At 48.6% G+C, this 124,035-nt stretch overlaps 2 protein-coding genes and 1 pseudogene across 5 annotated transcripts; all 3 read right to left on the bottom strand.

Annotated features, from left to right (window-relative positions):
* Positions 1-2,659: 2,659 nt before the first annotated feature.
* On the bottom strand, positions 2,660-87,281 carry TUB (TUB bipartite transcription factor). 4 transcript variants are annotated; one of them, XM_058688132.1, is made up of 13 exons: positions 65,059-65,274; positions 64,484-64,531; positions 13,505-13,556; positions 12,867-13,029; positions 10,767-10,910; positions 9,251-9,418; positions 8,127-8,248; positions 7,463-7,660; positions 7,067-7,179; positions 6,077-6,194; positions 4,445-4,543; positions 4,041-4,212; positions 2,660-3,599 (listed from the first exon to the last, which is right to left on the bottom strand). In XM_058688132.1, exons 1-13 carry the CDS (start codon positions 65,124-65,126, stop codon positions 3,466-3,468), a joined length of 1,599 nt encoding a protein of 532 aa, XP_058544115.1. In that variant the 5' UTR covers positions 65,127-65,274; the 3' UTR covers positions 2,660-3,465. The 4 variants fall into 4 exon arrangements, with proteins under 4 accessions (XP_058544115.1, XP_058544116.1, XP_058544118.1 ...); XM_058688133.1 differs by lacking the exons at positions 64,484-64,531; positions 65,059-65,274 and adding an exon at positions 87,030-87,281; XM_058688135.1 differs by lacking the exon at positions 9,251-9,418 and having other exon boundaries at positions 65,059-65,273.
* A 16,672-nt stretch (positions 87,282-103,953) lies between these two features.
* On the bottom strand, positions 103,954-111,431 carry EIF3F (eukaryotic translation initiation factor 3 subunit F). Its single transcript, XM_058688131.1, has 8 exons — positions 111,004-111,431; positions 107,681-107,751; positions 107,361-107,440; positions 106,819-106,956; positions 105,560-105,651; positions 105,004-105,140; positions 104,755-104,868; positions 103,954-104,180 (listed from the first exon to the last, which is right to left on the bottom strand). The coding sequence occupies exons 1-8, from the start codon at positions 111,401-111,403 to the stop codon at positions 104,103-104,105; spliced, it is 1,110 nt and encodes a 369-aa protein (XP_058544114.1). The 5' UTR covers positions 111,404-111,431; the 3' UTR covers positions 103,954-104,102.
* A 9,007-nt stretch (positions 111,432-120,438) lies between these two features.
* On the bottom strand, positions 120,439-120,862 carry LOC131488720 (large ribosomal subunit protein eL34-like; annotated as a pseudogene).
* Positions 120,863-124,035: the final 3,173 nt, after the last annotated feature.

Here is a 124,035-nt window from a genome sequence, read left to right as displayed (position 1 = left end):
CCCAGTACTTCTGGGGTATTGCCTCTCCCTCCCCCTAATCCTGAGATGACAGAATTGCAAACTGGAGGTACAGAGGACAGGTAACCAGTAAACTCAAAACAAGAGCCCACCATCCCTTGGCCTGTTCCTGGGGGCTGCTATAGTTCATTGCTGGGCACAAGATCGCAGACTCCTTAAGCTATCTGGAAAAGTGTGCTCTGAGGGCCACCTGGTATCCTGAGGTCACAGGTATAGCTTAGCAAAGAATTCTAGAAAGGGAAGGCCAGTAAGGGAAAAGCAGGGACTCCAGATAGGAAATGTCATTTGTGCTTGCATAACAGAGCCATGGTCATGGCTCACTGCAGACCCCACTGTGAGGAAAGCATGTACTTACTAGGTTTGAAGTCCTCACTGCTGCTTATTAAATTTAGAACTGCCTCTAAATGTAAACTGGCAGAGCATTTATCTCTATTTCCAGACCCAAGACAAGCTTCTGCTTCTAAATTTTGCTGCCCTTTTTTGTCACTGAAGGATGCAGGCTCCGAAGGTCCTCTTCTAGCTCGTGATTATTACACTTGCTGGCTTCCAGTGCCTGTCCTCAGCATGAGTCTGGACCTTACCTGCTCCTCCTAAACTAGTGTCGTGATTTTTAAGGCACATTCACTAGAGTATGTTCAGATTCATCCAAAAGCATGCATGTAACACACCAATGTCTTCAGGTAATGCAAAATGAAACTGAAACTAAAATTTCTTGGATGGTATCCTCCCAGTCAGAACACCTGGGAGAAGGAGCTGCTACTTTCCCAGGTCTACTTTCTGCTACTTTCCGATCAAAGAGCATGAAATGAAAAAAAAAAAAAAAAAATCCACAGGTGATAACATCCTTATTCCTTTCCTACTCATCCTTAGAAATATGATCGAAGTAAGAAACCTCAGTTGGTGATTTGCAGATTGCCCTTTTCCCCAGTTACACACAGAGACACAGACACACACAGACAGACACAGAGCACCTTGGAGCCAGAAGGAAAGAAAAGCTAGATTTGGAGAAGAGGGGGGAAGTGAACATCACTGCTCTGTAGAAGAGCTGTTTGGGGGAAGAGGGAGTAGAGTTTTGGGGTGTGGCCCCAGGAGCAGTACAGAGGAGCTGCCGAAGGTCCCAGCTGCCCACCACCCTCAGGGCTTGCTCATTTCATCATCCAGTCCCCTGCCCATCAAGGACCAGGTACGTAGAGGGTATGAAGGGCAAGAGCTGTTCCCGTGGGAGATGCTGAGCCCAGATGGTTTCCAGGGGCCCTGGCAGCTTTCTGAGTCTTTGGGCCCATGGAGAGGTGAGTGGACAGGGAAACCCAGCATCACCAGGAATGGGGCCTTAAGAAAAGACCTTGTGAGGCTGGAGCTCAAGGACCCATCACCCACTGCTCACCACAGCTTTTTTCCCCAGGCCACACCAAGTTCCCAACCCCACCCGACTATCCAACCACCCTGCTCTCCTGCACATTTGCCACTGGGCTTCTACCTTTTCCACATGGCCACCTGGATTCCCCCCTCCCTAGGATCTAAAACAACTCATTCTATTTTAAAATCAGAGACACCGCTTGACCCAGACTTGGGAGATCTAATTTTCAAGGTCTCTTCCCAAAGTGAGGAGAAGAGCCAAACTAGAACTATGGAAAGGAGGAGGGCCCCACAGTACCTCATCAAGAAGTGGATCAGCCCTGGTAAACAAAAGTCTCGTGCCCTCAAGAGTGGTCCAGAAACTAGACCAGTGGAAGGGCCTCGCACATATTCACACTAGAACAGGTGTCCCTTGCTATGAGCACTCAATGTAGGAAATCCTAGATTAGAAGGAAATAGGAACTCAGTACCTTACACTTAGGTCAGAACAACTCCCCCTCACTACAGAACCTCACTAGTTAGGACTTATTAAAAAAAAAAAAAAATTTCTACACCACCTTTCCAAGCAGACCTACTCTGAAGGGAGAAGCTATTCCTGCTTGCTTCCCATTGACTTCTGACCTCCATCTGGGCAAGTAGCCTGGGGGGGGGGGGGGGGGTGTAAATGACAAAACAGGTAATGGCTTGGCTTAGCATTTCCAAGTCTTCAGAGTAGATGGTGCCATCCCATCTACTAGATGGAGGGGGGAGATCAGGCCCAGCCCTGGAAGACTCACGCCCCACCCATCACACCCGAATAGAGAAAGGGGCAGCAGCCTTGCTAAGGCTGAGCCACACAAGCCAGTCTCAATCAGAGTGATACCCAAAAAGCCAGCTTTCAGTCTCTGTAACCAGACAAAAGGGTGAGGGTATGCAGACTGGGTCCCAGGAAGGCCAGAGAACCAGTTTCTTGGGGGATGGTAGGAACAAATCAAGGGAGCTGAACTTTGCCACTAACCAGCCAGGTGACCCAGTGCAAGTCCCATTCCTGTTATGATTCACCTAAAGTACTACTAGTTCATCTCTAAAGGCCCTGCCATCTCTGAGCTCTTGTATACTCCCTGCTTTCTTCACCCTGCCCCACTCCCACCCAGGAAGAACCACACCTAGACTGACCATAGGAGGAGCTGAAGCACGGCTAAGAGCACGGAGCTGGAATTTCTTCCCGGAGCATGCCAGGGTTCAGGAGTAGTGCTCTGCCCACTAGAGTCCCAGGCCCGCCTACCTGTGTGCACTCAGGCTGACAGTCACTGGGGATTGTGCAGGAACTGCTCAGTAGAAAGCTCCTCCGGCAGTTGACAGGACTCTCGAGATAGCCCTGGTCCAGGGAGCCTTTCCGTGTACCTCTTGCACGTGGACCTGTGTCCTACAGGCCCCATCCTCTAAGACCTCTGGCCTGGAGGCCCAGCCTCCTAATGCCTGTCTCTGTGCACATGGAGAAAACCTCCCACAGCCAGGCCCCTACAGTCCTGACAAGGTCCTGCCACTCACCTTTCCCAAACCCCTATAACTCCTCCCAGCCTGGCTGAGGCCTTCTGAAGCCAGAAGCCTTTCTGTAGTTAGCGGAGGACTTGGTAGCCGATCCTTGCCCTTCTGTGTAAAGTTGATGTACCCAACACACACATACAAACACTGTGCCCTTCACTATGGGGGACCCGTTGTCCCCTGACTCCTAGGCTGAGGGGATGGCTGGGCCACAGGAGCCCTGCATTGTGCTTCCTCTCCCTCTACACGTCTTCCTACCTTCCAGCTGAAGAGGCCACCCAGCTTGGCAAACATGATTGCAGCAGGATACTAACCCAAGAGTTGGGGGTGTGTGTGTGTGGGGCCCTTGGGGCGCAGGAAGAATTCATTCTGGTCCATTCACACACATCTCCCCCATCTAGTCCTCTGTCTCAGCAGTGGAGGCGGGTCTGAGCTGGCTGGGCCAGGGAGCCACCGAGAACAGAAGGTTCATCTGGCAGGAGGCCTATGTACAGAGGGTAGGCAGGGCTGTCTCTGCAGGCAGCTCCACTCCAGGCTGGGCAACCCCAACGGGCACAAGCAGGCCCTCTACTCGCAGGCCAGCTTGCTGTCGAAGCTGGACAGGGCGATGGCGAAGGCCTGCAGCGCACACAGTGGGTAGTTGTAATCCATGGTGAACACATCCTCTGCTACACGGCCAAACTGCATCACAATGTAGTCCGCTGGAGGCAGGCACAAGTGTGCACGGAGAGCGAGGACAGAGCAGGGATAGTAGAGATGAGGAAGCGGGAAGAGAAGGAAGCCGAGATGCCAAGGGAAATCCCAAAGGAGGTAAAACACAGACCAATGGGGGAGAAGTGGTGGGAAAGAGGGAGCAGATGACACAAAAAGACAGACATGTAAAAACCAGAAGACAGAAGAGAAAAAGTCCATTCAGAGGGTGTTTCCACACCTGAGACTGCTGACTAGGGTTAGGGCTCCAAAGAAGGTTCTTCCAAGGGCCTCCCCGTCATTCTGGTTAGAGAGCTCTTGACATCTGACCTAAGCCGTATGACCCACGTCCTTAAGCTCTGGCCTGTAAAGGCTGGGCTGGGTGAGTGAATCCTGAGCTACAGGCCATGGCTACCACGTGGACGATAATGAGTAAGGGCAGAAACACTCACGGTCATTGCCATGGATGATCTGGAAGTTCTTCACAGAGGCCTGTGTGACGCGCCCGTGGAAGTTGAGTACGTAGGACTGTGTGTCGTCATTCCAGACAGGCGTCTTGTTTTGCAGCTCAATGATACTCTCCGTGTTCTTATTCTGCCAGCGTGCTAGCAGCGTCTCGTGCTCCTGGGAAGGCAGCCTCTCCTGAGCCAGGCCCAGCCCTGTGCCACCGCACCACAACCACCCTGAAGAGGGATGTGCCCTGGGGGTGGGGTTCTTAGATTTCCCTAGACCTCCACCTTGACCTCCAGGGCTTCTTACACTGTGTCTCCTCCACAGACACAAGCCAGCTACAGTTCTGTCCACAGAAGTGCATGCAGAGGCTGGGATGATGGGGAAGGGGTGGGCAGAGACTCACGTTTCGGGGCCGGATGGAGACTCTCTCATGAACCATGTTCATGCCTGGGACAATCACACTCATCTTCCGTGGCCCCTTGAAACCTAAGACGTTTGTCTCCTGGGAAACAAACACAGAGCGAGAACTCAACACTGGAGAGGACTCTACTTACCTCACGGAGAGATGGCAGGGGCGTGGGGAGAGGGAATAAAGATGATGAGCTCGTTTCCAGCCTCTCCACTTGAATGTCTAACAGGCATCTCTAAACTTGACACATGCAGAACCAAGCTCCCCAATCTCCACTCTGCCTAAACCAGCAACACCTACAGTCTCTCACTTAATTCTTCCATTTGTTCATTCTTGACTCTTCTCTCACAACCCACTTCTAATCCATCAGCAAATGCTGTCAACTCGACCTTCAAATTATATCCAGAACTCAACCACTTTCTACCAGCATCACGTCTCACCAAGATGACAGTAATAACCTTTATCTGGATTCCTTGTTTCCAACCTTCCCTGCCCCCCATCTTTTCACACAGCAGCAAGCAGTCAAGTCCCATGCTTTGCCTCCACTGTTCATTCACATTAAAAGCTGAAGGCCTTACCCTGACCACAAGGCCTCACGTGGTATGGCCCCATCACTTTCCTCTCCACACCATTTGCTCTCCTCTGCACTCACTCTGCCCTCCTTGCTACTCCCCATACATGCCAGTCACTCAGGACATTAGCACTGGCTGTGTTCTTCCCTACACCTACATGGCTGGCTCCAACTTCCTTCCGGGCTTTACCCAAGTGCTACCTCAGGGAGACCCTCCCTACCATCCTTCCTAAAAGCTTACACACACCTAATATTTCATATCCCTCTTCCCTGCTTTGCTGTTTCCTCTTCACATTCATCAGGAACATTATTTATTTTGTTTATATATTTTATAGCTTGTCTCCCCTACCAGAGGTTTAAGGTATAAATTTACATCTCTCTTCTTCACTATTGTATTTTCAGTGCCTCAAACAGTACCTGCAACAACAGCTGGGGGTCAGAAAGCATTTGGAGTTTTGGACTGCCTCCCCAAAGGTGGCCAGCAGGTGGCAGCACAGGACCATACAAAACAGCTACAGAGCTCCCAGACTGGCCGCCTTAGAAGTATCCATGCCCAGGTGAATGGGGGTACCAATCCCCCATTTTAAAATGGAGACAAATCCCCTGTATTTGTATTCCAGTTTGGTCATTTAGAATCTATAGGACACTGACAAGTGACCCAACCTCTGAGCTTCAGTTTCATCTATATGATAAAAGATAGAAGACTGAGCTCTTAGGTTGTACATTCAGTGAGATGATTATGCCAAGGGCCTTGTAGTCCATGAGGGCCTACATACCAAAGGGAGGACATGAGGGATGACCCAGACCTCCTGTCTCCTTTCCCGGAGGCTCCCAGGCTGGGCTATATAGAGCTCACCTGGTTCCCAAGGCTCCCCAGCCAGATGGCCATCTGTGGTCTGAGCTCTGAAGACAGGCAGGGGCCACTCCAACAGAGAGCAGCCCAACTCTGTACAGTTTTGTCTACTCACAAAGCGAGATGGGAAAGCCCACAGGTTGGGCAAGTCCTCAGTGTCATGTCTAACTTGGAGACTAGAGGCCAGGAATGCAGGACTCACATAGCACACGGCTGCCAACTCCTGACGCAAGGCTCCACTTTCCAAAGTAGAGGATGATGCCTTCTGAGGGTTGACTCCATTGTCATAAACGGTGAACTTAGTGCCCATGAGGTTAGACCTGAAGGACAGGCAATCGATAAAGGATCATGCGCCTTCTGCCCTATGGCAGGGAAAAGCTCAGTCTGTCCCATGAGGAGCCTGCAGGACATACTGGATTGAGCCAGGAACAGACCTGGGTGGGGGGGACTCTGCTCACTGAATCCCCAAGTTTGATCATGGGCACAAGGCCTGGATTTGCTCTGAAGAGAATCAAAGGGCATCTTAGTTCAGTGAAGGAAATTCCAGGAGGTAAATCTGGGATCCACAAGTTTCCCTCAAGGAACAGGAGTGCTCCTCTCATGGGAGGTGAGCAAGCACAACGGCATGTGGCAAGACTGTAAAGGGGACTCAACATCCTGTAGAGAGTGGATATCACAGATGAACTCCTCTGTCCCATCCAGCCCATGGTGTTGGTCCAGCCCCATCTCCAGCATTACCTCCTCATCTCTAAGCTTGACTTCTGTTTCCCCGATCTGGCACTCTGCTCCTCAGCAAACATTCCCCAAGACCTAGCTCAGAGCCCTTCTCCGATCCCAAGGTTGCATTCTCTTCCCTCAAGGGCTCTAGCACAGACCATGGGGCCACAGCAGCTCTTCCATGGTGGCCTACATCTTCAATGACTTCCTGAGGTTTTGATCCACCACTCTTGGCAGGCCTGTGCCCCACTCGCCTGGGAGCAGCTTAGGGTAGGGTGCGCAAGGTCCATCCCCAAGTCTGGCTCTAGACTGGCACAGACCTGGGCCTGTGGTTGAATATGATGGACAGACGGAATTCCATGAGCAGATCTAACCCCTAACCTAGAGCTTCTTCAGGGACAAGACATGGCCTGTCCAGGGTCTGGCCCTGCCCCTCCCTCCCACCCCTGCCTGCTTCCCAGGGGAGCACTAGTACCGCAGTTTCCCGATGTAGCTGTCCCCTCCTCGAGACAAGTCTGTTGGGTCCACAGAGATGAGGTAATTGGAAGTTTTACTCTTCTTTCTCTTCCTTCCCGCCAAGAGGAACACCTTGGGGAATGGAGCAAAGTCACGTTCCAGGCCCAGCCTCTGGTCACAATTACGGGTGCCCATCACACACACGACTCTCCCTTGCGTCAGCTCCTGAACATATGTGTGTGCACACACACATGTGCACCAGCAGACACAAAGGTACACACCGACCAGGTATGGAGGCTTCTGTCCCTTTGGGGGAACTGAAAGGTCAGTGTTGGATCTGAGGCTTCCGGTCACATCCCAGCCCCGGGACCTCAGGCCATCCCCCAGCAGAACTGCAGGTGCAGGCCAACCTCACCTTCTTCCCATCCTCTCGGTCCAGGTGCAGGAAGTAGGTGGGGTACATCCCCCGGTCCATCCCCTTCTTGTCCCGCGTGATGCGGCACTTGATGGTGATACCTTGGGGGGCCGGCCTCAGTGCAAACTCCTCAAGATCCTGGACCTCAACATCCGCCGAGGGTTCTGGGGCTGTTGGGCTGGGGGCCGAGGCTGCCTCCTACCGGGGAGAGAGTAGGAGCCTGATGCCCCAGAGATCCAGAGCAGCTGCAGTTGGCAGTCTGGGATCCAAAGCTGCCCTCTGAGGTGGTGGTGGTGGTGGGAATTGGGGCAAGGTCCTTGGGACATGGGCCTGGCCATGCTGGCCCTGGGGTCAGCAGCTAGCACCTCAGCCCTTCTCCCACCTCAGCTGTCCCTGAGGGTGGAGACGGAGAATGTGGGAAGGTTCTCAGGGCCATCCTGTCCAACTCGAGCCCTCCCCCTCCGCCCCCCGCTCCTGGCCTGACTGGGGAGGAGGCAGGATAGGAGGACAGAAGAGCCCCGGCCCAGAGAAGCTCCTGGTGGGCACCTAGGCCTAGTCCCAGGAAGGCCAACTATCATTTCTTCACACCCATTCCCCTGCAGCTCGGATGATCACCCTCCGAAGACTGCCGTCCACACCCCTGCTGGGCAGGAGAGTGCCTCACCCTGACAGACTTCCTGCTGGTAGCAGAGCTGGGGCGGGTGTTGCTGTTTAGCTGGGAAGAACTGGAGCTATTCTCGTCCTCATCCTCCTCTTCCTCTTCAAAGCTCATGCTGCTAGAGACACCTGGGCCAGGCAGGGGGGCAGGCAGGGCCGAGGGGTCACATATACACCCCTGGACAAACACCTGTTCAGAAGCACTGAGCCACCCGTACACGTACAGCCATACGTACACACGTGGGTACACACACACACCCAAATATACGCAAGGACACATTCTCTCAAGTGCACGTGTGAGCTGGGGATGCTCACAGTGTGTGACCCCGCCCCAGCTTTAGCTCAGTCCCCCATGAGTTTCCCCCAAACCCCCAGTCACAGTGCCCAACTCCTGGGTAGTGAGACCTGAGCAGAGCTGACCCTGTGCAGGAGGTCTTCATGACCACCAGAGGCCTCAGCTGGCACATGCAATGGCATCTGCTTGGGGAAGGTCCAGTTCCTCACCCAGCCTGATGTGCAGGGGCTGCCGACTCCCCTCCCAGCCTGTCTGCGGCCTTCTGTCTACGCATTGCTCCCCACCTGGAATGCTGTCCCCAACCTCACGCTGCCTCAGTGGCCCTTTCTCCAGGAAGCCGGCCCTGATCTGACTTGTTGGAGCATGTGGCACTGCCAGGCTTCCCTCTACCACCGTGTGCCAGGGACTCCCTCAGGCAGGGCTCACGGAGGTGCAACTCTGGGCAGCAGGTTTCCCGGGAGGATGTGCCCTGCCTCTTGGCATTCTGGCTCTGCTCCCCGAGCTGAGCAGGTACAGGGGAAACAATGTGCAAAAGGAGCTTTTTCAAAGGAACCAAAGGGAAAGGAAATCTGTCTCCAAACCCGGACCTCCCTGGGGACAGGAGATGGAAGTAGGGAGAGAGGGCTGGGCTGTGGACAGTTCACATCTATTTCCCTTAACTTGGCCTTATCAGGGGCCCCTACACCCAAGTTTCTCATTGGTGTCCAACTGTGCCCCCCTACCAGGGCCTAGGAGGGACCGCAACAGATACAGGAGGACCATGCTCCTCCAGAAAGGTACATCTATGAACCTGGGACTGAGCTTCGGGGGTGTCACTGAAACCCCACAGGGCTCACCCTTCCTCTGCATCGTGGCACGGAGGTCCTGCCCGCTGGGCTGTGCGCCCCCACCAGCTGCCGTCTCCCCTGCGTCCTGGGCGTGGTCTGACTGGCCCACAGTCAGGATCTGCACCGGGCCTCGGGCCTCACACTTGTCTTCTGCCAGTGCTGCTGGCCCGCTGGTGCCTGCAGGCCACGGACACTCCTGAGTTCCGTGGGGATTCGGGGGGAGGGAGAGTCTGGATTCTCAGACATCCTTAAAGTGGGTGAGGGATGAGTGGGGAGACTCTCTGCAAAACTTTATTTGCAAAACTGATCTTTAAAAAAAACTAATGATTGCTGCCAGCCTCTTAATGATCGGTAAGCTACGAAGGGACATGGACTTCGTTTCTTCTGCTGTTCCCCCAAGTTAGCTGCCGAGGGTTGGTTTGAAATGCTTCACATACCTATGGAAAAGCAGCCATCTACAAAACCAACTGCACAGTGAAAAGGACAAGATGGAGAACAAAGATCGATCGCGACCAGACCCAAGGCCACCACTCGTTCACAGACGTGACCAGCTCCTGGTTACCAGTGCTGATCTCTCTCTCTCTCTCTCTCCAACACACACACACCCGTGCTGCTCGCTCTCTCTCTCTCTCTCTCTCTCTCTCTCTCTCACACACACACACACACACACACACACACACACACACGGTAACTCATAGACATCATTTGAAACATATGGGGCCTCCTGAAAAAGGTGGGGTTTGGCATACACTCGCTTTCCCACATGGAAGATCTCCTGTCCCACATCACCCAGCCCCAGGTGCCCAAGTAACAGAAGGCCTGACCCACACAGGTGGCAGCTGCCCTGCCTGGTTGGGCTGTGCGCCAAATGCTGCTGTCAGCTCCAGAAGCCTAGGAACCCGGACACACCACTGTCCAACCATGGCCCACAGGCCTGGCAATCACTGGCCCCTGCCCAAGGGTTGAGGACACAGAGTGTCTAGCCAGCAGAGACAGGACTCGTGGCAGAAGCCAGTATAAAACTGTCCTCGATCTCTGGGGATCTTTTCTGGAGAGAGAGGAGCACAGAGAACAGACTGGTTTGTGGGCCCGGAGGGTGGAGTCAGGACTTGAGCAGAGAGTGGAGGAAGCCCACAGGGCAACCATGAGCGCTGCATAAGGATGGGCAGGTGGCCCGGGAGGCTGTGACACCTGCTGCAGGGAGCGTCCTGGGGCAGGACACAGGCAGCTGGCCAGGCAGGCACTGGGGCCGGGTGGGGGAGGGACTTCCCAGGCCTGACCCAGCCGAGATGCACGTCACTTCTGGCAGCAGGCAGAGCTTGCCCATACCCACAGGCCAGCACAGGAACCCCATGAGCTAGACGAAGCCTGTGAGCCAGCTGGGTGGGGGCCTGAGTGCCATTCTGGGCCTTTGTGGAGGCCTCCCGCCCTGTCCCTTACCTCCAAGTCTGGAGGAGAAGCCTCCCCCCAACCCTTCAGTGGGAGCCAGGCCTCCTGAGGAGGGCTGTAGTGGAGGCAAGCCAACCTTTGTGCTTCCCCTTCTTCTCCTTCCTAGAGGCCCCGCCCTGGCCTCCTGCTGCTGCGGCTGCCTTGGTTCTCTTGGCTGAGGCTGGTGCTGTTGGGCGGGCAGCTCCCAGCTGTGCACTGGTAACTGGGTCGGCCTCTTGAACTGCTCAGGAGAGAGCCAGAGAGAGAGCAATGGGTGAGATCTAGGTGAGAGCAGAGGTCCAAGTGGAACTCACTTCTCAGCACAACATTTCCCAGGGCTGCACCACCACCTGAGCCCCACCGGGGCCTCTGAACCACCCATCTTGACAAGGCACAGGGGCCCAGGGCAGGCTGGGCCGGAAGGAGATGGCACCCCCCCTCCAGTGTGATAAAGTCACAGCAAGCTGGCCCACACCATGATCCATCAAGAAGCACTGCAGTCAGTCTCTGGGCCAGCAAACATTCTGAGCCTGGGCAGGGGGAGGGAGAAGATCCGGGAGAATGTGGGTCACTGAAAATGGTGAAGACAGAAAAGGCTGCATCTCCTAGAAGAGCCCAGAACTAGCAGGACAAGCACGGCGGGGAGCCTGCGCTGGCCCTCACAGGACAAGTCCACAGGAGCCTGGATGCTGGAGCACCCCCAAGGCAGGAGAATAAGTCTGGGACATGAAGAGTTGCACACACTGACAGAGAGGCCTCACAAGGATCACAGCTGGATGGCCTCCACAGTCTCCACACATCAGGACCCCAACCTGCTCAAAGTCCCTGAATGACTTCTCAATGCTCATAACATGAAAATGACCAACATTCTCTTGTGAGTCTGGCCCCTCCAGCTCCCCTCCACTTGGCCTTGGCCTTAATCTCACACTCCTCACTTCTCAGGAGACCCAAGTCCCAGCCACACCAGGCCTTTCAGTGCCTTGTGCACCCGGTCCTCCCTCTTGCCACAGAAGCCTTGCTCCAGCTGCCTGAACTGCCCTCACTATTGAGTGTCCCCTAACCCCAAATGAACTCCCACTCAACCTGTGCCCTCCTCAGGGAGGCTTTCCCTGACCCCAGTCTGGGAGTAGGCTCTCTGCCATTCACTCCCAGAGCCTGGTTTCTTTCTGCAAAATACACCTGTGACTATCTGTTTAACTTTCTCTGCCCTCCGAGACCTTAAGGTTCATGTGTGAACAGAGACCACGCCTGTTTTGTGCTTACCCAGGACCCTCAGCCTCTAATCCAGAGCTTAACATAAACCAAGCCCTCAAAATATATTTAAGAAACAAATATTTAACATGAACGAGCATGGCCAATAAATCAAAAACCACTTGCTGGGATAAACACTTCTGATTTACGTCAAACTCCCCAATCATCCTCTGGAAACGATCCCATTGTACTTAACACCAAGAGCCAGCAGAGGGCAGGGCGGGAGACAGCTAGGGCCGCAGGTGGCGGTGGCAGGTACTCTAGGACATCCCCAGCCCAGGCCAGCCAGTCACCTGTACGGCCGCCTCCTGGGGCCCTGCCCGCTGCTCAGAGCTGGGCAAACACTGGCCCTCCCGGGCAGCAGGAGGCACGCAGCCTGGTCTCGAGTCTCAGCAGGGAACAGCACTCAGCAGACTGGACTACTGTGGAACACACCATGGCCGCTTTAATGTTTCAAAGCCCCGAGAAACAGAATTACCCTCACTTTGCAATGGGAGAAAACAGACCCAGAGAGGGGAAATGACTTGCTCACAGTCACAAGTGAGCAGGTGACCTATGGTAGTGCAACCAGAAGCTGTGTCTTGTCACATGGGAGGCACACTCCCTCTGGAAGGGCTGCCGTCCTTCTGCGGGCCTGGCCCTGCCCCGGGCACACAATATGTACTCAAGAAAACAGCTGCTGAAACAGCTGCATGGCAGTGACTTACGAGACTCCCAAAGCCTCAAGATGCCTGAGCACATGCAGGGGCCCCAGGCTCCAGGCCCCAGCCTCCCTCGGCCCGCCTCCCTCCACCTGAGCTGGGAGCTGCAACCAGCCTGAGCACACCCTGATGGGGTGAGCCCCTCGCCTGCGCAGGCAGGAAGTCCCTGAGGGGCTCCCCAAAGCAAAGCCAGGGTATGAAGCCACAGCACGGGGGCCTGCACAGGCTGACCCAAGGGCAGATACCTTGGTAGCTGGTGCTGCCACTGCTGCTGAGGTAGGACTCCACCAGGGGGGCCTGCTCCTCCGACTGCCGGGCCCGCCGGCTCCGGGGCCGCCCATCCGCGTTGGCCTGCACCATCAGGGGTTCCTGACGCTTCTTCTTCTGCTTCTGCTCCAGCAGGGCCCGCTACAGAGGCACCGGACAGGCAGGGATGTTGGCGGGCCCTGAGAGGGCAGCCTATCACTTCCGCCCAGAGGGCAGGCTCCCAACTGGGATCAAAGAGAAGGCCCTGCTCGCTCAGCTCAGTTCTAGAGGTTGCGATGGGATCCACAGCCTACTCCGGACCAAGGTACCTTGAGACTCAGGGTCCAGGAAAAGGAGGCAAAAGTGAGCCCGGGGAGTTGCCCTGGCAGGACCCCAGCACAGATGTCCAGGGTTCCACCTGCAGTGGTCCAGCTGCCTATCCCACAGAAGCCCTGGGTTCTGGGGCAATGCTAATGCTGAGCTGGCAGAGAGGGCTTGCCTGTCTTCTGTGAGAGCCTCCTCCTCCCCAGACAGAGCCACCCCAGGAAGGGAGACAGTCCTCCCTCCCCACCCTTGGAGACTCAGGCCAAGACGGCAAATGCTGACCATGCCTCCACCTGGCCCCAGCCCCACTCACCTGCCGGTCAAGCTTCTGCTGCCTCAGGTTGCTGCCCTCATCATCTAAGACACTGCAGAGGGAGAGAGGGGCACTCAGGGCCTGCCTACCACATGCCAGGATGGAGCCCAGAGCCCACCCCCAGCACATCTGCGTTCTTTAAACCCCTCCTGTCATGACTCCTGGGTACATAGGAGAGGGAGGAAGGGTGGAGCCACCCTCTGGAAATTGGCTCCAGACAAAAAGGTGTGAGCCATATTTTAGCCACTTTAGAGCTTTCTCCTGCTGGGATCCCTGCTGATTTAAGGAATTCCTAGTCAGCCTGGCCCCAGTAAGTACAGGAGGAGACTTTCCCTTTGCGGCCATGAGCAGGAACATGCCTGAGATCCAGGAAACCTGTCCCAAGGCACCAGGCAGAAGCCGGGCCCAAGGCTGGGCTTCAGAGTCAGGCGCCCGTCCGTTCCAGGTGCCTCTCGGATCTCACCAGCTCTTCCCCTCTCTTTCCATCCTTTCTGGAGGAGGCTGGATCCTCTGGGGCAGACACCTTCCCCTTCTGTTCAAACTCCTGGCTCTCCGGGTGGCAGAATGGAGGTGCTAACACTGCCCACTCCCCTTCCCCACTTAAAGAGGGTTGAGGGTCCCCTCATTTGGGAGAGTGAAGCTAAAACACCAACCAGTCCCTCAGGGCAGGGCTGGGTGGGCATGTCTGCAAACAGACACAGCATGTCAGCGCATAGCCCAGCAACCAGCCAATATGGCGCCAATATGGCACAGGGGGCACCAGGGCATCAAATCCTTGAGTCCCTAAGGTCTTAGAACAGGTAGCATCACCTCACATACACCAGACCTGCCTCCCAGGAAGGTAAGCATAATCAGCGAGCTCCAACCACTTAGCCTTCCTTCTCGTCCAAGACACATACATGAGACCCAAGCCCAAATTCTATAAAAGCTAAGGTTAAGGGGTAAGATTGGAGCCTGAGGATCTGAGCCCTGGGAATCCCCAGGCTGCCCTGGCCCAGTTATGCTGGAGCCTGCCCCTGAACCAGACCTGTGTGGGCACCTGCACAGGCTTGCCTGAGTGCATCAGGTCTGTGTGTGAAGCTCTAAGTGATAGTATCTCACGCATGTGAACACACTGGGATGTGTGCAAATATAGGAGTACATCTACGTGGATAAGCACATACCTGGATATCAATGCATGTAAACACCTGCGTAAGAAGTGGGTGTGCTTGTGTGCAGGTGAGTACAGTGTGCATGTAAGGGGGAAAGATGAGGTCAAGTCGCCCACAGACAAGGTAAAGCCATTTCCACCTCCTCCTGACAACAGCAACTCTTTCTAGCTGGACCAATCATTGACTTGAAAGGACCCTTCAGCTCAAACTACCTGTGCATCCATGTGCTGGGGCAGCCGGCCCGGGGCGGGGCAGGAAGTCCATGGATTACACAGCTCACTGCCCACCTCTGGCTTTACCCACACACCTCCCTGGCCACAACTTATAACGACTGCATGTTTTTAACTGGCAGCTATCCTACCTACTTGAAGGCCTTTCCTGATACCCATGGACTGCTATACACTCAAGAGGAGCCCCAACTGTGATCTGGGGCCATGCACAGCCTTATTCACCAAAATCCTTGGCTGCCAGAGCACAAGAGAAAACACTACTAAACAGACATGCCCGAAGTCAAGGGCTCGGTCCACCTAAAATACTCTAGAGCTGCATGTGGGACTCCCTGAAGGCATTGCCAGGGCCGAGGACAGGGAAGCAGCTCCTAAAAACGCAAGCTGTCTGGGCCAGTGAGTGCCCCATCAGAGAAATCAGGCATGACGGGAGAGTGGCAGCAAGAGTCTTGAAGAAAGGATGACAGTACTAGAGTGAGCAAGATGCCTGGGGGCCCTGCCAGGTCTGAGAGGCTAAATCTCTGCCACTGGTCTCTCCACCTAAGTCAGTGGTCTGACTGAATAACACCAAGGCAAAGCGTCTGCTCCCACAGACTTCAACAGGTCAGTCCACAAACACCACTGTCTACCCTGGGCTGCTGCACGAGCAATGCATATTCATTTATAACTTCTCGGATACAGATGGAGACTGCAGTCTGGACTCCATGTGGCACCTGGCTGACAGAAGCGACGGGGCTTGAAATCCACCCATGCTCTGCTTGCCAAGCTCTGTGCCTGGGTGCACACGGGGCGGCCTGTAATCTCAGTCACGTGCCAGTGGCCTGGCTACAGGCACCCGTGTCACCTCTGACAGATTGCCGGCTCCACCAGGCAGCAGGAGAGGCGGTCTCATGGCTTGCTGGGATGATGCGAGTTGCTCGTACTTTCACAGGGCAGGGCAGGGGGCACTCATCTGGGTCATCCTGGCACTGGGCTTGCTGAGCAGGGCAATGAAGATGCCTCCCATGGTGCTGACACTAAAATCTAGGGTCATTTAGAAAAGGGGACATTTAGGGGCACCTGGGTGGCTCAGTCAGTTGAGAGTCCGACTTTGGCTCAGGTCATGATCTCACAGTTTGTGGGTTCGAGCCCTGCGTCGGGCTCTGTGCTGACAGCTCAGAGCCTGGAGCCTGTTTCAGATTCTGTGTCTCCCTCTCTCTCTGCCCCTCTCCTGTTCACGCTCTGTCTCTGTCTCAAGAATAAACATTAAAAAAAAATTTTTTTTTTTTTTTTAAAGAAAAGGGGACATCCATCTGAGAGTTAAGCTGACATTAGCAAAGCCACCTCCAGAACTGCTGGGTCACATTGGCAGCCGGATGGACAAAAGGTGGCTCCAGCCATGGTGGCCTTGCTGCCCAGTGCCTCTAATGTCCTTATCCGTGCAGGAGGGTACATTCCTACCCCAGGCTACTGTCCACTGCCACGGTCATTCTATAGTCACACCCAGGTAAGGAAGCTGCCTTCCTCTTTCTCTGGCCCCATCTCCTTTCCCTGATGGAGGAGAAAGATGAAGAGCTGCAGGCTTTAGCAACAGTGATAAGATTATAAGCAGAATGGACTTCACCACCGGAGACGGACGGATGAACAGAAAGATGGATGAACTAGGGGTAGGCTTCTGAAGAGATTCCAGAAACTTGGCCTGGAGGTGCCTAGAGAGCCATCCATCATGCCTGTTGGAGCAGCCGTGGGGGCGGGGGGCGGGTACATGCAGGCTGGGGGCGGCAGTTGGGAGAAGCAACTTGTGCCCCGTGAGTCACAACGTGCCTGGCTGAGCAAGACCCACCCAGGAGGGCCGGCAATTAATGCACCTACATGGAGTGGCTCCGACAGCAGGCAGCAGCAGGTACAGTGAACAGGCTCCTGGCACAGCACTGTTTCTAGGAAAGGCACGAGGCGAACCACGGTCCCCCAGCAGGGATAGGCTTGCACTGCCTAGCCGCAATGTATCCGGGGCACACGACACCTGTCCCTGGTGGATAACGGAATCCCCGCAAACCCCAGCTGCTGAGGAGCACAATGACAACAAGGATGGCTGTCTCCAGGGAGTCAAGGAAACCCCTCTCACCTCCTCAGCAGGTCCGGGCCCCACCCCTTCAGACAGCCCTGCCTCTCAGCTCCTGCTTCAGCACCTTCCTTTCTCACCGACACTGCCTCTGATGGGCACTATTCTAGGCAGCATTAAATGATAACCACAGAGGAGACAGTAATGGCTTTTTAACAATTCGGGCTCCAATTATGGAACCACTGCCAAGCCCAGGCTGCCAGCTGCAGCCCCGCCAGGAACCTCGGACAGGAGACAGGACACTGATGGATGGGGCCTCCAGCTGACCCTGGTGGCTCCTTCAATACAGGCGTCTCCTGCTGGGGACGAGACCAGGGAGACCCAGGAAAGCACCATAAAATTGCTATGGGCACTGGGGCCTGACTTGGCAATCCAGGACTGCTGGGGAAATTACCCCAGAGTCAATCCCTCACCTCACCCTCACTTTTAAAACAAGAGACGTAAGTGACGCTAATGCTCAGCCATGCAAATGAGGACCACAAGCCACACTGGCTCATGAGGGTCAGAGAAACCCAGGCTGCGGTGTCCATCAATCCATCCACTCTGCCCAGGACCAACAAGGTGGCCCCTTCACCTTCCAAGGAGAGCCCCTCCATACCCTCTTGCTTCCCTCCAAGATGCCCAACAGATATCTGGAGAGAAAACCGTGCTTGACAACAAATGAGAGTGGGGGCACTTCTTCTCCCATGGGATGGAAGGGCCAGACAGGAACAACACATTTAGGAAGCCGGTTCCCTGCCTCTCATCTCAGACGCCACCCTACATGCTCAGCTAACCCACCAGAGCTGACCAGAGGCCTGGGGGCCAGGCTACCCAGGGACAGGCCCATACTCCATGGCCAATTCACTCTCCCCTTTTACTCCCTCATTCCTTCCACTCAATCACAGTGGAAACTGCCCGTCGGACTCAGGGAATCAGGGAAATGGCCTACCAGAGGAGGAAAGACCACCCAGGGGGCCAGGCCACAACCCCTGTACCCAATGCCAGACTCCCCTACCCCCACCCTGGCACATTCAGATCTGTGCTTTCGTTGCTTAGTGGCTGCTTGGAACATCATGGAAACAGTACAGCTGGGAACAGAGGGAGCCCCAGAAGGAAGAAGAGTCCCAGCCTCCCCGGATGGACCCTCTCCGTTCCAACCGCTGATTCCCAAACTTAGCAGGTGCGTTAAAACTGCTATGGGCACGAGGGCCTGACTTGGTAATTCAGAACTGCTGGGGAAATTACCCCAGAGTCAATCCCTCACCGCACTCTCTCTTTTAAAACAAGAAACGTAGGTGATTCTAATGCTCAGCCATGCAAATGAGGACCATGAGCCACAGCTGGTGCTCTCTAAAGAACAAAAAAGAAATTGGAGAGTTGCTGGAAGTATGCAAATGCAGCCTTATGTTCAGATGGGGGAAGAAATTATAGCCTGCAGATCAACGAGTCTTATGTAGGCCCCAGGTTAAGATCACGGGACAGGCCAAGTGAGCAGCTAGAAGACCCAGTGACCACCAGGAGCAAGCCCAGGCCACTGGCAAGTCAGGGCACATGCCCCCAGACCTATCAGGGAAAACGGGAGGACAGCACAGCCAGGTTTCCACACGGACTCGAAGGGACCAGTGATGGTCACCCACGGGCACGATGAAGCCACGTGAGTGGCATGCTTCTCCAGTAAGACAGACACTCAAAGATCTTTGCAACAATAGGGCATGCCATAGTCAGAGAAGGTTTCTAGCATCCTGCTTGCCCTGGTTGGCATGTTTACTGATGACCTAAAGACAAGGCAGGCCTCTCAGCAGACTTCAAATGACGCAAAGTAGAAGCGATACTAAACTGTTCATTAAGACAGTAGGGCTTCAGGGGCACGTGGGTGGCCCAGGTCATGATCTCACGGATCCTGGGGCTCTGTGCTGACAGCTCAGGCCCTAGAACCTGCTTCGGATTATGTCTCTCTCTCTCTCTCTCTCTCTCAAAAATAAACATTAAAAAAATTTTTTTCTTTTTAAAAAGACAGTAGGACTTCAGAAGACACTGGAGAGCTAACAGAGTCTAACTAACAGAAACCTAACAGGAGAAGGTCATGTCTCACATGTGGGTCCCCGAACCTAGGTCTTCCCGACACAGGCAGAATGGGGGAGACAGGGCTTGACATCAGCCTGATGAGACTTCAGGGTTCTGTTTACAGAGGCCTCAAGGTGACTAGTCAGTGAGCCAAAGCCATTCCCCGAGAGGGGAGGCTTTGTGAGGACTCAAGGTCAGCCACGGGCCCCGGGCCAGGAAGTAACAGCCTCCCTCCACTGCTGTGGGACAGGCCACACCCCGCAGGCTGCAGGTGCCTCTAGGCCTGTGCTGGAGGAGGGAAGAGACCAATCTGAGTGTACCAACAGGATGCCTGCTCCCCAAGTCCACTCTTACACCCCTGTGTTTCCTTCTCCTTCTGCCCTAAGCAACATCAGGAAGACTTCCCAGGGGGGTTTGGGCGGGGAGTGGAGAGAGATTCTGCTCCTCGCTCCTGCTGCCACAGGCGAAGCAGCAGGCCACAGCATCCAGGGCGCCCCGAGGCTCCCCACACAGGCAGAACTGAAAGAGTCAGGTCTTGCTTGGTCAGCGGCCATTCCACTCTCCAGAAAGCGTAGTGAGGAAGTGGTGAGAGGACCCCAAAAAGAGCCAAGAGGAGGGAACACCCAGAGGCATGCTGAGGCTCACCCCAAGGAAGAACTTTCTACTGGTCATAGCCATCTGATGGCAGGCTACTGCACAGAGCATTCGCACTGAGGACTGGACAGCAAGGGCCCTTCCAGCCGAGCTTCTCATTCTCTAACCTAGGCCCACACTCTTCCAGAAGTATTCCTTTTTCTGAGAGGGGAGTACTACATCCCTCGGGTGTGCTGACAACCTGGGTGTGGAGCCAGGAAAGCCGGGAAGTCCTAAAAGCTATCTGGGGATGCCTCTTTGATTCAAAGTAGCAGGCATCTTGTCTATGCTGGCTCATGCCAGGCACACAGCCAAGAACCAGATGAGGTCCCTGCTCCCCAGGAGTTCAGGGCCTGGCTGGGGACACACCAGACAACGGCCGCACGACCATGCGGACAGAGCACTGAGGACAGGGGCTGGCCAGCACGCCCCACTCTGAATACTCCACCTGCAGCTCATCGAAGGCTGTGAAGTCAGGAATGAAGGGCATTTAATACTCAAGAACAACACAGATGGACAGAAAATGGCAGAAGTGGAAATTATTAGTAGTAATAACAGAAACATATCAAAAGGCAAAACGCTCTTCTAATTGTTCAACTTTATAAACTAAATGGCTCCCTTCTGAGTCAGAATGTGAGATTAATCCATAATCATTGTAAACTGAGCCACAATTACCCTTAAGAAGATTATCACCAACTGGCGTCGCTTAGAAGAAAATGAGCCAGGCCTAGGGAACGCAGGTGCAACCATCACAGAGGGAATAAAACCCCCACCAGGAGAGCTAATAAGAAATCGACTGGCTTCTCTCCCCCAAACCAAATAACACATTCCAGTTCTGACATGCTGTGACATCAGGGGGAAGCCTCATACCAAAGCGCGTGCACAAGTGCCCATCCCCCTCATCTGCAAGTAAACTGCCTTGCCAGTCTTCTGCCCCAGTTTTCTGTGATCACACAGGCATGTGGCTTTAACTGCAATCAGCAGCCCAGTTAACCCAAGGAGGCAATTTGCATCTCCTCCTCTCAGCCCAGGCCTCCCCATTCTGGAAGTCTACACCCAAAGTCCAGTGCCGTCCCAGGCTCGGTGCACGCTCAGAAAGACCCCAACAAGGCACGAGAGATTCGGGCAACTTCTGACTATAGCCTGCTCCCAGCTTGAGACCCACCCTCTTGGCCACAGAGCAAAAAGGCAGGGGTGACAGAGCAATGGGACAGCAAGCAGGCAGGGCCACAAGGGTGCCAAGCTGCGCCTCAGGGGTAGTCTGCCAGGGTGGTAAGATTCTGTGCTCCAGGTGCAGTGTGCGGGCCCAAGAAGGAGATGGGCGATGGAGTGGTTGGACCTGGGCTGGAATAAGTGCCAACTCACTCCTCGAAGGATGCCAGTGCCCTGGGGATTGCTGGAGGACAATGCCACTTCCCAGAGACAACCCCACTTCTCCAGGGCCCCCTTTCCTAGGGGCAGGATTAAGTCTCCCCTATTTGAGACAGACTTTCTCTAAGACCTATGCACTTACTCTATGCATTGCTTTGGTCTTTGGCTCTTGGGAGAGGCTTCCTTGAACCACGATCTGGCCCGGCCCCCAGTCGGCCAGACCCTAACCACACCGTCGTGTCTGTTAAGTGCTGTCCCTTCCCTCCCTCCGAAGTTAGTCTGTGGCCACCACCTGCCACCTGCTCCTCCATACTCGTACTCCCACAGCACTGGAGGCCACTCAGCCCACAGGCACTACCCCAGGCACCTCTGCTGGGTGGCTAGAAAAGGTTAAGGATACTCCTTGTGGCTGCACCCCCTCAGTACAGGTGTGTCAAGAAAGCCAGGATGTTCCAGAAACTACCTGTGCCCCTAGCCTGGATGCCCAGTGTAGGGTAGCAGCTCTTCTGAGTCAGCAAAGCCCCAGTTTCCTGATAGAAATATCTCCCTGATATATGGGAGACTCTGAGGTGTGACTGCATTAGGTCTTCAGGAAATCCTAGGAGTGACTTGTGTATGTGTGCACGTGGGTATGTCGGTGGGAGGAGCACCCACAAATTCTAACTTGGGAAACCCTAAAGCCCCCAAAGGAGCTGAGATTAGAGACAACAGTTCTTAAGAGAAACTCTGAATCCCCAGGCCAGTTGACAGGTGCTCGTTTGCAGAAGGATCTGCTTTTAACAAGCCTCAGGCGGCTTCAGCTGGTTTCCATTTTGGATGCTGTCTGGACAGACTATAGAAGAGCTCGGTCAGAAGTATTTCCTATCAGTGACTGGACTCAGGTCCGTCCCTCCCCAAGAGCTGGCTGCTACAAGGCGGGTCCTGAGGGTCTGTTCCTACAACCCACGGGCCTGTGCACCTAAGCAGACACTAACATAGTGGACCCTAGCAGTCCAGCACCTATTTTACACACATGCCTCTCTGGGAGGCCTAGAGACAGCCCCGTAGCCCATGGCAACCAGGAGCCAATAGGTGGCCAAGGATCTGGCGCTGCCATGACGATGAGATCTATTCCAGTGGTAAGGGAGAGAATGGAGTGCATGGGGGAAAGGCCTGCACCTGTGTGAAACCCCCCACACTCCTCCCCCACCCGGACCTCCACACAAGTAGCAAAGCCCAGCTGTCCTTGGGACAGACCAGAGTCTGGGAACACAGGGTGGCTGTGCTTTCTGTGTTTTCATGAGTGTTCTTATGCATGTAAAGGCAGTTTTATGTATTGTGAGTTGGTGTGCGTCCAGGTATGGACCTGTTAGCAAGTGGATTTCTGAGTCTCTGAAAGATAGGAGTAGTATCTGTGAGTGGGTAGCAGGTGTCAGGTATCGTCCCATACAGGATGTGTATGTGCACAGATAGTAGTACACCCGTGTGAGCCCAAGAATCAGTGTGTGGGGAGACGTACAGGGTGCATGTGTATATGAGCAGCCGGTGATCTTGGTTCAGAATAACTGTCTCCAGGAATTCAAGCTTTGAGTGTGTGAACCGACCAGCAGGAGCATCTTTGGCTGGATGCACTCATGGAAGGTGCATGCCTGCAGCTTGTACGGGGGGGGGTCTGTCCACGGCTACACTGGCATGTGACCCGGTGCGCTGGGCCTAGGAGGGGGCTTAGAGCAGTGCGCTCCTTCCCCAGGCGGCCACATGGCGCTGCCGGACCCAACAAGGGCCCACACAGGCCCAGAGCTCTGGACCCTTTCAGCAACCCCGGCGGACGGGAGATGAAGCAGGGCAGCCAGGTTCAGTCCGCCCGGGGCCCAAAGTTGGGATAGGAAGGCCCAGCGCCTCCAGCCCGCGCCCGCAGTGTTGGATGGGATGGATATGGGAGCCCTGCGCCCCGGGTCGGGGGGAGGGCGCCCTCGCCCTCAGCGCTGGAGGGTAGTGGGCCGGGCCCGCGTCCCGGAGCCGAAGGGGAGGTGGGACGGGCTTCCGCGTACCTGTAGGGAATCCAGTCGGAATGCGGCTTGGAAGTCATGTCTCCCGGGGGCGGGGCGGCGGCTGCGGCTCTGGAAGCCGGGGCCCGCGGGGGCCGGCGCGGGGACCCTGCTCAGCTGCCGGGCCGCCCCGGGCCGCATCCTCCCGGGCCGGGGCGCTGGGCCCCTCCGAGGCCCGCGCTGCACGCCAGGGCCCCGGCCGCGGGCTCGGCGAGCGGCTGCCTGCGCGGCGCGACGGGCGAAGCGACGGAGTGCGCGGGGCCGCGGCGGGCAGGCGGGCGGACGGGCGTGCGCGCGCGTAGAGGCGGGAGAGGCCGGCCCCCACGGCCCGGCGCTGCTAAAGGGGCTCGGTCCCGCGCCGACCGCAGGAGTGCTGCGTGGCGGCCCGCCCCCTCCCCCCTCGCCCCGCCCCGCCCCCCGGCGGAGACCCCACCCTCGGGCCGGCGCGGGCGTTGCGAACGCCCCCGCCCCCGCGCCTTCCCGGGAGCCGCGGGGCTCCAGCTCCACACACGTGACCGCGCCCACCCGAGGCTAAGACCAAAGCCGCTGGGCGGGTCCCTAGACCTCCGAGCGTCAGTTTCTTCCTCCGTGAAGCCGAGATAATTCTAACTCCTACCTGCCTGCCTAGCATACCTATCTCCGCTAAGAGATGGGAACCGCTGCTCAGATCGGGGGGTGGGAAGAGGGATGGGGGAGGGGAGGGGAGGGGATCCTTCGGTGCCGGAAAGGATTGCGGTCTGGAACAGAAGAGGTCCCAGGGAACCCGCTGGTCCAAACTCTAGAGGCTGGCCTTCCCTTCTTGGCCCCTTCCACTTCCCCACCCTCCCCACCCCCTCACAGGTCCCCGGGGAACCTCTGGTTTTCTGTGAAGGAGCTGCTTCCTAGCAGCAGTAGTCTTTCCCCTCTAAGCTACAGCAGTCAAGGAGAACATAAACCGTCTATTGCATTCCCAACCCTTATGAATTTATATTATTTAAGCTACACAACAGCCTTGAGAGGCAAGTGTTTTATTTCTATTTCTGGAGAATAAAGCCTCAATAGTGCTAAGATGCCCAAGGACAGAAAGCTACAAAGCGATGGAGCTGAAATAGAACCAGGGTCTCTGTCCTCCAAAGCTCTTTCTAGGGGCTACACTTAAAAGGAGGCAAAAACTTCTTAACAAAGGTCATCTTAAAGTCTCTGAGTGCTGAGGAAGTCTTGGCTGTGACTCACACCAACTTTAAAGCAAGCCGTGGCATGGTGAGGTGAAGGCTAGTGAATCCACAGCCGGCTGACAGAAGCAGGGAAGCGAGGACAGGTGATCTGGCAGCGGTCTGCTGAGGGGCACTTTCTTCCCACTACATGTGGGTGTCCTCATGTGCGCCCTGGATTCAGCAGCGCACACATCTCCTCGGTAACCATGCCAGAAGAGGGTCTGTGTGGTGACTCCACGACACGGGGGGGGGGGGGGGGGTCGGAGGTGGAGAGTGTGAGAAGAACCAGCTCAGCTGAAGGAGGGCCCCATCCTGCTGCCCTGGGTCAAAGGTCAGGATTTCCCATCCCAGGACTCTCCCAGGCTTTCCTCCTGGCGGCCTTGCCCATTAACTATAAAAACAATAACCAAATGTGTGGAGCATTTGCTGAGCTCCAGGTGCTATCTCTACACTGTAACTGATTTCATCCTCACAACCACCCCAGGAGGGAGATGCTATTATCATACCCATTTTATAGCAGAAGAAACTGGGGCACACAGAAGGCAAAGATCTTGCCCAAAGCCATAGAGCTATTCAGCGGTGAAGCTAGGATTCACACACAGCAGTCTGGGTCCACAGCCCTTGCCTTTCGTCTCCTTCCTCCCTATCACCGTTCGTGCAGTGCACATGGATGCATACCCAGCCTCTTTCTTCTGGTTTCTGGAGCGCACGACAGGTTAGATCCATCTCTGTCTGGTACAGCATTGACACTCTCTGAAGGCTGTGACCTCTGATTATTTATCAACCTCCAAGAGCTATCCCTGTCACAGGGGACAGAGGGCAGACAAAAGAAATCACCTCAGAGTGAGTGCAAGGGGGCAGAAAGCAGGGCTGTTTCCTTGCCTGCTGGGACATTTGGCATAGGCCTCGGTTCCGCTGATCAGGCTCCCAGGAAGGTCAGCAGAAAGGGACTGGTCCTTGCCCTGGAGGCCAAACAAAGCACTACCCTGAGGGCCTCTGTCCTGTAGGACTGGAGGACGGAGCCCTGCCCAGCAACAAGAGGCTGGTCCCACCACCCAGACCATGTTCCCCAAACTTCCATCAGCAGCTGCCACTTTGGTGATGACTAGAGCCTAGAAGATTTTCCCTTCAAGAATTTGAGGCTGCTTTCCCCCATTCCCAAATTATCTGACACCTTAAAGCAATCAAAATCAAGTTGGAAGGTCTCAGGAGCCTGAAGTAATTGAATCTATTAAATAGATACTGTAGATTCTGTCCTAAGGGAGTAAAATCTGGAGGCAGAGTGAGGTGCAGAAATAAGACAGCTCCCCATGTCCTATAGAGGCTGTGTGTGCCCATGGGATGTGTGGGAGCCAGTGGGACTGTGCCATGTACATATGAGTGTGCGGGAGAGAGAGAGAGTGTGTGTGTGTGTGGTAAGGTGTCCCTGCATCTGAATGGGTCTGCACAAGAATGTTTGTTGGATGGTGTGTTGATGTGTGTGCATGGGGAGGATCTAAGTGTGTGCTTCTGTGAGTTAAAAGGGGTATGTGAGAGTTCACACTCAACTCAGAACTGCCAATGGGTTTTCCTGCTCAAATAGCTCCCCTGGTTGACATTTTATGTGTATGCCCTTGGCTTCCATTGAAAAGCCACTTCAGAAAGCCACATGAGGAATACTGTACTAGGCCATGGTTAAAATACAACTGTGCTATACAATGACCCTTGAGAAAGGGCCTAAGCTTTTCAAATTTAGCCCGCGGAACAAGGTGATCTCTACCGAAATGCTGCCATGTAGCAACCCCCAACGGCCTCCTCACCACTGTCCAAATCCTGCAAGGGTGAGATATTTTCTGTGAATTTAAATTCTCCTTGTTGCCTTTCAGGCATTCTCAGACAGGGCCATGGTTTGTGAGGGGAGGGAAAGAGTTTAGCCCCAAGGAGACCCTTATATCTGCCACCCCAGCCGAAGGACCCCAGTGCAAGCTGCTCTCAGCGACACTCATTCAGCCAGGGAAGAAAGTTAGCACCTTCTTCTGGCACTTTGCTACTTCCATGTGAGTCTTAAATTTTCTGTTTCTAATTTAACAGTTTTATTGAGTGTGGCTCACCTCTAATCAATTTTAGAAACAAACGGATATGAATAATAAGTGAATACCTATTTAGATTGGGCACTAAGTCCCAAGGTGCCCTGCGTAGTAGCTTGGTGTTGCATCCTTGCAGGGTGAGGAAGGCAATTCGAATCAATCATATATCGACTGGACCCGACCGGGCTCGCAGGTCCACGCAGGGCTTGGGCAGGTGTCAGGCCAGCCCAGTGCTGCTCTTGGGGAGCATTCCATCTGGCAGGAGGGACTGAAAGCACCAAGGTGCTGGGGTTACAGTACAGGTGTACAAAGTACTGGGGGCACAGAGGAGGGGCAGCCAGTGGTACCAGAGGGAGGGGAAGTCAGGTTAGGACAAATCTGTCCTGAGAGTGAAAAAGATGACATTGGAATCGGGCCTTGAAGGATTCTGAGAGACTAATAAGAAAGGAAGGGGGAAGCTTACCAGCTACTGAGATTTTACAACTGGCCCAGTGCTGTGCTGGTCTCTGACCAAAGGGCATTCCAGACAGAGAAGATGACGTGAGCGAAGGCATCAGGATATGAGAATATGTGACCGATGCACTTGAAAACCAAAATGCAAACCCGTGTGGTGGCATGGAGGGTAGCTGTTCCATGTGGCAGGAGAAGGGCCTAGAAAGTTAAGGTAGGGCCAGATCCCCTGGCACCCTGGACACCAGGCTGAGGAGTGTGGATTTTATTCTAGAGCTAATGAGGCATCACTGAGGGTTTGAAACCAAGAGTAACCTTCCCAGATGTACTTTTAGAAAGACATAATTGGGAGCAAAATGGCGGACAGAGGGAGACAAGGCCAGAGGTATTGGCAACTGCTAGCGGCTATTTGGAAAGTCCAGGACAGAAATGAGCGGACGCTAGACCAGAGCCCAGTGTCTTTTCAAAGCCATTGGGTAGACATCGTGGCAAAACGGTAGCATATGTGGACAGCCGGACAGTGCCCACTGCCCCATTTCTCCACGATTAAAGTGAGGCAGATAGGCTTACTGACATATTTGAAAAAATGCAGGGTAAGCACTAGAAGAATTAAAAGCAAAATGTGTAGGGGCGCCTGGGTGGCTCAGTCAGTTAAGCGTCTGCAGTCATGATCTCACAGTCTGTGAGTTCAAGCCCCCCATTGAGCTCATGCTGACAGTGTGGAGCTTGCTTGGGATTCTCTCTCTCTTTCCCTCTCTCTCTGCCCCTACTCCACCCACCTGTACTCCCTCTCTCTCTCTCTCTCTCTCTCAAAATAAATAAACTTTGAAACAATAAAAACAATACATATATTTTTCCAAATAACTGCAGAAGATAATAGCAAATTAAAATCACTACCAACATCACCACAACCAGCACAGTCCACAGGAAAAATAAAATGGTAAAGCATAAAACAAGGTAATAGGGATAAAGTCAAAAGGAATAGTGATGAAATGAACGTAAGTGGGGAGCCTGTGAGCTGCGGTCACACAAGACCATCACTTGTTGAGTACATGCTATGTGCCTGGCCCTTCTCCACATGTTCCATAAAAAGCAAATAAGGGCAGTAGGTAATGATGAAATGCAACTCTCCAGTCGAGGCTCCGCGTTAACAGATACCACATACGAAAGTGAGGTGGGATAGCCCCAAATGGGACTTGGAAGAGAGGCAGTGAAAACCTGGGTCTGTGACCAGGTGCCCATCACCCGCCTCTAATACATAAAAAAATATGCCAGTCTGCAAAAAATGTTGCTGGAGGTCTAGGAGGAATTTTAGAAGGAGCCTCGAGGTCCAGCGGACTCTCAGTGGGAGCACAGCAGGGTACATGGCCTTTGCCTCAAGTCCAGGGAGTGGGGCTTGGAGACCCCCCCCCCCAGGATGGCTTCATATGTGGCCATAATTGTCCTGAGGCCATGGGGCACAGGCAACTGATTCACGCCTACAAATCCAGAGAGCGGGTGGGGGGTGGCTGCCCTGATGGCCAAGAGGGCTCTGCTGACTCAGGGTCAGGTTTGTGGGCAAAGGATACATGAGTATTTCGGGGGGCCCACGCGGGTCCCAGCAAGAGGACCAGATGTGGTTGTCTTAGATCCCAGTCAAGAGGACCCCCTTGTGGGAGGAGGTGACAGTGGGCAGAGGGGACAGGCCCGGGCTTCCCAGGGCCTGAGAAAGGAACCAGAGTGTCCTATGGAGGATAGAGAGCAAGCATCACTCACATCGAGGGAGCTGTGCTTACGGAGACACCCCAAACGATGGAATGGTCTCCAAGAACCTCAAAAGGCATTCACGTGAGAGAGAGGAGGAAGAATTTTCCTGCCCCTCTCCTCTCTTCTTCCCCTCCTTCCCTTCACTTTATACCCTAGAAAGAGTCAGAACTGCAAACTGGACCCTCTCCTGCAGGCAGCTGGCTTTCAGCAGATCATGATGGGTAACTCTGCAATTTAAGATTTGCTTATTGCAATAGACAGGACATATTAATTACTCACAGGACAACTTTTGGTTCCCTGCAAGTGGCCAGAGAAGTCATGGGACTTACCCTCAATTTCATCTAGGTTTGCGGGGGGGGGGGGGGGGGGGGGGAGGGGAGCAGCCCCATAGAATAAAATTAAAGAGACCGTGGGAGACAAAAATAAAGTTTGCTTTATGATGACGTCTCATGAGTCATGCCTATTCACACACATGGTTCCTCTCATTGAATCCTAACAACACTATGAGGTAGGTACTATTATTATCCCCATTTTACAGGTGAAGAAACAGGAGGTTACATAACCTGCTCAAAGTCACACAGACAATAAGTGGGAGAGTTCAAATTCAAGCTCAGGCACCAGAGAGTTCTAGAGCCACAGGCTTAACTGCAATCCTCTAGAGAAAACCAAATGATGAGAGCCTTAGCTCTTTGACTCATTAATTCCTGTTCTAGAAATCTAGCCAGGGGAAATATGCAATGGAATCAGAAGTTTGTGTGGTAGGGTCCCCTCCCTAAGGAAAGAAAAAAAAACAAAAAACCTCAAGGCAACCTGACTATTCGTGTATGTGACAACATTCCTCACAACCTTGTAACATGAGACCACTTAATCAGACTGCATATTTGTGTGTTACCATATATGGGAGACAAAAAAATAGAAAATGTATAAAAAACTATGCCACGTGGCATTCAGGGCTCAGTTCTTCGGGGACGAACCCAACTGAGTGGTGTCAGCACGAATAAAGTTGCTCCCTGGAAAGAAAAGCCTTGGTGTCACGACTCTGTGCAAGAATCCTGCTACATTTATGTACAGATAGTCATGACAGCTTTATTTCTAATAGGAGAAATTGGCAGGAGTTGGGGGTACAAAATGTCTATCAGTTGGGACTCGGTTAAGTAAAGAATTCTGTGTTCACAGGAGGGATCATTAAGCACCCTTTATGGGGAGTTTTTAACGACAGAGGAACAGGTTTATGGGATGGGATCCGCTATTGCAGGAAATAATGTCCTATAAAGAAGTTCCACGTGCTGGCACACACATGAATGGTCTCATAAAAAGTTGCCTGGGGTGAGAGAGACACAGTCTAGTGCCATCAGCTAGGCCACCCTAGGACCACAACCTTTTGACACGTGGCTCCTCTTTCCAGGTGCTGGGTTTCCTATAAGGTCTGGGTTTCAGCTCCCATGAGCGCCTAGTAACCCCTAAAGAGCACAGAAAATACCCCTGCCCCCGTTGGGGGAAATGAACAGTAAATAAATACTGTCAGTGCACCGTGGATGTCATAAACAAATAAATAATATTTTAAAAGCTGTGCAGTTGAAATATCCTTAGTCACCTAGTGGAGTATGATATAGCAGCAAGATGACACCCAGGTGACCACACTCTAAGCATGCAGGCACAAGAAACGCCTGCAATTTTGGGCCAGGTTGTTTATCTTGCAGGGGCACAGGGGATGTGCGGGAAGGATGCTGGATCTTAATACCTGCTCGGTCCCCAGTTCCCTGGCTCCGCTCTGAGAATCGAGAGAGTTTCCTGCTCAGAGGGCCCCGGACTGGGGCTGGGGGCGGGGAGACCCATCTTGGGAAAACTGTCACTCCCAGACAAGTTCTCCTGCCCACTTTCTGACTGGGCTTCTGAGCCCTGCTCTCCAGGGAGCAGGAACTGAAGTTATAAACACAAAAAGGCTTCTGAGGAGGAGCGTCCAGGCCCCTGAGCTCAGCCTGCCCAAGGGGTTTGTTTTATTGGCATTATTGGATTTGCAGATAAGCAACAAGGAATTAAGCTGATCAGGAAGAGAGGGACACAGTTCTCATTTGTTCATAATGCAGGATTTATCTAGCAGAGCCCTCTCCTTTGTCAAACAGAGAGCCAGTGCCTTCATATCCTCCAGCAAAGAACATTTTATATTGTAACCTTTCAGAAAAGCCTATGAGTGTGCGTTTTTGACCTGTTATTCTTTCTCACCTAAGAAAACCATGGTTATTTAAAATGTGAAATGCATTTTAAACAATCCTACTCTGAATTCATAAACCAATCTCTCTAGCAAGAGGAATCAGACCCTGAAATGCAATTTAAACAATTTGCAAAGCATGTTACTTCCAATACAGCAACATTTCACTCCATGGCCTTCCCTTTTGCTGCAGATGGTTCACAAATATCAGACTAGAGCCACCAGGTTACTGAAGAAGCAGTGTCCTGAAAGGCAGTGCTATGGGACTGGAGTCAATAGTTTTACCTCTATGGCTCAGTTTTCCCATCTCTGAAATGGGGATAAAAGTTCCAAGACCTATAATAGTAGCGAGTATAGAGGAAAGAACATCTTAAGTTCCAGTGCTGGCTCTGTGCTGTGTGACCTTGAGTGAGTATGTAGCCTCTCTGTGCCTCATGAAAATCAGTGGGTAGAACCATTTTGAAGGCTACCTTCCGGTACTAAATTTCTCTGATAGTTTGACTTTATAGGAGGACTGGTAGCAGACAAAGGGTTATGCTCTACTCTGAAATAAGGATTAAAGTCTTATATTTTATAGAAGAAAGTGAACATATGCTAGACTTAGGAGAGCTAAACTCTTGTCCTCTCTGTACTGCTAACTCACTGGGTAGCTAGGGACCATGGGCCCAGACTTGCCTCAGTTTCTTCATCTGTTAAGTGCATGTCTTATACTGCACAGGGTGTGTGAGGCTGAACTGAGAGAAGGAGTGTGAACCTGTGACCGCTGGGTCGAAAGTCCAAAGCACCATGAAGAGGTGCCAACAGTTAGTAATTAGAGCTCCCGCTTGCTGAGCCCTCACCTGGGACTGGCACTGTGCTAAGTGTTACTGTATTCTCTCACTGATGCTCACAGCAACCCCGAGGGGCCACCGGGCCCTCAGAACAGCAAAGATTTACTCAGTCCAGGCCAAAGAACTATGCCTCAGGGCCCGTGCCAGGCTTTGCTGAGGATGAGAACAGGAAGTCCCAGAGGCAGCTGCTTTGCCCGGGCCGCCTATCCCCCCCCCCCCCCCCCCCCCCCCGGCACTGCCCAGCTCTGGCGCAGGGAGGAGGCCATGTGTAGCCCCTTCCAGGCGATGAGGGGAAGTCTGGAGAGCTGGTGGCATTGGGCGGGGCAGGATCCATTGCTGCCTTTCTCCAACTCCAGGCTGCTTCGGATCTCTCTCTTCATCTCTCCCTGATTCCTAGTCCCCACCACAGCCTACCTTCCTGCACGTCTCCTCTGCAGGCACCACCCTCCCTGCTGCCAGAGAGCCTGCACCTTCCTGATCCTGCCACACTGAGGCTGGCAGCGAGCGGGGCCCTGGAGACAGGGGTTCCACTCAGCAGCACGAGGCCCTGGATTCTGACCTGGTCATTGTACGTCATCGTTTTTGGAGTTTTTTTGTTTTGTTTTTTTTTTTACAGTTGACTTTTTAAAATTGTATTTGAGAGAAAGAGAGAGAGTGAGGGAGGGAAGGGCAAAGAGAGAGAATCCCAAGCAGACTCCTGTCAACACAGAGCCCGACACAAGGTTGAACCCACAAACTATGAGATCATGACCTAAGCCGAAGTTGAATGCTTAACCGACTGAGCCACCAAGGCACCCTTACAGTTGACTCTTGAACAATGGGGGGTTAGGGGCATTGACCTTCCACACAGGCAAAGGTTCACATATAACTTTTGATTCCCCCCAAAACTTAACTGCTAATAGCTTACTGTTGAGCAAAGGTTCACATATAACTTTTGATTCCCCCCAAAACTTAACTGCTAATAGCTTACTGTTGAGCCTTACTGATAAGGAGTCAATGCATGTTTTGTATGTTATATGTATTATATACTGTATTCTTACAATAAACTAGAGAAAAAAGATGTCAAGAAAATCATATACGTTTGCATTATTACACATGACATTTACAGTACTACACTATATCCGAAAAAAATCTGTGTATGACTAGACCCACACAGGTCAAACTCATGCTGTTTCAAGGGTCAATTGTATACCCTGGATTCTGACCTGGTCATCGTAGGTTAGTCGGCCCTGTCCTGGCTCTCACATTTGTAGGGCTTCAGGTGTCTCTCTGGAGACAGGCAAGCTGGGCCTGCCCTCCAAATGAACTTCAGAGGTCTCCATTCCCCAGTGGGCAGGACCCTGGGAGGTGCCCAATCACACACCCAGTCACCCTCTGCTCTGCCCCAGCCTCCTGACCACCTGCTCCAAAATCCCCCAGGTCTCTATAATGTGTCCCAGCTCCCCATACCCACACCTCAGCCCGTCTGGTTTTCATGAGCTATTGGTACCCATTTCTCTGGCTCCACCAACCTGTCCTCAGATTTGCCCCACCCCCACCTCTTGGCTGTGACACACTGCGGGATCCTCCTCTGGCCCCCCACCAGGACAGACACTTGCTGCTCCCTCAGTAGCACTGAAGATGCCGCTAATGTCTTGGATGTTGGGAAGCCTGAGTTCCAGGGCTCAGTCCCTGGCCTCCTATGACACCAGACAAGTCCCGTCCCAGTTTTCTTGGCCTCAATGTATCAATTTGTGAGATTAATGTCCGGGGCCTTCAATATCACTAGAGTTCCATTATCTAGGGCCCCAACAGTCAATTTATATGAAAAGGACACACATTTCCAATTGCCCTTGGAGAGTAGAGAACACTCAGATCAGGCTCACCTTGATCTCGTACCCCCCGAGCCAAAGGTATGATGAGCAGACACCTATCCCTTATCCAGTCACATGCCCAGAAGACACACGGACGGTGCAGAATGCACCCTGGCAAGTGAGTCCGATTTCCCTCCCTCCCCATGAAAATAAGTAGGGGTGAAGTGTGCATGTGAACAACCCAGTGGAAAAGTGAACGTCCATGTCCCAGAGAAACTCCAAATGGCCACGAACATGTGGTAGAATGGGTACTTGATATCTCCCCCATCCTGATATCCAATCCATCACCAGGTCCCGCTGATATTAAGTACTAAGTATCTCTTTAGCTGGTCCCCTTCTCACCACCACCAATGCCACCACCATCATCCAAACTACTTTGTCTGTGGATGGGACAAGCTGTGGTGCTTCGGAGTGGACCCTGGAGCCGGGTCTGCTGGTTCCAGACCAGGCTGAACCACCAACTACCTGCGTGCCTGGGAACTTGATAGTTAATATATATGAGCCACCGCAAACAGCGCCTGGCACATAGTGAGGAGACGTGTGACTTAGCTGCTGTTACATAATGCTGTGCACCCCCTTTCCCTCTGGCCGCCCTGCAGTCTGTTCTCACACGGCAGCAAGAGTGATCTTTTCACCGAGCAAATCTGCCATTGCACCTGCTGCTTAAAATCCTTACTGACTTCCTTGCTCACAGACCAAAAATTTTAAAGTGTTACCAGGCTGATCATGCTTCTGTTCCCCATACTGGCTTGCTTCCAGACAAGCCAAGCTCATGCTCTTTCCAGGCCTGCAGGTGCCATCTCCTTGGTCTGGAATCTACCTCTCACCCCACTGCTCCCGGGCCCTGGGCCCTGTTGCTGAGCCCAAGGTTGTGGTTATGTATTTTTTAAAAGTTCCTGAGGGCAACACTGATGAATAGTCATTAGTCTACTATATTAGAAAGGAGGAGTCATAATTTATGTTCTTACAAGTGATATGCTGTATGGGGATCCCGAAAAAACATAAGGGGATCATCGAGAAAATCTCTAGAATCAGAAAGTTCAATAGAGTTGCCAGATAAGAAGATAAAAAGGGGCACCTGGGTGGCTCAGTCAGTTAGGCATCTGACTTTGTCTCCAGTAATGATCTCATGGTTTGTGAGTTCAGGCCCCTCAACGGACTCTCTGCCGTCAGCACACAGGCCGCTTCAGATCTCTCTGTGCCCCTCCCCCTCCTGCACTGTCTCTCTGTCTCTCTCAAAATAAATAAACTTTAAAAAAATACATAAAAAAGAAAAGCCAATAACATTTCTGTTATTATTACAAAATAATAAAGTTTAACAGAATGATAATGAAGATGAGATAATGAAGACAAGACTGTGTGTAAAGGGTTTTAAAACAACATTGATGAGACTTATTTGTGATTCATATGAAGAAAATGACAAAATAATGGAGATTCTCAGTATATTCCTATGTGATTAGAAGACCATTTTAAAGACAGTACTTCTTCCTAAATTACATTTCATTTAGTTCCAAGCAAAATACCAAGGGGATTCTGGAACTTGATAAGGTGCAGGGATTTCTTAAGGTTCCCTTGGATGGTGATCTAAAGAAAGGTGGGTGAACAAGCTGGTTTGTGAACGTGGGCTCTATGATAAGAAAGCCAAGGGACCCCCCCCACCCCGCCTTGACTTGCTAATGTCACTCAACGGTGTTTCTAAATTTTGTCTAACAAAGCAGTTGGGTCGGTGATATAATTAGGTGTCCACTCTGTACCTCAACTGAGTGTTTTTAGCAGTAACAGGCTCTTAAGAGGAAAGGTAACAGCCCTTTGGGAGAGTGGGCAGTGAGAGGCAGAGCCTCGTACCAAAGCAAAAGGATCGAGGGGTGCAGACAGACTCATCAGGAAGTCAGGCCCGGGCCCGGGGAGGTGGGGATGTTGTGGCCAGAGACAGCGGTGCATGTGCAGAGCTCCCGTGAGCCAGGCCCGCTCCCTAGACTTCCCCACTACACAAGAGGCTGCCCAAGGGGTCCTAGTCTCAGGAAAAGCCACAGTCCCAGGACAGCAGAACAGGGGATGATGGTGAGGGCGGGGGTAGTCAGGGAGCTGGTGCCACTACTTCCTTGCTTGCCTGTTTCACCCAGTCGAGGGGCCTCTTCCGTTTTCAGAGACATGAGCTAAGAGTGCTCAATACAGGGGCACCGGGGTGGCTCAGTCAGTTAAGTGTCCGACTTCAGCTCACGGTTTGTAAATTTGAGCCTCTCATTGGGCTCTGTGTTGACAGCTTGGAGCCTGCTTGGGATTCTGTCTCTCCCTCTCTCTCTGCCCTTCCCCTACTCTCTCTCTCTCTCTCTTTCTCTCCTCTCTCTCTCCCTCTCTCTCAAATTAAATCATTAAACTTAAAAAAAAAAAAAAAGAGTGCTCAATTCAGGGGCATCTGGGTGGCACAGTCAGTTAAGCATCTGACTTCAGGTCAGATCTCATGGTTTGTAGTTCCAGCCCCGCATCTGGCTCCCTGCTTCGGCGTGGAGCCCACTTTGGATCCTCCCTCTCCCTCTCTCTCTGCGCCCTCCCACAAAAATAAATAAACACTTAAAAAATTATTAAAGAGTGCTCAATTCAACTGACCTATGTCAATACTCCAGATTAGGGCAGCCTGGGATAAAGTAGTCACTGCCCTTAATTCCTCTAGAAAACCCAGGTGAAGATATTCTGGAAGCCAAAACAAAAGTAGGTAAGAAAACAAAGAAATTCTGATAATGACAGTTAACGAGAGGAGGACCAGTTCCACTAGATAGTAAAATACATGCTAAAGCTACCACGACTCAAACTGTGTGGTGATGGACACAGATCACACAGCAAACTTCAAGGGAAGAAAATAAGTAACCCAGAAACACACCCCATTCTCCCCAAGAACTTAATTTAAACGTCAGTTACCCGAAAAAGGACACTCAATAAGATAATGAGAACGCCCAGTGGTGACAACAAAGGGGTGAAGTGTGCACGCAGTTATCTGGAAAGCTGGGAGGACGCTGCCGCTCTAAGGAGACGGGTAACTGCTGTTACCACGGCAGGTGGCTGATGTAGAGAAAGAGCAAAGAGAAAATACAGCAGCTCAGCAACACAGCCAGGACTCTGGCTCAGAGGCCGGGCTCTGAATGCTGCCAGCTTCCAGGGCTTGCCCCCTTTCTGGGCCCCAGTCCAACGTTGCAAAGATAAAGGATTAACGCAGATGACCTCTACTGGCCCTTCCAGCTCAGCCATTCTGGGACCTGACAAGGTGGGAATCATTCCCATTTCTGGTTTCTGCAGCAGGACTCGATGGGAGAACAGAAAGATGTCTGGCCCTTTCCTGCCCCAAATCACCAAGTGACGCCATAGGCCGGCTCTGTTCATTCAGCGTTGGGGCTCGCTCGGCACCCAGCCTGTCGGTCACCGGGACCCAGAGATGAATGAGACACGGCACCAGTGTGTGAAGCCCACAGGGCAGTGGAGGACATGGCCCGGGTGGACGCAGACACAACAGAGGATAATCCCAGGTGGACAGAAGTCGGAGGTCTGGGCCAGTGAAGGTCCAGAGCTGTGGGGGCGCAGGGGAGAGGGCAATGGGGTCTGGCCGGGGTGGGGGGTATCAGGCATGGCTTTGCAGCAGAGGTGGCATTTGAGGCTGCACTGAAGTTATGTTTGGTTTGTTTTTTTGTTTTTAAGAATGTATTCTTTTTATTTTAAGTTATTTTTTTATGGTAGGGAGAAAGAGAACAAGCAGGGAAGGGGGCAGAGGGAGGGAGAGGGAGAGGGAAAGGGAGAGGGTGAGGGAGAGGGTGAGGGAGAGGCAGAGGGAGAGGGAGAGGGGTGAGGGAGAGGGGTGAGGGTGAGGGAGAGGGTGAGGGAGAGGCAGAGGGAGAGGGAGAGGGAGAGGGAGAGGGAGAGGGAGAGGGGTGAGGGTGAGGGTGAGGGTGAGGGAGAGGGAGAGGGAGAGGGGTGAGGGTGAGGGAGAGGGAGAGGGAGAGGGAGAGGGAGAGGGAGAGGGAGAGGGAGAGGGAGAGAGAGAGAGAAACTCCCAAGCAAGGTCCACACACACTCAGTGAGAAGCCTGACACGGGGCTCAAACTCATGAACCGTGAGATCATGACCTGAGCTGAAACTAGGAGTCGGACCCTCAACCAACTGAGCCACACCCACATGCCCCCAGACTGAAGTTTAATATAAAGGTAAAGGGGGAGACACAGGAGGCAGGAGGGTGTTGAGGTGGGTGGTGTGGCTGGAACCCGTGAGCAGGAACTGAGGGGGAGGATAAAGGGGAGGTTATTTGGGGCCAGGCTGAGTGCTTGGCCTTGAATCTCTTACCAATGGGAAACCCCAGGGGTTGCTAGCACTGGGGACATGACATTGCCTAGCTCTGTGAGGGAGAAGTTCACAGCAGCCCTTGGAGCAGGGATCCGGGAGCGGGCTCACCACTCCAGAGTGGCCTGGCCCGTGGCAGAGAAGGGGGTGGGGGGGGGGGGGGGAGGGTCCAGGTGAGCCCGCGGGACCAAGGCAGGATTACACAGGGGTAGGAAAATCACAGCCTTTGGAGACAATTTCTGAGGCCAGATTGCATGGGCTTTTTTCCTGGCCCTATACTAATGGGGTCTTGGTCTATTTATTTAACCATCCTGGCCTCAGTTTTCTCATCTGCAAATAATGGGAACTATTTCTTAGGCATGTCAGGAGATTAAATGATTTTATAGAGAAAGACAAATATCATATGAGTGAACTCATATGTGGAATTTAAAATACAAAACAGATGAACATAAGGGAAGGGAAGCAAAAATAAGATAAAAACAAGGAGGGGGACAAACCATGAGAGACTCTTAAATACCGAGAACGAACTGAGGGCTGCTGGAGGGGTTGTGGGTAGGGGGATGGGCTAAATGGGCAAGGGGCATTAGGGAGGACCCTTGTTGGGATGAGCACTGGGGGTTATATGTAGGTGATGCATCACTAACCTCTATTCCTGAAATCATTATTACACTATATGGTAACTAACTTGGATGTAAATTTTTAAAAATTAATGTAAAAAAAAGAAAGCCTTCAGAATTATGCTGACGTAGTAAGCGCTCTGTAAGAGGTGATGCCCTGATAATGGTGATGATTAGGGGACAGCTGCATATCTGAGGTGGGGCTGGAGTGCATGGGGACCCTCTCCAGGAATGTGGTGGGAGGAGCAGGTTTGAGTCCCTGTTTGGATGTACTAGGTTCCAGCACCTATAGGACACGGAGCTTAGTGTGGGGGGGGGGGGGGGAGGTCAGAAGATGGAAATTCAGGGAGTCGTGGGGGAAGGTGCAGACTGAGAGCTGGGGAGGGCTGACGGCAGAGGTTTGAGTTTGTAACTGTGGAAACAAGAAGAATCGGAGCTCCCTGAGGGCAGGCATCTTCCCTGTTTCGCTCCCCACTGTATCCCCTGTACCTGGGATAGCGCCTGGAACAAGGTAGAAGATTGATAAAAAGTTGCTGAGTGAATAAGTGAGCGTAACTGTTCCAGTCACCCACTCCAAATTTTAGGCACAGAGTGATAACAGGAGCTAGCATGTATTAGACACCTACTATGTGCTAGGCACTGTGCTAAAAAGCTGCATGTGCAAGGTCTCATTTAATCTTTATGGCAGCCCTACAGAGAAGGTTCCCATTTTACACATCAGGAAACAGGTTCCAGAAGGTGATACAACTTGCCCAAGTTCTGGCACAGTTAGTAAGGAGCAGAGCAGGGTCCAAACCCAGGGCCATGTGATCCCTGTAGGTGCTCTCCTTGACACGGGTGAGCAAGAAGGAATCTGGGGAGAAAAGAGTTCACTGATGATCCCACTGTGCTAGAGCCCCAGTGCTCAGTAAAGAATGAGTGTTACTGATCTTGTTGGTGGAGGAAGGAGCCAGAAGCAGGAGCTGAAGAAGAAGGACCTAGTTAGTGTCAGACTTACACACCAGTGTCTTCCTGGAACCAGATGCTGGGCGAATGGGGAGCAGATGAGGAAGTGGGAGAAGAGATTGCTGGGGTTCCAGGTTCAGAATGGACGTCAGCAACACAGTGAGAGCAAGGAGGCCCACCTTTCCATGGGGATAGCTGTGCACTGTACAGGTGTGCACATGCTGTCAGGGGATCCAGGGAGCCCACAAGATCCTGGGTCTTCCCAGGAGGTGGAGACAGGAGGCCATTTGCAAGGTGCATGTCTGTCTACCCAGCAGGGACCGAGCTTGTGCAGGCAGATTTACACGCCTTCAGAGTAGTTTTGTGACCACAGCCAAAGTCCCGAATGCTGCTGGTATTATTGGTGTAACAAGAAGTCTAGTTCCTAGACCATAAACTCCATGGGACCAGGTCCAGCTCTGCCCCCTGCTGCACGCCCAGCACAAGCACAACATCTGACACATGAGGGCATTTTCCAGAAAGGGACTCAAAGAGTCAGACAGGCTAGATCGCCTCAGGTCTCCAACTTGCAGGTGACGGAATGGGATTCAGAAACCTGGAATCCTCTTGCCCCACAGCCCTGGTGCCTAGAGCAAGGTGGCCCTGGGGGAAGGCTGAAGCCGCTTCAGGGCCTGACTCTCCAAACATCTGCATCCTTTGCATGGTCCTCCTGCCCCCAGAGAGGAGTAAGGTCCAACCCCTGTGCACAGTGAGGCACCAGGTCTGGGGTCAGGCCCAGGGCACTGGCAGATGATGCATCCAGAGACAGAGCCCAGGGCCAGCTCCCTCTGGACTGCACGGACTTGGACCTGCACCTAGTAGGTGGCCCTACCCTCACCTACTCCTGACCTGTGCTGGGCACTCCCCAAATCCATCACCTCTCTGCTGCCTGCCTCTGGTAACGGCTCCTGCAGGGAAAAGGCTGTCCCACCAGGTGCCAAACCAGATCTCGGCCCAGCGCCTGAGCAGACTAGCTGGCACTTGCCACCGTCAGAATCCCCTATGTGAGAGAGAACTGCTGACTGTCCCCTGGGCCCCCACAGGTTCCAAGGACTCCAGGGCAGCTTCCTCCTGGGTCCTCCCTCCTCAGCCACCTCTAGGATGACACGATCAGGCAGAACACTAACCACCATGCATGTGCCCTGTTCCATGTCTGTCAGACCCCAAGCTGGGCTCGGGGTCACAGAGAGAAACTCCCCAAGTCGATATGATTCTGGAGTCAACAGAGGTGTCAGCAGCCACAGAAACCACACTGCCACGAAAGTACGGGCCCCTGCTATGTGCGTGAGTGGTGCTAGTGAGTGGTTACATGTATTCTGGCTACTCTTCACCCAACCTCTGGGAAGTGAGATGTGAATATACCCGGTTTTCAAATAAGGAAACAGAGGCTCAGAAACCTGCCAGCATTTAACCCACCAACTTGCTGCTTCCCATGTTGTACACCCAACCTGAGCCCCAGGTCAAATTAACCCGGAAGCTGAGGTTCTATTCCAGCTTAGCAAGGAGCATGCTGCCCCTTCCACCATGCCCCCCTGCTTCCTCACTCCCCCCACCCGAGGACCTCCTGGCCCAGGGAGGAGGTGTACCTGGGCCTAGCAGACATTCAACCTGCTCTAGGTACGTGAAGAGGCAAAAGGAAGGAAACTGGCATTTGCTGAGCAATAACTATGTGTGCTGAGCACTTTAGTGTATTTTTTTTTTTTTTAGAGGGAGAGAGACAGAAAGAGAGAAAGAGAGAATCCCAAGCAGGTCTATGCTCAGTGTGGAGCCTGATGGAGGGCTCGAATCCACGACCCTAGGATCATGACCTGAGCTGAAATCAAAAGTCAGACACACAACCAACTGAGCCACCCAGACACCCTCATGTATTCTTTGCTAATCTAATCTTTTCAACCATGCTGTAATGAGTATCTCCATTTCACAGAAGAGGAAACAGAGGCTCGGAGATGTTAAACTGAGGTCATGTGTAGTACCAGGATTAGACCAACTTATTTGAATCTGAAGTCCATACTTCTGCTGCACCAAAGCATTTCTCAACTCTGTCTAGTTGCCACTTGGGGATTCTGGGGTACCTGCACGTCTCCTCTGCCATTAGCACCTGCCTCAGCCCCACCAAGCTGGCCCCATGAGCAGCAGGCCAGGAATGAGAGGGAAAGGGGATTTGCTGACTGCCCAAAGCCTGGAGGACCTAGGTGGACCCAGGAGATCTCCCTGTTACCCAATGAGATGCTTGCCTTACCTTCAGCCTGATGCTCACAATCTGGGCTTGCCCTCTGCAGACAGGAGCCCTGGCCAAACACAGCTGTTGGGCTGGAAAGTGGATCCCCTGACCAGCTTCTGCCGATTCCCCTCTAAGAAGCTTGGCCCTCTTGTCTGTACCATACACTGACCCTGTGTCCTACCCTCCCCCAGCATCCTGCTTCCCCATGGAGAGGCCCTTAGTACAGAAACTGAACCCCCGTGGTTGTACAAAATGCCTACTGCTACTGCTCCAGCCTGCCCAGACTACCCTGGAATGTCCATATCTGTCTCTCTGTTCTCAGGTTTTCTGAGTCCTTTGACACTGTGACTTTAGCCTCACCTGCTATGCAAGTTGCCACTGCCCACCACCCACGTCTGCTCAGACTTATCTTCCTCCCTCATCTGGCCTGTTCCGAGATCAAAGGGTGCACCGTGGCCCTGCCTGTGACAGCTGTGGCATCCCGATTTCTTTACTGGGTATTGTGCCCTGAACCTCACTGTCCCTGGCTTGAGTCCCTGATTGCATGATGATTGCATTGACCCTGTCTGCATTACCTTCAGGCCACAGTCTGGGATGCTGAGACGAGGCAATGTTCCCTAATGCCTATCTTGTCCCAAACTCCCCATGCTTGGACCTCAGCCAAGACCGAAGGGCCCAGACCTCAATAAACACCCCTGGTCTTACCCAGCTGACCTCTGGTCAACATCCTGGTCTGACAGGCAGTGGAAAAACTCTGGGTGCAGCTTCCCCAATGATCTTCAGGATCAAGACAACAGGCAAGTGTGCTATAAAGCCCCACACCTGGTTTATCTCCATGCCCACAGCCGCAAGCATAGCATGGCGATCTGTGCACCCACGAGGCCACGGCCAGGCAGGTGGCTGTGTAGTTCCTCCAGCAGAGCATGCCAGGCAAGTGACAAGCATAGGGCCATGGGATTTCCCTCTTCCCTTCATTTCAGTCTTCTCCCCAGGACAAGTGCTTCTGCTTCCAAAGCACACCCAGAATCAGAGCATTTGGAACAGTGGTCCCGGGGTGCATGCTGGCCTCCTGCTGGGGGCTGTGAACCGAGTTAAGTCTGGAGAACCAAAACTTTGTTTCCAGGCCCCGGGCCAGCTCTTTGAAATGACCGCACTGTAATTCCTGTAGAGCAAATGATGCCCATCAGGTTCTCGGGGTCCTCCAGGGAACACCACACTGAAAACAAGGTTACAGCGCCACTCCTGACCAATATGGCAATGGGGACAAATCAAAACAAAGTAATACAGCTCCCAACAAGTAAAAACAATGAACCTTAATATTGGAGGGCTGTAGGGACAGCCATACATAATCGGTGTCATGGTAAACAGGCTCAATATTTCTGGAGAACCATCTAGTAATATGTGACAAGAGCTATAAAATTGCTTGTGCCCTTTGACTTAGTAATTCCACTTGGGGAATGCTTCCCAGTAAAATACTAAGAAAGTAATTTGCCCAGAGATATTCATAGCAGTGATATTTATAATAGCAAGGAACTGGAAGGAGCCCAGAGGTTCAGCACTTGGGGACTGATGCAGCAAACTGGGTCGAGTGAGCACCTCAGATGCTCCACAGCCAGGAGGCCGGGAAGTGTGCAGCATGGGGTGATGCGAATGCATGCCCCTGGACAGGCCGGGCAGGAAGGAAATGGGCTCAGACCAACTCCGACTCCAGCTTCACCATGCAAATGTCCTGGAAGATACCTCATGTCCATTCAGTGAAGTCAGTAAACTTCGTGTTAATGATGAGGGCTTTAAGGGTCATTTTAAATTAAGTGGATTCCTTTTTTTTTTTTTTAAATGTACTAAACATGTTAAAAAGCAACTCCACCAACTAAAATCCACAACTATCCTTGGGCATGCCTACCTTCTAGAAGTCCACTCTCTGAGCCCTATTCTTAGTCGTGTCTGTCCTGAAAGAGCCAGGCTCATCCACAGGACTGGATGGGGGGCCATGCAGGGGTTGCCCCATGGGTGCCCTGGGCTCTGAGCCACCGGTCCGTGAATGTAGCCCCAGACACTGGGATGCAAGGGTCCTTCCTCCTGAGACCAGCCCTTCCTGAATTTCTTCTCCTTCAAGGGCCCGCCCCATTCACCATGCTTTCTCTTCTTGTGCTCCAGGAAGAGGGTACTGAAAAGCACGTGGGGTCTTCCCCTCATGTGAGATTCTGGATTGTCAGAGCATCTGTAAGGGTCAAAGCATGAGTGTCTAACGGTTCTGTAGGCAGAGGCCCGAGCCACCACACGCCTAAAATAAGACTGGCCCAAGGTAGGCGTCCCTCCAGAGCAATGGTTTCCTCACTCAGCTACAGCAGTCTATCAACATCACCTGGGGCAGGGGGGTAAAATGGAGATTCCTGCGCTGCATTGTAGACACTCTGGTGGTAGGGTCTGGGATATGTATTTTTCAAACCCTCCCATAGGTTCACATGAGACAAATCACTTTTCTAGAGACTTTGATGTCTAAGAAAGAAGTCATGGGCCTGCCTTCCTAGGCTTCTGAGTTCAGAGGGTTCTTAATTTGGGCCAATGGAGTCAGTAATCATGGCAGATACCACAGCCCCTCATGTGTGTGAACACACACACACACACACACATACACACACACACACACACACACACACACACACACACACAATGCTCAAGGGAATACCCCAGCCCAGTGGCCTTGAACACTGGGGAGCACCTGTCCTCCCCCATTCCCCAGAGGCCCAGAGCCAGCCTCTGCCTTGGCCCAAGCATTTGTGTTTCCTTGACACCAGCAGCCTCCCATTTCTCCAGGGTCCCCCACTCCCTGCTGCAGGGTCGCCTGCAGCAGGTGCTCCTGGTCCGTGCCCATGTCCCAAGTGGGGCAGTGGGGGCCTGTGGCCCCGCCTGCCCAGGCCATACTTACGGAGTCATTTTATAAAGCTGCGTCCTCCTCTCAAACAGCGACCCTCCCCAGGCCCAGGGCCACACCCCAGCCACGGGTGTGGCCTGGGCAGACTCCGTCTCACTGCCCCCTGTCTCCACGACACTCTTCAGCTTCACATTGGTGCTTGAGTCCCCCAGCCTGTTGTCAGGAAACACCGAGAGTCGTCACCCCTGCCCCCATGCAACCACCCTGCCAAGCGAGAACTGGTTGAAGTGGACCCTGTGGTCTGGGGAACCCTGAGAACATGGGCAAGAACAGGGAGGGACTCCAGGGTGGGCTGGAGGGGGCTCTTCTCAGGAGCCTTGGAGAAACTTTCTGAGTCCATCTAGGATACTAAGGAGAGCACAGGGAGGAAGCCATTCTGCTGAGCTCTTCCCCCAAACAGTTCCTAAGGTAGCAAGAGCCCCCAGAACCTGGAGCACCCCAAAGGCACAGTTTGAGCCTGGAACCCCGTGTGCTCTAGTTTGAGGGACAGACCACAGCCCCTCCCTTAGGGGGTAGGGTCAGGGGCTGAACCACCTTCCCAGCAATGGGAGGGGCGTATATGCTGGGACAAGAGCTTGGGCTGAAGGGGCATGGGATCTCTGGCTCCTCTAAGTTGGCTGCCCCCCATCCTGCACCCCCCGCCGCAGGATGCCAAAACCAAGGTGTGGGGCAGCTGCCCCTCCATAGCTCCTACCCTGAGGGAGGGGAGCCATGCCTGGGCTTCTCGGGGATGTGAAGTCACACAGGCCTGTTTCCCCCGTGGAGGCACTGGAAGGGCATCCTGTTCCCATTTGAGGGTCTCCCCTCTCATTGCCCCCCCGCCCCACTAGTCTGGACCCAGCCTTGCCTCCAGTTTGCTGATAGTACCTGGCTGTCAAGGGCATTTGGGGGATGCCGGGTGGGGCTGGAGGGAAGTCAGAGCAATACCCACTGAGGCCTCCAGCACAACAGTGGGCATCATCACTGAAGCCAAGCTCTGGGAGCAGCCCAAGTGTTTTTTGTGTCCTGTTCTAAGAACCTTTGCTCTGTCTAGGTAGAGACCATGGACAGAGCACATCAAGGGACAGGGAAGCTGACATGCTGCTTCACAGCCAACCTCACGCTGCATTTGCCCTGGGAGCAGTAGAGAAGGGCTGGTGTCACACAGATTCCTCTAGGGACACACTAATGGCTGAGACTGGTGACCTGCCAGCCAGGAGGAGGAAGTAAACTGAACTGCACTGACAGCTGAAATCATCCACAAGCAGGCAGGGCTGAGTCCTATGTGACTAGGCATGACCATGACTTTGCTACATGGCAAATGGGTGCTGAGGCCCACACAGTGCTGTAGGAGGATACTTGGTTTTCTCACTGTGTTTTATTTACTCTTCATTCTCCATCAGTGTCTATGTTGACAAGGCTTCACAGACTTGGGATCCTCTGACCCAGTGGTTTTCAGCCGGCAGCCAACATAGAAAACATAAAAGCAAGTGGCTCTGGATGAAGCTGGGGGTGGGGCAGGGGTGGGAATGCCCCACCGAGAGCTCCCCTTCCCCCCAGCACTTCCCTGGGGATACTTCTGGGTGGCCCTGGGGCTCCAAATGTCATTTGAAAGTCACTGGTCTGGTCCCACCTTCTCTTTGGCAGATGGAGAAGCTGAGGCCCAGAGTGAGTAGTGATTTGCCAAAGGTCACACAGCAAGTTGATAGCAGAGCCAGGACTGGAGCTGAAAATGGGGCCCTGTGACTCCTAACCATCATGGCTCCCAGCTCTTCACAGAAGACAGCCAGCTGCCTGCCCACAGTTCTGAACTCCTCCGACCCTCTCCAGCCCACTCTTCGGCTCTCCTGCATGGAGGACTGGTAACTGCCCCCCAACACCCACCTGCTTCCAGAAATGAGACCAAGATAAACACCTGGGTTCCTGGCCCTTCAAGACCAAATCTGGATGGCTCTCTGAGACACTTCTCCTTCTGTGTTCTCCCAGGCGACCTTTCCACTCCCAGAGCCCCACCACCTGTCTGCAGGGGCTCCCAAATCTACTTCCTGGTGGCTCCTCTGAGTTCCTAATGCCTCTGGGCTCCTCCAGAACCACCAAGTAAGTCTCCAGGTCCAAACCACAATGTCTCTCACCCCAGATCTGCTCTTCTGCTGTTTCCACCAACATTATGAGCCCCGCCATCGACTCAATCACCAGCCCAGAAGCCCAGATTCACCCTACCTCCTCTTCCTTCTAGCCCAGTTTATTGGACCTACGGTGCCCTCTTTTGGTCCCCTCCCCCTGTTCTGATGCCTCTGGGTTTAGGCCTCATGTGTTTCCAGCCTCTTCCAGGCTCCCTGCCTCCAGTTCTGCCCTCTCTAAGAGCATACACCTTCCAAAGTCAATCTGAGCCTATCACCTGTCTGCTGACAAGGATCCTTCGACGGCCCCTCATTCTACAGGATAGACTCCAACCCCCTTCACGTGGCCTGCTGCCCGCCTCTGTCACCTACTCCTCTCTGCCCTCCCACCAGGCTGGCCAGCCTCTGGTTTGCTCCAGCCACCCCGACCTCCCAAAGGAACTTCATCCTCTCAGTTCACTGGAACAATGTTTCTCCAAATGTGGCCTAAGGGCCACCTCCTTCACCATGCCCTAGCATACTGCAGACTCCTGGGCACCGCCCTGTCTAGACGTGCCAAAAGAGTCTCTGTATGCTTAACAGAGAGCCCTTACACACTCAGTGCCGAGGACCACTGCCCCAGGTGGCACACTCCCAGCCCAACTAACCTGTCCCAGTCTCCTTCCTTCTCCAGCCGGGCGAGGTATATCCTGCCTGCCCTACACTCTCCAGGGAATGGCTGGCTGTGACTCGGTGTGTCCTCCCCCGGGCCATGGGCTCCAGGCAGGCAGTGAGCACTTCTTCCCCCTACCCGTGAATCCCCAGCACCGGGCACAGGGAGGGGGCTTAGGAAGCCAGCACAGAATGAATGTGCTGTAGGTGAGCTCTGACCACCTGGCCCAGGACCAGGACGAAGTCACAGCTGAGCTGGTGACAAGCCACAGCTTTTCTGGAAGCTGCTCCAATGCCTTTGCAAGTTGCACCTGCCCTCCTTCACCTCACCTCCTGTAGGATAAAGGAGACCTGTTGGGGGCTTGTGAGTAACTAGGACCTACTGAGAGCTTTCAACGGTGATGTTTAACACTCAGCTCTCCAAAACATGTTTGCATGTAAGTTTATTATAAATTTTACTGATCTAGGGATGTCTGGCTGGCTCAGAAGGGCATGTGACTCTTGATCTCAGGGTGGTGAGTTTGAGCCCCACACTGGGTATAGAGACTACTAAACTACAATATAAGTGAAGACAATATAGCAGCCACAGACAAGATATACTTTGAAGTTCATCTGCTCTCGTAGCATCTCCCCCCATCCCTTTCGTAGATCTAGATAATCAACAAAACAACTCCGGTCTTCATTTGTAGCATTTCCTGACTACTATGGAGTAAATACACCCTCTGTGGCCAGTTGTGTGACACAAGGCAGAGCTGGGCAGATTATTTCTACTGCACAGATACAACAGGCACGAATCACCTCAAGAGCACAGATGTAGTCAAATGCAGTTTAAAAAAAAAGGGGGTGAGCTTTGTGTATCTGTCACCTTTGTTTTAGATCTTAATTTTATATTTTCACTTATTCAAGTTTATATAGTTTAAGCTTAACAGCAGCTACGTTTAACAACTGGCTTGCACAAACTCTCCTTTACGGCTGGGGAGGCCACGCGGGCCAGCTGCAGGACAGTGACCCTGAAGAACTGAACATGACCTGCCATAACCCACCAGGCCACCAGAGGGGCCAGGCCCAACCCCCACCCTCTAGAGTCTAGGCTGTGGGCTGCCAGAGATGGGGTCCCCTGTGTGAGCCTCAGATTCTTCAACTTTTAGTGGGAAAACCATGCCCACCAACTCTTGAGGTGTAGGGAGGGTTATACGCCCACTCTCCCTTCTCCACACACACTCTGCCCACTCACATACTAGCTCATTTGCATCCCCCCCAACGCACACACACATCGCCTCAGACGTACCATGCACGTATCTTGAACCCACACATTGCCCTCCCCCTTCCAAGCCACACCACATACACTAACATGTCAGCCCTTCCTATGCCACGTGCAGACAAGTTTACGTGTGTACAGCTGCCTCCCATCCATTACCTCAGACACTCCACATACATATTTGCCTCCAGCTGTGTCTCATACACACCCAGTATCCACCTGCCCAAACCACCACACAATACTCATACATGCGCACGTACTTGAAACGCCTTCACATGCTCCAAACATGCACACCCCCCAGCAAGTACCTATTACTCCCCAATTCAGGGCATTTCACGTATCAATGGATATGTCACCTTACCCACCACGCGGCCCCCATCACTCCAGACCTACCACACACAGTTCTCGGCCTCCACAAAACATACACACACGCCATGCATGCATATATACCATCACCTACCTCTACTCCTCTCCACACTCACATATCACAGGCACCCACACATGCCACCCCATATGCTGAGCTCATACACTCAACACGTCCCCATATCACCTCCATGTTCCAAGATGGAAGACCCCCCCCACCAGCCCTTAAGCCTACCCCCTGGATCAAGGAGCATGAGGGGAATCCAGGCAGCAGGAGTTGGGAAAGCTGAGGTGAGCTTCCCTGGGTGACAGTTTGCTTTCCTGGGGGTCAGGCTCTGGTCTGAGATTCAGGGGAAGTAACAGGACTGGTAGGCAGAGGGGAGTAAGGTGGGAGGGAGGGGACAAAGACTGCTGGCTAAACACCTTGGTTTCCTTTAGGCCCAGCCTCAGGCACCATGGGGGGGGGCTCCAGCAGCCCACCTCCTGGCTGCTCTCTCCAGCATCCCCACTCCCAAACAAAAATGCCCCACCTGCTTCTGGAAGCTCCTCCCACACCCAGCAATAGCAGGCTTCCATGGAGATACGTGGGCCTTGTTCAGAGGCTGTGCTCAGGCTCTCCTGGGCTCATGGGAGGGATCAGGAAGCAAGAGGCACAGGATCCTGGGCGGGGGACAGCTGGCAGGAAGACAAACAGGGAAGTCAGGACTCCCAACTACAAACCCCGCTGACACTCTCAGGACTCCAGGCCATGTCCCCTTCTCATATCTTGCTAGACTGAGGTAGTGGCAGAGGCACATCCTGTCCTTGGCTGTCCCAACTCTGAGCTCCATCTGAAGGTTGGGGCCTGTCCAGTCCATCTGACTATCAGCCTGTACTCCTGCACTGTCTTTGCCACCTGGCCCACCAGCAGCAGAGGGGAGTCCTGGGGTGAAGGGTCCCATCACCCCAGTGTCTACATGGCCTGGGTGAAGTCCTCTCTCCTGGAACACCCCAGGTGAAGAGGAGGAGAAGCCAGTGTCCAGCAGATGCCAGGTGGGCTCCAGGGCACACGATGGGCAGATGTCAGCACACCTCCCAGACTTCTTCCAGCTCACTCTGAGAGCAGCCTCAGACTGGACCCCGATGAACACAGGGAAGCCATTTAATGGCACAGTGCCTCTTCTTACAGCACCACCCAGCACTGATAGGAGTAACAGAGCAGGCCTTAAAAGATGGGGTGAGCACCTCCTTCTTTAGAAAGCATGTACTCATTTTCACTCTTGCATCCATGTGATCTCTCTCTCTCTCTCTCTCTCTCTCATACACACACACACACACACACACACACGCGCGCGCGCGCACGCGCACGCGCGCCCAGAGACAGGGCATCCCTAGACTGGCCCACCCTAGTGCAGCCTGTTCTCTCTGGACAATGCATCCTGGTCCTCCCAGAAGACACTGCCTTCAGGTTTCCATGGCAACAGTAGTTGGTTCCCTGATTGATGTGTTACAAGTCTTTCCCTCTGCCTAGCTTGGGGGGTTTCAAGGGGACACGGGCTATGTATCTAGGTCTGGGCTTCAGACTTGGCTAGGCCATGACTCATCTTTGGCCTGGAGCAAGTCCCCAATCCTCGAGCCTCAGTGTCCCTGGGGCTCAGGGAGGGTAAGACTATACTCTGGCCCTTTCATCTCTGACACACTGACTCTAAATAATTTTCCTACATATCAGAAACATCTAGTTAAAAAGAAAACAACCAGAGATCTTACCCACAAAAGCAACAGAAGAAATAAGATATCCTGGGAAGCTTCAGAAGAAACATCTCAGATATATATGAAAGCACACTAAAATCCTAATAAATCAAACTAGAGATCTTACCTATATGAACACCCATGATAAAAAGTGACACACCCTCTGTTCCTGTACGGTATTGTCATTTGATCAAATGAATTTATGGATTCAATTGCCATTCTAAACATAAGTGCAGTAGGATTTCTGTTTTCAATGGGACAAATTTATTCCAAATAAGTCAATTTCCAAGATAACCAAGAAAATGCAGTAAGAGAAAAAGAATAAGGACTTGCCATACAGGCTACGAAACTGTACTATGAATCTGAAATGACCCAAACAGCAGCACTAGCTCAAGAATGATCAAACAGGCCCATATGATGTGTAAACATACCCACGTCTGCAGAAGAAATTGGGTTATGATGAAGCTGGCCTCACAAAACTCTGAAGAAATGTTGCGTTATTTAGTATATGGTTTCAAGATCAGCTTGCTATCCACTTGGGGGGACAAAAGTATACCCCTACCTCGTGTGACTCACAAAAACACCTAACAGATGGATTAAAGACTTCTTGTAAAGAAAACAAAACAAAAACAAAACAAAACAAAACAAAATAAGAAGACTACAAGTAGAAAATGTTGGAGAATATTCCTCCAATCATGTGTAGGAGCTCTTCTAAGCATGTTCCTAAATCCAGAAGCCACACAGATTTATTAAGCTAAGAGCAACAGTGTCCTATATGGCAAGAGGCACCATGAACTGAACTGAATGTAAAGATGGCAGACGGCACTGAGGGAGGCACTTTGCAGGCACTTGCTGCGAGATGTCCTCATGGGGAATCCTTCTGGAAGGAAATGTGATCCTAGGAACATATCAAAGACCTTTACTGAATATCTTTGAGGCACTCAGGCCTTTTGAGCCATGAATTTCACTTCCCTGAAGCTAGTCTAAGTAAGCAAGCAAGTAAGCATGGAAATTTATGTACAAAGATGTTCATCATTGAGGATTTTGAAATTACTGAAATAATCCAAACAGGAAAATGGTTAAATAAATTTCGATAAGTCTATAAAAAGAACTATTATACAGCCATCAAAACAATATTCGTCTAACAATATTTAATGATATATTGGGGTATCTGGGTGGTTCAGTCACTTAGGTTAAGCGCCGCACTTCGGTTCAGGTCATAATCTTGGGGTCTGTGAGTTCGAGCCCCACATCGGGCTCTGTGCTGACAGCTCAGAGCCTGGAGCCTGCTTCAAATTCTGTGTCTCCTTCTCTCTCTGCCCCTCCCCTAATCTCTCTCTCCCTCTCTCTCTTTCTCTCTCAAAAATGAATAAATGTTAAAAAGTTTTTTTAAGTAAAAAAACAAAACAAAACAAAATAGTACCTTAACAGAACTGAAACCCAATTTTTTTAGTGAAGAATTTGCTGCAGCAACAACACAACACAAAACCACCTCACTCTTGCCATGTACCTTGCAAGGCTTACAGCTCGGCTCTGGGAAGCTCCCTGCCACTCAGGGAGCTTGGCACCTGCGACCAGACCCGGGCATTAGCTACCCGAGGCGCCCTTCCTGACCCTGACTGGAAGCTTCTCCTTTGTGACAGCAGCCTTTCTCTGAAGACTATCTGTGCAAAGTTCATAAAAACGCCTCCTCCCCAACCATCCTGATGCTGTTGGCGGAACAAGTAAAAACTAAATGGCTGAGAAAAGCATAGGAAGAAAGAGCTAAGAGACAGAACAAGAGCAGACCAGATCTTTTCTTTAAGGTCTAAGTTAGACAGAACTTACTTTTAAGTAAGTTACTTAAACTTACTTTAAGCCCACTGAAAGGGAGAGGAGCATACGACTTTACCCAGATGCTTCTGCTTTATGGTTTACCTTACTCATTCTCCTTTTTCTTTTTCTTTCTTTTTCTACCCCCTCCTAGTGAACTAGAGGTTTCCAGGGTGGGCACATACGTAAAGGATTTTTTAAAAAATCCATGAGGGGTGCCTGGATGGCTCAGTTGGAAGAGCATGGGACTCTTGATCTCGGGGTTGTAAGTTTGAGCCCCATGTTGGGTGTGGAGATTACTTAAAAAGAAAATCTTTAAAAAAGCATTGGGGTGGGGGACACCTGGGTGGCTTTGTTGGCTGAGCATCTGACACTTGATTTCAGCTCAGGTTGTGATCCCAGAGTCATTGGATCAAGCCCCATGGCAGGCTCTGTGCTGAGCATGGATTCTCCCTCTCTCTCCCTCTGCTCCTCTCCCCTGCTCATGCTGTTTCTTTCTCTCTTGCTACAAAAAAAAAAAAAAAAAAAGGTAAAAAAGAAAAAATGCATGAAGGAAAAGATGTTCAACTTTATTATTCACCAAGGAGATGCAATACCAATACCGCAATCAATACCACACATTCACCAGAATAAGCTAAGATAAAAAGACAGAAAAACCTAAAGTTTGGTGAGGATGTGGAGTGACCAGGACTCACATACTGCTGGTGAAAGAGTATCTGTAGAACCACTTTGGCAAATTCTGGCAGCATCTGGTAAAGGTGAACACAAAACTCTACAATTTCACTCCTGGGTATATACCCCACAGAAATGCACACACACGTGCAAAGGACGTGTACGAGACTGTTCCTGGCAGCACCATGTGATGATTGCCAAATACTTTAAAATTCCAAAATTCCATCAACAGTTAGGTGGATATATAAATTGTGCTATCGCCACACAATTAAATTCTATATAGCAGCAAAAAATGAACTACCGTGTAAGTATATACTAACACAGATGAATCTCCCAAATATAATATTGAGCAAAGCAAGACACATTCAAACAGGATATAGTGAATTATTCCATTTATATAAATGCTGAGCACAAGCGAAATCAATCTATGATATTAGGAGTCAGGGAAACAGCTTTGGGAGGGGGCAGTCACCAAAAGGAGCTCAAAGGAAACTTCTAGGGTGCTGGCAACATTCTGTTTCTTAGTTTGGGTTTTATGAACATGACTGTTTTCAGCTGTGGAAATGCATTATAAGCTGTGCACTAAAATATGTGCTTTATTCTTTTTAATCTTTATTTATTTTTGAGAGAGAGAAATACAGAGCAGAAGTGGGGTAGGAACAGAGAGAGAGAGGGAGGGAGACACAGAATCCAAAGCAGGATCCAGGCTCTGAGCTGTCAGCACGGAGCCTGATGCGGGTGTCGAACCCACAAACCACGAGTTCGTGACCTGAGCTGAAGTTGGACACTTAACCGACTAAGCCACTCAGGTGCCCCTAAAATATGTGCTTTAAAAAAAATTATTTTTAAGTAAGCTCTAGGTCTAATATGGGGCTCAAACTCATGACCCCAAGATTAGGAGCCAGCCAGGCGCCCCAATTTGTGTTTTTATATATACCATATATACTTTGAAAGGTTAAAAGATAGAAATAAAAAGTTAACAGGAGTTATGTTTACATATTGGGATTATAGATAATTTAATTTTTCTTCCTTATATTGTTCATGTATTCCAAATTTACTACAATACTTCTTAAAATATTTTAATGTTATTTTATAATATATGTTCACACCACGTAATACAACCATGCTTCTAAAAAAGGTGTTGTGAAGTTGTTCTGGGTAAGAAGCTATCACTTCTTTTCCTGAGGAGTATCTGCTTCCTTTCTCCAGAGTCTGGGCCAGTAGTTCCCAAATCTGTCTGGACATCAGAGTTCCCTGGGGAGCTCTTTAAAAATTCTGTTTCTAGGACCCTGCTCCCAGTGATCTGGATTCAGTTGATCTAGGATGGGCTCTAATATGGCACCCCGCATGCTCTAAAGTACTGGGACTATGTGCCACAGTATCTGAAGAGCTCTCCCTGCTGGACAGGGGCTGGGAAAGGCTCCCTGGGGCACCCATAGTCCCTCTTGGTAGGGCTGGGAAAGCCCAAGGTAGCCCTGCTTCAGCCAGACTACAGGACAGGGAGTTAGGCAAAGCCCTTAGGATCTACTTACGTGACAATGTGACCTTGGGCAACTTACTTATCCACTCATGTCCCAGTTTCTCCTTTTGCAAAATGAGAATGATAATAGTGTGTACCTTGCAGGGTGGTTGTTACCATTATATGAGCTAATATATGTAAAAGGCTTAGAACCATCTGTGATGTGCTGTAAGCCCTCAATAAATTTCAGCTGTTATTATCCATTCGACAATTATTTATGAGTTCTCAGTGAGTTGAGGACACAACAATGAAAAAGACAGACATGGCCCCTGCCTTCATGGAAGTTACAATCGAATCACAGTATACACTTTTTTAAGTGGCTGAGCAAGCAGGACCTTTCCCAACAGAGTTACACTGCATGGCCACACATCCCAGTCATCAAAGCCCTGCCCCACACCCTATTCAAAACCTCTTTTCAATAAGAATTTCCTGTGACACAGTAGGCTTCTTGTGCCATAGTTTCTGACCACCATGCAGGAGATGGTGGGGAGCCAAAAGTCCAGCGCACCCCAAGACCCTCCCTGGGACCCACACTGGCTGGGATGATGTCACAGGGCTCCCTCTGAAGCAGGTACAAATGCAGCCACTGGAATGCTCACACACGTCTAGCCCCTGTGTGGCAGAGCAAGGAAATAGCCTAAGCCCTCAAGCCCAGTACTGTCCAATTCTGGAAGGAAGGCTATCCTACACTGAGCCCTTCTGCTCTGGGCCAGAGAGCCTGGGGACATCCAGATCATTGGAAGGCAGCTGGTCTCGGGTCTCCTTGTTTCCACCAGCCATGGCTCCATACCCAGCTTTCATTCATTCCCCGCACTTATACAGAACACCTACTCTACGCATAGCCCTCTGCTACCGGTACAGAGCCAAGCAAGACAGGCCCTTACCCTCAGAGAGGTCACAGCCAAGTAGCATATTTGGATATAACCCATGATTAAAGTTGAGTAAGACTTAGGATAGAATTTAGCACTGTGTGTGACTAGGACAACTGAGTAAGCTTCCTAGCAGAGGTGGTACTAAGTCCTTCAGCATGATGGGAAGTTTACCAGGTGAAGATGGGGAAGGAACCACAGGTACAGGCCTGAAAAGGAAGACAGAATGTGAGTTTGCAGGACTGGTGCAGGTGGGGAAGAGATCAAATATTTGGCTCCGTGCTGACCAGCTCATGCATGTGAGGGGACTATGTGAGGCTGGGTAACGAATCACCAGGAAGGAGCAGGCCAAAGATTCCCAGAAACTCACAGAAAGCTGGGAATAGTTTGTGTTCCTACCAGCCAGACTGCAAGGACCTCCTAAAACGTAGGACATCAAGCAGAGTCCTCAGAAGAATACTGCTTTAGTAGCGAGGTTAAATTAGCCCCTGGCTGAAGGCTGCTCTGGACCTACCCTAACAAAGATGAAAAGAAAACCTCAAAAGGATCCAAATTCTAGATAATTTAACTGTGTCAGAACAAAGCCCCAAACAGAGTCCAGCACCCAACAATGTAAAAACGTAAAATTCACAGCATCTATCCTTTAATAAAATATGACCAGGCATGCAAAAAAGCAGACTAGAACACATAATTAGAAGAAAAATCAATCACAAGGAGCATACGTAGAAGTGACAAATATGATAGTATTAGTGGACCAGAATGTTAGAAGAGCTATTATAAACTTACTCCATAGAGCAAAGAAGGTAGAAGAAAATATGCCTATAATGAGGAGAAAAATGGAAGACGTAACTAAGACCCAAATCAAACTTGCAGAGTTGAGAAACACAATACCTAAAACAAAAGTACACTGCATAGAATTAGACACTGCAGAAGAAAAGATTATGAATTCAAAGACACTGCAATAGAAATATTCCGAAATAAAACTCGGAAAAAAGTACTGAAAAAAGAAAACCCAAAGTATCAGTGAACTGTGGAATATCAAGCTATCCAACATACACGTAAATAGAGCTCCAGGAAAAAAAGAAGGAAATAGGAGGGAGGCAGAAAAAAATATTTGAAGAAATAATGCCCCAAATCTTTTCAAACTGGATGAAAATTATAAACCCACAAGTCCAACAACCTCAAAAGACCTCAAGCAGGAGAAATATAGAGAAAACTATGCCAAGATCCCTCATAACCAAATTGTTGAAAACCAGTGATAAGGAAAAAAAGCTTAAAAGCAGCCAGAAAAGGGCAAACCGTAAGAGACTCTTAAATACAGAGAACAAACGCTGGAGGGATGTTGGGGTAGGGGATGGGCTAAACGGGTGATGGGCATTAGGGGGCATTTGTTGGGATGAGCACTGGGTATTGTATGTAAGTGATGGATCACTAAATTCTACTCCTGAAATCATTATTACACTATATGTTAACTAACTTGGACTGACGTTAAAAATAAATAAATTTTACTTTATATGGAAAAAAAAACAGCCAGAAAAGGAGAAGGGAATGCACACTGCCAACAGGAACAAAGAAAAGAATGGCAGCACACTGTTCATGAAATGATGTAAACCAGAAGACAGTGCAGCAACACCTTTACAGTACTGGAGGGCGGGGGGTGGGGGTGGGGGTGGGGGGGGAGGTGGGGAGCTCTGTCAATTTTAATTCTATTCCTGGTCAAAGTATATTTCAAAAATGAGAGCAAGATAAAGACTGCTTCATACAAATAAAATCTGAGAGAATGCATCACCAGCAAATCCGCACTATAAGGAATGTCAAGTCCTTCAAGGAAAAGGAAAATGATACTAGAGGATAATTTACATACACATATGAAGAGCCTAAGAAAAAGTAAATATGTAGGTACTCATGAAAAATTTTTTTCTCACAAAAAAAAGAAACAAAAAACACTGAATCCAGCAATATATAAAAAAGATTATACATCTGACCAAGGAGGACTTATGCCAGGGACACAAAATTGGCTTATCTAAAAATGAATCTTGGGGGCCGCCTGGCTGGCTCAGTCAGTTAAGAGTCCAACTTTGGCTCAGGTCATGGTCTCACAGTTCATGAGTTCAAGCCCCATGTCAGGCTTTGTGCTGATAGCTCAGAGCCTGAAGCCTGCTTCAATTCTATGTCTCCCTCTCTCTCTGCCCCTCCCCCTCTTGCACTCTGTCTCTCTCTTAAAAGTAAATAAACATTAAAAAATTTTTTTAAAATCAATAATATCATATACAATATCAAAAGAATAAAGTATAAAAATCCCATAATTGTCTAGGCAATAAAGAAAAAGCCTTTGAAAAAATTTAATACCTCTTCATGATAAAATCGTTCGACAAACTAGGAATAGAAGGGGATTTCCTCAGCCTGATAAGGGGCACCTGTGGAAAACCAAAAGGTGAACTCATACTTAACAGTGAAAAACTGAATGTATTACCTACCCCTAAGATCAAAACAAGGATGCTCGCTCTTGACAAATCTGTTCAATACTGTACTGGAGGTTCTAGCCAAGGTGATCAGGCAAGACAATGAGATAAAAGACATGCAGATTAAAAAGGAAAAATTAAAACCATCTGTCTTCATAGATGACAGGATTTTGCATAAAGAAAACCTAAGGTATCTACCCTAAGAACTATTAGAGCTAACAAACGAGTTCCACAAACATATGGGATACGAGATCTATGCACAAAATCAGTTATATTTCTATACACCTGCAGTGAATGATCCAAAAATGAAATTAAGAAAACAATTCAATTTTCAAGAGCATCAAAAGGAATAAAATATTTAGGAATACATTTTTAAAAAGAAGTGTAAGACTTTACAATGAAAACTACAAATTTCTTTGACAGAAATTAAAGAAGACCTGAGTAAATAAAAAGACATCCTGTTCTTATGCATCAGAAGTTTAACTACTGTTAAGATGGCAATATTCCCCAAGTTGATCTACAGATTCAACACAATCCCCATCAGAATACCAGCTGGTTTCTCAGCATAAATTGACAAGCTGATCCTAAAATTCATACGGAAATTCAAGCACCCAGCATAGCCAAAACAATCTTTAAAAAGAACAAATTTGGAGAGCTCACACTTCCTGAATTCAAAAACTTACAACAAAGCTATAATAATCAAGACTGTGTGGTCTTGGCATAAGGACAGACATGTAAATCAAGGCAGTAAATTTATAGTCTGGGAGTAAACTCATGTATAAATCAATCAATTTGTAGCAAGAATGCCAAGACCATGTAGGGGAGGAGAGAATAGTTTTGTTCAGCAAATGGTACTGGGACAACTGAGTATCTAAAATGAGAATGACCTGGGACCCTCTACCTCACACTATACACAAAAATTGACTCAAAATGAATCAAAGACCTAAACATAAGGACTAAAACCATAAAACTCTTAGAAGAAAACTGAGACACAAATCTTCACGACCTTGGATTAAGCAATGATTTCTTAGGACACCAAAAGCACCAGCAGCAAAAGAAAAAATAGATAAATCAGACTTCATCAAAATTTAAAACTTTTGTGTTACAAAGGACATCGTCAAGAAAGTGAAAAGAGGGGCGCCTGGGTGGCGCAGTCGGTTAAGCGTCCGACTTCAGCCAGGTCACGATCTCGCGGTCCGTGAGTTCGAGCCCCGCGTCAGGCTCTGGGCTGATGGCTCGGAGCCTGGAGCCTGTTTCCGATTCTGTGTCTCCCTCTCTCTCTGCCCCTCCCCCGTTCATGTTCTGTCTCTCTCTGTCCCAAAAATAAATAAAAAACGTTGAAAAAAAAATTAAAAAAAAAAAAAAAAAGAAAGTGAAAAGATAAGCCACAGAATTCGATAAAATATTTGCAAGTCATTATCTGACAAAGGACTTGTATCTAAATACCTAACAAATGGTTATACCTCAATAATAAAAAGACAAATGATCCATTTTAAAAATGGGCAAAGGATCTGAATAACCATTTTTCCAAAGAAGATACACAAATGGCCTATAGGCACATCATTAGTTATGATTAGTCATCAGGGAAATAGAAGTCAGAACCACAATGAGATGCCACTTCACACACACTAGGATAGCTATAATAAAAACCACAGATAAAACATTTATTGCCAAGGATGTAGAGAAATTAGAAACTTCATACATTGCTGATGGGAATGTGAAATGATGCGGCCACTTTGGAAAACAGTCTGGCAGTTCCTCAAAAGGCTGAACATTAGAGTTTCCCAGAAGTTCTACTGCTAGGTATATACCCATGAGAAATGAAATGTGTCCATAAATCTTCACAGCAGCATCATTTATAACAGCTATAGAGTGAAAATAATCCAAATATTCATCAATTGATGAATAGATAAGCAAAATGTGTGTGTCCATACAGTGTAATATTATTTGGCAATGAAAAGAAATAAACCATCGAGACATACTACAACATAGATGGACCCTGAAAACATTCTGCTAAGGAAAGAAGCCAGCCACAAACAACCATATAGTATGTGATTCCATTCATATGAAATTTCCACAATAGGCAAATCTATAGAGAAAATAAGTTAGCAGTTGCCTAGGGCTGGGGGAAGGTAAAAGAGAGGAGAGTGATTGCTACTGGGTATGCAGTTTTTGGTGGTGGGGGGGTATAGGTAATAAAAATGTTCTAAGACTGATTATAGTGTGGGTTGCACAACTTAAAACCCATTAAATGGAACACTATATATAGGTGAACTGTATGGTATATGAATTACATTCCAATAAAGATGTTACTTTAAAAAAAAAACAACTGGGGTGCCTGTGTGGCTCAGTCGGTTGAGCATCCCACTTCAGCTCAGGTTGTGATCTCACGGTCCATGGGTTCAAGCCCCGCATCGGGCTCTGTGCTGACAGCTCAGAGCCTGGAGCCTGCTTTGGATTCTGTGTCTCCCTCTCTCTCTGCTCCTCCCCTGTTCATTCTCTGTCTCTCTCTGTCTCAAGAATAAATAAACATTAAAAAAATTTTTTGAATTGTTTAAAACAACAAAAATAATAATGTATTGTTGGGTTTGTATGAGAAATAAAAGCAAAATACATGACAACAGTTCAAAAGACAGAAAGGAGGAATGGAATCATACTATCGTAAGGTTCTTATGATACTCATGAATGGTATCAGATTATTTAAAAGGTGAAGATATATCATGTAAATTCCAGAGCAATGACTAATAAAAACAAATAAAACATGAACATAAAAAGAGTTACAACTAATGAGCTAAGAATAGAGATAAAATAGACCCATAAAAACACCCAATCTAAAAGAAAGAAAGAAGAGAAGACAAAGGAACAAAGAACAAGTAGGACAAATAGACTACTAATGGCAAGATGATAGACTTAAACTCAACCATAATGATAATAACATTAAATGTATATGGTCTAAATACTCCAATTAAAAAGTCAAATATGGCATATTGGATAAAACTGACACAATTAAATGCTTTCTAAAAGAAATCCTCTTTATTTTTTTTAAATTTTATTTAAGTAATCTCTATGCCCAACATGGGGCTCTAACATATGACCCCAAGATCAAGAGTTGCATGCTCTTCCAACTGAGGCAGTCAGGTCCCCCAAGAAACCCTCTTTAAATATAAAATCAGAGAGGTTAAAAAGATAAGGATAGAAAAAGATATGCCATGCAAACACTAGTCAATAGAAAGCAAGAGTGATTACACAAACCAACTGGAAATATTACCAGAGATAAAGAAGAACATTTCGTATTAATGAAGGGGTTAAGGTCTTGAGAAGATATAACAATCTTAAATGTTTATGCACCTAGAACAGAGCTTCAATACACATGATGCACAAGGTAACAAACCTGAAAAGAAAAAATAAAACAAAGGACGAATGTCTAGGTAGCAGCTGTAGTCATCAGCTTCGAGATAGAGGTTGAAGCCATAGCAATCAAGTAGATCAGCAGAAACAAGCCTAAGGCAGAAAAGAGATCAGGACAGAATTCTGGACCAGTTCAGCATCACCAGGGTGAACAGAAGAAAACACTCTCATGAAGAAAACAGAGAAATACCTATCAGAATAGGAGGCAGAAAAGGAGAGTGTGAGGTCATGGAGCTCAAGGGAAGAATGCTTGGAAAGGCAGAGTGCGCTCAGCTACATCAAACGCTGCACAGATAAAGTAGGACCTCACAGGCTGCACCAGGATTTACAGTTAGAATCATTGGAGACATGGGCATGGGAAGCATGGGTAGAGTAGTGGGAGCAGAAGCCAGCCTGTAGCAGATTGCATACTCAGCAGCAGGACCTGGGAGATGGAGATCATAAGCACTGGTTTTGATTTCAATAGGCTTGGCTGAGAAAAGGAGGAGAGAGAGGAGGTTGTAAAGTCAAGGTATTTTTTATTTTAACTGGGTTACAATGGAAGGAGCCAGGAGAGTGGAGTCATTGAAGACACAGGGGACAAGGAATGAGCAACAGAAGGAAGTACTCAGGCAGGGGTCAAGGGGAGGGTTACCAGATCTCTGGGGGAGAGGTTGACTGGAAGAGGGACACCTATCTCTCAGTATAATGGGGCCCAGAGGCACGGATGGGCATGGATGCAGGTAAATTTGGAACCCAGGGCAGAGGTTAAAGAAATTCCCTCCTGAATTTTCCTTGTAAAATTTTCTTTTCCTTGTAAAGAGAGAGTCTGGGTTGGCTGCTGAGAGTGAGTGAGGAAGCTGTGGTGTGGAAAAGAAGAGGGTTATGTGAGAGCTTTGAAACAGCTGGGGGGTGGAGTTTGGAGCAGGACTGCTGGGCACTGCTGAGGGCTCAGCTGGACCATGAAGTTGCACTAGCATCAATTCACGAAGGGATTTCCACCCACCACCTCAGCCCTATAATAAGCCAGGACTAAAGAAGGACAGCAGTTACCATGTTCTAGGGGTGAGGTCGGAGGCTGAGGGGCCAGGTAGTGAATGGTGAGCAGTTCAAGTTATAGGTCATAGCATCCAGATTGGAGGGGACCAAGAGCTGATTCAGGGTGAGGGGAGAAAGTAAGAGGCAGGAGCTTGAAGGTCTCTGTAAACAGTCATGGTGGAGGCAAGGGAGACAGACAGCATAGGAGGGACACAGAGATTAAGACTTCAGAGGTGGAATGGTTTCAAATGATGACAAGATCACGGTAATGGATGGCTGAAATAGAGGTGACAGTCAGTGAGCTGAAGACAAGTACCTCAGAACCAGGGTTTGGAAGAGCTGTTTTCACAGATATGGAAGCCCCTGGTAGGATGGTAGAACCTAGCATATAAACACTGGGACCAGATTCTTTTGCTTTGGCTGGGTCCCTAGGTGGCTGGACCATCTAACTTTGCCATTAATTATGACTACTCCCAACCTGCAGAAATATGTCCTTATAACTCAGCCTTCATCCCTGAGGCTGCCTGGGTCCTCACCTCCCTTGTTCATCTAGTTACAGCCTTGTGTGCCCTTCAGGACTGGTCAGCATGGGTGAAACATCATGTTTTGTTGGCACCATCTTGAATTACACAGCTTTAAGAAATACTGGCAGAGCCTTTAAACACGGAAGAGCCAGAGTGGTACTGAGAGCCCTGTATAAAGTAGAGGCACCAAATCCCAGAAATTAGCCATCCCAGAAACCCCATATGACCAGAAGTCCCTGCTAGCTAGCCATCAGCTGTAGATAGATGGTCACAGTATGCTCAGAGCTTCTGTTCACATGAAGCAAGGTCATAACCAAAAGACCACATGCTCCCAGTAAGCCCCTTGACTCCCATACAGTGAGGCTGGCTCCCTGGCCTGCAGTGTAGAGAAAGAGCCTTGAGTAGGGGGCCTGAGTTCTAGTCCTGACTCTGCCATGAACTTGCAGTGTGACCCTGCCCTGAGGCCTTGGTTTGCTGGAAAACAAGGAACTGGCTATGGGATCTCAAAGCTTCTTGCAGCCTTGACGGTCTGTGGGTTGTGGATGCAGGAAGGAGACGCTCGTCAACTCACAGCACCCAAGATGCATGAGCTGCAGAAAACAAATGAGCTGAAGTCTTCAAGCTTCATGAGAGTCATACTGTATAGTCCTCCCCCTAGGGTTCACTCCTTGTATCCTCCTCTTCCTCCTTCCTGAGAGCCTCTGAATTAAGCTCAAGGGATACATACCACCACCTCCATGCCTCCCATCTTCCTCTTCATGAGATTTTCTTTAAGCTAAAAACTCTACCTGGTTTGAAGCTCTGTGTTGAAAAGGAGAACATAGGAGGCCAGCCATGGGGCCATACCAGAGACCACTGGCTCTCTACCCTTTTAGGGCACCATCATCACAAACCCCATCAGAAATCCAGGACCAACATCCATGAGAGCTCCAGATGCTACCGTATTTGTCTGGCCTGGTCCCTGGGAGGCAGGCAGATTCCTCGGGTCCCAGGGATCCTCAGCACCCCGTGCTGATGCTGGTGAGGGGATCCCATCATGTTGCCTATCTGCACCCAGCACTGAGACCCCTCTTTCACAAGGCAGCTATTTCTGCCTATTGTTTGGACCAACAGTATGTCCTAGGGCTCCTGTCATGAATGAAGAACAAATGAGGTCCTGTCAAGAGTCTTGGAAAAGACCCATTTCGTGACTGTAGAAGACAGGCCTGGGATGTCAGCCTGGTGCAGGTAGCATGTGGGTCTGGGGATGTGGACAGTGGGAAGGAATTCCCTCAGTGGTCCTGGGCCACACCTTGAGGACACCTCCTCTCTGGGAAAGGCCTGGCTGAGAGTCCCAGGATAGGCTGGGGAGCTGGGCCCTCTAGGCAGCTGGCTAGAGTCAGGGCAAAAAGACCCCAGAAGAATCTAAGAGGAACAAACCAAGGCCACAACAGCCATAGTGAGTGCAGCCTTTGGAGGGGTCACCCCTCCCCAGGACCCCATTTCACACACACACACTCAGCACATATGGGGTCCATAGCCCCTGAGCTGCTCATGTCCTTCCCACCACCTCCCTGCAGTCTCCCGTGAATGGCCCATTCGAAGCCAGCACTCCCTCCTCCCCTGCCAGCTCACCTAGCGATCTCCCTTCCTTCCTTCCAGTACTTCCTCCTGGTTGTTCTCCTGGGGGGGGGGAAAAGAAGGGGTGACCCCACGCCCTGTTGTCTCAACTTCATCATTCCTGCCCCTTGCCTGGCCAGACCAGGTCTTTCAGGCCTCTTTCAGGGCCTTGGTCTTGGCCACTTCAGATGGGGACTCAACGGGATCAGGGTGGAAGAGCTCTGGGACAGCAAGCAGGCAGCCCAGAATGGGGGCGGTAATGAGACCTGGGACAAAACAGGGGGCCAGGTGCAGACCAGGAGGAGAAGCCCACCAAAAGAGGCAGAGAGCCGGAGTGTGGAGCTGCCAAGGGCAGAGGCCTCACCCCCATGGTGGAGGAAGCCCCTCTGATGTGGGGCAGGTGGAGGAGCAGAGCCTCCCTGTTCACCTGCCTAGCGCCTGAGGCTTTGGGAGGGCTGTGGGGGCCCGGTGTGGTGATGGGGAAGGGAAGGTCTTGGAACTGCAAAGGGGTGAGGTCGGTGAGGGTAGGTGGGTGGGGTGGACCCGGGGGTGGGGTCCACGGGCTAAAGGCAGGGGTGTTGAGTGCTTACCGATCTCTTCGGTGGCCCCGTTTCAGGGGCCCAGGTTTCCTGTGTTGCTTTGAATGCTGAGATCCCATGGGCCGGGGAGTGTCTCCTGGGAACAAAATCCCTGTCTCGGCAAAAGAGTGCAAACCCAGAAAGAAAGGAGAGGGTCCTTCCCTCCATGGCAGCCAGACGATGGGGTGAGTCTGGAGGCTGGGGCTGCTTCAGGCGGCACACAAAGACCTGGAGCCTGTTGCAGTTCCTTATAGTACTCAGCTCTGAACTGAAGCTCGCACCGGTGTCTCCCCCCATCACTGTGGCAACAGTCACACTAACAACCACCGTCACTGATTCACTAGGGCACAGAAACCCTCTCTGCTGGTCACAGTCCCCCTTGCAAGCCCTTCGGGACCAGACTGACTCCCCAAGGCCTCCATGGCCCTGCCACTCAGGGACACCCAACCACTCATTTCCATGGCAACACAGAGACCAAGTGTGCCTGCCTCTGTGGTTGCTATAGCAACCCCAGCAGAGCCAGGTGCACTGAGGACAAAGTCCCCATCTGGAGGAACCACAGCCGGAAAACACATCCACTGCTGCTCTCCGTGGCCTGCCCTGTGTTGGTAGCAGTCTCTGTGCTGGCGGTCTCCCACCTTGTATCTTTGAGGGACTCGTGGGGGATCCAGGATTTCCTTGTCTGTGTCCTCAGCCTCTTGTCTTCTCACTCCACCTAAAGGGCACGTGAGTGATCTTCCCCCTCACAGGGCCTCACCTCCCACAACACTTCTATCAAGAACATACACTGCCTGCATTGTGGGCCCACCCCTCTTCCAAACTCCAGAACCCTCCCTCCACCTGCTCTCTGGACACATCTCCCCAGATGTCCTACAGCAGCTCACACTGAGGTATGTAGCTTAAGACTTCCTGTGAGTCCGAGCACTTATCTTCTCCATTCTGTCTCCATGAGTGACACATCTGGTCCCCAAGGTGCCAGCATAGCTTCCAGCTCTTCCTGTCCACTTTCCGCTGCCAAGGCCGGCAGGCGATCATCAAGCCCTTTGCTGCCAGCTGGCAAGCCTCTCTCAACTCTACCCCCTTCCTTAGGTCCACATCCTCAGTAGGGTGTCCCCGTCACCTGGATCTTGGCATCAGGATGGTGTCTGCCTCCAACTTGCTCCTCTCATAAGGGCCCTCCTCCACTGGAGTCAGAGTGAGCATTCTAAATGCAAATCTGATCATGTCTCCCGACCCTGCTTGAACCCTCCAGAAGTTTCCCACTGACTCAGGACAGAAGCTAAGCCAATGTACTCTGCCAAGTCCTACCAACCCCTCCAGTGTCCCCGCGGTCAGGTGCCTACTGGAACTCCCGGATCATGTCACCTCTGCCTCTCTCCCCCCTACTCCCACCCCACCTCTTCCCCTTTCTTGCCTAACCCTGGCCAAGTTCTTGCGAAAATGACACCCAGACTTCCAATGAGTGCCTAGATCAACAATTAGAAATCTTTGGGATGTAATTTCAAATATCTGAAGGGCAATGATGTCTAGATGAAAAACCGCACATTGCTGACCCCACTCGGACTAGATCTGAAGACCTCAGGCCCTAGCTGTGCCAAGCAGACAAAGACTCGTAGAAACACCGTAAGTAGCTGTGGAGGAGAGGCAGATCTCATGGCCTCCAGAAGGCAAGAGAATCACAGACCATCAGCTGAGGAGGGCACCTCAACCCCTCCCCTTCATGTCACAGATGGGCAAATCGGGCTCAGGGGAAGGAAGTGTCTGAGCCACGTCTCCCAACTCTCAGCCTGCGGTTCTCTCCACTTTGACACGTGCCACAAAGCTCCAAAGCCAGCATGGGGCCATCAGCACAAAGGGTTCGTGCACAGATGTGTTGCAGGCGGCAGTTTCCAGGTAGGGGAGCATATGTGGGTGCCCACCTGGAACTAGAGACCTCATCCCTCCATCTCTTATAACTTGTCTTTCAGATGTCTTCTGTCCTACTACGGACAGAATGGAACTTTCCAGTCAGAGTCAAAGGGCATCTTAAATCAATGTTCAGGTCAGCACTTTCTCAAACACTAGGTCCTCCCCCACTCCCCCACCCCCTCCCCCCCCACCCCCGTTTGACTGCCTGCCCAAGTTCTCCGGTTTATACACTGGTCCATACGTTAAATCAGGGAACATGGAACAGGAAAAAGCCATATCCACTGTAAGAGAAGCCAGCTTCCTCATTTCCAGGGTGATGGGGATTGGGGTGGAGTGGGGCAGCTTCAGGACACCCTGGGAGAGGTCACAGTCAAGGTCACAGCCAGGGGCAGGAAGTCCTTTGGAAGCAAAGTGGATGGACTGGTGATTATGAAACGTCTCCGTGCACACTTCCAGCATCAGTGCGCTCACTCCTAGAGTGGTCCCTCCTTCTCAGCGACTGGCAATTTCTCCTTCACTTCAACCCCAAATACACTTCGCTTTGGTTCCAGTTCTGACCTCCTGGGCCCCACCAAACGTGACTTTTTAGTCTGTCTGTCCTGGTGCTTTGCAGCTCAAAGCACTTTTACATATGTTAGCTCTTAATGGTGAGCACAACCCTCTAGGGAGGGCACTGTCATCAGTATATCACAGAAGAGGAAACTGAGGCCCAGAGCGGGCACTGGATGGCAGACTGCCAGTCTGGGTGATGGAGAGTGTGCCGACTCTGTGGGGCTGTGGAGAGAGCTCGTGGAGCAGAGGACCAAGGGCAGGGGCGCTTCTGACACATTACCTCCAAGACCCTCAGTGACAGCAACTGGACACTGAGTGGCCCGGCTCCCTAGGCCTGGACCTTGACGTGACAACACCCCAAGTCCCGGATACGATTTGGCATCCTGGGCACCTCTTCCACATTGATTTTTCCTGAAATGTCTGTTTAGCCCTTCGACAAGCCGAGCACAGCCTGGGGGAAGGGACAGGGGAGGGCGGCATCCTCTGGTGAAGGTGCGCCTCAGCTCACCTGAGCTCATGTCCAGCTCAGCAAAACAGAAGCCCTTCCGGGAATTAGACCTGTCCTCTGCAGGAGGCTGGTCGGCCAGCACCCCTGGTTACTTCAGTGCTCCCTCTGCCTCCCTGTCACAAACAGATCATCACAGCCTTCCTTTAGTGACTTGCTGTCCTCTCCCTGGGAAGGATTCGGAAACATGTGACATTCTCCATCCCTATACACGGGCAGCAGTGTGTTAGCTGCCTTTGAGATTCGTGCATCAGGGACTCTGTCAGGCATGCCTGTGCTTATCCAGCCCTGGCTGGACCCGATCTGGGACAGAAGCAAGACCTGCACGTTCTGTCTGCCCATTAATGCAGCAGTTACCATGGCAACCTGCGGCCTCTCAGAGGGATCTGAAGGCTGAAGCAAGTCCAGAGGGATGCAGTGGAGGAAGGGCCCCAGGAAGGCCAGCTTCTGGTGGGGGTCCCAGCTCAGAGAGAAGCTGAAATGGAGGGAGCAGGGGTTAGCGCCCAATTAATAGTGAGGGGGAGTTGAATGAGGAGCCAAATTTAAGGAGGTGCCAAAACTCAGTGATCAAGATAACATTTAAGTCAACTTGAATGTAAAAATACTCTTGATAAGCAAAACATTGAAATTTTAAACAAAGACAGGTTCTGTGGGACTGGAATTAGAGTGAGGCAAGTGAGGCCAAATCCTGCAATCAAGGGTTGGATCCTCTATTAAAGTTTTGATTTTGTTCATTAGGGATGTTTTTGCATTGATTCTGATTTTTAAAAAGGATTGCATTGAAGGGGTGCCTAGGTGGCTCTGTCGGTTAAGCGTCAGACTTTGGCTCAGGTCATGATCTCATGCTTCATGGGTTCAAGCCCTGCGTCGGGCTCCCTGCAGTCAGCACAGAGCCCGCTTCAGATTCTCTGCCCCACTCTCTCTGCACCTGCACTGCTTATGCACACACACACACACTCTCTCTCTCTCTCTCAAAAATAAATAAATATGTAAAAGAGTATTGCATTGAAATATTAGTTACATCAATTACTGAGCTTTTTGGTGGTTCCTTAAATTTTGTATCTGAGGTAAATGCCTCAATTGCCTCACCCTAGTCTCAGGCCTGAAGGGGAGGACAGATGGAATCGGGGGCAAGAGGGACCCTCATGCAGTTGAAAATACATCATATGACAAGGAGCCAGGACACATGAGTTCTTGTCTGCAAACTGCAGGGATTCCTCTCAGTTCTGACAGAATCAGATTCAGATTTCACAAGACTCTGCAACACAAAGATTGCTGTTGAGCAGCACAGATTCCCAGTGTGCACACGGGCCCCTACATATCGGGGTGATGGTGACTCAGAAGGTGGCTCCCATCTCCTGCCCTTCCTCAGTCTGGCTGCTCAGGAGAGAGGAGGGGAGAAGAAGAGACGGGAAGAGGGAACAGAGGGGGCGGGCAGGGAAGAGGCTGGCAGTTCTGCACGGTGGGGAGCAGGAAAGGCAGATTAGCTGTAATTGCCTGAAGCTGAGAGAGGCTGTTGATAAATGTTACTAATAATCAACCTTCAGATCTGACACCCAGCTCAGGCTGGGATTACTGTTTTGAATGGAAATCGAACCCAAACCAGTAATTACCCCAGTGAACGTTGCCAGTCTTACTGTGGAGCCTGTTCCAGGCAGGGAAATGGCACCTGCATGTCAGTGTCAGTCCATCAGGGAGAGGATTCTGCAAGGGGCCCCTTCCCAGGGTCACACCCAAGAGCACAGGCTGGCCTGGCCTCCACTGACTCAGTGGGACAGTTTCCACCCTTCTTCCTAGGAACTACAGTGGGTGAGGGACGCTCAACAATCACCCATAGTCTCTAGGCAAAGTCCAGACCTCAGACCTCACTCACACTGTCCGTCTGTCCTTGGGCTGGGTGGAGGTCCCTTGCTGACATCATCCCTGGCTATCAGAAGCAATTGCTCAGGGAGGGGGTGGTTCTCTTCCCCAAAACAGATGCAGCCCTCCAAATCCCCATCAGGACCCTAGGTCGTACGACCACACAATTGCTCCCTGTTACACCAGGAGGCTCCTGAATGGCATGAGCTGTGGCCAGGCGAGAGGGGCAGGACCACCATAGGTTCTAGAGTCCTTCCCAGCCCCTGTCTCTGTTCTTGACGAGCGTGTGCCTGCTCCCAGTGCCAGACAAGGCCAGGTATGCCTGGACATTCTCCCCAGAAACAAGCAGCATCCTATAGCCCTAGCCTGTGTCCCTCGGCACCTCCTCCTCTCTAGAGGCCCCCTAGAATGCTGGCACCAGCAGAACCAGGCCAGAGGGGAAAGGCTACTCCTGTGTCTGAACCAGCTCCCCTCCCAGGGTCTACATGTGCCTGGGTACCTCCCCCCCACACACCCCCAGCTTCCCAGCAGATAGGACAGCTGGATACTAAGAAAGCATTCACTAGATGAACTGCAGCAGGGAGCAGTGATGGCAACACTCTGTCTGGCTCACATCACTCACCACCAAACACCCTCTCTGCTGTGACAATGAGAATAAGACAATCCCTGCCTCCAGGGAGCCCTGTGGGGGAGGAGGATAAGTAGGCTGATAATGACAGATCATTAGGACTGCAGGTTATCCCTAATGATCCCTTCTGACTCTTAGGTAAAAATGACCCAAAGTACAGACTCTGGAGGTATCGATGAGCTGCCTCAGTGGACAGACAGAGCTGGTCAGGCCTGGTGCGATTCAGAATATGGAGGACCACAGCCTTTCAGGCTGTAATTAGACTGGGCAAGTGTCAGAACACTCAGCCCTCCCCAGCTGGAGCTGGCACCTCGAGGGTGCCACCTAGTGATGGCGCAGCAGAAATGCAGCTGTCTTCAGGCCCTGGGGTTTGTTTCCCTCTGCTCCTCTCCTTCCCCTCAACTCAGCTGTGCAGGAACTCAGGAAAAGGATTCCGTTTTGTTCACAAAGGTTTGAGGCTTGGCTTAAAGAGGGCACAATGGGCCCCAGGGTCTGGAAGCTACAGGACAGCAGGCAGGGGAGGGGCCTGGCATCCGGAGCTCCCTGGCTCCCTCCAGAGCATTCTGGTGCCCTATAATTATCTGTTCACACAGCACTGTCTCCCCACCGTTCCACTGGGACCTCAGCTGTCACCTGCTCCTGGCCCACAGGGAGAAGTAACAGGAAGCCCCTACCAAGAACTGGTCTGCTCAGCCTCTCAGGTGCCAGACTTAGTGGTCCCAGGAAAACTGTGCTCACCATCAGCTAACCCACCTTGCTCCTGTGACCTAGGAAGGGGCTCACTTTCAGTCTGGGGTCAGGCAAGGATGCTGTAGGGGCTCCACCCTCAGCTCTCAGATATCCTATTGGATTTGGGAATACCTGCTGCCCCCAGTTATTTTCCTTTCTTGCCAGAGAAAGTGATAGTGACAAGATGTGAGGTAGCGGTCCCCAAAGTCTGTGTTCCCAGGTGTGGAGAGCACTCAGCCTGGGCCAGCCCTCGGTGTGGGGCATGCAGAGGGAGGCAGGCAGGAACCAGCTCAGGGAGAGGGTGAAAAGAAGCAAGGACTGGAGAATATCTGAGGGGGGGGGGGCAAACATTTTCTTAAAGGGCCAGACGGTATATATTCTAGGCTTGCAAACTGAGCTGTACTCCACTCTGAGTTGTAGTGCGAAAACAGCCAAAGACAGTATGTAAACAAACAGGCAGGCCTGTGTTCCGTTAAACTATGTACAGAAACAGGCTGCTAATCTAATTCAACCTCACCGCCCACCAGAATGGCTGCCCAGGCCCAACCACCCAAGGCCACAGCCCAGTGACTGCCCACTTGTGCCAGATGCTTAAGGACCACCAGCCCACTTGACCACCGCTGCCTCTCAGGGCCAGGCTGGGTGTGGTGTCACAAGGGGTAAGGTGTGGGGGCTGGAGTAGAAGAGGTCAAGGTGGTGAGAAGCATGGCCAGCCGGGACCCCCAGACCTCAGTCCTGCCCTCTCCCTTTCCCAGCATGCACTCAGGGCTCCCGACACTCACCTGCAGCGGGAGGCTCTGCCCAGTCGCCGCTACTCCCCTTCCTTCCCCTAGGGGATCTCTGTCCGTCTAGCTGATGCCCCTCCAGCCCGTTCCTGAGCAGGAAACCCCCAAATCCGGGAGGGGGGATGGGACTGAACTGCCCCAAGGACAGGTCACTAGACAGATGACACCCCGGAGAGAGCGAGTGGCCCGAGGGGGGAGGAGGTGTAACCCGGCACTGGGATCCAGGGGCCTAGGAGAGGCCAGGCTGGAACCGACGGCCCTGTCCGGAGAGGCCGGGCCAGCAGGCCCCAACCCCGTCCCGGGACAGTCTACCCCAGCTGGCGCCGGCCTCCCCACCCCAGCTGTAGTCCCCCCACAGGTGGCGCCGTCACGAGAAGATCGCGGTCGCAGGCCGGGGCTGGTCCCTGGGCTCTCCAGTTACACTAAAAGTGAGACCGAGGAAGATGGTATCGAGGCCCTGCGAAGGCGGCGTGGGCTCATCCAACATTGATGCGGCCCCGACTGCCTCAGGAGCCCCTCGTGGCAGAGGCGGGGATCCTGCTCCCAGCTCCTCTGGGGCGAGCCAGGAGGGTAGGGCAGCTCATGGTGCAGGGTCACACAGACAGCTATCAGCTCCGAGATCTAACTGGCCCCTCCTACTCTCCAGAGGTGCTTCTGCAGCCCTCCACCCCTGAAGAAACTGCCCAGGCAGGGTGGGGCAGGCTCATGACCCTGACCACGCCTATCTCGCACTGGGAGAAGGGCAGTGTACCTGTCCTCCCCCCACCCCCACTTCCAAGGTGCAGGGGAAGAAGACAGAGAGAGCAAGCCAGTCTCTCCCTCCCGCCTCTCGCAGTCACTTCTCTCCAGTTCACCTGCTTTCATTCAAATACCTGCCACTCACACACATCCACATAGCCACTCTTGTTGGCACATGTGCACCTCCCTCAAAGGTGCACAAGCTCAGTGGTGCATACACACCCTGGCACAACACGTTTACAGCCCACATACACAATTACTGGTGCACACGCTCAGCTGCATGAAAAACACACTGGCAGAAGCCCTCTCCCAGAGGAGCCCAAACCGTCACTGCATCTGCTCTCTGACATTTGGTGATGGGGAGAAGGGAATGCCACCCAGACTCTCCCACCCAGGGCAAACCAGACTGTGGAGGGAGGGGCAGGTGCAAGGACAGTGCCCTCCTGGTGCACTGTGGAATTCCTGGCCCGATTAGTTGGTCTGCAGTGCTGGAGAGGGCACAGAGGCAAAGCCAGGTTGGGATTAAATCTTTGCTGAGGAATGTGACCTTGTAAGAAGATAATACTGGGTCCCTCTTACCCTGATGCAGGCCCTGCCTGATTCCAAAGGTTCTTAGATGCTAGGCCCTCATCTGCCTGGCCTGAACTCTGGGCCCTTCATTCCGATGCTAGGTTCCAATCAGCCGGCACAGCTCTCTCGCGTTGTTCACGTGCAGAAGTCTGCCTCCTCTGGCAACAGCACAGGCAAGCTATTCCCTAACGCCTGCTAACTTCCCCACAGCCTGGCCTGGCACTCATCAACAGACCCTCCCCACCCACACACATACACACAACCCTAGGATTTGCTCTGTCAATCTTCAGATTAGAGGAGACCAAAACATATGCCCAAAATATCAGAGTGAGGCTGATTGGGAACACACACCTGAGCTAGGAGATCTAACTTCTCCAACTGCAGCACAGCCCACACTGCTCGGGATGGAGGAAAAAGGTGTGCGTCTCTCCCAAGCACATGCTGGGTAAGAATGCCCCAGATGAGAGCCAGGCTCGGCATTTGTCTATCATCAGGGCTCAGGATTTTTCAGAACGAAGGAGTCAGATATCAGTGGGTTCCTATGAGCCCCTGCTTAGCAACTGTCCTCCACACTGTGCCCCTCTCTCCACCTTTGGTCACAGAAATGATGTCACTGCTCCAGGGTCTTTCTACCTTTGTTTAAAAGCATCCTGTCATCCTACCTGGGAAGCCACACTGCCTGATGACTTCAAACCTCAGTGTGGACAAGTCCCAAAAGACTTGAGAAATCTTTGTCTCACCTCCATGACTTGCTCTTCTCTCTATCCTTTATCACCCTGAGCCCCAACCACGCCGACTGCATGGGAGACAGACCACCCCCCACATTCCACCCTCCCCCAGAACTATTGCTTCACTGACCCTAGACCACCACTCTCATTTGACTGTCCTACCCAGTACAGTCATTTTGGTCCTACACTGCTATAAATCTGCCAAAAGGATAGTTATATTCCAAAAGTTCTGGAACAAAGCAGGACCTCCAACCACCTGGCTTTGGTGTCCACCCCAGCACCCCCCCTCCCCCCCCGCCGCACCCTGGAAGCTGGCACTGCCTTGGCCAGGACCTCCAATCCCAGCCTGCCCTATTCGCATCCCTGCACCTTGGTCTTTCCAATCACAGAACACATAGAAGGCCCTGGGTCATGCACTCACAGAATACCAGAACTATAAGAGTGCTCAGTCAACCAGTCCAGCCTCTTCAACTTCAGAGGAAACAGGCCCAGAGAGGCAAGTGACTTGCCCAGAGCCAGAATGGAAATTAATGGAGTAGCCAGAATGAGATCTTCGATTCCTAACTCCCTGCACAGTGCTTTTCCCAACATCTTTCCCTGCTTCATAAAACTCAGTGTACATGGGGCACCTGGGTGGCTCAGTTGGTTGAACGTCCGACTTCAGCTCAGGTCACGATCTCACGGTCTGTGAGTTCGAGCCCCGCATCAGGCTCTGGGCTGACAGCTCAGAGCCTGGAGCCTGCTTCCGATTCTGTGTCTCCCTCTCTCTCTGCCCCTCCCCCGTTCATGCTCTGTCTCTCTCTGTCTCAAAAATAAATAAATGTTAAAAAACAAAAACAAAAACAAAAACAAAACTCAGTGTACAGACAGTAAAAGCATCACCACTTTGTCTCAGAAGAAGCTGCTTGTGAACTTACATACCACAGTGGTCAGTCTGGCTGTGCCCAAGCCTGATCTTCCCTGCTACTGCCCTGTCTCTCCCAGCCTCTCTGCTGGTTCTGACCCACCAGCAGTAGGGACTGGAGTTAGTTGGCTTATCCCTATGGTTCCCTCTGTGTAGTCTCTCAACAGCTGTGGCCTGAGTCCAAGTGCTAAGGGAAGGCGCTGTTTCAGTGTCCTGATCCACTTGTGAATTCTCCACTGGGGCTAAATGCTTGGCCCCCTTGAGGAAGCTAGACCTTGTCACCCACACTTCAGGCACTGGCTAAGGTCCCCACCCCCCGAGTTCTCATCTGACTTCGCTTTTCATCCCTAGCCCGGGGGTCCTGCAACTATGCCCCTCTCACCCAACTGGTCCCAGCTGGTCTTCATCAGCCATGCCTCTTCAGTCCCTGGACCGCTTCCCTAGGTACTTCGGCCTCCTTCCCTTACCTGCCCTTACACTCTCCTCACACAGCTCCACCTTGGGGCAGAGCCTGCCTGGGCCACGGCACCTATCCCTGTATCTAGGAATGGCCTAACTTTCAGATTCAACTGGACAGGAAAATGCCGATATTAGTAGAGGAATCTCGTTCTGTGCTGGCTCGTAATAACAGCAGCCAGCACAGAAATAGCACTCACCATGTGGCGGGCACTGTCCCGGGCACTCTACATTTATCAAGCCTTACAAACATCAAGTCATTTACTCCCTACAACGGTAGGTACTATTTCCTCTAATACTATTACTTCCATTTTAGTGATGAGGAAATGGAGGCTCATGGCAGTTAAGTAGCTTTCCCAAGGTCACACATACACTGTGCAAGTGATTTGAATACTGTGAAGGAACAACTTTCTGGAACGTTAGGGGACAGAAGCCAGAGCCATTGTTCGGGAACGTCCAGACACTGACTTGCTTCCCCTTCCACCTCAGCCTCGTCCTGGCCAAAAGTCGGTGGCTCTCCTGACACCAAGCTGCTGGCTCTAAAGAACCAGGAGAGCCTCGACATTTTTTTCTCGTGGCAAGAGAGTCTACCTTTTGAAAACAGAATATATTTTGTTAGGGTCAAGTACTCTCAGAATGATGAAGTAAGCCGTAAGTACAAAGGGCTACTTTTACAATAAGGATTTGGGTACTCTCTCAACTTGGCAGAAACCTGCCTGTGCACAGAATGTTGGCCAGCACTGTGCGCCCTGGGTGGGAACCAAGGGGCCAAAAGAAAATCGCAGCAAGATGTGCTGTGGAGACTCCTGGCCGGTGTGGTCCCTGGTCACCAATAAGCTCTGGACCAGTTAAATTAGGAACTTCATTTTACCTAATCCTAGAGTGGGTATGTGTGTGGTCTATTTCTAATCCACAGCCTACCTGAAAGGGTATACAAACATCATCTCATTCAAGTCTCACCATGACCCTTCGCTAGAAGAAAATCATCACCCCCATTTTACAGACAGGGGAATTGAGACTAAAGGACATTAAGTAACTTGCCACTTGACACACTTCTAAACTGTTTAGACTTTGCTTCTTTTATGTCTACAAATGGCACATAGGATTTTTATAATCAACCAAAACAATAAAGATTTCCCATACTGTGCTACATGTACACAGCTAATAAGAGGTGGGGCTGGGATTTGAACCAGGTCTGACTAATAACAAAGCCTGAGCTCTTTCTACTGCCCCCTCTGTGCCATCTTGGTGACCTAGTCTCTTGGGAGTCACAGCCCTCCCTAGACATGTTTAATACAGGTCATGTCTTGCTTCCTTGCCCGTCTCTCCTATTCAAAACTTATTACAAAACTGCAATTAATCAAACAGTGAGGTGCTGGTATAAGGATAGATGCACAGACCAATAGAGTAGAATTGCAAGTCCAGAAATAAATCCATACATCTATGGACAATTGAATCTTGACAAGAGTGTTAAGTCCATTCAATAGTCTCTTCAACAAATGGCAATGAGACAGCTGGATACTGGATTTCTACATGCCAAGGAATAGAGTTGGACCCACATCTCACGCAAAAATGAATTTAAAATGGATCAAAGACCTAAATATATACCTTAAAATCACTTAGGAGAAAACAGTGGTAAATCGTTGGATTTGGCAATGAATGTGTAAATACTACATCAAAAGTATAAACAAAAGAAAAAAATAGAGGGGAATCTGGTGGCTCAGTCGGTTGAGTGTCTGACTCCTGATTTCAGCTCAGGTCGTGATCTCAAGGTTTGTGAGTTCAAGCCTTGCATCTGTCAGGCTCTGCACTAATGGCATGGAGCCTGCCTGAGATTCTCTGTCTCCCTCTCTTTCTGCCCCTCCCCTGCTCTCTCTCTCAAAAGTAAATAAATAAACATTTAAAAAAAAGAAAGAAAAAAATAGATAAATTGGACTTCCTCCAAATTAGAAACTTGTGCTTAAAGGGCATTACCAAGAAAGTGAACCTTTGTTCACTGTTGGTGGGACTGTAAATTGGTACAACAACTATGGAAAATGGTATAGGTTTCTTAAAAACTAAAAACAGAACTACCATATGATCTAGCAATCTCACTTCAGGGCATACTTCCAAAGCAAATGAAATCTGGACCTCAAAGGGATATTTCCATGTTCACTGCAGCATTATTCACACCAAGATATGGAAACAACTTAAATGTCCATCAACAGAGGAATGGATAAAGAAAATGTAATATATATATATGGCTGAAATATTATTCAGCCTTAAGAAATAAGGAAATTGCTATGTAGGACAACATGGATGAACCTGGAGGACACTGTGCTAAGTGAAATATGCCAGACACAGAAAGACAAATACTGCACAATATCACTTTATGTGGAATCTTAAACTAGTCAAAGTCATAGGAGTGAAGAGTAGAATGGTGGTTTCCAGGGGCTGGGCAGATGGAGAAAATGGGAAGATGTTGGTCGGAGGGTACAAAGTTTTGCTTATCTTAGACGGATGAGTTCTGGAGATCAGAGGTACAGCATGGGGACTATAGTTAACAATACTATTTGTATCCTTGAAATTTGCTATGAGGATACATCTTAAGTTTTCTCATCACTCACACACACACACACACACACACACACACACACACACACACGTGCACGTGCACACAAAGGAAAGAAAGAAAGAAAATTGTAACTGTGATGTAATAGGTATGCTCATGAACTTGATTGTGGCCATAATTTCACAATGTATATGTGTATCAAAACATCAAGTAGTACTCTTTAAATATATATATATATTTATAGAGTCTATATTTACATGTACATGTGTGTGTATATGCTTACATATATACAAAATTCCTATGTGTTAATTATACCTCAATGAAGCTGAAAAAAAAAGCCACCAAGAAATACCAACCAAAAGAAAGACATGCATTCAAATGTCCAGTGTTAATAATAACCAAAGCTGGGAAACATCTCAAGCGTGCATCGTAGTGGAACGGGTGAATTGTGGTAAATCCATACAGAACTCTACATAGCAGTGAGAATGAACTAACTGCAACTTGATGCAGAAACACAGATGACTCCACTGTTAAACTCAAGAAGGAAGACACAGGGGCACCTGGGTGGCTCAGTCAGTTTAGTGTCCGACTTTGGCTCAGGTCAGGATCTCACAGTCATGGGTTTGAGCCTTGTGTCAGGCTCTGTGCTGACAGCTTGGAGCCTGGATCCTGCTTCAGATTCTGTGTCTGTCTCCCTCTCTGCCCCTCCCCGACTGACTCTCTCTCTCTCTCTCTCTCTCTCTCTCTCTCATCCTCTCTTTCAAAAATAAATAAACATTAAAAACAATTTTTTTAAAAAGAAGGAAGACACAAAAGAGTACACCTGGTACTCTTAAGTTAAAAATCAGCAAAACTAACCTCTCCAATTCAAAGTCAGCCTAACAGAAGTCAGGATGATGGTAACCCTCGAATTAGAGGGCAGAGATAGGATGGCTTCTGATTATAAGAGTGTATTCACTTTGTGAAAATTCACCAAATTCTTCACTTATGACTTGTGTGCTTTTTCATATGAGGTCATACACTTCAATAAAGAGTTTATTTAAAAACAAACAAAAAAATGGGGCAAAGGACTTGAACAGACACTTTTCCAAAGAAGATACACAAATGGCCAATAAGCACATGAATAGTCATTAGGGAAATGTGAATCAAAACCACAGTGAGAAACCATTTCACACACCCTAGGATGGTTTAAAACCAGAAAATAACAGGTGTTGGCGAGGATGTGGAGAAATGGGAAACTCATGTGTTGCTCCTGGGAATATAAAATGGTGCAGTTGCTGTGAAAAACAGTTGGGTGGTTCCTCAAAAAGCTAAACGTGGACTTAGTATCTGATCCAGCCATCTCACTCCTACGATCCACGTAAAAGAATTGAAAACAGGGACTGGAACAGATGCTTGTACGCCAGTGTTCACTGTAGCATTTTCACTATGGCCAAAAGGTGAAAACAACCCAAGTGTCCATCAACAGAGTAATGGAGAAACAAAATGCGGTATATGCATGTAATATATTATTCAGTCCAAAAAGGAATGACGTACTCATATACGCTACAACATGGATAGACCTTGAAAACATCACGGGAAGTGAAATAGCTAAATATTTTGCAAAAGGCAAAATATTGTATGATTCCACTTATAGGCATATATCTAGAATAGGCAACTTCATAAAGATGGAAAGGAAATTATAGGTTATCGGGCTGGGGAGAGGGGTCAATGAAGAGTTATTTCTTGATAAGTACGAAGTTTTTGTTTGGAGTGATGAAAAGTTTTGGAAATAGTGGTGATGGTTACACAACATTCGGAATGTACACTTAGCAATCAGTAACATGGCCAATTTTATGTTATATATATTACTACAATGATACAAACTGTATTGCTATACATTGACAATTAATTATTGGAAACTGAATTTAAAGATATTTAAATTTACATTTACATTTACAATATCATTGAAAAGTATGCAATACTCTAGGATAGATCTTATGAAAGAGGTGAAAGACTTATACTCAGAAAACTACAAAATATGCTTGAGAGAAATGAAAGATGATCTAAATAAACACAAAGATACATTATGTTTATAGGTTGGAAAGCCCACCATTACCAAGAGTCAACTTTCCCCAGATTGATCTATAGATTCAACACAATCCCAGTCAAAATCCCAGCAGACTTTTGTCTTTTTTGGTTTTTGCAGAACTTGAAAATCTCATTATAAAAGGAATGTGAAATTAACAAGGACCCAGAAGAGACAAACAGCTTTGAAGAAGACCATCCTGATTTCTCCAGTGCTTGGATGAAACAGCCTCTCCCAGGCATTTCTTTTGTCTTGTTTTGGCTCCACACTCACCCAGAAACCTTTGGATTTTACTTGCCAAGTAGCTTGATTCTGGCTTGGGGATGGGCCCTGTGCAGGGCTGCCAACATTGCAATAACTACAAAGAGATCTTCACAATTCTAGGTTAATAAGTGGGTCTCTGGATTTGAAAAGAAGAAGGAGGAGGAGGAGGAGGAGAACAGCAACAACATCAAAGTTGAGGATCCTAAGCTACCTGATTTCAAGACTCTTTGCAAAGCTATAGTCACCCAGATAGTGTGGTGTTGGCATTGAGAAAGGCAAATAGATCAGTGGAGCAGAATAGAGAGTATAGAAATAAATACAACGACAATCCAGTTTTGATAAAGGTGCAAAAAAAGCAAAGTCCTTTCAACAAATGGTGCTGGAACAATTAGATAAACTTAAAAAAAAATTTTTTTTTAATGTTTATTTATTTTTGAGACAGAGCATGAATGGGAGAGGGTCAGAGAGAGAGGGAGACACAGAATCTGAAACAGGCTCTAGGCTCTGAGCCGTCAGCACAGAGCCCGACGCGGGGCTCGAACTCACAGACCGCGAGATCATGACCTGAGCTGAAGTCGGACGCTTAACCGACTGAGCCACCCAGGCACCCCACAACTTTTTTTTTTTAAGTGAACCTCATTCTACATACAAAAGTTAATTCAACTGAAGCACAGACCTAAAATATTAAGCCTAAATTAGAAAATCCCTAGGAGAAAACCTTTTTCACCTGGAGTTAGGCCATGATTTCTTAGATGAGACACTAGAAGCACAATCCATAAAAGAACAAACTGTTAAATTAGACTGCACCAAATGTAAAATTCTGCTCTTCAAAATACATGAGACTGAAAAGAAAGCCACAGACTTGTAGAAAATATTTGCAGGTCACATATCCGATAAAGGACATGGATCCAGAATAAGCAAAGAATTCTCAAAACTCAATAATAGGGATGCATATAACCCAGTAACAATTGGGGAAAAGACTTTAACAGATACTTCCCCCCAAAAGATACATAGATGGCAAATAAGCACATGAAATGATGCTCAATATCATTAATCATTGAGGACATGCAAATAGACTCACAATGACACATGATTACATACCTATTAGAATGGCCAAAATTTAAAAGACAGAACATACGAAGTCCCACAGATGTGGAGGAATTGGAACTCTCATACACTGCTCATGGGAATGTAAAGCGGTACAACCACTTTGGAAAAGTGGCAGTTTTTTAAAAAAGTTAAATGCATACTTACCAAGAAAACACATGTGCCTACCATGTGATCCAGCCGTCCCACTCATAGATATTTACCCAAAAGAAATAAAAACATATGCCCATACAAAGACTTGTACATAAACAATCACAAAAGTTATATTTGTAATAACCAAAAACTGGAAACCACCCAAGTGTCTACCAACAGAGGAATGGCTAAACAGACTGTGGTATCTCCATATAATGGAGTACTATCAGCAATAAAAAGAAATGAATGACCGAGTCATGCAACAACATGGAGAAATAGCAAAATAACTATGGATGCATGAAAGAAGCCAGACCAAAAAAAAAAAAAAAAACCCAAAAAACAAAAAAAGAATACACACTGAATGATTTCAATTATATAAAATTCTAGGATATGCAAACAAATCAGATCAGTGGTTCCCTGAGGATAGGAGGAGGGTAGGGTTTGGCGGAGGAGGAGGAAGGAAGTATTATAAAGGGAAACAAGGATGCATTGGCCTCTTTGCTGTTCTGAAATACACTAGGCACACTTATACCTTAGAACCTTTACACCTGCTGTTCCCTTCTATAGAACATTCTTCCCCATTCACTCCCTTGTTTTTTACCTGTCTTTGCTGAAATATCACCTTATCAGAAAGAGTTTCCCCAACCAGATAATATAATACAACATATTCACCTCCACCCCAACCTCCATGTAGTGAGATTCTCTTCCTTTTGCTCAGCTCTATTTTTCTTCTTTGCACTTAGCATATTAGGTAAATCACTTAGCACTGACACATTATATACATGTTTTTGTCCGGGTCTATCTCCCCCCACTAGACAGTAAGAGTTGTGGGACTAGGGAATTTGTTTTGTTCACGGCTCTGTCTCCAACATCTATAATGTTGCCTGGCATTTAGGAGGTGCTCAGAAAATACATATTGAGTGAATGGACCACGTTCAAAGGCAGGTATCATTATTATCATCTTTCTGTATGCAGAAGTTAAGTTGCTTGTCTAAAGTCACACAACCAATTATTGAGGGAGCTGGGCTTCAAAGTCAGGTCACTGTGACTCCAAAATCCAAGTTCCAAGCAAGTTGTATACACTGTCTCAGAGTCTGGGGGGCCAGATTCAAAACAAAGAGATCACCATGAAACAATGCAGTTAGAGCCTCTGAGCGTGAGAATACACATCAATCCACTCCTTCTAGAGGATAATCTGGCAACAGTCACCCAAATCTGAAACTAGCAATCCCTCTTCAAGAAATTCATTCTAATCAAATAACCAGATATGAGGAAAAAATGTTACGTATATAAAGTTGTCTACTGTGGAATTATTTACAACAAGAGATTTGGAGATGACAAAAAAGTCCCCCAAAGGGTGTGACTGAGGTGGCGTGGCAGTGATGTGGAATCAGGAAGTTACAGAAGATTGAGCCCCATGTGAACAGTTCTCAAAGGAGCAGGAGGCAATATCATTTGCTTAGGGCCTGGGGGTGTGGAGTAAAGGTCAAGTAAGAGGGGCCCTGAGTGATGCAGAAGAACTGCTGTGGGGGATGGGAGTGATGCTAAGCCAGAGAAGGGAAAGACTGTTGATGGCACAGCTCAAGATGAAGCCCCAGAAAATGGCGATGATCATCACGGTCCTGCAGTTTTTGTGGCAGCGTTCTGATGCCCCGGATAAGAGAGGGGGTGGGGATCCTAACACTGGCCCACAGGGGGCTGGAGTTGTGGCAAGCATATGCAAGGAAACAGAAAGCGATGGTAGTGAGTGGTTCAGATAATCTGCCAGGTGGTCCTTGATAGGAAAGGAAGAAGAGAGGCCAGGAAAAGGCTGGCAGGAGAAAAAGCAGACATGAAAGCACTAGATAACTCGATAATGTGGTGGGAAGAATATATGAGGGAGACGCATGAGGCCAGAGATTGGGATAGTAGTGTGTATGATATCAGAGGTGAGGTGATCCCTGGAGCCAACATGTAGGAATGTATTCTGTGAATAGCTGAAGAGAAGTTTCTAGAATGGGAAGGTCCAGAAATTGTGAGTGAAGAGGGCTAGTTGGTAATTTACATAAACCCTGAAATCTTTGGGATAATGACTAGAGCTTGAATGGAGGCAAGATGGTTAACCAAGTGCCAAGCTCTTGAGAACACAGGGACTTGATGATATGCACTCCATGCCACTCATCTTTCATAGTCAGTTCATTTTATCTTCATAACAATCAGTGATATACATAAGAATAGACAGAATGGTTACACTTGGAGAGTTCAAAATCACTGTCAGAATTTTGAGGAGTTCATTGGCTAGAAGGATGCTGGATAGAGAATACAGAGTTACCGGTGAAGGATCTGGCTTTGAACCCATTCAGTTAGGGGTGTTGGTGGAATATCTACAGAATACCCACATGGAGATGTTTACAAGCATTTAGAGGCATGGTTAGGGCTCGACAAAAAGAGTGGAGTTGAAGATATTGATCTCTGTGTTAAAAGCACTGAGATGATAACTGGGACCAGGGTGTAGCCTGAGAATAGAATGGAACACAGCAGAACGGAAGAGAGGGGAGCTTTGGCATGTGCTCACGTTGGGACAGTGGGGACCAAGAGGAGTGAGCAATTAAAGAAATGCAGGCCTCATATTGTGGTAGATTGCAAAAATGGCCATGAATTCTTTGCAGCTCCTCCCTTCAAGAGGTGAAGCTTATTCCTCTATCCTGAACATGCGCTGACATTTTGACTCACTTTGACCAATACAGTGCGACAGGGTGATGTGCACGTCCTAAACCTAGGCCTCAAGAGACCTCGTACCTTCTGCTTTCTCACTGGGAAACTTCTACCAGCATGTGAACAAACCTGAGCGAGCCTGCTGGAAGATGAGACAGGATTTTTCTCTTTTTGGGGAGAGAAGCTTCAGATGTGTTAGCTTTCACAGCTGAGGCACCACACACGTGAGTAAGCACGGCCAAGAGAAGCCAAGCCTAGGCCAGACCACAAACACTGCCCAACCGAGCCCAGCCCAGATTGCTGACACACAGAATCTCGAGTTAACTAGAACAACTATTATTTTAGGCCATTAAACTTAAGAGTAATTTGTTACACGGCAATAGATGACTGATACATACATGACCTGAAAAGCAAAGAGGGGAACAGATTAAAAAAACACACTATATAATGGAGAGAGGCCAACTTCTAGGGGGGTGTGAAGGAGAGTTCAAATGTTCAGAGATGTGGTGGGGGCAGAAGTGAAAGAACAGAGTCAGAAAGTGTTAACTGTTAACAGTGTTTGCTTCTAGGGGTTAGGGGTGGGGACAGGGACAGCACAATCACAGAATTTCACTTTTAATATGGGGACTACATATATGTGTAGCTTATGTAGTGTTTTTAAAAGTTTACTGAGGACTGTGCAATTTTAAAATAATTCAATCCTTATGTTTTAAAGACTAAGCACTAACTGGAAAATGGAGGTGATATAGACCAATGGTTCCAGAGTAAAAGCCAAACCAGCTGTATCCGAATCACTGATTCTTGAGTTCCACATCTGGAGATTCTGATTCAGTTAGTTTGGATACGGACCAGGGAAGCTATTTTCTTCCCATGGCTCCCCAGGTGTTGAGATGATGTGGGTGAGAAGAAAAAGGTTCTGAGGGTAGAACCCCAGGAAAGGTCTTTATTTAGGGGTCTAAAAAGGAGAACACTGCTTTTCAAACTAAGCATCTATGGAAGACAGGGTTCTCAGAGACATTTACAATATTTATTAATACAACAGTGATAGATACCACTTATTACTATGTTCCCATCTAATTCTTATATTACTTCCTATTTCACAGAAGAAAAAAACTGAAGCCTAGAAAGGGAAAATGACTTGCTGCAAGTGAGCTAGGTGGAGTCTGGATTTGAACCCAGGCTGTCTGATTCCAGTGTCTTGCTGTTGTTTGTTTTTACAGGAAAAAAGTCTAGTTACTATATAGAATTGTCTCAATTTAAAAATTCCCTCCTATACACGTATTAGGTCCTTGGCATATGTTGCCACTTCTTTCTACTAGGATCTAGACTGGGAGCTCCTCTGGAGGAAGGAATTATGTCTTGTTATCTCCTTATCTCCAGGGCCCCACACACAGTTTGCAGTCAATACATGTTTGCAGAATAAGCAAATGCATGTGTGGTTTGGGATCTGAAGGCAAGCTCAGAGGGTTTGTTATTTTAAGTTGAATACTCCAATCATTTTAGAGTTCCTCTCCATAGGAAACACTATTTTTAAAAAGGGCACGTTCGCTGCAGTTGTGAGCTGGACAGCGAGCAGACAGCTAGGACTGTGCAATGCAGGGTTGGTGAGGAAACAGAATCAGCCAATTTAGACATGTTCTCCCAAAGAAGGCGATGAAAGCAGAGAGGTGGACCAGTTGCACCCCTCTTGAGGGAGGCGTCACAAACTTGAATAGGTTTACAGGCTGAAAGATTGCCAGTTAAGAATTAATGGTGAAAATGGAAAAAGATGGAATCAATTGGAGGGCGAGTTAAAGGGGTCCTAGGGGGACCCTGTTCTCTGAATCTCCGAAGGTAGGGGTGTCAAAGATGCAGGAAGGCTTTTAGCAGTGAAGGGAAGGAGAGCACAGGAAGCAGGACTTCAGGGAGAAGAGAGCAGCCCAGTTAATGAAGTTTCTCTTCCAGCCCTTCCCAATTAGGACCATGGATCAGAAAATGTAACTCCAGAGATCCTCATGGGGTTGTGAACTTTAACAACAGCAACAATCTACTATCTACTATCGTCATGGTTTCATTTTTAAAAGAGAGGGGACATTTAACACACCAAAAATAGGTAGAAAGGACAAAAATCTCAGAATGAGTCTCGGCTTGATGACCGACTCATTCTGTTGTCCTCATTTTTCTCATTTCACCTGGAAGGATGATTCTTCCCGGCAGGACGGGTGCGTGGGGAGCGCGACTCCCGGCCGCCCACGCCCGCAGCCTCTCCCGGTGCCCGCGGGGCGGGCGGGGCGCCTGGCAACACAGCGGGCGCCCAGACAGCCCGCCCTGGGCCGCCCTTCCGCTCCGCCCAGCCCGCGGCGACCCGCAGGTCCCCGGCAGCAAGCTGGGGCGCTCCGGCCGGCCGGCAGTCCTCACCCACCGCCCCGGGGCCCCTCCTCGCCCCACCGCGCGGCGCCGCCCGCCCCGCGGCCCCTCCACGCTCCCTCGTGCGGTTGCGGCTCGGGTGGACACGCAGGGCAGCCGGGCTGGGATGGGGGCGGGGTGCGAGGTGGGGAGGCAGCTCGTCGGACCCGGTGCCCTCCTCCGCCGGCTCTGCCCGTAGGTGTGAGGACACCCTCGCTCTGCTCCGGCTTCGCATATCCGCCGCTCCCGGCACCGACGAGCCGGACGCTCGAGGGTCCGGGTGCAGCCGGGGGTCTGAGCGCTGGCGGCCGCGCTCCCCGGGAACTCTGCTCCTCCCGCCGGGGTGGGCGCAGGGGAGGGCGCCCACGCAGGGCCACGCAGAGAGCCCCGCGAGCCCACCCTGCAGGCAGCCGCCCTACCTGTCGTAGCTCCAGCGGCTGTAGGACAGGGTCCGGTGGCTGCTGACTCCCTCCATGACCACCTCCGGGCTCGCCTCCGGCTCCGCCGCGGCGGCAGCGGCTGCGTTGGGCTCGCCTTTCGCTCGCTGCGGGCCCGGCCGGGGCGCGGGCGGAGGACTGTACCATTCGCCCCCCCTCCGGGGGGGGGGTGACCCCCCCCCCTCCGGCTCTGCCAATGGCTGGGACGCGCGGGCTGCGGGGACCCGGGCCCGCGGGGCCCCCTCCCCCGCGCTCCAGTCCCGCGGGGGCGCGGCTGCTGCAGCCCGCACGGCTTATTTATTTATTTCCGATGTGTGCTCCGTGTCGCCATGGCAACCGCTCCATCTTTTCCGGCGTCACTGGGGCACCGCTGCTTTCAAACCTTCCCGGGATTAGGATTGCTAAGAGGCTGTCTCCTCTCCTGCTCACCGTACTCAGGCCCCCTCTGCAGAGCCGCCCCCTCCTTCCTGGCGTGGAGTGTCATCCATTGACTCCTCTCAACCTTCCGCTTCGATTGACCCCCTTCGCAGGAATGGAAATCCCCATCCCCCGAATTTTGAGTACTCCCGCCATCTCCCAGCCCCTTTTCCCCTAGTAAGTCTTTTAATTACCGGAGTCCTCCTCGCCTAAAAGTGGCGAGACTCAGCCCCCTCCTTACCCGAAGGAAAAGCCACTTCTTCCTCCCTTTCCCCCACTGGATTCCCTTGGCCCCGCTATTCAACATACAGTGGCCCCCTTAGGTTCCGAGGACCGGGCTCTGTAAACACACCCATTTCTAGGCCATGTCTGTTTATTTTCCTTATGCTTTCCCTTCATTACTACTAAAAATTCTTTGGAAAAAAATCCAGCCTTGTTGGCTCAACTAGCGGAGAGTGTCTTCTTCATCTACACCCGGCAGAAAAAGGCCCAGGGAAGGCTATGGGGAGAGGGGCGCAGACGTGGAGAGGGAAGACTGCCCCCTCCTTCTCTTCCCTTCCCCCACCCTGGCTGCCTGCTGCGGGGATTTACAGGTATAATCTTCTTGCAGAGGTCACGGAAGCCTAAGAAGGACCTTTCAGTGCAGCTGTTGTGACAGCAATAACATGCTGAGACCCGGGTCAGGGTGGAGGCGCCAGCGGTGGGGAGGAGGAGCGCAGGGCAGTAGCCTTTGAGCTACACTAATCCAAGGATCAGGGGCAACTCTGTGAAACCAGACCTTCTGTGAACCCTGTGGGTTCCTGGCTTGCAAGGGACAGCACACCTGTTGCATCCAGCCCACAAATGTGGTTGTGTTTGTTTTCATTGACTAAGCTGACAACAATTAATGGAGAGATTTAATAGATTGAAACTTTTGTCCTCTCTTGAAAACTAAGAAAATCTGGCAAGCCTTGGGCCGGCCTTCCGCATGGCGGGCATACAGCCGAGAAGTGGCTGCTCTCCTTACAGGGAGAATGTGTTCTCCTATGGGCCTCAGGCCCCAGCCAGCCAGTTTCTTCCACTTACATAACTGGTCCCTGTAGCTTTGGAGTTTGCCACCCTGGGCAACAGTCCTCTCTGTAACCAATGGTTTCCCCGAAGCCCTCAGAGTTGTGCAAATGCATCATTAAGCAGTATTTACCAAGGATCAGCAAGATGCTGTAAATAGCAAGCAGACACTGTCACTCCCCTGTGGGGTTTATAGACTGACATGCATGGACTGACTCCCAAAGAGAACCACTGTTTCAGAACCACATCTTGATGGTGAGTCTCTTGGCCATGGGAGTGGTGGATTGGGACTCCAGAATCAACTCGTTACAAGTGCGGGAAGCCTTATTTCATTGTTTGGGTAAAGTTGAGGGGAGAACACTCCTATCTGGAGAATGTGTGGTGTTTGTGGGACCTCCCACAGACACTGCAGAACCAGAAGCCACAGCTCCTGCCCCATATGTTATCAGACAAGTATCCAAGGATGTTCTTTCCCCAAAACACTGATGGAAGAGCAGTAGAACCTAAGAAGGATATTCCCTCAACAAGAGGAGTCCTGCTCCAGCAGCATCACCCCACTCCAACACATGCTCACAGAGACCCACTGGGGCTGACGTTGGGCACTGGCTGCCAGGCCCTTCCTTGCAGCCTGCCTTGGAGGTCACTGGGGCCAGTGGTAATAAAGACCTATTCTACATCACTAGGGAACCAAGTATTTGGTGCAAGAGTTCTATAGCTATAAGAGTCAGTAGCAGGTGTACTGGATTCCCAGACCTGCATCTCCAAATCCTGACACCCTTAGGTACAAATAAGAAGCCCAAAGTCAGGTTTCCTAGGCCTGGGCTGAGAGCTGTGGAGAAGCTGCATCCCAGACATGAGCCCTGAGCTAGGCAGATGGAAGAGCCTACCAAAGCCCCAGAGAATGGACCTTTGACCCTTATCAATTCCAGAAGTCATGTGTCAGCATTCTGTTGGGGGGAGATAGTGGCAGGTTTAAAGTACAGTCGCCGAATCTTTGACATTCCCCCTATTGAGCCGGAAGGGTTATGTTACCTTACCATGAATCTCTATGCTATGTTATTTCTGAGGTTAAGTAATAGATGGCCTTTTAGTTTACTGGAAAGGCCGCCACGTAAAAAAGTCCCACGACCATGTAGCCACTATGCTGTGAGGAAGCCCAACCTATAAAGGAAGGTCATATGTAGATGCTTCAGTGGATAGTCCCAGCTGAGCCCAGTCTTCAGGTCACCCAAGCACCAGACATGTAAGCAAAAAAGCCTTCAGCAGATTATAGCCCCTAGTCCTTCGAGTCATTTCCAGCTGCTTGAGTGTTCCCAGCTGAGGCCCCAAACATTATGGAGGAGAGATAAGTCACCCTTGAGTGCCCTGCCCTGACCCAGAAAATCAGTGGGGACATAGAAACGGTTGTTTTACACCAAAGATACCCAGACAGGCAGAATTCATCTCAGAGGAGCTGGTTCTTTTTCCTTGAAAGCTCATGAATGGGGCCTTTTGGTTATGATAGGAAGGGTCCCAGTTAGTTTACACAGAAGAGTGGCAACAAGGAAACTCGATTGTTCTGCATAGTAAAGCACTAGGAAAGTGGCAGTTGTCCTCTGGTGGCTAAATGATGAGTGGAAAGAAGGAGGTGCCAGCTGCCTAACTCTTGAGTTCTATGACTTGACAGTCCATTAATGCCAGAGGTCTCCGTTGGACAAGAACACTGTATGGGGTCTGTGGAAAGTTCCACTATGAGATCTTTCTGGCTTGAGAGCTAAGCCTTGCCTTCCACAGCACAGAATTACTCATGTTTGAAAAAGCAGCTCATGGTTTGCTACAGGGCTCAAGCAGAGTCTGTGAATACCTGATAGCAGGGATATCAAGACACTATATGACTAGAAATGTCTGCTGTAATCTGGGCCACCAGTCATAGACTGGGTAATTTCTGTTGACTAGTTCACCAGTCATAAGTGGGCAGTTCATTGTATGATGGGAATAGTGCATTTGGGATTGGATCCAGACAGAACAAGAAGTGAGCTGCATGGAAAGATGACTCTATGTGTACAGCCCTGTTGACCAACCTGCCTCCACAACTCACATTCATGCTTGTGGGGGCGTTCCTTACGACCACTGTTACAGGAGGAAAAAATGTGGAGCCTGGAGTCTGTTTGGGTTGACTTCATACAATGGTACAAAACAAAAATGAATTGCAGCCGTACCACATACTCAGGACAAGTCCTAAAGGTGAGCGGTGAGGGAAATCCTTCTACTGAGCAGTACACTTGTCCATCAACTTCGCATGTAGGGAGGCATGGCCTGAGGCAAGAATGTACATGGACTTCTGGACAGCAGAGAATAACTCAATCGTATGAAGCAAGATTGGAGTACTGGAGAAGGAAGCCTAGGGAAAAGGTGCATGGATGGACTCACAGGAGAGATGTCAGATTGTGCAGATCTTTACGTGTCATGTCAATGCTCATCAGAAAGCTTCTGCTGCAGAGGAAGGATCAATAATTAGGTACACAGAATGACTGGTCTGCTGGTTTCTGTTTCAACCAGCAAAGTGCACGGGCCCATGAATGGAGTGGGGGTGTGGCCGAGAGGGAGGCGCTGCAGAGTCTCACCACCAGGGGCTCCCTCTCACCAAGGCTGATTTATCTACTGCAGCCGCTCAATGCTCAGCCTGCAGTCTCAGTCTCAGTCTCAGGGGCTGGATCCTCACTATGGTGCCATTTCTTGAGTAGATTGCCCCAGCACTTGGTGGTAATTTGATTACATCAGACTCCTTCCACCCTGCAGAAGGCAATAATGTGTTCTTACTGCAACTGAAATCTTTTTGGAATATGGATTTATCTTCCGTGCCTGTCGTGCTTCTCTAGTGGATTATTGAACATCTAATTATCAACCTGGGATTCTGTATCGTGAAGTATCAGTTGAAGGGTACATTTTATGGTAAAGGACATGTGACAATCGTTTTGTAAAAGAAGGGGTCTTATCATATACTTCATTGCCTGGAAACAAATGGTAGAAAGTGGGGATGGCCTTGTATTATTATTTTTTTAATGTTTGTTTATTGAGAGCTAAAGAGAGAGAACACACGCACAAGTTGGTGAGGGGCAGAGAAGGAGAATCCCAAACTGGCTCTGTGCTCTCAGCACAGAGCCCAACACAGGGCTCAATCTCACGAACCATGAGATCATGACCTGAGCCAAAATCAAGAGTCAGACGCTTAACCAACTGAACCACCCAGACACCTCAGGAATGGCTTTTTAAATTAAAGGCTTAGCTAAGAAGCCAGCTTTGGAGTGACATCCTGTGGAACAGCTGACATATAGTGCTATGTCCCCAGTAGTTAGAAGACACAGGGTCGGGCGCGCCTGGGTGGCTGAGTTGGTTGAGCGTCCGACTTCAGCTCAAGTCATGATCTCACACTCCGTGAGTTCGAGCCCTGTGTTAGGGTCTGTGCAGACAGCTCAGAGCCTGGAGCCTGCTTTGGATTCTGTGTCTCCCTCTCTCTCTCTGCCCCTCTCCTGCTAGTGCTCTTTCAAAAATAAAATTAAAAAATTAAAAAAAAAAAAAAGATGACACAGGGCCAAGTAACCAAGTGGTGAAAATAGGATTAGTCCCTTTCATCATCACTCTGGTGAGGTCCTTACAGAAACATTTTCCCATTTCTGTGACTGGCTCTGTTGGATTTGAGATCCTGATTCTCAGGGAGGCATTGTCAACTGGTTAACACAGGATTTTTCCACTTTGGGCCCCTCAAGGCAGTGGACCATCAAGTAAAAAGAGTTTTATTATACTGAAGGGAGCAATCATCCCTGACTGTCCAGAGGAGCTAAGGATGCTGCTGAATAGTGGGATCAGTGGAGAGTCATCTGGAACTGTGTGCTGGAGTGTCTCTTTGCGCTTTCAGCCCTGGGGATGATGCTAACTAGGCAATCACGGCCAACAAAGCCTGATAATGGCAAGGTAGACAAGGGCTCACCCCCTCAGGATGAGCCATCCAGAGCAGCTTTGATGTTAGGGTTGTGGGGAAAGGAGATGATGAATATTAATTGTGGCTTAGGAGAAGCTGCAGGAGGGGAACTATAGTTTATTCCACTAACCCTCCTGTTGAAAGTTTTTTTTTTTTTTTTTTTTTAAAGAGCTTGCAGCTGACCACTGCCTTAAAAGAGTCAATGACAGAGTGGACTTATGTGGGGCAGGAGCAGATCTTAGCAATGCAAGGGGTGTACCTCTGCAGAATCTTTTGGTGCCCTGTGTCATAGCACGTGGCCTCCTGTCTTCTGCCTGGTCATAGTGGACAGTTTCATGCATATTACTCTTATCTCAAGTTCTCCTTATCGGCCAGGAAACAACACGTCGTCCACCTGTGGATGCAGTCTACAAGTAGGAGGAAGTTAACCTTCTAAGACATTCTTCAACCAGTGGAAGAACTGATTAAATGTCCCAGCTTTCAGGTCTTTCAGAATTCTGAGGGATATTTTACACAGTTCCTAGAGGGTTCTCAGTGGCACGTAAATAACCAGTTTAATACCTTAGATTGTATTGATTTTCCTCCCTCGTCTTCACATCTGCTTCTTGGATCATATTATGGGTTGACTGTCTCCCCCCAAAAGATATGCTGAAGTCCCAAACCCTGGTTCTTGCGAATATGGCCTTACATGGAAACAGGGTCTTTCCAGATGTAATCAAGTTGAGAACATTAGGGTGGGCCATATCCAATATGACTGGTGTCCTTATAAGAGGCAAATTTGGACACAGATGCACAAGGAGAGTGCCACATGGTGACAGGCAGAGACGAAGCACTGCAGCTCTAAGCCAAGGAACATCTGGGGCTACCAGCATTTAGGAAAGGCAAGGAAGGATCCTCTTCTAGAGGCTTCAGAGGGAGCATGGCCCCACAAACACCTCGATTTCAGACTTCCAGACTCCATAAATTGTAAGAGAATAAATTTCTATTGTTATAAGACAATAAGTTTGTGGTATTTTTCTAATACAGATCACCTTCCACATAAACTACCTTCTTCCCCCAAGTCCCTGTCACATGCTCTGCTTTCAGGGGACCCAAATTAAGTATGTCCCCCCTCCAGCTGAGATTTTAGATCTGGATTTGGGGTTTCCACCCTCAGCTAACCCTTACCTCAATCCTTCTCTTGCTCTCTCAATCAGCTGAGTGGTCTTACCTGGGATGGTTTGGACAGGATACCACCTTGCACCTTCTTCCAACCTTCAGAGTTGTCGAGGGTTCCTCATTCACCTGCCCAAAACTAGTACCATGCAGAAAGGCCATCTTATTTAGGGGTCCCAGGGCTATACACTAGCTCTGGCACCATCCCTTCCCTGGATAGAAAGCCCCAGAAACCCCTTCTTGATCGTTAGGGCCTGGGCCAGGGTTTCTCCTGGGAAGTGGCAGCTCCAGGATTTTTGTATAGAAGGGCTTGTATATTATAATCTGATTAGAAAGGGAATGGTCCCTATGAGTTTCATTTAAAACTGTGTTTCTAGGGGCGCCTGGGTGGCTCAGTCGGTTGGACGTCCGACTTCAGCTCAGGTCATGATCTCGCGGTCTGTGAGTTCGAGCCCCGCGTTGGGCTCTGTGCTGACAGCTCAGAGCCTGGAGCCTGTTTCGGATTCTGTGTCTCCCTCTCTCTCTGACCTTCCCCCGTTCATGCTCTCTCTCTGTCTCAAAAATGAATAAATGTTAAAAAAATTAAAATAAATAAATAAATAAAACTGTGTTTCTAAACCATGTTTTGAAAACTAGTATGTGTTTATAGTGATTTTGTGGTGGGGCTACAGTAAGATAGTTCGGTGTCTTCACTCTGTAACCACATCAAAGGTAACCAAAGGTGGTTCTGGAGGCGAAGCATCTCTATGAGCTTTGGTCACTCATTTTGTACCAACCTAGTCTTTCCAAGGCAAGAAGTGCTTTTTCTGTACCAGGCCCTTAGAAAGCTGCCCGGGAACAAGGAGTGTGAGCTGGCAACCAAAGGCTGTTAAGTGGTGCAAGGGAGCCCTCTAGTGGCCTGACTCAGGCCTCAGGCATAGAGCTGGGCTCCATATGGGACTATTGGCCCATCCATTATAGACAGAACGACCAACATGGTGGGAGAGACCATTATTAAACTGATGACCACCAACATGGGACAGAAACATAAGCATGGGGCTGGCATTCCCAATGAAGCAGAAGACAGACCTGGACAGATCAGGAAACAAGCAGCCCTAATTACAGCCTAGATCACCACCAATTATCGTCCCATCTGGGAGACACACTGGTGTAGCCGGGGACAACTGGAATTTTGTTAGCCCTGTAAAGAATTGCATTACTGATCATGCATGGATTCCTAGGCATTGCAATGAGAAGCAATGCAGTTCTAGCAGTTTGGCACTGTTTGAACATTCTTGGAAATGCTGACCATGGCTAGTATGTAGGAGAAATGCTACTTTTTTCATCAGATATGCTAGAACCTGATATCACAGCAATAAGCTGTGAAGTCAACTGGAGTATGAATGGATCCCTTGATTCCTCAAGGAGGACTGAGTGAAGCTTTTTGGGGTTAAGTCTGGCTATTGTTAGCCATTCTGTGGGTGTTGGGAGGTGAAATGGTCTTGCCATCCAGGATGGGCCAGGTAGAACCAAGCAAGACGCCAATCCCCTGCTGAAGCCCTTGTCTCATACTCCCTGCCTCAGGGGAACAGGAAGACTCAGTTTACCTGTTCAACTACTCTTGTCCAGAGCAAGAATCCATTAAGAGCCCACATCTGCTTCCCTCAAGGGTCCACAGATCACTGGAGCATGTTCTCCGCAGGAGCCAGATCCTTGCTAGAGACCCCTCTGTACCAGCCTCCCAAGACTTCCCTGGCCCACCACAGCCAAAGTCCTAAAGCAATCCTCTCTCAGGACTCCAGCAGAGCCCAGGGCCTCTCTTGCACCCAAGCAGCCTATAGGCTCAGGAGAGCAGATAGGTTGGGGTTGATTAAAGGGAACCACATTCAGGTTTCAACATCCCTAGAATCCTTTGCTCTCCAAAGCTACTTAGAGTTTTCATAGGGGCTCTAGTTTAGGCTGATGGAGGCAGACAGGACTGTGGCACTTATGGACCCACAGAAGGCAGAGGATCAGATTTTCTCTGGTTCCCTCTCAGCTTCCCACCCCCTCCCTCCACAGTAGAAAGAGGGTAAGCAGAAGCTGGAGATGTACTTTCGTAATGGCCTCCTTCCCATGCAGTGGTTTGGATGGTTTCTCAGGTGAGAATGTGCGACACAGAGTAGGGGATGCAAATTATTCTAAAGAAATAGAAATGCAGACATTTGTGTCTACACACACCTGGCACCACGGAATGATGTATTAGCACAAAATTGGAAACTCACGTGTCCAAAACTAAAGAATTGTATAAATAAGTTTGGCTACATAATAAAAACTTATGAACCTATTCAAAATAAGGTTTTTGAAGATTTAATGACATGGACATTATTTTACAATGTTTAAAAATTATTTTATAAAATTCAGTTAAACTTTTAAAACACAAAGTTGACTGTAGGTTCAAAGAACTTCTAAGATACCCCACATGACTTTTGGGAGGACTTGTAAGCAGGTACATAGGAGCAGGACAACAATCTGTCTCGCGGCTGTTATTGCTACCTTATTTTACCTCCTGGCTGCTGTATCCTTTGAAGCACGATACTCCATACACGCCCCGAGTCCAGCTGTAGGCTGACAGCTCAACGCCTGGAGCTTGCTTTGGATTCTGTGTCTCCTCCTCTCTCTGACCCTCCCCCACTCATGCGGTCTCTTTCTCTCAAAAATAAACATTAAAAAAAAAAAAAAAGTGGCCAAAATAGAGTCTCTTACACAAGCCCATTTAGCATATGCTAGTCACCAAACCAAGACTCAGTTATGGTTTCCACCTTTCCCGGAAACAGACTCCAAAACCGAAGCACCTGGTCAGCACTAGTGAGGTAATCCGACAGATCCCTGCCATCTCCTAAAGGAAAGTGACCTTGCCACAACCAATCTAATGCTTGCTAATATAACTTCCTTATTCTCACCTCCTTCTGCCTATAAAAGTCTTTCATTTTGTACAGCCCCTCAGAGCTCCCTTCTATCTGCTAGATGGGATGCTGCCCAATTTCTGAATCACTGAATAAAGCAAACAAGATCTTTAAAACTTACTCAGTTGAAACTTTTTTCCTCTCCCATCCCTGAATTTATTTATTTTTAGTAATCTCTACACCCAACGTGGGGCTTGAACTCACAAGCCCGAAATCAAGAGTTGCATGCTCTTCTGACTGAGCCAGCCAGGCATCCCTTTGAATTCTGCTTTTTAACAAGAGTAAACACACAAGTCCAAAATGGTGAGATGAATGCTAAGATGTAATCATGGTACAGGAGCACCTTCCAAGAGGAGGTTTTCGGTTTAGACCAAAACCTAAAGGAAGAGCAGAAGTGAGCCAAAGGGGCATATATTTTAGGCAGAGGGCAGAGCAAATGCAGAGGAAGCACGATACTCCATATGAGACCCTCCCAGCTATGGAGGTGGAAAATCAGTCAAGGCCATGATGAGCTTTACAGGCTGTAGTAAGAAGTGTGAACTTTATCCTGGGCTGTGAGGGGAATAGATCAAAGAGAGTGAAGAGGAACTGTTTTTCTCTACACTTACTACTCACATCAAACAATTCTGCAACCAGATGTGCAGGTAATTTTCCCACACCAAGCAATTCCCAGATATCAGCTGAGTATCCTACAGTTTAACTCAATTCTGACACTATGATAGAAGATAGGATTCAGTAGGCAGGGAGGGTAAGATTAGGGCCTGAGGTCCCTGGGTGGGGGAAAAACACCTATTTTGGAACGATGCTGGGCGTGTCTGACCTCAAGAGGCATTAAGGTTCCTCTTAAGGATGTAACAGACCCCCCCGCCCCCCAACCCCCACCTCAGATTTCCCCTCTGGAATTTGACAAAAGACCTAAGTATGGTCACAGATAACCCCTCACACAGCGGAAAGGAGCCAATCAGGAATGGACAACCCAGCACCTGGAACTATCAAGCCAATAATGGTAGAACCTGAAAAGGTACAAGGGGGAAGGGATGGGGGTGGGCTGACCAGAACCTTGTAAAACAAGGACCCTTGCCTATAGTCCTGGGGCATTTATTTGTGAATGTCCCTTCTGTAAAGAAAGCTTTTCTACTATTCTTCCTTTCTAATCTTATATGCTAATAAACTTGTCTGCTGCTCATTTTGTGCCCACCTCTTCATTCTTGGAAGCTGCAAGACAATGAATCTCAGGTATTGTGGTAAAAAAATATCCTGCAGTAACACTACAAATACCTGGAGACAGTATCAGATTCCAAGGTTAGGGGCTCAGTACTACAAGACTGCCTTCCCCTGCCCCTTCAGATACATGTCACAAGTCCAGGTTGTCACCTGTGCTTCTGACACACCAGATATAAATTGGACCTCCTTCTTGGGTTTGAGTAATTTACTGCAGCACCTCACAGAATTCAGGAAAACAGTTTACTTACCATTACCGATTTACTAAAAAACATTAAAGGATTCGAATGAACAGCCTGTGAAAATATACACAGGGTGAGGTCTGGAAGGGTATAAAGGACAGGAGCTTCTGTTTCTGAAGACTGGGGGTATGCTACCTTCCTGGCATGTAATTGTTCCTAGATACATTCTTATTCACCAACCCAGAAGCTCTCCAAACTCTGTTGGACAGAAACACCACTACATAGGCATGACTGATTAAATCATTGGCCATTGGTGATTAATTCAATTAAGGTGACTTTCAGCCCCTCTCCCCTCCCCCCAAGCTGAAAATTCCAAACTCAAATCACTTCATTAACATAAACTCAGTGTGGTCGAAAGGGTCTGGTTAGGAATAACAAAAGACTCTTTACACCATTTATAGCTCTTATCACTTAAACAAATTCCAAAGGGTTTAAAAGCTGTGTTCCAGGAACCTGGATGAAAAGCCAAATATGTGTTTCTGTATTTTTGGTACAGTATCACAGAGGGCAAGACTGAAGGCAGAGTAGTAATGAACTAGTTGAAGCATGGAGGGGAGAATCAAGGATTCATCCATGTTTCTGGTTTTGACAACAGAATACCTGATGTGTCATCACCTGAGAAGGGAAATTCAGGTGTTGTGGAGGAGGAAGAGACAATCAGCTCAATATTGAACATGTTGAATTTAAGATGCTTCTGAGACACCCAGGGGAAATCTAGTGTTCATTTACCTAGTCTGCGATCAGCTCTGAATATGGGCCAGAGCTAGAGCTGTAGACTGGGCACCTTTAACAAACTGGCAATAATCGCAGTCAAAGGCTTCTATGAGACCTTCCCAGCACAGTGTGTAGACTGTGAGAAGGACCCAGGATGGAAGCCTGGGGAATGAAACCTTAAGGGAGGGTCAGAGGAGGAAGGATGAAGCAGAAGCACAGAAAAGGGGAACAGGAAAAAATAAGAGAACTGTGGTGTCTTAGAACTTAAGCGACACATATGATCTCACCGAGACCCTTTCTGAAATGTTTCTAGCACATGCACAACCACACACAAAGAGAATGTGTGAACACACATTCACAGTAAAAACAAACTTGTGCACACATTAGCACAGGCTGTAAGGAAAAAAAGAGTTCCAGTATCATCCATTTTCTGTCAACCTAGGCATAGGGTATTTCTTTCCCTACAAACACCTCCCTAGCCAAGAGTCAGCAACGAAAGAGCCACATGGTCGACACTGTCTTTGAGCCTTTGGCAGTTTTCTGTGTCTACAATGCAATTTCCCTCTCCTTTTTCAGTCTGTTGCTTCTTCATTCTTCAAGTCCAGCTTGGATCTTACTTCCTGGATGGAAGACTTCCATGACCTCCAATGTCTCGTGACTCCCAATGCAATCATCTTTTTACTTGTTTGCCCCTCCAAAAGGTTCTAAGCAGGATTCTTGCTTAGCGCCTTGCTGCCATTTGGTATTACATGAATAAATGAATAACTTCATTAACTCCATTGAGTAAATTCTTCAATCTTTCCTTCAAAGTGTTGGTGTAGCCCCATAGTTGATCAAATAAGTCACAATTACTTAGTTGCATTTAAGACCTCACCATTTGGTCTGCTAAAGAACAAAATTCACCTGAGCAAATCTGAAGATCTAATTGGCTTTGCTAAACAATTCATAAATTGGGCAACATCCCATCTACCAAGCAGAGATGCTCCCAGGAGTTGTACAAAATGGAAGGTCTCATAGGAAAGGAGGAGGGCAAGTTACTGGCAAGGTTTTTATCATGCAGACTACCTCACTAGTGTTGGTCAGAAAATTTCATAGTTGGCTGTTAAAAGGTGACATTCCTGGGATAGGCTGAAACTAATTAAATCTTGGGGGGCAAATGACTTCACTTTGGGCTTTTTAAAACAGGCCCCAACCTATCCCTCTAACCTTAATTCTGGACACATCTCCACATGCTGTAAGCTTCCACCACTCTGGAGTAGCCAGCTTTTCCATATACTATCCCTTCAATCATCTTCATAAAATACCAGGTAACGTCTTAGATTCCCGTATCTCACCATTCAAGTTCAACCAGTCTCCAAGCCCTCCCGAGTCTGCCTCTTAACATCCTCTTCAATCATAGTCTTGTCGCCATCCTTGTTGCCACTGTCGTGTCCTCTGAACAGTCACAGTGGCCGATTCACCTTCCTGTCTTCTGCTTCTCTCCCTTAGCAGGGGATCTTCCTGAAATGCCTGATTAAATTATGCAGCCTCCTCCTCCCCCAAATTCTAGGATAATGTCCAACCTCCATAGTCTTGAGGGCTCTTATGGTCTGCCCCCAGAATATGCCTCCTTGGTTTTTGAACAGGTGTTTGCATGTTTCCTTTGCCCTGTTTATCCTTTCCCAAGTTCCTCGTAAAAAAAGACTAGCCCAGGTATTTATGTCCTGGGTAGAATCTTCCCAGACTCCCTAGGACAGACCTGGTCAACCTTTGTAATATGCTCCTGTAATGTTTCATTTTTGCCATATTATCTTACTGAGTCACTAAACTGTGAAGCAGAGGGCTACAGAGGAAAAAAAAAGAAAAATCCAGACCTGAATTAAAACCCCATTTCTTCACTTCCTAATTGTGTAGCCCACCTCGAGTAACATACTCCACTTCTCTGAACCCCAGCTTGTTCTGTGATATGAAGAGAAGACTGACCGAAACAGAACAGGTGCTCATTGAGGGCTAGATCCACACTCATTTTCTATTTTGCAACTACTTACTCTTCTGTTTTCTCCATCAAAATGTGAACTCCTTAATGCCAGTAGCATGGAGTGCACACTTACTGACCTAGTGCTAGCATACTATTTGGCAAATACTAAACACTTAATGCTTGAGTCAACAATATAGAGCAAATGGTGTTAGTGTACACGGGGTTACTATCCACTATCAGTGTCGACATAGTTTCAGAGACTGCCATTTGGCATCAGTCTGCCAATTGGATTAGATGCTCCAGAGGCTCAGTGTGCCTGAGGATGCATTCCTGTGGGATCTATCTGTTTCTAAGATCAAGATGTCCCCAGGCTCAGGATACTTTAGAGTTAGGCCATCCATTGATAAGGACTCTCCAAAGGTCAGAATGTTCATTGAAGCCCATCAGGGGAGGTACAGGAATATGCCATTTATGTCTAAGAAGCTAATGCTATCAAACCATCAGAATGAAGCTCATGGACACTGGGTAACTGGTGTTGCCCAGCTTCCGCAGGGAAGAGGGAGTAAGTGAGAAATGGAGAGGTGGTGGGGCCATCACTTTAGTAGGGCTAGTTGGTTGCATAGTTTGTTGGATTGATTGAAAGGACTAATCAGTTTGGGTGGCTAATGTCTGTGGAATGTTTGGACAGGATTTGGGGGATAAAGAAGATGGATTAGTATTTGAAGGTTGCAGTCTGGAAACGCTTTGAATTCACTAGCGGGGGTTCTTTGGAAAGTTGTTTGAGGAGTAGGGGAAGGGAGACTTCTGCTAAAGATTGTTGAAGAGCCCTGAACAGGGAACCTCTTGTGACAGGATGGCCAGGTGGGGTGGGGTGGGTAACTGGCCAGTTGCGGAGCATTATCTTCACTGGTGTAGGCTTGTTCCGTTTTTGCTTCGACTGTACAAGTCCCATCTTAGCCGTAACTTCTTAACTGTCCCCCTTGGCTTGTTGCTGCTTCTCCCAATCATGGGATCCTCAGAACTGCTGGGAATCACTGCTCCCACTCCCCACTCAGTATGGAATGGTAATGTGAGGGGGGCAGGTGGTAAAAAATCCTCGATGTGTGCTGAACCAAGGCATGTCAGGCCATGGTCTCCCATGCGTTCTGCTTCATTTCCTGGGCCTCTTATGGTTCTAATTCAGGTTACTTGCAGTTCTCACTTGGACCACTCCAGCTACCTTTCTGATGACCAATGGCATCATCCTGAAAGGCACTCCTGCTTCTTTCAGAAACTTTTTTGCGGTCTCCCTTAGCTATTCTGGTGGTGACAAGCCCTCATCAACCATCTCTTGTTAGCTGTCCTTTGCACAGACCCGCCATACCATGTCTCTTCACTGTGTCCAGGCCAGTCTATCTCTGCCTCGTTCAGCTTATTCTCACCCCAGGGACAGCTGTGATCATCCTTTAAGCTCCATTCCAGGGTTCTAGGTTTACCTCGTCGGTGAAAATCTTCTCCAGTGACTTTTCTGGGCTTCTGCAGCAGTTTATACTCTCAATTCCACAAGGGATGCTTTTGGCTGCCCTTGGCTTGAAGACCGCATGCCTCCTGAGAGATGGTATTTCTTTTGTCCCCTGTCCTCTACTTCTCAGGAGGGTCAAAGCTACCAGGCTCTGGGCAGCCTCGAAGGAAAGAGGAAGGATTAGATTCTGCATTCTGACCCTATAGTATGCATTGTCTTCTGAGACTAGTCTTTTTCATTCAATGTTTTAAGATGTCCTGCTTACAGTTGCATGACAATTTTGTGTCCATATTTTAGGTGTATCTCACACATAAAATATAGGTGGGATTTGTTTTTTAACTTCAATCTTTTTTCTCTCATTAGTTTAATCCTTTTTACATTTAGTGTGGTTACTATATTTGGATGTACATCTGCCATCTTTATTTGCTTTACCCAGTTTTCCCATGCTTTCTCAATTAAAAAAAATTCTTTCCTTTTTCTTATTCTATTATTTCCCATCATTTTCATTTGGAGATTATTTCCAGTGAGTAACCCTGGAATTTTATCATGCATATTTAAAAAAACTGAAGTTGGTATTAACCACCCACCCCAAAAATAGAACACAAACACTCTGAACTCTGATCAACCCTCTTCCCATTGTGCATGCTATTTTTAACCTCACAATTTGGCGTAACTATTGTCATTTCATGCCTACGTGTAAAAATGTATCATTACTATTCATAGCTTATGACCCCCAGAACTTGTCACATGTCTCAGAAACAGAATTACAATCTGGGCCTTTTTGATACCCACTTGCTTTCATTTACCTTTCCACTCCAACACGTAACATAACCGTAAGTCCCTGAATAATGACCCATTTCTTCTCAACCTAAGGTATTTTGCAGTGGCCAGGCAGAACACTCCAGCAATCAGATGAAAGGGCTGTTTGAAGTCTACAAAATCCCTGGGAAATATCATCTAGTCTTTGCTTAGATTCAGCCATTGGCAGAGCTCAACACAGCCTGATGGTGCTTTCAAGTTACACATAGTACTGAAGGAGTTTGCAGTTTGGGGGACATCTCTTTAAATTTAAGCTATAGATCCTAAACTTGCCTCCGCGAACCATAGTGGCAAATAGCTCCATTCTACTATTCAAGTAGTTTATGACCCTGACCACACTCTTTACTCTTTCAGTTCAGATCAAGCATTGAATTCTCTTAATTATTTTCCCTGCATGGATTCTCCTTTTCACTTCCTGTGGAAACCCCACATGATCCATCAAAAAATGGTTCAGAGTATTGCCAGTGGACACCTTTCCAGACTGAAAGCCAAAAGAAAAATTTGGTAAAATGCAGTTAATCCTCAGGAGAAGACTTTCTTCCCACCAGCATGTACTCATGGGTCCCAGGACTGAGATTTGTACCCACTCCTTTGTTCCTCTCCACTCACCCACCAACACATGCTCTAGGTCCTCCTAATTGTGCATAGGACAACACTTTGTACTGTCATTCATGTGAGGCACTATGGAAGAGAAGTGACAAAAATGTTTTTTTGAAGGTCCAGTTTGCTCTAATCATAGGCAAAAGAGCGGGAAGAAAGTACCTCTGTGAAACCACCGTGCAAAGAAGGCTGTCTGGTCTGGGGGCAGGTGAAAAGTGGCTTGGACTTGGGTTATGGGTGCAACTACTGATGGCAAGTCACCAACACACAACCAACTTCTACCCAAGTATTCACTTCCTGGTTTTTGCATGAGCTCTCCCTCCACCCAGCAGTAAACTCATATAAGATGGATTCATTTACAAAAGGTAGGCTATGTTTATTTAGAGTCACAAGCAGTTGACTGACTCAGTGTGACTCAAACCACAAGGAAACCATCCTACGACACTCCATTCTGAGTCCTGGGGTGGCCCAGATTGGCAGGAGTGCTGCTTGGGGCCCATTCACAGGTTTACAAGTTTCTCATTGAGGGCAATCTGTGACTGCGTGAGATTGGCCAGGTAGGTCACCATCAGCAGGTCCTGCAAGAGGAAGAAGCCACAATAAGAGAGGGGTTGGGCAGAAAGGGAGAAGAAAGTCTGGGGTTGGCCAGCTCCATGGTGAACACCGGGTAGAGGGCAGTCCTGGATAAAGAATAGCTCAGAAGAGGTTGAGCAAGACTCAAAGGTGGAAGATAAGAATGAAATGTTTGAGAACACTTTCTCTTCTTTACTGATACACTTATAAACGTGGGGTGCTTTAGCCAAGATCTAGGGTAAGATATGGGGGGCGGGAAGTCTGTGAACCCAGATGGGGAAAATAAGAAATTGCATTTTCATTAACCTCTGAATTTAGCATTTCTTTTGACCATGAATCTAGATAGCAAGTCACAGTAGTATCAGCAGTTCCTGAGACAACGGAATCAAAGAAGAGAAGGCAGAAGACCTCCCCAAACACATGTACCATCTCTTCCTTTCTCCCAACCTGGACTGCAAGGGGCCAACGGCAAAGCCCTTTCTCCTCTGTTCCCCTCTAGGTCATCTCCCTTCACATTTGTGTGCATGAGCTGAGGTGGGGGAAGACACAAGCTCCCAGAAGCCCAGGGATGGCACTTACATTGATGTTGCTATTGAGCATGGTCTCAAAGTCATCAGGAACAATCTTGGGTACTTGGTTAACCAGACTCATCAAGAAGCGGCCCACAGTATTGTCAGCGGACACCTTTCCGGACTAAGCACCAAACAAAGATTCAGTGAGGCACAGTTAATTCTCACCACCAAGGACTGTCACTTCACCAGTACACCTCTCAGAGATCTCGGAGTGGAGATCTATGCCCTCCTCCTTTCTCGCCTTCCCCCTCCTCACCAGCACATCCTCTGCATACTGCAACACTGTGCTCAGGGCATCCTGGATGCGAGCCGATGCCCCTCCTACTTGCTGCAAGTCACTTGAAAGTCCGATCACCCGGTTGGGGCTAAAACAGGTCTTCATGATCAGGTCAACTGTGGGAACAGGTTGGGGGACAGAAGAGGCACAGACATTTCAGTCATTCCATCAGGGAAGAGACTATCTCTAATCATTCTGCTAACTTTCTCACTTCCCTCTGGATACAGCCAACTTCTCTGAAACCCTGCTCTGCTCTTAGCTGCTTCTCTTCCGCCTGCTAGAGCTTAATCACTGGTTTTGGTCTTATATGAATGGCCACGTAGCCTGTGGTGCTGATAATTTCCCATTCTAATTGCACAAATAATTCCTGGAAGTTCGTTTATAATGGAGAACGATTGTGACTTTAATCATCACAGACTTTAGATCAACAGTTCCTCTTAAACCTACCCAAAGCCCTCCATTCTTGTTAGAGAGCAGCTACCCTGTGCCCTGAAAAGTGTCAGACCTCAAAAGAGGGTATGGGAAGGTTACTCACCTCCAATGCGTTCAGTGTCATAATACGCGTATTTCACGGTCAGAGGTGTGAACATCACCCCCATGGTCCTCCCAGGGACACCCATTAAAGTGCTGGGGAGAGAGAAGTCAAGGTAAATAAATAGACTTGGGAGAGGGCTTCCATGTCTAGTCCAGGCTGGGAAAGCAGTCATACCAAGGTTATGGGTTCCAAGGTTCTGAGACAAGGCTGAAACCACCTGAACCTGAGGTCTCATGGGAGCAAGTCACATTTTTCCTTTAGTTCACTTCACACACAATGAAGCCTGGCCTGCGAGAGGGGACTCAGCCTGCAGATCTGACTTGGTCCCTTCAGAGGACTGTTTCACTCACTGCAATATCAGTGATGAAACAGGACGCTGCATTTCCCTGTGGAGCTGGCTGCCCAGATATCCACCTGTAGGTCTTCTATGAGACTGTGCCCTTCATTAGCACTGAAAAAAGCAAATTGACTCCAGCCCACCAAGACTAGATTAGGTGCTTTAAGAAATCTCACTAAAGGTGACTGCCTTTACTATGTCAACTATATATTTTCACCTGGACCAAAGTCTGTTACATTATGTCACACACAGAAAGTGCACCAAATCAAACAGCGTAAGAGATACGCTAAGAAATGCCTTCATTCTAACCAGAAAAGATAATCCTTCCAACTCTCCCAGCAGCCCCTTCTTCAGCATGCCTCCCCTGTCAACAGGAATTTTAACTGCCTGCAAGCTCAACGTGTCAATGCTATAATGTTACTGTCACCAAAACTGTACTCGACCCTGGGGTAATAGATGTAGTCACAAAGGACAGCCATCCTTTAATCTGTATGACTCTGAGTCCTGTGTATCCAGGAATAATGATTAATAAAGGGTTACTCAGAAAAGCAGTGAACATGACCAAAATACCAGTGAGGATCAGCTATAGGAACCGTGAAGAGTTAGCTTATAGAAACGATGACAGGAAAAACATGACAGTTTGCTCAAATACCTAAAGGTCTGTCATCTGAAATTGGTTAAGAGAAATAAGTAGAAATCTGGGGTACAACTGGTATCAGCAAGTGGATATTTGAGGGACAAATTTTGTTTCAGAGTAAAACCCTTCTAGTGATAACTGTGGAGAGGGAGGAATGGGTTTCCTTATGAGGCAATGAGTTATATACTGAAGGATTAAACCTGCTTGGGGTGGAGGTGGGTGTCATCCAGGCATGGTAGGAACCAGACAGCCTTTTATGGCCTTGTGCCCCAAGACACCGGTCACCTGACATAGGCCTTGATGCTCATGCGGCCATTCTGGAGGCTCGTGTCCACGGTGAGGTGAATGGGGTTGGGGGCTTCCCGGCTATAGTACTCATGGATCAGCACAGAATGCTCTGTAATGTCATGGCCTGTAGCATACCTGGAAAATGAAACATAGTTGTGGATTCAAGTCTACATGTAACATTAATACCAAACGCAATGGTAAAATGGATGTCTCTAGGTAGCGTTACCCCCAGTGCAACCTAAACGCAAAATGACTACACTGAAAACTGTATTAACTCAAATCAAAGGCTGACTCAGAGCTCTTAAAACATTACAAGTCATCAGCAAGGCAAAAATACTTGGCTCAGTAAAAGCTACAATTCAAAGTAAATATTCTTGGCCTCATGAGATTAGAACTGCCAGCAAGACACACTAAATTCACAGATCCCTGAAGTAATACACTTTCAATACTCTGTCTCCAAAAGGGAGTAGAATAACTAGCTTGGTAGCAAAAAACCTTGGCAATCACGAACACTTTCCATTCCCCCAACTCCAACTTACCAGCCCAGAATGAGCTCATTTGGAGAGACTTTCTTGTGTAATTCATACATGTTCTTAGCGAATTCCATGTCAACAGCCACCTTAGAAGAAAAGCAGAAAAGGAAGCTAAGAAGCTAGAAGTCCATAGAAAAAATGGATGAAAAGGACCAGAGCCCACCCCAGCAGACAAGAGGCCCAGGAAGTATGTACCCATAGAAAGAAGGTTCTTTGTTGAACTTTTAGTTATAGAAGCACAACGTATTGTGCAGGAGAAGCCTTAAGGAGAGCCTAGCAAACGAACAGTTATAGACCATACAGTGGCAGCTCAAGCTCCCACTCACCTCATCTTCTGACTCGTTGTGTGGCACTGAAAAGCAGTTAGTGACCTCCACTGAATGCTTGTCAACGGTGCCTGTGAGAGAGAATTGTCCACATGTTACAAGACCCTAGGGCACTCGGCAGCCTCCGACCACTTTCTAAATGCTTTCAGAGGCCTCCTCAAAGTCAATGAACAAATTGAATTCGTAAATTCTAAGTTAGCCATATGCATCAGTGGGACCAGGATTCTCCAGAGAGCTGAAGCTCTGAAGCGATCTCTCTTTGCTTTAGCCATCAACATATGGGGTCTATTCTTCCTTCACAAGGTCTTCTTCTGCTTATCTGTTCCATCCTGCTACCAGTCCTACTCCAGGTCTTTTTTCTATGACCTTCATTTTCAGCCTCTAGACTTTCTCCCTACAATTCAATCTGCAGAACTACCTGGAAAATTCTAATAATGTCTACACAGGGCACCCATACAGTAGCCTAGTCCCAAAGCACAGTGTTAGGGAGCTTCACCTGTACCTCCCTTCAGTCATCTAGTCCCATGGTCATAACCTTAGCCCCATCACCATCCAGAAACCTTCTACCTGTGAACCTTAAACATGAGTATCAGTCTTTTACCACAAACTCCTATTCTAGTTTTGATACCCTTACTCCCATTACGTTTGTTTCTTGACCGAAGACTGCTGGTCCCTTGGGTTCTCCATTTTTTTCTAATCTACTGGCACTGCCCATACCAGGCTTCAAGCCCTGCCCTCTATACTAGTGACCACAATGCTGCCCACCCCTGTGTCTGTTTAATTCCACTTCACTATGGTTTTTGCTCCCTTAGGTGAAACTACGTCCGCAAACCCAGTGGGTAAATACTTTTTCTCTTATCTGACCTCTCATCAGCATTCAATAGACTTGACCATTTCAGACTTCTGAAGCAGTTTTGAGTCTTCTATATTTCCATGCTGCTATAATAACCTTCTATTAGAGCATTTATCATATTGTATTCTAATTATTTGAATGAGTAGATCTTCATCTTGAATTGAAGGTTAGAGTAGATGTTGTTTTATCAAACTTTAAATTACAAATATTTAAAACAATTTTATGGTACTTAAAAGATACCACTGACTTCTTTTAGCCAAATTAAATGTTTCATGAATTAATGTCTGAGTAAATATATAAGCTCCTAGTAAGAAGAGTCTGTTTCATTTTTCAGTAAGTACTATCCCTGTAACACCTAGCATTGTACCATGGTCCCAGTCCAGAAGAGAATCTTAAGATGTAGATTACAGGTCACTAAATAAGGTCACTATAGTATCTGGGGTACTTAATACTCTCCCTCAGTGGAGAACTGTTTCTTTAGTTAAATAGCTCATGCATGTGAGTTTGGAAAATTTGGCAGTGCAGCTGAAAGAGTAGTCTTTGTCAAGTGCCAAGTTAATGTTGCAAAAATCATTTGTTACAGAAGCTCAAAGCAGGACATGGTTACAGAAAGCTATTATACTTTGGGAAGTTAGGAGTGGGGGTGAGGGTGGCGGTATGGGATGAAGGACTGATACTTAATTAACACTTTTCCTGGGAACCTGGAAGATGAGTGGAACTTGGAACAAATGAGGGAGATCAGGGAAGGCACTTGTGGCAAAGAGAATACAAAGTCTTGGTTTCAGAAAAACTTTGGCAATGTTTGGAAGATAATGGATCAATTAAAGTTCCTGTAAAATGCTAAACCTTCAAAGATAAGTAAAGAGAGACTATGTTTGTGTGTTGCAGGGGTAGAGCCCTGATGTGGAGGATGGCAACTAATGGCTGTTTTGTAGCTCATGTGTCCCAGCAGTTAGATGCTCTTGGTAATAATTTTGCTCTTGCAAAGCCCAAGTCTAAGTAGCCCCCCCCCGCCCCCCCGCCCCCGACAGAACTAGACTTTAGGTAATTTGTTCCAAGGCACATGGTTAATATTTGGTGCAATCTACCTACAATCTTGTCTTCTTTGCAATACACCAATTGTCTTCTATGGTGGAAGAACTATTACATGTCACAAAGGTATCTAAAATTGGGGACAAAGATGGAATGAAAATGAATTTGATGGGATCAGCAGTACCCAGAGAAAGAGGCACATTATCAGTAATCTCTCTCTAGTGCTTCTCCATTTTACAAATTACTTTAACATATTAGGGAGACTAATGGACAGAAGATCAGGCTTAACTCTGGAAAATAGTATGGAGGTTCCTCAAAAAGTTAAAAATACAACTACCCTATGACCCAGCAACTGTGCTACTAGGTATTTATCCAAAGGATACAGGTGTGCTGTTTCAAAGGGGCACATGTACCCCAATGTTTATAGCAGCACTATCAACAATAGCCAAAGTATGGAAAGAGCCCAAATGTCCATCCATGGATGAATGGATAAAGAAGATGTATACACCCCTATATACACATAATGGAGTATTACCCAGCAATCAAAAAGAATGAAATCTTACCATATGCAAGTACATGGATGGAACTGGATGGTATTATGCTAAGTGAAATTAGTCAGAGAAAGACAAATATCACATGACTTCACTCATATCAGGACTTTAAGATACAAAAGAGATGAATATAAATGAAGGGAAGCAAAAATAATATAACATCAGGGAGAGAAAACATATGAGACTCTTAAATATGGCAGACAAACAGATGGTTACTGGAGGGGTTGCGGGAGGGAGGATGAGCTAAATGGGTAAGGGGCATTAAGGAATCTACTCCTGTAATCATTGTTGCACTATATGCTAACTTGGATGTAAATTAAAAAGATAAATAAAAATAAACAAATAAATTAAAAAGATCAGGCTTAAACCTTTAGGAAAACAGAGGATTATTGAAGCCCTAAACGAGTTTCTGACAAACCGGTTTACTTGTTCAAAGGGATGTCTTTTTACAGATCTCCCCACTCCTTTCTCAAGTGGTTAAAAATGTCTTTGTAAACACCTAGAAAATAAAGAAATTTAGTCCGTAGGAAAGGGGGGGAAACGTGGTCATTGGGTTTAGGGAGTCAAATGTTTCTGATTTCCTACTCAGCATCTGAACTCATTTTTGGTCATACTTGGCCTGAAATGCTACTGGGCAGATTAAAAATAAAATGTAAATCATTCCGCATACGGTTTTTATTCAATAACTAACTACTGCTTACGTATTTTATGCCACCCGAAGTGACAGAAATGTGGCAGGGAAGTTCAAGTTTCTTAAGGAGGTAAGTCGCGGCAGGAAGGTGGCATGGAAGAATAGGTAAGAGGTCAATGGGGATGGGAAGGGAGGGGAACAAGAGAAAAAGGAGGTGGGAGGAAGAAGATTCAGACGATTGTGTCTGACCACTCACCCAGCAGGGTGCCGATAACTCGGGCAGCGCCCTCGTTGCGTCGCTCGTAGCTGTCCACGATGGAGGCCAAAATGACCGGGTGCAGCCGGACCACACGGCCGCCGGGGAAGGGGCCTGGAAGAGCAGGACCGGGCAGTGACTGCGCAGGGGTCTGCGCTGGGGCCGGCGCTGAGGCCGAGGTCTGGCCCGGAGCCGCGGTCGTAGCCGCTGCAGCCGCCGCGTCTGAGGATGAGGCTGGAGCCGGCGTTGGAGCCGGAACCGGCACTGGAGCAGGAGACGGGGCTGGCGCTGAGGCTGGGGTTGGGGACGGGACTGGGACCGAGGGTGGAGCCGCGGCTGGAGCTGCGGCTGGAGCTGGAGAGGCGGCAGACGCACTCGCCGGTGCTGCCGGTGTGGCCATTTTGTCGAGAAAGAAGGAGCCAGGCACGGAAGGGAGTGAGTTGAAGAATATTAGGGGCACGATAGGCTGAATATACACCACGTGAACCAGATCTTTGTGCCTATTGGTCACTGATGATGTTTCTCACGGCACTACAATTTCCTGCTGAGTTTGTGTCTTTAATTTCTGTCCCATGAGCACTCAGTGAGAGGCGAGCTAAATAGTTCCGAGCAAACTTGGGACCCCCGCTGAGAAAGGGAAACAGCTCAGTCTGCGCAGCTGCCGCTAGATGGACCCAGAGAGCGGAGAATGGGTTGTAATTCCTGTTTTCAGACTTCAAAAAGGCAGTGAATTAAAAAAAAAATTTTTTTTAATGTTTATTCATTTTTGAGAGAGAGAGAGCAGGAGCAGGGGAGAGGGAGAGAGGGAGACACAGAATCCAAACAGGCTCCAGGCTCTGAGCTGTCAGCGCAGAGCGGAGGCGGTCGAATTCTTCAACCGTGAGATCACGACCTAAGTGGAAGTTGGAAACTCAACTGACTTAGCCACCCAGCACCCCAGGATAGTGAATGGTAAAGTGCCTTTAACGGCACTTCTTGACAGAGTCATAAGAAGACAATGCGGTGGCTTATTCTATTCAGCAGTTTTAATATGTGGCAGATGTTGTTTTAGTCCCTTGGGATACATCAATGAATGAAACAAGGATTGTTGTTCTCCCAAAATTCACCATCTAGTGGAGGGAGACAAATAAGTACATTATATAATATGTTAGAAGATAATGAGAACTATGAAAAAGGGAAAATTAGCGGGGAGTAAGGGGGAATCAGAAGTTAGGGTAGGTCACAATGAGAATGCAAGGTTTGAGTTGATTGAAGGAGGTGAAGGGGGTGGCTATAATTGGGGAGAAGAGCCTTCAGGTCGAAGGAACAGCAATGCAAAGGCTTTAAAGACAGGAGCAGGCCTGGAGTATGTGAGAAGACTATTTGGTGGCTGGTGTGTTCATATCATGATGGGGAATAGCAGAGATGGACCTTTGAATAGGAGTTGGGGAGCAGATCATTAAGGACGTACTAAGCCATGATAAGGATTTTGACTTTTACTCTGAGAGAGGAGGGGAGCCATTGCAGGGTTTGGAGCAGGGGAAGGCCATGATCAGTCTTAGTTTTAAAAGGATCATTCTGGATGTTTTGAGAAGAATAGAATGGGCCAGGGAGAGGTGGTTGTTGAGGAGAGGAGGGTGAGAGAGAAAGAGCAAGAAGACTTTTTAGGAGATTAGCAGGTAGCCTAAGTGAGAGGTGATGGTGGTGGGAACTAGGCCAGTAACAGTGGAAGTGGTGACAGGTTGGTAGACTAGGGACATATTTTGAGGATAGAGACAACAGGATTTTCTGAGGGATTGTATGTGAGGTATGAAAGAGAAGAGTCAAGGATGACTCCATTTTTGTGTGTGTGCTGAACAACTAGTATGAAGAAGTTGTCATCAGTTGAGATAGTAAAAGCTACAAGTGGAGCAGTTTTTTGGGAAAAGATCCCAAGTTCAATTTGGGAGGTGTCATCCTTGAGATGTTTATTAGACATCCAAGCAGAACTGTAGTGTGATCAGGTGGAGATACTTGGGAGAGGGTTAAATGAGTAACCCTCTGTAAATCTCTCAGCATATGCCTGATATACAGCAGTTATTATTATTATTATTATTATTATTTTAAAGTTTATTTATTTTGAGAGAGACAAAACACAAGTGGGGGAGGGGCGGGGGATGGTGGCAGAGGATCAGAACGAGGCTCTGCACTGACAGCAGGGAGCCTGATGTGGGGCTCGAACTCATGAACCATGAGATCATGATCTGAACCGAAGTCAGACGCTTAACCGACTGAGCCACCCAGGCACCCCCAGCAGTTATTATTATTAAGTGGTAGCTATTATCACTGCTATGTAATGGGAGGAGCTCTGATTCTAGTGTACTATGTAACTTTGGGCAATCTATAATTTTTTCTGAGTCTTAGTTTCCTTCTCAGTACAATGGGAATGATAATATCTGCCTGTTAGGAAACCAATCAACTCCCTTAATTAGGTCAAGTCCTGGCAGCTAGTTGGCAAGGTGGGTGGGTGAGGTTGGACTTCTCAGCCCTTACTCTCATGTCCAAGAGCTGCTTTCTCTTTGGAGCTATGTTCCATAATTAGAATTTATATGATCCAGCTCCCCTGTCAATATTCTGGGCAGACATATGTTCTTTCTTTTAATTCCCCTAAACACAGGTGAACAGCCTATCAGAGGAGGATTGAAAAGAGACTTGGATTTTTTTTTAATGCTTTATTTATTTTTGAGACAGAGACAGAGCATGAGTGGGGGAGGGGCAGAGAGAGAGGGAGACACAGAATCTGAAGCAGGCTCCAGGCTCTGAGCTGTCAGCACAGAGCCCGATGTGGGGCTTGAACTCACCGACTGTGAGATCATGACCTGAGCTGAAGTCGGACGCTCAACTGACTGAGCCACCCAGGCTCCTCGAGGCTTGGATTTTGTAATTGGGATCTTTAACAACTCTAGCAGAACAGTATTTGAGGAATTGATGGTGGGGTGGGCATGGAAATCAGAATTCAGGTGGGAGAGAATGGTCAGTGGGAACTGATGGCAGTGAGTGCTGGCTGCTCTCTCAAGAGAATTGGTGGAAAGGAGAGGAGACATTTAAGGCAGTAGCAGAGGGGAACAATAGGACTAGAGAAGGGGCCACTTCTCAGTCCCCTGGACTGGAAGAGTTTTAAGTGTACTTTAAACTAAGGGTGAAGATCTAGAGGAAAGAGAAAGATTGAATATACATGTGAGAAGAACCATCTAATGAAAGAAGGGAGGAAAGAGGACCTGAATGGAGAAGTCTAAATGAAAGAGATGTTCTTGCATAGAGTGAGGGACATGCGAGAGAGGCTGCCCCAGGCTGTGGCCTCCCTTATGGATGCAGGTGGGTCTGCCTTACAAGGGCTGATCCCCTGAGATCATCCCATGGGAAGAAGGCCAGAGGAGAGAATCACCTGTGATGAAGAGGTGTTGTTGCTCCGAACTGACCCTTGGGACCTCTATCTACTTATTTGAGTTGGTTGTGGATACTTCATCACCAAGAACTTTACCTTGATGTCAATGTCCTGAAGACCTTTCTCTCTGGAAGGAAAAGAGAAAGGGGTAGATGAAGAAGCAGACATGGGGCGCCTGGGTGGCTCAGTTGGTTGAGAGTCCAACTTCAGCTCAGGTCATGATCTCATTGTTCGTGAGTTCAAGCCCTACATTGGGCTCTCTGCTGTCAGTGTAGAGCCTGCTTCGGATCCTGTGTCTTCTTCTGTCTCTACCCCTTCCTTGCCTTACACATGCTCTTTCTCTCTCTCTCAAAAATAAGTAAACATTAAAAATTTTTTTAAAAAAGAATCAGACACTTTGAATTGGGGAATGAAGGGAAGTTGCAGGACCTCCTGTCAAGTGATAGTTTTCTCAGGGAAGTGGAGCCATGGTGATCTGTTGAGAATGGAAGTGCAAGGGTGGGACTCACTCTTTGGGCAGTGGAAGAGGGGCCAAGAGTGAGTCATTAAAGGCATTGATCAATTATGAGAGAGCCCAGCTAAGCCTGGAGACCTCAAGGATCTGGTTAGCTTTTGTATTTTTCTCCAGCCACATGGCTAACAGGCAGGCAGGGAGAGATCATTGGCATGGCCTTCCTAGGAATGCTGACCAGCTAGGATAAGAAAGTACATACATCCAGGATGCTGACTTTTCAATCACTGACTGAGGGATCCAGGCAGGCTGAACCCTATGAATAGAAACTCTGAGGCCTAGGTTCATCATGAAAGGGCAGAAGGCATGGGGAGAGAGAAAAACGAGCTGTCCCCTTGAATATGGGAATTGTGTTGTGCACATGGCGTACTGGTCAGGATATATATATATATATATATATATATATATATATAATGTTTTTTATTTTTTTATTTTTGAGAGAGAGAGTGAATGGGTGAGGGGTAGAGACAGAGAGGGACAGAGGATCTGAAGCGGGCTCTGCACTGACAGCAGGGAGCCCAATGTGGGGCTCGAACTCATGTACTGTGAGATCATGATCTGAGCAGAAGTTGGACACTTAACTAACTGAGCCTCCCAGGCATGCCATACATATATAATATACATATAATACATGTATATACATAATATACTATGTATATTATATGTATATATAATATATTTTAAATATGTATAAATATAAATAAATATATATGTTAAAATTATATATATATAATTTTTTTAATGTCTGTTTTATTTTTGAGAGAGAGAGACAGAGTGTGAGTGGGGAAGGCACAGAGAGAGAAGGAGACACAGAATCCGAAGCAGGCTCCAGGCTCTGAGCTGTTAGCACAGAGTCTGTCACGGGGCCCAAACCCACTAACCATGAGATCATGACCTGAGCCAAAGTCGAACAGTTAACCAACTGAGCCACCTAGGCATCCCTAAATATATACATATATTTAAATAAGGGATTGGCTCATGTGATTATAGAGGCTAGGAAGTCCTAAGATATTTACTTAACAAGCTGGAGACCCAAGAGAGCCAATATGTAGTTCTAGTCCAAAAGCAGGCCGACTCAAGACCCAAGCAGAGCCTATGTTTCAGTTTGAATCTGAAGGCTAGAAAAGACCAATGTCCTGCTCAAGCCTTCAGGCAGATGAAGTTCCCTCTTACTCTGGGTGGGGATCAGCTCTTTGTTCTATGCAGGCCTTCTACTGATTGGACAAGGTCCAGCAACATTAGGGATCGCATTCTGTTTAATTTAGCCTATCATTTTAAATGTTAAACCTATCCAAAAGACACACCTACAGTAATGTTTGACCAAATATCTGGAGATCTTGTGCCCTAGTCAAATTGACACATAAAATTAACCATCACACCTGGGGTCCTGGTCATCTTGAGGAATGTGCTTGATAGTCCTTCCTGAAAAGAAGGTCATAGCTACAGGCTCATGTTAAAATTGGGGACTGTAGCTTGATAAACCCATTCCACCTCTTCAATGACTGGCTGGAGTGAAGGGAGGTCTGACTACAGCTCCAACTACGGGAAGGCCGCAAGGGGGAGCCCGAAGCTCGCTCAGCGCTGCAGGTATGACGGGACTTATTGAGGCAGGGCAGTGCAGGAACCATACCTTGGTGGCCAACCACCTGTCCTTCTGTAGACTGGGCCTGGCACAGGCAGGCTGGTAGGCTGCCTCCCACAGTTTGTCTCTGCTCACTGCCAGCAGGTTTCAGGAAGTTGTGCACCTTACGCAGGCTCCACCCACTAGTGTCAGGATGCTCCTTTGCTATGCTAGACTTCTACACAGTTAAGGCTCTCTGCCTGGATGCCCTTTCAGACTGAGGTGGTGAGGAGCAGTGGCCACAGTTTGAAAGCAACAGTGTCACAGACCTCAAGCCTCATACCTGCCTCCCTGCATGGCAAATGTTCTCTGTTCTGGAGGGAACCTGGCCCCACCAACTGGTTACCCACCCTGTCAAAAGCCAGCCTGATCAGGCAACTCGTCACACACGAGATTTGCCTGTCTCCAGTTCATTCTTGACTACTTGGCTAGGCATGCTATTTTCTTAGTTCTCTGATTTTCTTATATCCATATCTTAATTTCTACACTTGCTTCTGGTCTTCCCTCCCTCCACCTGGTTTTGGTCACTAGAGCTTCTTTCTCTGGCTTGCTATTCTCAGCTCATCCTTAATTTCTGCCTCTCCAGATTCTTCAGATTCTAGTCGCAGTGGGCCTGGCCAACCCCCTTGACTTCATGCCAAGGTGGGGGGCAGAAAATCACAGAGAGTTGCTCGTGTTTTCTGCCCTTTAAAAAATCTTATTTAAATTTTATTTAAATTATAGTGTAATAATGGTTTCAGGAGTAGAATTTAGTGATTCATAACTTACATATGACACTTAGTGTTCATCCCAACAAGTGCCCTCCTGAATGCTTATCATGCATTTAAACCCATTCCCCCACCCAACACCCCTCCAGCAACCTTCAGTTTGTTCTCTGTACTTAAGAGTCTCTTTTGGTTTGCCTCCCTCTCTGTTTTTGTCTTAGTTTTCTTCCCTTCCCCCTATGTTTATCTGTTTTGTTTCTTAAATTCCACATATGGGTGAAATCATATTTATCTTTCTCTGACGGACTTATTTCGCTTAGCATAATACATTTTAGTTCCATCCACGTCATTGCAAATGACAAGATTTTATTCTTTTTGATCGCTGAGTAATAATTCTTGTGTGTGTGTGTGTGTGTGTGTGTGTGTGTGTGTGTGTTTCACTTCTTCTTTATCCATTCATCAGTTGATGAACATTTGGTCTGTTTCCATAATTTGTCTATTGCTAATAGTGCTGCTATAAACACTGGGGGACATGTACCTCTTCATATCAGCATTTTTGTATCTTTGGATAAATTCTAGTAGTGCAATTGTCAGGTCATAGGGTAGTTCTATTTTTAACTTTTTGAGGAACCGCCATACTGTTTTCCAGAGTGGCTGCACCAGTTTGCATTCCTACCAGCACTGCAAAAGCGTTTCCCTTTCTCTGCATCCTCACCAACATCTGTTGTTTCCTGAGTTGTTAATTTTAGCCACTCTGACAGGTGTAAGGTGGTATCTCGTGGGTTTAATTTGTATTTCCCTGATGATGAGTGATGTTGAGCATCCTTTCATGTGTCTGTTAGCCATCTGGATGTCTTCTTTGGAAAAGTGTTCATGTCTTTTGCTCATTTCTTCACTGGATTATTTGTTTTTTGGTGTTGAGTTTGATAAGTTCTTTTTTAAAAAAAATGTTTATCTATTTTTGAGAGAGAAAGACAGAGAGAGAGAGAGAAGGGGAGGGGCAGAGAGAGGGGAACAGAGGATCCAAAGCGGGCTCTGAGCTGACAGCAGTGAGCCTGATGGCCTGGAATTCACAAACCTTGAGATCACGACCTGAGGTGAAGTCAGATGCTTAACTGACTGAGCCACCCAGGTGCCCTGAGTTTGATAAGTTCTTTATAGATTTTGGATACTACCCTTTATCTGATATGTCATTTGCAAATATCTTCTCCCATTCTGTTGGTTGCTTTTTAGTTTTGTTGATCATTTCCTTCGCTATGCAGATGATTTGTATCTTTTTTTTAAATGTTTTTATTTATTTTTGAGGCAGAGAGAGACAGAGCATGAGCAGGGGAGGAGCAGAGAGAGAGCGGGAGACACAGACTGGGAAGCAGGCTCCAGGCTCTGAGCCATCAGCGCAGAGCCTGACGTGGGGCTCGAACCCACGGACCGCGAGATCGTGACCTTAGCCGAAGTCGGACGCTTAACCGACTGAGCCACCCAGGCGCCCCCAGATGATTTGTATCTTGATGAAGTCCCAATAGTTCATTTTTGCTTTTGTTTCCCTTTGCTTTTGCTTCCCTTGATGAAGTCCCAATAGTTTCATTTTGCTTCTGGAGACATGTCTAATAAGAAGTTGCTACAGCTGAGGTAAAAAAGGTTGCTGCCTGTTTTCTCCTCTAGGATTTTGATGGCTTCCTGTCCTACATTTAGGTCTTTCATCCATTTTGAGTTTATTTTTGTGTATGGTGTAAGAAAGTGGTCCAGGTTCATTCTTCTGCATGTCGCTGTCCAGTTTTCCCAGCACCACTTGCTGAAGAGACTGTCTTTATTCCATTGGATACACTTTCCCACTTTGTCAAAGATTAGTTGGCCATACATTTGTGGGTCCATTTCTGGGTTCTCTATTCTGTTCCTTTCATCTATGTGGTTTTGTGCCAGTACCATACTGTCTTGATGATTCAAACTTTGTAATACAGCTTGAAGACCGGAACTGTGATGCCTCCAGCTTTGGTTTTCTTTTTCAGGATTGCTTTAGCTATTTGGGATCTTTTCTGATTCCATACAAATTTTAGAATTGTTTGTTTCAGCTCTGTGAAGAATTCTGGTGTTATTTTGATAGGAATTGCATTGAATGTGTAGATTGCTTTGTGTAGTATTGATATTTTAACAATGTTTGTTCTTCTGATCCACAAGCATGGCATGTTTTTCCATTTCTTTGTGTCTTCTTCAATTTATTTCATAAGAATTCTATAGTTTTCAGAGCACAGATCTTTTACCTCTTTGGTTAGGTTTATTCCTAGGTATATTATGGTTTGTGGTGCATTGTAAATGGGATTGATTCTTTGATTTCTCTTTCTGTTGCTTCGTTATTGGTGTATAGAAATGCAACCAATTTTTGTATGTTGATATTTATATCCTGTGACTTTGCTGAATTCATGGATCAGTTCTAGCAGTTTTTTGGTGGAGTCCTTTGGATTTTTCACGTAGAGTATCCTGTCATTGGTGAAGAATGAAAGTTTGACTTCTTCTTTGCCAATTTGGATGACTTTTATTTCTTTTTGTTGTCTGATTGCTGAGCCTAGGACTTCCAACACTGTGTTGAACAACAGTGGTGAGAGTGGACATCCCTGTTGTGTCCCTGACCTTAGGGGGAAAACTCTCAGTTTCTCCCCATTGAGGATGATATTAGCCGTGGGTCTTTTCTGCCTTTCTTGCCTAAGCTATGCTTAGGGGCTGGGTCTTGCCTGGCCCAAGAACCATGACCATATGGCTGTTGCTTATAACTTCAGGAAAGGAGACTTTAGGGTGGTCCCAGATCTTTCTGTGAATATCACAGGAGACATAAGTCTACCCTGCCTGGGCCAGTGTTGTAGCCCAGAGCTGACCTTTGAGAGGCTCTCCCAGTGAAGGAGCCAAGAAGAATCACCTCCATTGGGCTAGATGTGCCCATCTTCTCATTCTTGCATCTAGTGTGTTGCTTTAAAGTGAGGTGGTTCTTTTCAGGTGTCCATGGACCACACTCATTAGTGGAGGTTCTTTTGATACTTGATGTCCTCCAGAAACTTAGTGCTCTTTTTTCTATCGCAGGTATACAGAATTGTAATAATCATACTCTTTGGTTCATGACACTTGGGTTCATTCATGAACTGCTTTTTTAGTTCCATTCATTCATTCACTCATTATTTTTTATTTTTTTATTATTTTTTGCCTTTGATTGTTTTATTACTCAAAAAAGCTTCATTTCTTTATTTAGCTTTCTGACTCTGTGCTTGTGCCTTCAACACTTTCACAACGATTTTCTGCTCCTCAATAAGGAATGCACGTTTGATCCTGTCACGAACACACTCAGCACACATGGAACCACCGTAGGCCCTGCTGACATGTTTTTTTGTTTTGGACAGCCTCATAAGAACTTTAGGTCTCACAGCACGAACTCCTCGAAGTCGGCTTGGGCACACGCCACATGCAGATTTTGGTGCTTTCCCAACCTTCTTGGTATAAAGGTAAACGATTCTGTTACCCGGGGTTCAGGACAGCCTAGTTTTGTTAGAGGCTGTGTTGCAGGACAGCCTACGATGGTATGTCAAATGCTGGACCATTCTGAATGCCTACAGACGCCGTCCCCGGAAGAGGCACTCATTATTGTTTAAATAATGTAATGAACAGGACTTATTATCCAAACCAAGAACTAGAACATTCATTAATTTTTTAAAATGATGAACAGGACCTACAACCCAAACCAAGGATTAGAACATTATCAACAGCAGTATTATGAATTAATATATTAGAATATGAATTTGTTAAAATAGAATTATATACAATAGAATTTATTACTATGAAAATTAGAACATTATAATAGGTAATATTATCATGAGTATTAGCATATTATCATTCAGTGGTATGCTAGTAAATGTTTAACAACCAGCTCCCTTAAAAAAAGTGACCCTACACCTTTTGGGATGAGCACTGGGTGTTGTATGGAAACCAATTTGACAGTAAATTTCATATATTAAAAAAATAAAAAAATAAAAAAAAAAGTGACCCTAGTTTTGTTATCAATTTCCATAGTATAGATATTCCTATCATGGTTGATTTCAAGCTACTGGCTCTCAAAATTTAACAACTGGCTCTCAAAATTCCTGAAAATTTGCCAGCTGGCTTTCAAGAGCTGGTATGGGTTGGATCCAGCACTGCTGCTTTACATATACCTATTGCTCATGCCCAAGATCTCATTGCCTTCCCGCCCCACCCTGATAAGTGACTATTCACCTGAATTTGTGTGTAACATTTGCTTAAAAATTATGGTTTATTTCAAATATATATGGGTTGACTAAGTAATATACTCTTTAATTCTTCTAGTTTTTGAATTCCATAAATATAGCTACACCAGATTTCCCTTGATAAGTGTATTCTTATATATCTTTTTTCCATTCTTTTGATTTCAAGAATTCCATATCTTTATGTTTTAGGAGGATCTCTTGTAAATAGCATATACCTAAATATTTAAAAAATCCAACTGCCCACATTTGAATTTTTTGGATTCCCATACCTAGACTATTATTTCGGTTAATTTCTAACATTTTATTATATTTTTAATTTTTTGATGTTTATTTTTGAGAGAGAGACAGACATACAGAGCACAAGCAGAGGAGGTCATAGACAAAGAGAGACACAGAATCTGAAGTAGGCTCCAGGCTCTGAGCTGTCCGCATAGAGCCTGACATGGGGCTTCAACAGGCACTTAACTGACTGAATCACGCAGGTACCCCTCTAACATTTTATTGTTTATTTTTGTTACACTTTCCATTTTCTTTTTTTAACTTCTATTTGGCCTTATAATGTGGTTATTTGTCTGATTGTGTTTTCTTAAGGTTCTTCTGCTAGTTAAGAAACACATTCTAATTTTAGTATTTTTGATTTTGCCATGCCTTTTCTTTTCTTATTTGTTAATTACTTACCAAGGGAAGTGATTCCTTAGTGTACAATATTCATATTTCATAGTTAAGGATTACAGGTCAGTGACAAACTTCTGTGGAACTCAATCCAAATAAAACCTTTATATTCCAATATCATTTTGCACTCTGAAAGACACCTGCCTTCTTCATCTCAAAATCTTTCATGGAATCAAAATTTCTGTAGAAATCCATATATGCTTCTTTTTGTGGCTCAGGCACAACAAACTTAAAAAACAGTGGAACCCCAAAGGGATACAATGAATGCTCTAACAGTATGGAATTGCAGAGGCTTGGCCAGAAGGGTATACATCTGAAGTTTTGTCAAAGCACTGGGAGCCATTATAGTTATTCTCCTCAACATCAACTCCCTGACTGATGGAGTGGTGGTGTTCCAGCAGCACACAGGTGCCAAAGTTACCATGCATTTTAACTCATTTGTTTTGAGTTTAAATAGCTGTACCAATGATACGAGGACTTTGAAATGTTCTAGCTCTGATATTTCCCATTCTGATTTGTGCATGTACTTTGCCAACCTGCCTGTTTTTCTGACCGCCATCTTGCTAGCAGTTGCCAACTCACTGGGGACAATGCAGTTCTCCTTCTCCTCCAAGGCCATGTGGGAGTACTGTTGAGAAAAGGCAGCCTCTCATAGCAGAGATGGATACTTCCAAATGGCTATATGGAGTCGATCTCAAGAGGACCTTTAAACTTACCAACCCCATATGCTAACTTTGTTAGAACCGACCAAAGTATAAAAGAGAATATGGTGACCACCATAGGGGCCAGAAGGCACCTTTTCAAGGGACCTTTGCATGGAAGGGATGGTCTGGAGTTGGAGCCCCTACCTCTATTAGGCAGGCCTGGAAGCAGGGGGGTGATGATGCATACTGAACTTTGCCTTGGCATTTGCCTCCATGGGTGAGGAAAGATTATAATGCAGGCACGGAATTCTGGTAGCTCAACTCAGAGACTTCAATCCCTCCACACATATTTCTAGTTACTCTTGTTTCTTGAGAGTTTGCTGTTAAGAAAAACCCTCTTTACAGAATAAGTGTATAAAGTGTGTGTGTGTGTGTGTGTGTGTGTGTGTGTGAGACAGAGAGAGAGAGAGAGAGAGAGAGAGAGAGAGCGCTTTCTGTTTCATCCGCTTATTTCTCTCTTCTGTCTTTTGTATTTCTTTTCTGACTGTTTCCACCCTTGGCCTCTGTCTCTTTGTCTCCACCCCTTCCCTTTCGAATTCCATTGCTCCAGTTTCAGTTCTGCCCACAGCCAAGCCAGGGTTGCCTCATTTCATGTCCTGTCTCCACCCTTCAATTAAAACCAGTCTTTTTACATCTCATTTCTGTTCCTTCCAGTGTGACTTTCAATCCCTGACCCATCATCTCCATACTTGGATCCTTCTAGGGAAGGCCAGTCTGAGAGTCTTCTCAGTTAGTGGACTCAGTTTTCTGTGTCATGCTATGTATGTGGCTATGTCTCATTCCATTTTCCCGTTTTATCTCTTGGGCTTGATTCTTTGCTGTCTTGCTTCGGTCTCTAGCCTCAGCTTGGTTAAGTCTCTGGGAGAGACCAATTCCCATTCCTTCCTGTTCTCCTGGATTCTGGCAGAACTCACTGAGCACTGGGCACAGAGGCCTTGGGGAGATAGGGGGAAAGGTGCACAAAAGAGGCTCCAAGCTGCTCCCTTATGGCTTCTCCCCTCTTCACCAGCAGCCCTCCCACCCTTAGGAGATGCTCTTACTCATCATTCAAAGAGAATCCAGGGACAACCAGACATGAGTACCCTCAGCTGACCACAAAACTCACAGACCCGCTTTGCTCTGCCAAATGACCCTGTCACTTTCCTCAGGCATGGA

The sequence above is a fragment of the Neofelis nebulosa genome, chromosome 10 (genome assembly GCF_028018385.1).
Source record: "Neofelis nebulosa isolate mNeoNeb1 chromosome 10, mNeoNeb1.pri, whole genome shotgun sequence".
Lineage (NCBI taxonomy): Eukaryota > Metazoa > Chordata > Mammalia > Carnivora > Felidae > Neofelis > Neofelis nebulosa.
The sequence above is the reverse complement of the archived record's forward strand: the minus strand, read 5'-3'. Positions and strand labels throughout refer to the sequence as shown.

Excerpts from the sequence above, each read along its gene's own strand:
- TUB (XM_058688132.1), bottom strand. The coding sequence starts at position 65,126 with ATGGGATCTCAGCATTCAAAGCAACACAGGAAACCTGGGCCCCTGAAA. Across the intron at positions 4,213-4,444 it reads TCTCCATCCGGCCCCGAAAC|GAGCACGAGACGCTGCTAGC; the intron begins GTGAGTCTCTGC and ends CTGCCTTCCCAG. Across the intron at positions 3,600-4,040 it reads GATCATCCATGGCAATGACC|CGGACTACATTGTGATGCAG; the intron begins GTGAGTGTTTCT and ends GCCTGCCTCCAG.
- EIF3F (XM_058688131.1), bottom strand. The coding sequence starts at position 111,403 with ATGGCCACACCGGCAGCACCGGCGAGTGCGTCTGCCGCCTCTCCAGCT. Across the intron at positions 105,652-106,818 it reads AGCATCAAGGCCTATGTCAG|CACTTTAATGGGTGTCCCTG; the intron begins GTGACCGGTGTC and ends CTCTCTCCCCAG. Across the intron at positions 104,869-105,003 it reads AGTATGCAGAGGATGTGCTG|TCCGGAAAGGTGTCCGCTGA; the intron begins GTGAGGAGGGGG and ends TTTGGTGCTTAG.